The sequence below is a fragment of the Pomacea canaliculata genome, linkage group LG1 (assembly GCF_003073045.1).
Source record: "Pomacea canaliculata isolate SZHN2017 linkage group LG1, ASM307304v1, whole genome shotgun sequence".
Lineage (NCBI taxonomy): Eukaryota > Metazoa > Mollusca > Gastropoda > Architaenioglossa > Ampullariidae > Pomacea > Pomacea canaliculata.
Window position 1 is genome coordinate 43,729,878 of NC_037590.1, and position 121,896 is coordinate 43,851,773.

General features: G+C 40.8%; 16 protein-coding genes and 2 long non-coding RNA genes across 26 annotated transcripts in view; 9 read left to right on the forward strand and 9 right to left on the reverse strand.

Moving 5' to 3' along the window:
• The window catches only part of LOC112570546, a 3,891-nt gene extending 365 nt beyond the window's left edge, over positions 1–3,526 (reverse strand). The window contains exons 1-6 of the mRNA XM_025249087.1: positions 2,884–3,526; positions 2,214–2,261; positions 1,553–1,767; positions 1,213–1,370; positions 865–1,049; positions 1–246 (exon numbers count right to left, since the gene is read on the reverse strand). The exon at positions 1–246 is cut by the window's left edge and continues 365 nt beyond it. Coding sequence (XP_025104872.1) covers positions 161–246; positions 865–1,049; positions 1,213–1,370; positions 1,553–1,767; positions 2,214–2,261; positions 2,884–2,998 — 807 coding nt within the window. The 5' untranslated portion in view covers positions 2,999–3,526 and the 3' untranslated portion in view covers positions 1–160. The remainder of the gene's footprint in view (positions 247–864; positions 1,050–1,212; positions 1,371–1,552; positions 1,768–2,213; positions 2,262–2,883) is intronic.
• A 7,445-nt stretch (positions 3,527–10,971) lies between these two features.
• Positions 10,972–15,202, forward strand: LOC112561452. The gene is made up of 7 exons (XM_025233965.1): positions 10,972–11,017; positions 11,397–11,543; positions 11,729–11,938; positions 12,233–12,372; positions 13,288–13,414; positions 14,413–14,554; positions 14,869–15,202. The coding sequence occupies exons 1-7, from the start codon at positions 10,972–10,974 to the stop codon at positions 15,053–15,055; spliced, it is 999 nt and encodes a 332-aa protein (XP_025089750.1). The 3' UTR covers positions 15,056–15,202.
• Positions 15,203–20,087: 4,885 nt separating this feature from the next.
• LOC112561461 lies at positions 20,088–21,957 on the forward strand. The gene is made up of 4 exons (XM_025233978.1): positions 20,088–20,173; positions 20,685–20,831; positions 21,320–21,520; positions 21,797–21,957. The coding sequence occupies exons 1-4, from the start codon at positions 20,128–20,130 to the stop codon at positions 21,955–21,957; spliced, it is 555 nt and encodes a 184-aa protein (XP_025089763.1). The 5' UTR covers positions 20,088–20,127.
• Positions 21,850–27,240, forward strand: LOC112570781 (lysyl oxidase homolog 2-like). The gene is made up of 4 exons (XM_025249441.1): positions 21,850–21,936; positions 24,071–24,339; positions 25,011–25,152; positions 26,821–27,240. Exons 2-4 carry the CDS (start codon positions 24,216–24,218, stop codon positions 27,014–27,016), a joined length of 462 nt encoding a protein of 153 aa, XP_025105226.1. The 5' UTR covers positions 21,850–21,936; positions 24,071–24,215; the 3' UTR covers positions 27,017–27,240.
• A 5,848-nt stretch (positions 27,241–33,088) lies between these two features.
• Positions 33,089–35,096, forward strand: LOC112561466 (neurotrypsin-like). The gene is made up of 4 exons (XM_025233990.1): positions 33,089–33,213; positions 33,787–34,054; positions 34,336–34,492; positions 34,913–35,096. Exons 1-4 carry the CDS (start codon positions 33,118–33,120, stop codon positions 35,094–35,096), a joined length of 705 nt encoding a protein of 234 aa, XP_025089775.1. The 5' UTR covers positions 33,089–33,117.
• Positions 35,097–36,448: 1,352 nt separating this feature from the next.
• On the forward strand, positions 36,449–39,666 carry LOC112569447 (neurotrypsin-like). The gene is made up of 7 exons (XM_025247273.1): positions 36,449–36,556; positions 36,822–36,974; positions 37,441–37,650; positions 37,959–38,092; positions 38,410–38,680; positions 38,945–39,101; positions 39,431–39,666. Exons 1-7 carry the CDS (start codon positions 36,511–36,513, stop codon positions 39,618–39,620), a joined length of 1,161 nt encoding a protein of 386 aa, XP_025103058.1. The 5' UTR covers positions 36,449–36,510; the 3' UTR covers positions 39,621–39,666.
• A 1,822-nt stretch (positions 39,667–41,488) lies between these two features.
• Positions 41,489–45,388, forward strand: LOC112569686. Its single transcript, XM_025247592.1, has 7 exons — positions 41,489–41,655; positions 41,884–42,033; positions 42,283–42,492; positions 42,831–42,970; positions 43,679–43,946; positions 44,317–44,458; positions 45,188–45,388. Exons 1-7 carry the CDS (start codon positions 41,610–41,612, stop codon positions 45,375–45,377), a joined length of 1,146 nt encoding a protein of 381 aa, XP_025103377.1. The 5' UTR covers positions 41,489–41,609; the 3' UTR covers positions 45,378–45,388.
• Positions 45,389–48,806: 3,418 nt separating this feature from the next.
• Positions 48,807–50,933, forward strand: LOC112570627 (antigen WC1.1-like). Its single transcript, XM_025249203.1, has 4 exons — positions 48,807–48,938; positions 49,387–49,651; positions 50,323–50,464; positions 50,667–50,933. The coding sequence occupies exons 1-4, from the start codon at positions 48,819–48,821 to the stop codon at positions 50,854–50,856; spliced, it is 717 nt and encodes a 238-aa protein (XP_025104988.1). The 5' UTR covers positions 48,807–48,818; the 3' UTR covers positions 50,857–50,933.
• A 1,059-nt stretch (positions 50,934–51,992) lies between these two features.
• Positions 51,993–54,892, reverse strand: LOC112561475. The gene is made up of 5 exons (XM_025234004.1): positions 54,838–54,892; positions 54,264–54,368; positions 53,166–53,553; positions 52,678–52,723; positions 51,993–52,105 (listed from the first exon to the last, which is right to left on the reverse strand). The coding sequence occupies exons 1-5, from the start codon at positions 54,890–54,892 to the stop codon at positions 52,094–52,096; spliced, it is 606 nt and encodes a 201-aa protein (XP_025089789.1). The 3' UTR covers positions 51,993–52,093.
• A 2,138-nt stretch (positions 54,893–57,030) lies between these two features.
• On the reverse strand, positions 57,031–60,835 carry LOC112570390. Its single transcript, XM_025248840.1, has 7 exons — positions 60,695–60,835; positions 59,950–60,098; positions 59,602–59,643; positions 58,971–59,185; positions 58,355–58,512; positions 58,037–58,218; positions 57,031–57,797 (listed from the first exon to the last, which is right to left on the reverse strand). Exons 1-7 carry the CDS (start codon positions 60,760–60,762, stop codon positions 57,712–57,714), a joined length of 900 nt encoding a protein of 299 aa, XP_025104625.1. The 5' UTR covers positions 60,763–60,835; the 3' UTR covers positions 57,031–57,711.
• A 4,868-nt stretch (positions 60,836–65,703) lies between these two features.
• Positions 65,704–70,035, reverse strand: LOC112570120. 2 transcript variants are annotated; one of them, XM_025248406.1, is made up of 7 exons: positions 69,903–70,035; positions 68,293–68,453; positions 67,900–67,947; positions 67,424–67,638; positions 67,132–67,289; positions 66,787–66,971; positions 65,704–66,026 (listed from the first exon to the last, which is right to left on the reverse strand). In XM_025248406.1, the coding sequence occupies exons 1-7, from the start codon at positions 69,953–69,955 to the stop codon at positions 65,941–65,943; spliced, it is 906 nt and encodes a 301-aa protein (XP_025104191.1). In that variant the 5' UTR covers positions 69,956–70,035; the 3' UTR covers positions 65,704–65,940. The 2 variants fall into 2 exon arrangements, with proteins under 2 accessions (XP_025104191.1, XP_025104273.1); XM_025248488.1 differs by lacking the exon at positions 69,903–70,035 and adding an exon at positions 69,118–69,307.
• A 1,819-nt stretch (positions 70,036–71,854) lies between these two features.
• Positions 71,855–77,309, forward strand: LOC112570003. 2 transcript variants are annotated; one of them, XM_025248196.1, is made up of 8 exons: positions 71,855–72,009; positions 73,087–73,236; positions 73,666–73,875; positions 74,275–74,414; positions 74,842–75,109; positions 76,121–76,271; positions 76,609–76,816; positions 76,853–77,309. In XM_025248196.1, the coding sequence occupies exons 1-7, from the start codon at positions 71,973–71,975 to the stop codon at positions 76,787–76,789; spliced, it is 1,137 nt and encodes a 378-aa protein (XP_025103981.1). In that variant the 5' UTR covers positions 71,855–71,972; the 3' UTR covers positions 76,790–76,816; positions 76,853–77,309. The 2 variants fall into 2 exon arrangements, with proteins under 2 accessions (XP_025103981.1, XP_025104061.1); XM_025248276.1 differs by having other exon boundaries at positions 76,609–76,807; positions 76,844–77,309.
• Positions 77,310–77,548: 239 nt separating this feature from the next.
• Positions 77,549–80,301, reverse strand: LOC112570229. The gene is made up of 7 exons (XM_025248614.1): positions 79,930–80,301; positions 79,572–79,732; positions 79,331–79,378; positions 78,726–78,940; positions 78,357–78,514; positions 78,058–78,239; positions 77,549–77,789 (listed from the first exon to the last, which is right to left on the reverse strand). The coding sequence occupies exons 1-7, from the start codon at positions 79,980–79,982 to the stop codon at positions 77,704–77,706; spliced, it is 903 nt and encodes a 300-aa protein (XP_025104399.1). The 5' UTR covers positions 79,983–80,301; the 3' UTR covers positions 77,549–77,703.
• Positions 80,302–80,878: 577 nt separating this feature from the next.
• On the reverse strand, positions 80,879–87,033 carry LOC112570486. Its single transcript, XM_025248962.1, has 7 exons — positions 86,951–87,033; positions 84,347–84,489; positions 83,843–83,884; positions 83,251–83,465; positions 82,417–82,574; positions 81,635–81,816; positions 80,879–81,281 (listed from the first exon to the last, which is right to left on the reverse strand). Exons 2-7 carry the CDS (start codon positions 84,477–84,479, stop codon positions 81,196–81,198), a joined length of 816 nt encoding a protein of 271 aa, XP_025104747.1. The 5' UTR covers positions 84,480–84,489; positions 86,951–87,033; the 3' UTR covers positions 80,879–81,195.
• Positions 87,034–87,154: 121 nt separating this feature from the next.
• Positions 87,155–106,647, reverse strand: LOC112570926 (galactoside 3(4)-L-fucosyltransferase-like). Of its 7 annotated transcripts, none has more exons than XM_025249999.1 (2): positions 106,494–106,647; positions 87,155–89,068 (listed from the first exon to the last, which is right to left on the reverse strand). In XM_025249999.1, exon 2 carries the CDS (start codon positions 89,065–89,067, stop codon positions 87,655–87,657), a length of 1,413 nt encoding a protein of 470 aa, XP_025105784.1. In that variant the 5' UTR covers position 89,068; positions 106,494–106,647; the 3' UTR covers positions 87,155–87,654. The 7 variants fall into 7 exon arrangements, with proteins under 7 accessions (XP_025105784.1, XP_025105866.1, XP_025105479.1 ...); XM_025250081.1 differs by lacking the exon at positions 106,494–106,647 and adding an exon at positions 105,811–106,214; XM_025249694.1 differs by lacking the exon at positions 106,494–106,647 and adding an exon at positions 103,599–103,782.
• On the forward strand, positions 90,610–94,048 carry LOC112571325 (putative nuclease HARBI1). Its single transcript, XM_025250282.1, has 6 exons — positions 90,610–90,976; positions 91,751–92,068; positions 92,229–92,308; positions 92,589–92,879; positions 93,014–93,209; positions 93,652–94,048. Exons 1-5 carry the CDS (start codon positions 90,764–90,766, stop codon positions 93,198–93,200), a joined length of 1,089 nt encoding a protein of 362 aa, XP_025106067.1. The 5' UTR covers positions 90,610–90,763; the 3' UTR covers positions 93,201–93,209; positions 93,652–94,048.
• Positions 93,510–94,429, reverse strand: LOC112571411. The gene is made up of 3 exons (XR_003100818.1): positions 94,406–94,429; positions 94,043–94,132; positions 93,510–93,724 (listed from the first exon to the last, which is right to left on the reverse strand). It is a non-coding gene; the product is annotated as an uncharacterized LOC112571411 (long non-coding RNA).
• Positions 106,648–108,274: 1,627 nt separating the features above from the next.
• Positions 108,275–121,386, reverse strand: LOC112572927. Its single transcript, XR_003101104.1, has 4 exons — positions 120,921–121,386; positions 114,445–114,734; positions 109,912–110,113; positions 108,275–109,214 (listed from the first exon to the last, which is right to left on the reverse strand). It is a non-coding gene; the product is annotated as an uncharacterized LOC112572927 (long non-coding RNA).
• Between the last annotated feature and the right edge of the window lie 510 nt (positions 121,387–121,896).

Consider the following 121,896-nt stretch of genomic DNA (forward strand, 5'->3'; position numbering starts at 1 on the left):
ATTTATTAATAAATTGTCACTGTTGTGATACATGACGTGTCAGATATAAAAAAAAACAGACGGCGTATTCATATTAACATCTTTCCATTGTGAACACATTTGTATGTTAATTATCTGGACAGCAGCTCAATTAGCCAGAGCAAGGATAGTGCAGACTCCATTATGACAGACAAGGTTGAGTCAGGTCGACACCTTTGCGAAACTTGACCCACACAGCCATGACCTCTGCCCTTCCCACTGGTGCACCTGAAAAATGCGAATAATGAGCAACGGTTACTTTTGCTTATTTTGTGCAATACTCGAGTTGGAAAAAAGTCCTGTAAAGATGAACTAACAACAATTCTGCTTTGACGAGTTGATTGTAGTCTACCGATGACTGGTAGGTCACGTGCCTCTCTTCGTCCCTTCCAAGTCTTTCATTGATTCTACAGACGAATGTTAACAAATTGTTTGCAATATTTTCACAATGAGAAAATATTTTGGTCACAGTCGTCCTTTCATATCATATTCAGTGTTTGTCATCAACACAACTGAGTGCAAGGCAAACGTGGAGATCGTTGATTTCGTCATTGCAGCCATCTTTCTTTCGTCTCTCTGTTTTTTGCTTGTACTAGCTCTTATATGAAAGCAACATTGTAAGTAAAGTATGTGCAACTACAAGCTTGGTACCCCAAGTCGGTAGGTCGGATGAAAAAGCCTTTGAAATGTCCAGAAATTACTATGCATTAACCTATTTAAGTTGTATTTATAATTTGTTTTTCGGTATCAAAGCTTATATTCAAGTGTTTCACAAGTAAGATCCTAAAGGTTCTTTTAATTTGTTCTAGTTTCGTCAAAATGTTAAAGATTACAATGTGTTCTTACCTGCAGTTTCCCATGTGCCCATGGTCTCACTTTTGGAGTAAAAAATTGTCGGGATTTGATCTGCTGTCTCCCACAGACAGACATGTCCTTTATCCTTGATACTCAGCCAACCTTTATCCCCGGGGCAACTGTTGTGGACATTACTGACATAGAATCTGCGAGTCACTCTGTTCGGCTCGTCGATCCTAAACAAGTTGAGACAAAACTGTCATCACTCATCTAATTTTTATTGTAAAGGTTCATTGTTGCTTCTCAGCTATACACTGAAAATGTTAAAGCGATTCTTTTTTTGTCTGTTTTGTATTTTTTTAAATGTATGAGATATACGCTCTAACTTTGATGTCTTACCCTATAATACTGAAGTAGTTGTGAGCAGACGACTTCAGGTCCTTCCATGAAGACTGTACGAGTCTGTCCGCCGAGAACCAGTTGATGTAGTTGCTGCCGAGGCCGGTGAAGATCATGTAGGCCTTCTCCACCCCACCTTCATACACAGCCAGCTTCACCTGAATAGAACAAAATTGCGACAAAATACCTGTTAGTTCTCGTCTCAAATCTCGTTAAGGTTTCAAAAAATAGATTTAGTCACAAACAAATAAGGGAGTTAGAGGCATCGTGTATTAGAGGTGTCGGTCTCTAGTACTGACATTTTCTTCATTCAGCCATTCCTTTATAACAAAACACAAACCTTGTCCAGAGCCGAGGAAGGCCAGGAGTCCAGCAGACGACTGCGGTAGTGACGGTCACATGACCCGTTGGTACTCGTGCACCCGCATGGCATGGAGGCGCGGGTGTAGGTGTAGTCGTCATGGTAACCAGTGCGCGTCCATGTGTCATACACGGGGGATCCCAGCCCTGAGGTGGCGCGAAACACTAACAGCCAGTCGTCTTTCTTGATGAAATCTGCATCACAGCAGTCTTACAAATATTCTTTCATTGTTTTCTTCGAAGGTTTAAGATTACATTGGACTGAGCATCACAGACAGCGGGACATCACTGTCTTCATTACAAGAGGAAAGCTCAGACATAAATAGCTTGTGAAAGAGGTTTTAGCTTACGATAGTATATTTATGTGTCCCCTTTCTGCTGTGTTGCCATGTATGTGCGTGCATGTGTTTATCTTTGACAGAGGGAAAGATAGAAAACAGAGCGACAAAGGGAACACAGCATATACAGTTGAATTCTTATCAAAACTGCAAATAAACACTTCTCCCGATCTCGTCCTTACAATTCAGTGATGTCCCTGTACGCCCCCACCACCAATGCCCACTATTTGGAGGTTCTGAGGGTGATCGTGATAATGAAGACAATGATAATGTCTGTTATGAGATGTTTAAAGTTTTTCTTACCTTTATAGTCCACTCTGTCAATCCGCCCATCGCCACGCTGATTCTCCACTGTGTTCAAACAATCAAGAAAGAGGCTTCAGGCAGCTATTGACAGGACAATAGATGATATAAATGTATACCTTGTGGGTTTGAATTAGGGAGATGATATCAACTCCCGCCTTGTAGACCAGCAGTCAACGCGGTTCATTAGTTAGTGTGGGGTAGCAACTTTAAATTGAGTCACGTGACTTGAAAAATGTTTGGGATAATTTTAACTTGTGTAGAAAACAATTAAACTAAATTTATCTCTCTCTCTCTCTCTCTCTCTCTCTCTCTCTCTCTCTCTCTCTCTCTCTCTCTCTCTCTCTCTCGTCTCTCTCTCTCTCTCTCTCTCTCTCTCTCTCTCTCTCTCTCTCTCTCTCTCTCTCTCTCTCTCTCTCTCTCTCTCTCTCTCTCTCTCTCTCTCTCTCTCTCTCTCTCTCTCTCTCTCTCTCTCTCTCTCTCTCTCCTCTCTCTCTCTCTCTCTCTCTCTCTCTCTCTCTCTCTCTCTCTCTCTCTCTCTCTCTCTCTCTCTCTCTCTCTCTCTCTCTCTCTCTCTCTCTCTCTCTCTCTCTCTCTCTCTCTCTCTCTCTCTCTCTCACACACACACACACAAACAGCCGTCTGTCAAGAGAGACAACCAGGTACGCACGTCGAGAGAGCCTAGCCTCAATATCCTCAAGCTTCCTCGTGACATCCTCGGCGCCTGCTGCTGAGACAAACGTGAGCAGTGTTCCTGCCCACACTACACACAGCATAGTCCACATGTCAGTAGAAGGGCTGTCTCTATAGTAACAGACAGACAGACAGACAGACGGACAGACAGACAGACAGACAAACAAAATAATGGCAGGAACAAATTAGAAAATCTATCTTTTAAAAAAATACAGGTTCACACCTTTTGTGACACAAACATTGCTATTGCTTTGGTTTCTATTGATTCTCAGTTTGGAACCATTAAAAACAAAAGCGGAAATAGGTGAGCAGGAAGAAACAAAACAAAACCAAGAATCAGGTGACTATTAGTTTATACATGTCTCGGTGAGGATCCTGACACTTTTAAGGATAAGTAATGCAGCAACTTCTATAACTAAATGTCAGCTTGATACAAGCCTTGAATGTTCCCGACATACATACCTGTCCAGGCTCATAAACATCTGGAACTAACCACAAGCTGCCAGCACTTCGGTAAGCTATAGGAAACAATCTGAAAATGTTGAAAATACATAGAATGGCAGAAAACACTAATATAAATAAAATTGTACCTGTTTGAACTACAGAAGTCTTTGTCCTGGACACAAACTGAGTGATGAGGACTGTGTAGACTTTATATACACATACTCCATGCTCCTCCCCTAACAGTCGGCTCTAGACAGGCTTTGTATTGAGCTCAGGGGCTTACTCATGGTGACAATATCTGATTACCAGATACACAGGACATGCGAACAGCAGGATGCAGCTGCACAGTGTTTAGAATAAATCTGCAAAATGTGCCCTTGACACAGACGGCCCTAAAAACATCAATAAAAACATTACAAAAACTACGTACTGGACAACAAAATAGAAAGTTACAGTGGAACCTCGGTTAACGAACTTAATCCGTTCTGGAAAGCTGTTCGTTACCGAAACGTTCGTTATCCGAAACAATTTTTTCCATAAGAAATAAAGGAAATAGATTTAATTGGTTCCCAGCCCCTGTTGACTCGCTAATATTTGAAAGTTACAGGCTATATAGGTATTTGTTTTAATGAGAACAGTTATAATGCAATATAAATGGAGTTAAATAAACATAAAAACATTAACGAAAGCATTTAAACATCAGAAAACTTGCCGTTTTGACGGCGTGGGTGGAAGCAGGTGTGGGGAGGAAGGGGGGAATTACTGCTTTGATTCCCCCTCCATGAGCACACGTGACATTATAAAATCGTGGGAGACTTCAATTTTCTGTAGCCTTGAGGTTAAAGGACAACACTTGTCCTATATGTCTAGCTGTTCCTTCTGCCTTTTTTTGTAAAACTCTTCGGTAATACGACATCACATATCCGACAGACGCATGCCACCTTCATACTTTGAAATCATTTCCATTTTCAATTCATTTGTTGGCCGCTTCCTTGTCATTACCTCACTACTATTAATTGCTCTTAATCTTCTTTGGAGCCATTATGGAGGATTATCTTATTAAAATAAAGCACAAAAATAACTAAATAAGAAGGATGCTCACAGGTAAGGAACGACTGATCGTAACTGTGTCTCGAGCGCGAATGATGACATGCTGGTCGGTCACGTGTGGTTCACGTGGCTGTTCGTTATCCGAAATTTTGTTCGCTATCCGAGACAAACTTTTAGCGAAATTTTTGTTCGTTAACCGAAATATTCGCTATCCGAGGCGTTCGCTAACCGAGGTTCCACTGTATTTGCCTTTTCATTTTTTTTTTATTTGGCAGAATCTAAATAAAATATAACAAGCAATTATAAAGACGCAAACAACTCACAAAAATACCTCTCTCTCACACACACACACACATACACACAGAATGAGAAAGAGATACAAATACAGACTTCTATTATTTACATTTTGCACAAAATAAAACTACGCACACGGACTTTTAATGTTTAAAAAATACAAAGTATGTTTGCCAAGTATGTTTTTACACGGACACACACAATGTTTCTAAATGTAAAAGCTCTCCATGTCCATGTAACAGTTGGTGGAGTGGTAAACACCATTTATCTTTCGTTTATTCTGTTTTCTTAGTGATTTCATCAGACGTACACAGATCTCCAGGTATTAAATAACTGCCCTCTAGTTAATCTTTGGTTTTTGAGATAATCTCATAATGTTTTTCCTTACTTAGTCCTGTGTCGTGATAATATTTAAAATATGATATATGACAAACAGCGCCAATAATAACCAGTCAGATTATTATGGGATTATTTCACGAGTTGCGTTTCCGAGTTAAAAAGCTCTTTGATGACAATGAAAACAAAGTTTCACCCAGTGATGCACGCAGGGTACAGCTAGTACTGGACATTTACTATACTTCTGTTATTACAAGCCGCTGGTGAGATGAAAGATGTTCTGAGGACAAGAAGATTTTGAACAACAACAGTTATGGCTGATGTCAATAACAGACAGAAAAAAGTAACTTTACATTCACGATGAAACTAAATCTTGTCGCCCTCATTGTTTGCAGGACTGTGGAAACTACATCCTAAAAACTAAGAAGAAAAAATATTAAATCCTTTGAGATGAATTGAGTACAAGACTAATGTCTACATCCACAGGGGGCTAAAGACTCTAGCAAGTCCCACTGCGACATTGCTTGTTAAATCACACAATCAAAATACGAAAGCTGTCATAGCCTTGCCATGACAAACATCATATGATTCTTGCCAGGCTTACACGAGAATAGGAAGTAAGGTGGACAAAGCAGTGCAAAGACCTGTATGAAAATGTCAGAGTAGACCCACCTAGTTCTCTGACCTCGTTCGTCTGCCAGATATTTCCAGCGATTACGAAGTCCAAAATACTAAACAATAAAACTGAAATACTACAAAAAGACTGAAAAACTGAACCGACACTAAACTAAAGTAAAGCAGAAGTGATATGCAATCCCATCTAGTCGACTTTCTATATCCTATAAATACTAATAATAAAATATTTAATAAACACACTAATCAACAAACAGCTGATCTTGGCCTATTTGCTAAGATCAAAGTGTTTGCTTTCCACGATTTCAAAACTTATGTTTCGCATATTTATGTATGTTCTGTAATAAATTAGACCAACCAATTAGGGAAAATAAAAAAATAAGACTTCACTGAGAAGACAAAGGTTAAGGGAAATGACTCAGAAAAACGGGATGTCAACAAGGCATCTGAACGAAATCTTTTCGCGATGAAAGCTCTGACCACGACAATGCATCTCCGATGGAAGTACTGGCCAGAAACCAGTGTCACGTGATCATAACCTGGCATACATGGTCCCGCTGCCTTTTGGGCGATCTTGGGAAAGATAACGGCTAAGAGACTAGACCTTACTCATGTGCCCACATAAATAGCAGCCATAACCTTGTCCCCCCGGAACTTCTACCTGCCGCCGTCTAGTCGTGGCATGGTCCAGTCATGTCACTTGACATGACACTTTACCGAAGCCAGTCCTCCAGGAATATGTGAAAGGAGAACGACGCGTGGTCATCAAAAGGAAGAAGAAGCGCAACCATCAGGACCGGCTTTCGACTAGGAGGCCTACTGACAGATGCCACGAACGATTCTCGTCACATCTGCCATCTTCCATCTTCCACCTGCTAACAAGCAACAATAAAGGTTGTGATGATGATGAGATTGATATTTTCACCTGGTTAGTGTAATTTAACGATATAGTACACACGCAAGATTTGTAGGCGAGTCTTTATCGCATTCTTTGTCCCTCATATCATGCTAGATAAATTACTGTTTTGAGATTTTGAACTACCGGTCTCAATATCTCGCTACAAGAAGGGTGGGTCGACTGTTTGACATAAAGAAGAGACCCACGCCTTAAGCAGAACATTGGCTATTCCAATCGCAGTTTAATGAAAGGGAGTGAAATGAATGGCGTTGACAGACTGTACAGCAGGGACTACCCTACCTGGTGGTCGCAGAGACCCATCGTGTCTCCGTGTGAAGAGTTCCATTGTGGACTGTGTCCAGTCCATAGTCATCCTGCGACACGAGGTCAAGTCCAAGTCCTGCGCTGGAGACAAACTTGAGATATTGTCTGGTCGGTGAAGACACGATGAACTGGCGGTCGATGTAGGTTCCGATAATTTCGCTGTTTCTCCCTGAAATATTCACATTCAGACATAGGCACTAACCCTCGATACACAAACATATGTACATATGTAAGCTAGAAATAATGCATATAAACGAAGACACATGCACACACAAATAAGAGTTACAGTGAATTGGAGTTTAAATACACATTTTGTCTCATTCAGTGTGGTGTGTGAATGACAAAGGACATGTCCTGTAATATTCTGAATTGTGGGGGAGATTCTTGACTGCCCGGGTCTTGAAACAAATCGGCTTAAAAATACTTTTAAAACATTACTGTCAATAATAAAATTTCACAAACTTGAACAGCAAGACTAGCTTTTTGTGAGTTATTGCATATTTTCAATTGTCTTACAGTGTATCTTAATTCTAGTAGCCACATTCATCACAGACAAAAATATGGGCGAAAGAAACTCATTTTAGATGAGAACTCATTGTATAAAGGCTATGCACATTTTTTGTCTGTCTGCATTTAATTCCAGAAAGTTCTCCCCACTCCAAAGAAAAAGTTTTAGATAATTCATTGCCATGATCTTTCTTATTTGAAAGCAAATTGCAGTAAGTCTGATATAATCTTTACTGATTTTATTATAAGATTTTTTACAATCTTCAGAGTTTTTATAAGGGAAAGTTACCACTATTGGCCGAAAACCATCAAGTTCGAGTAGGAGCAGACTTTTTTGAGAGGTAGAAAAATGTTAGAAAACTTCTAGAGAGTTGGATTATGACCAGAATCAAGACAAAGCTGAACAGGATGTTTCTAAACACACCCACCCACCCAAACACCACAGCCGTGCACAACATGACCACCTCCCATCTCGACCCCATGTCTTACTAACCCTGACCTGTCAGACAGACCCCGGAGATGACTTGTTGTTATCACAAACAGTCGTCTGTCTATATTTCCTGACCTTGACAAAAATATGTTTCTCAAACTGACGTATTCCAACATTAGGCAAGTCACCGGTTAATAAGATACAGTCTCTGGTCTTTGTACTCGCTTTTCGTCTTCTTATCTCTTTTATTACATCCGCATCGACATCGTCTGCATACAAACAATAATGTGGTGTCACCGGCACCGGGTGGGCGTAGTTCACGATACAAATAGTCCCTGATGCCTGATGGATGTAAACATCCTACAGTAAGTACGCTTCGACTCTCAAGCCGGACGTTTTCTCTGAATTCAATGTAAGTCACTGTTTTCAAAACAAAATTAAACAGTCCCTCCAATGCTTGTACTAATTGCAATCAGCATTGTGCTTAAAATTCCTCGTCAAAAAATTTCAAATGGTTCTAATCAAAATTAAAGCTGGGGAAACTGTAAGACATTTCAGAAAAGCATCGGACAAGTGTGAGGATATGTCATAATGTACCTGATTTTTTTCAAAGTACTATTGCAGACTATAGATCCCTTCATCATTTTCTAATGAATAGTCCCAAGAAAAGGTCGCCGTGTCGCCCACGCATGCGTAGAACGTCGCCCCGTCGGGTAACTGGAGGTTGACCAACGGTACGCGGTGCACGCTGGGATGGAAATAAAAGGAAGAAGTGAAAGTAGCAGCCGAGGCCATAATTGTTAGCTGGATCAAACTCTATCCACAGACGAAATATCACTGTAGAGAAATTCAAGCATAAAAATTCAATTTTTGTTTCAGTAGTCTGATACTGAGGCAAAAGAGAAGAAAAAGAAGACACAGAGAAAGATAAAGAAACATCTATAAAAAATACCGTAAACAAAAATGGTGGGAAAGAGAGATTCAGATAAACAGTTGCAAGCAGAAAATAATGTCATAAAATTATCTGATGAAGAGATGAGGAAGAGAAGAGTATAAAGCTACACTTCCATCGTGAGTTTGTGTTATTTAATGTGAGACAACCAAGGTAGATATTTCTGATATCAATGTGATTAACACCGATAGCGAAACCTAATATTACTCTTTACTAATCTGTGTCCATTTATCGAGATATGTCAACGTGTAGCAGTCTCGATAATGTACTGCTAGCACGCTTAGATAAATGTAACAATCAATTAATTAGAATATAGGTAATTATGATGTAGTGACAAAATAAAACTATCTTTGCAAGTTCAGCTTCAGTTTACCTATATTCTTCGACCTTCCTTCTTTCCATATGGAAGATAACTGGCTCTGTGTGTTCCTCACTGTAGGTGCACTTGTATCGCATCTCTTGATTCAACAACAGCGGTGTATGACTCGCAGAATTTATGTTTGTTAAGAAGAATCGTTTCTGAGCCAGTTTAAGCACCCCTGTAGATTCTTGTCACTCCCTGTATGCTACATCATTATGTTCTTTTATAAATGCCCGAGAAGGTTTTAAACAGGTTTAAGAAAATGATTTATATTTGAGCATTATATCTACTTATTAAAATATGAAACATTTTAGTACCTAATGCATGTACATATCACACTAAATCAGTTAAATTTGTTTGATATCTTCACTTTCAAAAAAAAAAAATAATAAAGCCATGATGACAATCTTACTTTTGAACCGTTTGCTCCTAATCTTATGAATGTATCTATGTCAAGTGGTAATTTAAATGAGAAAGTATCAATCGCCCCAATTAGTGTCTTGTGCATTGTTGACAAGCCTGAGTGCCCTTAGGCAAGCAAACGGGCCGTAGGTGCCAGTGAAGAGGTGTTATAAGATGGAGACAGGTTACAGGAGACAGGTTATAGCAGCCAAGCGCGACCGGCCGGCTTAAAGAGGTGTCAATGACCTCTGTGAAGAGAGTGACCCCTTAGGGGCTCCCACACCTGTCCTCCAGGTTGACGGGGAGTGGGTTAGTCACCTGTCCACCACGTCACTACTGGTGGGTCGGAGCGTCAGTAGGACGGTCGTTCTCTTGTCGTTGTTGGCTACTTGATTGGTTGGTGAGTGACCAATGGCATCCTTTGATGTATGTGTCGTTACCAATGTGCAAAGTAAAATAGGTTTTATAGTAGAGGATCATAAATACGGACTTGAATGAAAAGCAGTGATGTGTGAAGGTGAGCTGATCGTATCGCAGTATACAGCTGAAAGTGGGCTTAGACAAGAGTGAAGACAACTCTTGGATTTATACAATTCTTAAGCTATTAAACTATTTTTCTTCCCCATATGAAATATATTTTAGAACTGAATACAGTTTTGGGAATACTGCAGCTTCAATGATGATATTAATCCTTTGTATGAGAAGTTACTAAATGAAGTATAGCATGCTACAATATTTGCTACTTAAGATTTTCAAATAATATTTACATTCGAGATGACTTCGATGAATTTTTGTAAAGAACCCTTACCAGAGAGGCTATTTTTCTGTTTTTATGGGAGTGGGCTAAACTTTTCATCTGTCATATTTATTCCAGAAATTATGAATACATATGTTTATGTCAGACCTGCATACTCAAAGAATTATGGTCAATGAAGGAAGGATTGTATTCAGTTTGTTCAGCTAACATATGATTGTATTGACTGCAATTTACTTCTGTGGCATGCGATGTTCTGATCACGGAAATAAAATGTTATATTAAAAAAAATATCTGTAATAAAACAGACATAATAATGTCAACCAAAAGATCTTGTTTACTGCATGAGATTAAATGCCAAATTTTAAATTTAGCTGAGTAACAAGCCATCTGCCAGTGATCTTCTTCCCTCGAAACAAAAATATCATCACGATATCGACCTTCTTTGACACCCAGACCACTTTGCCTTATTTTTTATTTGAAGATGTTAGTATGTGTGCATCTTTTTATGAGCGAACTGAAGATAAAGTCCGGGCGGTTTGGGCAAGATGATAGCGATTTAAGTAGTGAAAAGTATGGCACGATGTCTCGTGTTCTGGTCACCTGTATCTATCAGTATATATATATATAAGGCCAATATATGCATTTCTGATAGTACTCATTGCAAGAAAGTGCTCACGATGACATTTGCCTTTAAGATTCTCATAATCGTCGGCTTTTTGTCAGGTATTGATTTATTAAAGGGGAGTGTGTGTGTGCTGAGTAAATTGTTTTATGCTCAACTATCTGATGTGTCTTCTGACACTTTTTTTTATCCTTCCTTATCTCCTCCTCTATTTTTTAATCTTTTGTTCATTTTTTGACTTCTTCCAAAATATTAAAAACGATTTTATTAGTTGAATGTATAAAATAGCAGAATTGTACATCAATGGTCACATTCATATTGACATTAGTAAGATCTTGATAATTATTTTCTGAATCTTAAGCTTGATATCATGCTGCAAATAATTAAACGCTAATTCACGAAGATGATGAATATAGGAATAGAAATGTCCTCTGAAATGTTGTAATGTACAGTTGGTAAGCTTGTTGTTCATTGTGACAGCGTGTTCCGGGTACACCTGGTTGAGTGGAGCATACAATGGCTCTGTTTACTATGCTTGTGTGGGCGACTCAATCACCTTTCCCTGGGCTGTCATCCCCTCTGGTACTGAGAGGGTGACCGATATGGAATGGTACTTTAGAGACAATGGTAAGACCGAACTTTGTGGATTAAAGTTCTGTAGATGGAGTGCTATTGTTTCAATGTTATATATCTATGTTTTTGTCTACTTTGCTTAAATAGTTTCATACATTACATAAAATTTATGTACAAATACATGTCTCTATATACGTTCTACTTACTTGGCTGCATTTGGTTGGTATGTTTTTACGAAGACGGCAATTCTGAAACCATTGCAACGTACGTGGACGGTGAGTTTTCTGTGCCCCACTCTTCACACCAACGGTTGTTCTTCGCGGAAGATGTCGGCCTGACCATCAGCAACTTAACTCAGGAAGATTTCGGGGAATACTTTGTTCGTGCAGACATCAGGAGTGGTTCATCGTTTGAAACTCAGGCTCTATACACATTTCTGCGTCAACCAGGTAATAATGCAATTCTGTTTAATAATATACAGTTAAATAATCTACAGCTTTTTTCCTGTAAAACAGAAGTCTATATTTTATTATGCTTGAGTATTTCATCATAAACTTTGGTCTTTCATTTAACAATTTTAGGGGTTAAGCGACATACATCATGGAGATTTTTAGTAATTAAAAAAGTCGCTTAATATAGCAATCGGACTGCATACACTAGACAGAAGTTGATGAGTTAAAATGTGTTGATATCCGTTTACATCCAGTTCTGTAAGCTGGCCTTGATTGTTCCCATGATTGTAGATCCTCCCAGAACCGACGACAACCTGCTGCACGCGCGGATGTTGCCGGGCGCCGTGTACAGGTCTGGAGACTGGCACGTGCAACTCGCATGCGGTAGATTTTCATCTTGGGGTTCTTCGTCTTTTTCTGTCAAATGGAAGGTTAGTTACCGTATGCATATGACTCGTGTAATTTTGTGTTTAGTATTCCTACAGAAGTTATAAATTTATGCATTAGAATTCATTTAAAAAAATGAATACTTAAACGGAAATAAAAAACACACTTCTTTTATAAACTTCTTAAACTCAAGACATGCTTCATTCATTAAAAAGGAAACTAATTATATAATTAAAGTTATTAATCAAGGTGACAGAACCCGGATAGTGAATGATTACATCAACATCATTTATGTAGCTATTTTTCCATTTTCCATGAGAGAGCTTTAAAAAACAGGCAGAAAAATAGCGATACAAATGGCTCATAGTAAACATACAGACAGAAATAGTATCAACCCTAGTTACAAGACAATAAAATAAAAACACAATGTTAGAAAGGCGTGCCATGATCGGTATCAATGTGGTCTGTTGATAACTCTCACCACACGTGCTGCAGCCGTCGGTGTTTGTTTATGTTTACACTGCAATTGCCACGTGGTTTTCTGCTTTACCCTGAAATGCTTCCTCCATGAAGTCTCTCAAAAATCAGGTTTGAACTCACTTTACTGTCTCGTCTTCCATTGTCAGACCTTACTACAAAAGCAGCGGAAATAGTAAATAATCAAAGATATGACAAAGAGAGAACTGCAATAGAAAGCAGGTAACTCCGAAAAGCAAAATATTTGATATTTGAGGAAGAGTCAGATGGATATCACAGTGAAGTTACCGACTAAAAGTAGCAATATCATACTTTTGTTAGAGGTTGTCAACGTTATATGTTGTCACAAAAATACAAATAGAAACATTCATGTAAGTAAAGAGAGGATTTCAGGATGTCTTCTCCTGCACACCCTTAACCAGTTTAATCTTAGGTTCCGTTATAGACTCTAAGTAGTCTTGTAATATGTAACTATTTTACAGACCCCTTCAGGTCGCTTATTGAACAGCGACACTTCATTAAACAGCAATTCCATTTTGATGTTGACCAACCCGATCGAAGAAGGAAGCTACTCCTGCTTCATAGACATCCATGAGCCTGCTGCCAGGTGTGCGTATGTCCCACCCAACATGCTGGTCAGTAATGAGGTCCACGTGGATACTTGTTCTATAAATCAGGTGCTGTACACCATAGTCAAACAAGCCAATAAGGACATCATATCATCGTTACAACAGGTTTTTGTCCTCGGAAATGGTGAGATTATTTCAAACATCGGTTTGTCGAACATAATTTCGTAATTTTAATGTCTCAAATGAACTATCAAGTTTTATATAAAGTAGGTCTCAGTATTAAGAACTCAAACCAATTCTGGCGAATGTGTACGTACCTGTGTGCATGTCCCACGCATGCTCTAAGTTTTGTTCCAAATATAAAAACTGTTTTCCCTCAGCCTCAGAAAGATCGGGTGCACCAGTATGAGAACAAAAACAATACACTGTATATAAAAATGTCCCATATCTAAGCATTCACTCAGCTACAAGTGTGTTGTATTACCCATAATGCCATAAAAATCGTATTTGCAAACTCATAAAAAAAATAAAGCAAAAACAAAATACACAATCAAACACTGTCTCATAGTGACACACTTACAAACTTAATCAGGAACTATCCAACCTGTACAGCGGTCCGGTGGCGCAACGGTTAGCGCTGTTAGCGCCTGTCACCAATACAGTGAAGGTTAGCTGCCCTGAGTTCATTTCTCGTCTCGGGCACGCTGATCTTTCTCTGCACGTGGCATCTGTTTACAGGGCTGGCTGCTTGCCGTAATATAGCCTTAGTTGCTGACACGGCGTAAAACACCAATCCCCCCCCCATCCCACCTGTAATCTTTTACTGTTACCTGTTTTTCCATTCAAATGTCACAATGCGGGTCTCAGGGACACACACAGAGGACAAATTACAATTGAGATATCTTTTACAGAGGGTTAACATGGATCAAATCTGTTGTTATCACACACAAACGCTCGCTCTAGCAGTATACTAAAATATTGAAGAACGGAAAGAAAGTCTGCCTTAGAAATGCTATAGAAAAGTTTTGTATAAAATAGATACAGTGCGCCTAGTCAACGGAAACAAACCATGGAATGGAAGACTTGAAGTGAAGTACAACGACACCTGGGGAACAGTTTGCGATGATAGCTTTGGCGTGTCGTCTGCTATTGTCCTCTGCAAAATGTTTGGACTGAGAGGGCAAGTAGTGGTATCTTGTAATTAATGTTACTTATTCCTTGACAACAGAGTTTGCTTAAAAAAGGTTAATGACATGATTAGACTGCATGTATGTGTTAACTGTTTTGACATGGCCACCACCTGCCATCCAAAGGTTTAACTCCCTCTCTGTCTTTAGATCATGTCCAAAAGTATTGCTTGCAATGAGGAATCACGGAGATAATATCTGGGTTATTGTAGCATTAGCATATTAATATAAATCCTAGTTTCCATGTGACTCTATTTGTGAAGATGGCTAACATTGGTTACAGAACTCTCGCTTTCTTTGTCAATAGAAACACCCCAGAGGTGCATGGTAACGCATTCTACGGCCAAGGCACGTTGCCGATCCTTCTGGACGAAGTTGCATGTTCTGGCAGTGAGACCAACATCTTTGACTGTCGCCACAACGTCGTTGGTCAACACGACTGCAGCCACAGCGAAGATGTCGGGGTCGACTGTTTGCCAGCCCTATCCGTGTAGTAAACAAGAAAACTAATGTTCCTCTTCCTGTCTCGTGATTAATTGTTTGTTGTTAATTTGCAGTCATAAGACTTGCAGTCAACATCTTACATCAGTGACTCATGTAGCTGTTCAATGATTATCATAAAATATTGATCGACAAGATAATTATTGATTCTCAATAAGTTTTGGTGTTCAAGATTTGTCTGTTTGATATAAGGTCTGTCGGACAAGTAGTTATTTCCGTCAGCTATAACCGTATACGTAGACGTTATATACATCAACAGCTTATCACTGCGGCACGACATCGAATAACTACTCGCACACGTATACACACTCATGTATTATCGCACCTACTTAAAAATACGAGCACAGCATACGTGGCAGCTTCACACATATTTAGGACTAATCTTCTAAATAATATTTTACCTAATGTTTCCATATTGTACAACAATTTTCTCTAGCCGTGACAGAGAGTGACAAAACTCAGTCGGTTGGTGCTGTAACCCGTGAGCCAACGAAATGAAAGCAGAGACTGAATATTTGATTCCTATTTATCTTTCGTTATCCTACTTACAAACTTACAAACTTTCAAACAGCTTGTGTGTAATGGCTTAAATGAGTGCATAAGAAGGACGTACGACAGACAGGTGTAACTGAATGTTGTGCTTCGGAATCGTATTCTAATCTGAAGTCGCTGGGGTTGACGGGTTCAACCTTTCAGGCTGACGATACACTTCTCTTTGTCTTTGCTTCTCTTAGGTAATTCTGGTGAGCCTCCACTTTCTCTCCGTCGTCTGAAACTCATGCTCTCCTATGTCTGTCGTTTAAAATTTCATCCTGGAAACCCTGCGTATCGTGCTGTCTTCAGACCTCAGCGTGCTGCCCTGTATGCCATTCGTACCAAGGAGCAAAAGCCTCTATCACTTCGAGTAGCACCTCACCTACATGCTGCTGGAGTAGATATTAATCAGGTAGAACCTTTATCTCTGCAAAAAAAAACTCCTCCTTGGACCCTTCCTATTCCAGAGATCCGTTTTGATCTTACAGCCTTTAAAAAAGGGAAACACTAGTGACCTCATCTACCTCCAACACTTTTATGAACTTATTTCCGATTATCCTGAATTCTGCTCAGTTTTTACAGATGGCTCCAAATTCCCAAGCGGGGGTCCAGTCGCTGTGGCAGCAGTTCCGTCCTGCCAACCACAACGGGCTGCTTCAGTCCGACTCGCAGACGAATTTTCTATTTTCACAGCGGAACTTCATGCCATCTTGCTTGCCTTGCAGCATGTTCACTGCTCTTTGGAACACAACTTTTTGATTATTTCAGACTCTCTTTCTGCACTTCCAGCCCTCATTTCTAATGATTCTGACCACCCCCTTGTGGTCCAGATTCATAAAATTCATGCAGCACTCTTTCAGCAAAATAAGGACATTGTTTTTATTTGGGCTCCTGGCCATGCTGGTATCCCAGGCAATGTTCGGGCAGACCAGGCTGCCAAGGCTGCATGTCAGTCCCCTGGTAAACTTCCATCACTTATTTGATCAGACTGCAAATGTTGATTTTCGGCCTACACTGAGTCCTTATGGCAGCGCCACTGGGCCACTCTGGGCCAAAACAAGTTATATACCACCCTTCCCTGCCTTTCCGACCGCCTACCTTCTTGCCGCTCTACGAGACGGGAGGAGGTAGTTCTTACAAGATTAAGGACAGGACACACCTATACCACGCAAGGACACCTCTTACGAGGTGAACCGCCACCTGTTTGTCCCTGGTGTAGGGAAAATTTTACTGTTATACACTTCTTGATTATCTCTCCGAAGCTTCAGACTATTCGTTGTCATTTTTTTACAGAAAAATCTTTATTTTCCTTATTTAGGTCCGTCCCATCGGCGGCAATCTTTTCCTTTTTAAAGAGGATAGGGCTCTGCCATCAAATTAAAAAAATTTATATCCTGTTTTGTTTTTGGTGTGATAGTAACCTTTTTGGGCTTCAACGCCCCTTTGAATGGTTTCCCACCCTTTTTTACATTCTGGTTACTTATTATGTTGGCCTTTAAAAATATATCATGTTTAAAAGAATTAGGAAGTTTTTATTCCAAAACCTTTAAAGTTACAACTACTTTTTGCCGTGATATAGCCATAGTTGGTAGCACGGCATAAAACACAAACAAACAAACAAACAAACAAACAAATCTCAGGTAATTCCTGAAGTCCTGACCTGGCTATGAATACTCATACTGAATTGTAACTACTACTGTTACAACAAAAAAGAATAATAATATCTGTTTCATTATCATATTAAGTTTTCAGACCATTCCCTGACTGGACAAGGAATTATTCTGATTCTCTGGTCTCTTTCGCTCAGAAATTTGCAACAGTCTCTCTTCTTCCCCGACTTGCGTCTAAATAATGCAACTCAGTTTTTTGCCCAACAACAGGCGTTCAGATAAGCTTTCGCGGACTCATGCAATCTTTCATAAAACTTACTCATTCTCATGCACTCAACTAGTACACACTTAAGGGGGACAATCCCTGCCTCCAAACAGTTAAGGGTGACAACCTCAATTCCTAACATTCTGGCTTTATTTATGTGCTGCAAATGTCTAATATTTGGCCGCCTTCTTCAAGAACATACCTTAAACTTTGTTTATTTTGTCGTCAGAAAGTTCTGACAGTGTTCTGCTGACTCACGTGATCAAATCAAGTCCTCTGCACCACTTTATTGTTGCTAAGTAAAGGTTCTCGGTGGTTAGAGAGCTAGCAAACATTTATCCATGAATTGTACAGATAGAGAAACCTAATATCACTCTTGACTAATCTCTTATAAGTGTCACTCACTCTATGATAAATCCTTATTTTCTGTTATAAATGCTTGAGAAGATTTTAATAAGCTTTAAAAATATTCTCAAATGAAAAAGAATTATATTTGCGCATTATATCTACTTGTTAAAATGTAAAAATACTCTAGTACCTGACGCTTGTACATTTCAATTAAATCAGTTAAATCTGGTTTGACCTTTACTTTCAAAAAACATAAAAGACAGTTTTACTTCTTGAACACTTGTCCTAATCTTATGAATGTATCTACATCCTGGTCTTGAGAGTGCACATATGTTGTTGATATGAAGCAGTGATTGACTTACAGATGAGACAGAGATAAAGCAAGCCAGACACATGGCAAGAAGTATCTTCAGTGATCCTAGTCCTTCCTGAGAGAAGCTCATCGTGGTTCACGATGTTGATTGGATAAGTAATACAACCACTAGCCTTGTCTACTGTTGTCTCAGGCGCTGCTGCTACAGTGACACATTGACAGGACAGGACATTGAACCTAGTCTCATGGAAAGAACTAAAATTGGAAAAAATTGTATCTAAATTAAATTAGGAAAAAGGATTTGTGTGTCCAAAGTTCTGTCTTCACAAATGACAAGGACACAGCTACTTGTACTCAGTACAAATGTCAGACATAGTCACTAAGGGGACAATAATGAGACTTGTTGTTGTCCTTTGTTTCGGCAAACACACTTGTACACACGCTGAAGCGGATGACAAAAGTGAACAGATCACTTGATTCCCGGCAAGGTTCTGGTTCGATACCCGTGGTGTGCTTCTCCCACATCGACCCAACTGATGAATGGGTACCTGACGAGTACATGTCGAGAGCACGAGAAGGTCCTTTGTGTGTCAGGATGACAAGTCTCATTAGGGTACATCCTGGTACAACAACGAATGGGGGACCCAATCAGTCGTCTTCGTATTCAAGCTTTGATAGCGGACAGAAAGACAGAAAAGTGTTGTTCACTAATTGGCTCTACCTGATCACTAGTTAAGATGGCCGCTGGTACCGATTGTCAGGTGCACCGAAAAAGATGCTGCGTGTGACAAAGTTCACCACAGAAGTCGGTCTTCGGCGATGGGAAGAAGGTCCTGCGAGAAACGACCAACCGAGGTCTTCCACACATTTCTCTCTCCCTCTCTCGCTCTCTCCCTCTCTCCCTCTCTCGCTCTCTCCCTCTCTCCCTCTCTCGCTCTCTCCCTCTCTCTCTATCGCTCCCTCCCTCTCTCCCTCTCTCCCTCTCTCTCTCTGTGTGTGTAAGCGATCGGCATATACAGTACAGCCAAGTCTTGGACTTTCAGTGGAACGAAGAGAATTTAAACAGTTAAAAAAGAATTGAGGAGGACACAACGAGCTTTAAACAGGAACAAGTGTGATTAAGTTAAAGCAAGTAAACGAGGAAGAAATGTCTGAACATTGATAAATATTTATCAATTTTTATAATGTTTAATTTTTAATTGTAAAAACTTTCTTATCAGCAGTAGGTTGTAACTATAAAAAAATTCAATGCTGAAAATTAATCTATCAACTAAAACTCTTACAGGACTTATCTTAGAAAAATATACGTTTGAAATGTCCTTGTATTTTATTAACAATAATACACATCGACACAGTAACTCTCCTTACAAAGAATCCATAATATTATAACGTATATTGAAATGGCCGTGAATATTTCCCTTTGAATTTTTAGCTGGAGAAGATTTACTTACTAGTTTACAGATTGAATCCGGTTTGGATTTTTTAAGTTGTTAACTTTAGTTTAAGCTTCAAAATAAACTTCTAATATGTAGGGGTGCAATCAGCAATTTGTTTTCTAAGGAATTGTTATCTTAAAAGTAACTTAACCAGACCATAACAAAATAGCTGCACTCCCATTGTCCTTTAAGAAGAGCATCCTGTTTACTGAGATTATTTGCCAAAGTTTGAGTTTAGCTGAGTAACAAGCCATCTGCCAGTGATCTTCATCTCTGACAAAAAATCCTCACGACATCGACCTTAGTTGATACTTAGACTTACATTACATTTTGATATGGAGATGTTTGTGTGTGTGTTTATGTGTGTGTTTATGCACGAGCTCAAGATAAAGTAGAGGATGGGAAAGGTTGTTAGGGTTAGTAGCTAGGAGCATGATTCGTTGTCTCGTATTTTGGTCGCCTGTGTCTATCAGTATTAGTATGCATATATATATATACAGTATAAACAGAAGGCAGTGTATACATTTCTGACAGAACTCAGTACAAGAAAGTACTCAAGATGATGGTATCCGCTTTTATGATTCTCGTTGTTGGCTTTTTACCAGGTATTGTTTATTAATGGGACTGTCTGTGTGTGTGTGGGTTTTCTGAGTAAATATTTTCATGCTAAGCCATCTGAAGTGTCTCCTACCACTTCTGCTTGGATCCTTTTTATCTCTTCCTCTTTTTTTAATCTTTTTTTCCTTTTTCGACTTCTTGGCTTGAAAGTAATTATTCCATTATTATTTTCTTTCCATTCACTCACTAATATTTACATATTCTTCAGTCTCAGGTTAATTTAAATTTCTCCTTCACAATGTTCTTCGTGAAAAATTGTAGAATTTTCTCGAAACATCGAAAAATTATTTCATAAGTTGAAGATATGAAATAGCAGACTTTTGTACTAGTGGTCACATGTCTATGGACATTAATAAGATCTTGATAATTATTTTTGAAATGTTACATTTGATGCTGTACTGTAAATAATTAATGCTAATTAAGAAAGATGCTGAATATGGGATTAGAAATTCCTTTATAATGTAGTCATTAAAGTCGGTAAGGTGTGTTTTGTGACAGTTTGTTACGGGTACACGTGGCTGAGTGGAGCACCCTCCAACGGCTCTACCTACTATTCGTGTGTGGGCGACTCAGTCACCTTTCCCTGGGCCATCATCCCCTCTGCTTCTGAAAGAGCTGAGCTGGAGTGGTCTTTTAAAGACAATGGTAAGACCTGACTTTGTGAAGGTAAGTCTGTATATGGAGTGAAAATGTTAAGTCGACGTTCATTGGGTCACAACTGGCTGACCATGCACGTGCGCTATGCTACGTCTGACTGTCCGCGTGCGCTCGTGTATGTGAGTGTAGGATAAAGTGTGTGTGGTTTACTGTGTAAATGGGACATAATGTGGAAGACGATGTTTAACCCACATCCTTCGTATTGACCATCGTTAATACAAGAGATAATCTACGTAAGATACATCTACATCCTAGTTAGCAAAGCATATTTTACCTGTCCTACACAGTCTTCTGCTTCTCTGGTAGATAAAACAAGAAATTGTTTCTGGGTTATATGTCAATTTTGGTTTTTTTTTTTTTTTTTTTTTTGTAATTTTCTGAAGTAGTTTTATACAGTACACGAAGGTTGTGTACACATGCATGTCTATATATATATATGTTGTACATGTTTTGATTTGCTTTGTATGTTTACGAAGATGGCAGTTCAGAAGTTATTGCAACATACCTCAACAATGAGTTTCTCGTGCCCCACTCTTCACGGAGAACTTTGAAATTCGTTGGAAATGTTGGCCTTATGATCAGCAACTTAAAGCACGAAGATTTCGGCGAATACTCAGTTCGCCTTATCATTAACGGCGTTATTATTGAGACGAGATACGCTTACCTGAGACAACCAGGTAATAAAATAACCATGTAGATAATACATGTAAAATATAAAGTACCTTTTATATGCTGAAGTATTTCTTGTAAATGTTCTTTCTTACACTTTATTGATCAAGCGGCATGCACGATGCATATTTTTAATATTTGTTTTATTTAACAAAGCTTCACAACATCCTTTTAGGATAGCAAGCAGACTGCAAACACTACACAGAAGTCGGTGAGTTCAAATGTGTTTCAATCAGTTTACATCCAATTCTGTAAGTTTGTGTTGATTGTTCCCATGGTTCTAGATCCTCCGAGGACGGACGACGACCGGCTGCTGGCGCGGGTGTTGCCCAACGCCATCTTCAGCGCCGGCGAGTGGCAGGTGCAGCTCGCGTGCGGTTCGTTTTCCTCCTGGGGCTCCTCATCTTTTTCTGTGAAATGGAAGGTGGGCTACTTTGTACATTAGTTCATGTTGGTGTAATCAAATATTTTGTATTCCTATAAATGTCACCACTATCAGTTGGCAAATTCGTGTAAACCCTCTAACGTCCGTGAACTTTTTAGAGCGTTGACCACAAGTGGTTCATACAGACCACAAAACTATTCTGCCTTTCGCTTCATGATGAAAATGCACGCACTGTGGATAATACAATACCTTTTTTAATTAAAACACAAAAATCAGGGTAATTAACAGGTACAACAAATTACAATCACAAACATAGTAATGTTACAAAAAAGATACGAAGAGTTTGTATCGCAAGAATTGGTCATAATTTTCTTCTAAAGTCTGAGGCTGCAACATATGAGAACATATTATTTTTGTTTAGGCCTACATTCTGCTATAGCCACAAAATTAAAGATTATCTAGGCTGAAAATGTGATTACTGCCGAGCACAGAAGTCACATACAAACTTTGCATGAACTCCACATGAAAATCTCCCGCAACAACAATGTCTCTAACTTTCTCGTCGTTCGGTCTCGGGCAAAGCAAGCATCTCTGTCTTCTGAGAGAAGAAGTACCGTTTGGTCAGACACATACAGGATGGGCGAGGGGAAACATTTGGATGATGGTATAAATAAAATTCATCCATAAGCATGTGGCATTTACACCTGGGGTCCATAAAGATCCCACGGGTGGTTAACAATTGAATTTCAAAGAGCGCTAAAATTTGTGTATATATTTGAAAATTATTTCATCCACGATCAGTTCACCACTAAAAGTGTAAAACTAAGAAATTTCTAAATTGAAATAAATGGTTTGCATTTTATAAATAGCGAAACTTCCGTTGGGGTTTGTATGGTGAAGAGAAAGAAACTTTTCAGTTATGACAATGACCAACTTTAGTAATCCCAATGAGCAATTTAAACATGGGAAAAGTGCTGGGTTATATATGCATAAAGTTCTAGTTACAAAGTAATGAGCAAGCGGCACAATCTAAAACAATCAAACAAAACAACCACATATCTATAATATTCATACGCACACCACCTCTCTACACACACACTAAAGACGACGGATACCCGTTAGCACATCTCCTAGTTGTGACACTTGAGTACAAAGCACGTGGATGTCAAATAAACCTCGCACACAGATGACTGGCATTAGTAAAGATAACAGTAATCATCGTTGACAGAGTATATCATGTATCACTGGTAGCAAAACCACATGCCGTGGGGACTCACGTGTATATATATATCACAATCTAAACAACATAAAAAGAGTAAGAAACTCATCCAAAGATATGAAAATTAGAATATTAAAGGAAAGCAGTTTCCCCTAAAAGCAAAAAATATTGCAGGCATTGTGGAATAGTCATAAGGAAATGACAATAATTGGATGTCACTGTCTTAATGGAGTGATAGAGAAGTTTGTTAGACTGTCAGTCTGCCAACTCAATGTCTTGTGTGAAGAAGAGGACTTGGAGATGACTTCTCTCAGGGCTTCTGCTTACGCAAACAATTGCGTACAGTACGCATTAACTCATTAAAAGTTCGGAAGACCCCTTCAATTTTCGTCAATGGGGTCCCATGGACCCCTTCAAATTTGGGCGAAGAACAGATACAAAATTGGGTAAGTGTAGTGTCTGACATCGTAGCCCAGTCTATTGTTGTCGTCTGCTACAAGGTGAGAGTTACTTCCCTTGAACTGAGTTTTTCCCCTTACCGGGAAGAGTTCCAAGATGTCGGTGACAGCGTGGTTGAAATCATCGTCTCAGAAACGGAAAGAAAGTGAGCACCCCAAGTACAGTGAGCATAAGCTCATCACAGATGCTTGCACAGACTTCACGGCACAGAAATCTCTCCGTTTCTGACTAGACATTACAGTGCTTTGTGTGCCTGAAAGGCAGTTGAACAAAGTAGTTGACTTGTTGATTTTTTTTTTTTCACATTGTGAAGGGACCCCTTAGAGATAGTCTGGGACCCCTTAGAAATCTGAAGAAGGGGTCCCTGGGACCCCAAAGAATTTAGCCGTAGCAGAAGCCCTGATTCTATTGTACACACTTAACAGTTTATCGTAAACCTTGGGTCGCGTGACAAACTCTAATCGTTCTTGTAGCACTGTAACAATTGTTTTACAGACACCTTTAGGTCAGATACTAGACTGACTTTTCATCAGGCCGCGATTCCATTTTGAAGCTGAACAACCCTTTAGAGGAAGGAAACTACTCCTGCTTCATAGACATCCATGAGCCTGCTGCCAGGTGTGCGCATGTGCCGTCCACCATGATGGTCAGTAATGAGATTCACGTAGACAGCTGTTCCGCACAGAGGGCGCTGTTCAGTTCAGCCAAGCGTGAAATCCAGGAAATCACATCCGTCTTCCAACAGTTTGTAAATCTAGAATCTGGTACGAGGCATTCAAGTACTTGGTTAGTTTCCACAGTGTCACTGTATTCTTGCAGTTTACCAAGTTTACATAACGAGTTTTAGTGTGAACAGGGATTTGTTATACAAGGCTAATAATGTTTTCGTCAATATGTGTGCTTGTGTTTGCGTGTATTGATGTAAATGTATGTAAGTAAATGCAATTGTGTGTGTGAGAGAGAGAGAAACAGAGATTGTGATTAATGTTACAATGAGCTATTATTTAGGTTAAGGTTAAATTTGTTTCGTAGGAAATTAAAACAGTTAATCTCATCCTACTACATGTGCACTAACCACAAATACCGAGGAAGGTATTACTATTACTTACTATTGTTGATTATGTCTTGGCTGTGAGTTCTACCTTGTCTGACCGATGAAACTTTAGACATATGCTCAGAGACATAGAATATCATCACAACTCATTCATTCTACATGCCATCCTCTTAATAAATTCCACTGGCCGTGATGATGTGTTAGCCAGGTGACCAAACGCAGGAACCAACTGTACCTACTGTTAGTGTTATTAAAAACTGTACTCACTGGTAGTCAGTATGTACATGTATGCACTCAGCAGTATATTTCTAGTGCTTGAACAACTGTAAATCTTACCTGCAGTTGTCCTCTGGAATTGGAAAGTTGTATTGTGTTGTGTAGACACTGTGCGCCTTGTCGGAGGCAGCAGACCGTGGAATGGAAGACTTGAAGTGAAGGTGAACGGCACGTGGGGAGCGGTGTGCAGCAGCAACTACTATTCGTCCATTGCCCTTGTTGTCTGCAGGAGTCTACGACTCAAGCGGTGAGAGTTTGTATGATATGATATGATGCTCTTATACGACCCCACCACCCTGTACATCTTTTGGAAAAAATAGACAAAGTCACTCCAGAGTCTTCCATAGTCTGTAGTAATGATCTTCGGTGATGAGTGGAATATGACAAAACAAGGGAGTGATGGAGATTGGGAAGGATAAAAAAGCCAGAATTTTTAATTATTACTGAGATGCTGCTGACTTAAAAATCTTTTAAAGGTATTCTAACGGCAAAATAAAACTGCTTAAAATCGCGTAAAGAGTAGGATAAATTTGAATCTCGTCTATTTATATGTGTGTTCATGTGGAAAACGTTGAAGGTTTTTAGTAGAATGTTGTGTTTAATAAAAGAAATTACACGGGACTCTTTTTTTGCTTCCACGAAGTCTTGTTCTCCGTCACGTGACCCTATGACGTGTGGTTTCCATAGTGAGGACCATGCCTCGAGAATGTGCTGCACCCGATTGCCACGAAAAGATGGAAAAGATTTAAAATTTTCTTTTCATCAGTTTCCGAAAGACAGAGCCTGACAAGCCTGACACACAGAGTGCGTCATACGAATAAACAGACGACGTCAAATCTTCGCAATGACCTCAGACACTTCCTGTTGTCAGAGACTGACGTCACAACAAGACTCTGACATCACAATAAGACTCGTCTGCTTGACCATCTCGGGAAGCTATCGTGGTTACTCGTCGGAAGGACACAAGGGTTGATTTCACTGGAGTTTTTCAAATTTTATAAATATCGGCGACCGAAATAGTGCTAATAAGTGGTAATTAAGGGAGAAACGAATCATTTATTTCTCCTGTATTGCTCTCGTGCTCTGTCATTGTAACTAAATATATTTTTGAAACGTTTGACCGTCGCCACAGCCTTATCACAAGCCTTGAGTATCCCTTTAAGGAGGACTTGCTGATAAAAACACACTAATTATTTCGAGAAAATATACATAGAAGAGTTTAAACAAATTTTACCCAAACATTTAGCATTAAAATATTGAGCATATATAGCAGCTCATTCTTTGAATCATTATGGTTGATGTCTAGATTCCTATCACACTAGCACTGGTTTTTAATCATGTGGGTTGACTTCTAGATTAAGAGGCACTGCTTCTTTTGTTTGTTTGGTTTTTTTTTTGTTTTTTTTTATTTTTTTTTTTTTTTTTGGCATTTAGAAATGGTTTTAGCAGAAAATATTGAAGGTATTGTGGTAACAAATTTAAATCTCGTCTCCAATTTAGTGCAAAATGGACAGTTTCTGGACTTAATGACATATCTTTGTTAACATTCGTAAGACTAATGTAATTAAAATATTGTAGTTTGCTTTACAAGAATTCAGTTTCGATACGTTTGAAATCTGCGAACAACAAACACCTGGCTCTGAGGTGTCTGTCAGGGTTAAATCTCTCTTTATATTTATTCAGTTGTTTGAGATGTTGAACTAGCGATAATGTGTGTATGTGGATAGACAAGTGTTTGCATGTGTGTACTGCTCTAGTTATTTTAACGTGCATGACTGCGCGCGCGTGTGTGTGTGTGCTTGTGTGTGTGCGTACGCGCGTGTGTGTGTGTGCGTGCGAGAGAGAGAGAGAGAACGGTTTTGTGTAAGTGCCAGAGGTTTACTTCCTTTTCACTGTTATCTTTCTTATCTGACAGAGATGCAAGTTATTCGCCGCAAGTAAATGTCGGCGCAAACTACGGCACGAGCACGTTACCGGCTCACATCGGATACATTACCTGTACCGGCGATGAAGACAGCATCTTTAACTGCTCCATCAACTACAACGGTCAATCCTGTAATCGCTACTACGATATCGCAGTGGACTGCTTGCCAAGATTCACACTGAATTAAAAACAAGTAGACCTTACAAAGTTGCGGTAATGAAGTAACAATGTCTCATTATCTGACATGTTCACTGTCTTAGCATAAACTTACTTTTATTTACAGTGATTCAACTTTGAAAAGACACACGATGAATTGTTTATGCACATTCTTATCTTTTTCTTTATTTGCTTTGATTCTTTCACGATCTACCTTGATTAGTCGGCAAATTTGTAATAAAGTATTAAATAGTTCTCTAAATCTGCAGACTCGTCTTTACGAAATTTAAAAGAAATGAAGTAAAGGTCCCAGGGAAAAATCTCTTTTGTTCATCGACTGTAATGGCCAACAGCAGGCTCAACTCTGGAGCACCATGATAGCATCCAGTCTTGGCAAAAACTTTTACACGTCGCTTCATCACATCAGCTGAAACGAGCGATGAAATGCAACGACGATGACATAGATAATCTGACTACCTTCTATCACTTGAAACAACAAAGATTTGTAGTGGTAAAGACGATGGTGCCTCACCAGTTACGTCATTGACGACAAAGGGATGACACAGACAACGATGTAGGTGCTACAAGAGCTGCTACCGGCCCAGTCTGTAAGGACCAGGAATTCACGTGGAGTGCTCGTAGGACCTCACTTATCACCTAAAACTGACGATGCTTTAATAGTTAACTCCTGATGGAGTAAAGAAAAGGCATCTAACCTGTCTTCTATTTCCTACCAGATCCATTTGACTTAGGACCCATCTTCCAGACAAAGGTACCACCAAACTCAGTATCAATGGTTGTTATACAGATGCTAGCTAATGTTCCGGTGACCACAATTAGTCACCCAAGCTCTACGACCTACAGATCTCATCCTCATAAAACTCTTCAAACCTCTGTTGACTAAGTGGGCAACAAAGTCCAGGGTGGTCATTACATTCTAGTTTCAGGATTGCAACTGTTACCCACCTGGGTCATAATTAAATTTAGCTCCACGACAGGCATCTTCAAATCATTAAGTCAAGGCGAACTGGACAGTACCCCCATCCTCACTCCTTAATCGAGTTTAATTGAAGCCAATCTCGCTATTCTAATTTGCGCCCACTAGGTTCTGTCCTTAGAAATGTCTGTCTTGTGACAATTATTTCATTTTTAACTTTCAAATGTGTTTGTAAAGACTCGAAGAAAATCTTCTAAGTGTAAAATTAAAGAATTAGGAAAATAAGTACTGTTTATTAGTTAAAAATCATTAAGAAAATTATCAGACTTTAGCTTCGTTGCTTGGCTTGGTTTTATTCACTCGACTTTGTAAGAACTAAAGATATGTTGGCATAAGATCCATTGTACCAGAGAGAACTAAAATTTACGACAGAAGATTAATTAATGTGACGATAAAGAAGTTCATAGTTCTTCAAACTCTAATGATCTACAGTTTTACACTATGCAAGAAAGATGAGCTGTAAATTTTTCTGAAATCTCATCGAGAATCCATAGACAGCCCAGTGTTCCGCTTGATTTGATCACATCTTATCTCAAAGATACCCGAGTCGGTTCGTCTACCACCTCGCTTCTTCCTCCATCCTGCCGATCGCCCGTCTGAATTATCTGACTAGAATGAAGTGAGTGTGTGTGTGGTGGGTGTGTGCGTGAGTGTGTGTTCTTTGTCATAAATAACAGAGGGTAGGCGGATTGTAATCTGTCCACACACTGCTCCAGTGAGATCCAAACGATAACTCTGTGCTGCAGACCACTCTACGTGCTGAGGGAGTTTAGCTCCCTTTAGCTAGTGGACGTTGACCTGAAAGCCCCGGCGATGGCAGCAGTTGAGCCACTCACACTCACCAAAGCTGCACCTAGTCATAGCATCACTTCCTGCGTGCTCGCGCATGTAGATGTAGATGTACTGGCTGGTGTGCACCTGTGTGCAAAGGCATAAAAGATAAGCTGGAGTGAGATAAAACTCTCGGGTTAGAGAAGGGATGAGAAAAAGGGAACAAACACACTGTAATGTATGTAGATCGCCTTCACAGAATATAAATGTAATCTCTTTAGAAATAAACAGCTGGAGGATTTCTGACAGGCCTTAGCCTTGAACACAACAAATTACTATTCATAAAACAAACTTTGTTCTCTTCACTTTTGTCACATGAGTGTCAGGTATTCCTCCTGCGTATTTTCCAACAATGACGATGCTTGTATTGGAATTAGTCTTACTCTAGAGCCATTAAAGATTGCAGCTAACTAAATAATTCTGATATTTTTATTCTCTAAGTCAATCCTTTAGACAGCTGTTCTCCTTTTCTTCACAGTAGAACTGCCTGAAATGAAGACTTGTATCACAGATACCTGCTTTGTCCTCTTTCATAGGAAGAAAGTACATCACGATATCGACTCACAGACCACAGAACAGATGTTTCTCGCTTCCATTTGTGTGACAATGAGAGAGAGAGAGAAGATTGTGTGTGTGTGTGTGTGTGTGTGTGTGTGTGTGTGTGTGTGTGTTTTGTGTGCGTGTGCGTGTGTGTGTGTGCCTGCGAAAGTGCGCGAAGATAAGGTCTCGGCATTACAAGATTACTGTAGTAGTCGGAAATCGTCTTTAAAAGGGACAACTGGAAACTGTAGCTGTTAGTAAACAATTTACAACACAACAAATTAGAAAATGGATTTCGCCTTTGAGCTTCTCATGATTGCCATCACTGTATCAGGTAACCTCTTTGTATATACGGAGGTTTGAGAGATTGTTTACTCATTGATTGTTTTGTTCTTAAGGATTTTCTTGTTTGTTTTACAATGCTTTTGTTGTTTTATGTTTTCCACACTTTTCGGGGTTTATTCACTTTAATAATTTAAGTTTTATGTTAAATCTTTAAACATTGTATAGTCATGAGCATATCTAATAAAAGACTTGGTGCCAGTGCCACACTTCATTCTGTCACAAATTGTAGATAGAGGGAATACTAATGACAGTATTTTCATTGCATGACAATAAAACTGATCTTTTTAAAACAAAGTTTTTTGCAGTGGACTGCGGATTGTGGTGACAGAACATTCGACTTTAGCAATCCATTTTTTACGAAGGTGCCTGTGGGTGTGGTCACTTTTATTTGTTTATTCTCTAATTTGAGAAACAAATGATTACATCTGCTTCCTACTGCTGATGTAGGCGGTGGAACCTACAATATGTCTATTGTCCGCTGGAAGAATATTTGCTCTTTGTTCTTTGGACATGGTTCTAGAAGTTATTTGAAATGAAATTTGAACATTCTGTTTCCAATTGCACAGTAAATAATATCTCCAAAATTGAAAAAAATAGAACATTTGAATATCAATTGGAAGCACAACATCTGTATTTCTACAAGCATACATTCTCTACAAAACTGTATATTGTTTAAATCCCTCAACTGTATATAATGATAATATACTATTTACTGCCTCTTGTACCTTGTAAAGCGCTTTGTTCTTGCTTATTGTGGGGGGAAATGTGCTAAATAAATTCCTATGATTATTATTATTATTATTTTTATTAATTTTGAGTAAGATAAGGTCTAGACATACTATTTATAATTTATCAGTATCTTTCTTAAAAGAAACAGCTGTAGAATTTCTGGCAGTCGTCAGACACAGCAAAAAAACGAAAAAAGGTTCCATTTGCAATTTCTCTTTGCCCTCCTCGTGAGTGTAACAGATATTCCTCCTTGGGCGTGCCTAAACATGTGTTTTTTATTGCTTTATTTTATTATTTATTTATTTTTCTTCAATAATTGGAATAGTTATTTCGATAGAGTATTACTTCTATGAGCAGTATTGCCCGATTCAGAACACACAAGGAGTGCATCAGATGTTAGTTTATTAACTAGTATCAACTGTCATGCTTACATTTGTGCACGTGTGTGTGAATGTGCATGTGTGCATATGTGTGTGTGTGTGTATGTGTGTGTTAACGCAAACTGACAGACAAGCGGGTTTGCTAAGTCGAATCCTCCAGACTAATCTAGTTACATTATAAAATGTCTGAGGTTGGGGAAATGTGAACTGAGAGCTCCTCGAGACAGGTTCTTGAGTTTGATAGGTTTTGACTGTCGTGTGTTGCTTTAGACAGCGATTACACCTGATCCATTTCATGCAAATGTAATGCAGCAAACGATAGTTGATAAGATAGATGGCTTTGCTGTAAAAGTTTCTTTTGTTTATTTGTTTTTAAGCAAGTCAAGCCTTCAACTGGACGAGCTCTTCACCCGACAACTACGCTGTTTACTACGCATGCGTGGGGGACAGCATCACATTCCCCTGGTCTTACTACACGGACTATGATGAGACTGTCAGCTACATCGAATGGTACTTTAGGGACACTTTAGGTAAGACTTTACCACCAAGAGGTAGTCACGTTCCTGTTGCAAACCACAGCACGAGAACAGAATGGTCTGAGAGTTGTGTCCCTTTGTCTAACAGGCTGAGGTGACCGGCTCTCCTTGATTTTGTTTGTTTTGTGGTCGTGCTTCGATTTGGATTAAAGTATTGGCTCTATATGTTTACATGTGCTTCTGTTGCGTTTTCTTCCTCTTTTGGTAAGCAACAGAACTATATATATATGATGTTATTTTAATTACAAGCTGTATGGCTCTATTGGGTGGACTCCACGCCGCCATGTTTCACTTGCTTTGGCAGCGACCTTGAGGTACAGCGAGTAAACGGAAGTGATGATCATTCTCTTGTAGTTTTATATGATAACATTTCTTCATATTCTGAAGATTACTTAATATTCTTCTTAATATTCTCCTGATGTCACTGACATTATTCTCTGGAGTGTTACCATTACATCTACAGTGATCTCCCTTTACTGCCGGCACGCAGTGAGTCCTCGCGTTGTTCTTCCTTCTACATCTTTGTTATTATTGTGTGATGTTGTTCTACATTTTTGTATTATTTTGTGATGTTGTTCTACATTTTTGTATTATTTTGTGATTTTGTTCTACATCGTTATTATTTTGTGATCTTTTCTACATTTTTGTGATTTTGTTCAGCGCAATGAGTCCACCTTTGGATGAGATATTGCGCTTTATAAATTTTTACTTTATTGTTGTTATTGTCATTGTTGTTATTATTTGTCTTAATTAAACAACGCACATACACATAAAATTAATATAAGACTCGTGTTATCAAACCGTTGTTTTTTTTTCTTGCTGTAAGTTTTCTGTCGGTCAGAGTACCTAAACAAAACTTGTATAGTGTTGTGTAACACACTGATAACATGTTTCAAATTAAACGGAAATCATATGCAGAGCAAACTAGAGAAATAAAAAGAACCCAGTGAACATCGTAAACAATAAACTAGACAGAGCAAGGAATAGTTTCAAAGATTTCCCTTGCAATAAGGTTTCTGTTTAGGCAGAATACACTGATATATTTTAAAGGTCTTCAAATTGTGCAGGCGTGTGTGGGCTCATTATATATATATAAATCATCATGCAATACTTTACAGGGACATATCACGAAGAGGTTATTGCAAGTTATATCCATGGTGAGTTCTTCCTGTCTCACTCTGTACGACAACACTTCTCTTTCGCGGACAACGCAGGCCTGACCGTCAGCGGGTTAACATCCCACGACTTCGGGGACTACTGGGTTCGCGTCGTCATCAACAGCTACACATCAGTCTTTACACAAGAAAAATATGTTCATCTAAACTTTCCACGTAAGTCTGCAATATCGTATGCTACATCGTATTGTCATACAATGTCCAGTGCTGTCCAATTATTAAATTCTCATTTCTCTCTATCCATGCATTGCTTCTCGACCTTTAGTTACTCTTTCCTATGTCAATCTTTTAAATAAAACACCTATGATTTCTTTCCCAAGCAGCAGTAGTTTTGTTTTTAAATAGACATTTTGCAGGCATGGATGAGATCAAGAATACATAATTATTTTTCACAATCATCTGGATGAGACAAAAAGCATTCATCTGTCATTTGTTATCCAATTTCAGGGTGATTCACTTGTTCCTTTTCAAAGCATGTAAATGTAAAGATAAGGAAATATTATGCCGTGGACATGATATAAGCTTTTTAGTTAGTCCCTGATATTTTACTTTTGTTGTTAGAGACTCCTTCAACTACGGACCAACAGCTGCACGCCAGGATGCTGCCGAACCCAGTGCGTGGATCAGGTGAATGGCACGTGCAGCTCGCGTGCGGCTACTTCACGACACCTGGCACTGTGGCTGTGCTGTGGAAGGTGAGGTCATTTTTAATGTGTAAATTTACACTTTTGTAATGAGCAAAATAAACGACCAAATTTTCTTGAACTTGATATCTTCCTTCCTTCTAATGTTATAGTTCAATAGCTTTATATACATTTATAAACGTAGATATATGTAAAAAAATTTTGGAAAAAATCTCAATCACCGAAAGATAAGAAAGGATGAGAACATATAAATAAGTAATCTGCATGATGGACAGATTGTTTTGTCTCTCTCTCTATATATATATATATCAAAATATCTCCTGTACAATCTGTAATAGTAATATTTTAACAAATTAAATGTTAGCGCTTGAATCGAGCAATTCGTTCTATGTTTATCTTACGCAAAACTATCTATAAAAGTATTTTCTGCATAAATTCTCTCTACCCTTGTACATGTAATGCAAAGACGTACAGGTGAAATAACCGTAATATACAAAACTCATTCCACGATATACCCACACACAACTTTTCAAAGAATTGTCGGGGCGTCAACAATTGGGTATAGGTATCTCACGGAATGTCATTATATCAATTTCATTAAAACATAATATGTTTCATTCACAGACTCCATCTGGTCAGATACTCCACAACAGCACCTTCACAGGTGACGAGTATGTCCTGACCCTAGACAACCCTGTGGAGGAGGGCAGCTACACCTGCTTCCTGGATGTCACTGACCCTGCTGCCAGATGTGTTCACATATCCCCCACCATGCTGTTCAGTAACGAAGTCCATGTCGACAGCTGCTCGGTACAAGGGGCCTTCTTCCATCCAATCCTGCATGAAAAGGAAGACATGGCCTCAGTTATTCACCTTCTCTCGAGACAACATGGTGTGTTACATTTATATATGTAATTTTTTATAAATGTTGGTACAGTATAGTATTGCTTTCGATTTTTACTCAAATAATTAGATTGTTTTGTCGGATTTGTTTGTAAATACGGTGTGTGGTTGAAAGTAGAATGCTTGGACCTGTTATAAAATGATTCACAAACCATGTTCAAAGAATAATAGAGGGTTAACTTTGTTATCTGGTTCAAAACTACGAAGCATTTTCCAGCAGACTATTAAGAAGTAAACATGTAAGAGTGCAAATAATATATTTTTTCACAGGTACTTCAGGTGACATGGTTCGTCTGGCCGACGGCAGCAGACCGTGGGCGGGACGAGTTGAAGTGAAGTATTACAATGGTACCTGGGGAACAGTGTGTGTCGACCAGTTTCATTCGTCTGTAGCTTCTGTCGTCTGCAGAATGTTAGGGTTTATCGGGTCAGTGATATTATTTGTTACAATACCCTTTGCTGTAAACTATAAAACTTAACTTTACTATGTAGTGCAGAGTGGTGTAGGTATAGAGTACAGTGAAATACTGCATCGTATTCAATATTATAAACGTTTATGCCGTACATTGAAAATCGTCTGTAGTCGGTTAAATGACCAGCTGGCCATTCGTTCTTTTACTTCTCAGAGTCCTGAGTGTGGTCAAGAGGCTGTCATGTGTGTAATCCGTACTTACACAGTGTTTGTCGAACTGTTACATTCATTCCCTTGGCCGATCACTCGGACAGGACGGTGCGGCTTCTGACAGTCTTTCTTCAACGGCGGTCATTCTATTCTTGCTTGTTTTGTTACAATATTAGGAGCGATAAGTCATATTCACATCATAACAGTTATTTTCTTTGTCGACAGGGATACACCCAGTATGTACGACTCGTCATCATACGGCAGGGGCACATTATCAGTTCTGCTGGAAAATGTGTATTGTAATGGCAATGAACGGAGCATCTTTGACTGCACACACAGCCCGGTCGGACAGCGCAATTGTTATTACTATGAAGATGTTGGAGTAAACTGTTTTCCCAACATTTTGTGAATTTAAAGATAAATAAATCTGTTTTATGTCATTATTTGAATTCAATTATTTTTACTAGCTCATTAAGTCCTATACTCATGAGGACCTTCTGTTGTGGGACTGCCACGTCATCTGCGCAACACACTGACCTTAGTGTATCCAACTTCTGCACGGTTACCCAAGTCCTCTAAATGTCTGGGTAGGTCTAGACCGAGAGAGAGAAAGAGAGAGTAAGAGGAGGAGAAGAGGACAGTCCTCACAACCGGCGGGCCCCGAGGAAAGTGTCGTTAAGCTCACGTAGAGCGAAATGTTAACGTACTTCTTTCATTCTTTTCTTTTTTCACTGATAGACTCAGCGATGCCGCTGGATGACAAAGTTTCTGCAGGTAGTAAAATATTTTGTCACTCACTCTTGCTTCTAAAGAACAAAATACATTCAAACAGGAAAACAACAAATACACCTTAACATCGACAATAATGTGATTGTTATAGCGCCTTTCTCCTACATCAAGGTGGCGGGAGACAAAACTCAAAGCACATATCATCAGTTTTCAGCAGACACCAAATACAACTAAAACCCAAAGGCACTACAGGAAAAATGAAAAAAAAAAGAAGAAAAGTAGTCGATAAGACAAGGTACCATCAGTTTAAATACAATAACCCGATGTCCTAGGGTACAAGTATTGGAGCCTATAGCGTCTTCTGCACTGACTGTAAACTCAGATGTTATTGTAGTAAAATGCTATACTTGATACTGAGGTCAGTAGATAACGATATAACAATAATAAAGACACAAGAATAATTGAGTTACTGGACCATAGTTCATACAAATGTTTGATAATGAATTAACCCGTGAAAGGCTCACTCTAAATAAACTTTTAGTGCATTTTGACAGTGCGCATGCAGACCTGAGTTCAAATACACAGCCAACCCATTGTTTTTCCCTCTATCCTCTCAGACATCGATTGAAAAATTGATAAAGGATTGACTATTTCCACAAATCACGGTGCAAGCTGGAATCGCCATTACTTTAAAAGCGATTACGAAATCTCTCTGTTAATCTTTGTTACTACTTCAGACAATTGTTCTCCTTTTTTGCCGAGTATAGTAAAGAGCGATAAAGTCCGTTGATTTACAAATGTCTGCCATTTGTTCGCATTTCTTAGAAACAACTTACTTCACGATATCGACTCAGACCACAGACACTGTGTCCGACTTCCACAAGTTTGTCAGTCACAGGTACAGAGAACGAGAAGTGGGTTAGATGTGTGTGTGTGTGTGTGTTTGTGAGCGCGCACACTAGCGATTTACATATAGATAAGGTCCCGGCATTATCAGTGGACTGTATTAGTTAGTAGAAAACCATCTTTAAAAGAAACAGCTGGAGAATTTCTGGTTGTTCTCAAACAATTTACAACTCAACAACGTGCTCAAAATGAAATTCTTTTCTGAGCTCCTCATAATTGCCATCTCTGTTTCAGGTATTTATTTTTATATGTGCGGGTGTTAAAGTATATCTCTACTCTTTTTTTGTGTTGTTCTTAACGGTTTTATTTTTCTTGACTTAAATACTTCTGTTGTTTCACATTTTTACAAACATAAAAAATTGTTTTTGACTATTTATCCATGTAACTGTATGTGTGTTTACTTATTATTTATTTCATATATTTATATAAAATTGTTTTATTTCTTTAACTTACACATTCCTTTTCATGTCTTGTTGTCAAACATATTTTTGTCTCCAAGTGGGTGAAGCCTTCAACTGGACGAGCTCCTCCCCCGACAACAACGCCTCTTACTACGCGTGTGTGGGGGACAGCATCACCTTCCCCTGGTCTTACATCACGGACTATCATGAGACCGTCAGCTACATCGAATGGTACTTCTCGCAAACTTCAGGTACATCTGTATTCAAGTCTAGTCTCGCTCCTAGTGCAGAGTATCATTAAAAAATCATTATTAACAATGCACCTATGCATAAAATTCGTTTATGGAATATTTTGTGCTCAGAGTGGAGAAAAAATGAGTTCATGTCTAAATAATAACAAAAGTTGTAGAGTATAATTTACTATGATAATAATCTCTGCGAATAATAGGGGCGTTATTAAAAAAGGAGAGTGAACAGGGAAAATAAAACCAACCCAGTGCATTTCGCAAAGGTTTCATCATAAACTGGAATAGTAAGGAATAATTCCAAAGGAGTCCATTTGAATTTGTTCCGTTGTGATACTTTAAGCAGAAGTCAAGTGTTCAAGTTTAGCACACATATGTGTGTGTTTATGTATATATATATGTGTGTAACATTTTGCAGACTAAAACCCTGAAGTCATTGGAAGTTACAATGTGTGTGTGTAACATTTTGCAGACACATACCCCGAAGTCATTGCAAGTTTCATCCATGGAGAGTTTTTCGTGTCCAGCTCTGCACGACAACACCTGTCCTTCAGTGGCGATGCAGGTCTGACCGTCAGCGGGTTGACACACAACGACTTTGGTGTGTACTCAGCTCGTGTTGTCATCAACAGCTATTCGTCTCTTGAAACAGAAGAAAGCTACATTCACCTGCGCCTCCCAGGTAAGTCTGTGATGTATGACACAGACTCCACACAATATTCATTGCTATTAAAGACACATTTTTATATTTTTAATGTGTTATTGTATTGTCCTGCATGCACCCTTGTCAATATTTTCTATTCTCTGATAACGAGTAGCACATGTTTACAGTCAGCTTCATGAGGCAGAGAAAAGCTCACATCTGTTTCATGGAGTTCCACGTGTCCCACCATCAGCGGGTGAACGTGTAGACATGGAAAAGTCACATGAAGGCAGTGTTTTATGGGGGGTATATATTTGTCAGTATATACTATTTTACTGTGTTGTTAGAGACTCCTTCAACTACGGACCAACAGCTACACGCCAGGATGCTGCCGAACCCAATGCGTGGATCAGGTGAATGGCACGTGCAGCTCGCGTGCGGCTACTTCACGACACCTGGCACTGTGGCTGTGCTGTGGAAGGTGAGTAACTCCCACCAAAACCCCATGTATACTAAACATATATCCACATTTATATTATTGTATATTATATATACATATAAACATATAAATTAGTTTGTTTAATCTTATTAAAGGAACATAACTCAGAATAAAGGCAGGGAGCAGTAATGCTGACACTGACACATAAAACATTCAAGATTAATAATGCTTCGATTTCTAATGTTGTTATAGAAATATTTTTTCCAAAAATATATTATAAACTCTGGCATCCATATCTCACGAAACAGGCCTGTCATTACATTATTTTAATGTCAGTAGTAATGGCATTTCATTCATAGACTCCGTCTGGTCAGATACTCCACAACAGCACCTTCACAGGTGACGAGTATGTCCTGACACTAGACAACCCTGTGGAGGAGGGCAGCTACACCTGCTTCCTGGATGTCACTGACCCTGCTGCCAGATGTGTTCACATCTCCCCCACCATGCTGTTCAGTAACGAAGTCCATGTCGACAACTGCTCAGTACAGCGGGTCCTGGGGAATCATGCAAACCAGTATGGAAATGAAGAGATGGTCTTAGCCATCAAGCTGCTTTCCAGACAACATGGTTTGTTACATTTCATGCTTGGTTCTGTCGTAAAATATTCTACAATACAGATGCATCAAAGTAACTCAGTAGGTTTCTTTGGCTTAATTAGCACTAATTTCAAAAGTGAGAAAGTTGAAAACCACGCGAGGATAATAAAGAGATCATCATCTGGACACGCTCGCGTGCGCGCTTACTTGAGAAATAAATTTAAAAAGTAATCATCATTATGAGATACTTTTAACATGTACAGAATGTTCATTCTGGAAAGTACTTGTCATACAGGTACTTACAGTGACATAGTTCGCCTTGCCGACGGCAGCAGACCGTGGGAGGGACGAGTTGAAGTGAAGTATTACGATGGTACATGGGGAACAGTTTGTGACGATGAGTTTCATCCATCATCTGCTGTTGTCGTCTGCAGAATGTTAGGGTTTATCGGGTTAGTCATATTTGTTACACATTGTTTTGCAGTAAGGCTTAATATTTCATTCCCCCGCCTTGTAAAGGTGGAGTAGGGGATATTAAAACAGTCAAGTGAGTTGCTGTATCAGACTACAAAGAACCAAATTTTTATAAATGTTTATACCGTCCGTGTAAACTCGTCAATGAATAAACTATCTGATGGCATTTTATCATTTGGCTCACTCTCCAAAGGGCTTTATTCACCAGTGGTTATGAAGTCCTGAATGATACAGTCATTACTTTTTTTGTTTTGTTTAAAGATTTACAAAGTGCTTAATGGGTTAGTATTACTTTCTTTGTTGACAGAGATTCACCAACAGTGTATGGCAGTGCAGTCTATGGCCAGGGCTCGCTACCAATTCTGCTGGACGATGTGTCTTGTAATGGCAACGAAAGGACAATATTTGACTGCACACACAGCCCAGTGGGACAGCACAACTGTCAAAACAGTGAAGATGTCGGAGTTGACTGTTTTCCAAACATTCTGTGGATTTAAACAAAATCTCTTGTTTCGTGCCTTATGTTGCTCATTCCATGTTATCTGTGCAGTGAGTTTACTGTCACTAGTCCAGTCAGTCCTCTACACATGAGATTACCTTGTCGTGTGAGTGGCACACTTGCACCAGTGTATCCACCTGTTCGATGTTGACGAAGTCCTTTATAGGGCTGAGTAAGTCTACACCGTGAAGGAGAGAAGATGTGGACTGTCCTCAGAAAGAACCGGCTTTTCACAGTTCACAATGACTGCCTTTATCTTTCTTAGTTTTACCGATAGACACAGCAACCCACGACTGAGGACGATTGAGGGAATTGTTAGCAAGCAGTGAAATATTCGTACACTCTTCATTCTAACCTTCACAGCAACAACATACAATAACATCTACAAATACAACGCCTTGATGTCACAATCTTGCATCTTTAGTCTACATAAAGCTTGAGAGATCTTGAAAAAAAGAATAATAACTGATAACTAAGTAAATTCGAATATAACAAAAACAATAATGATAATAATGATGGTAATTGGTAAAGCGTCTTCATTAAGAATCGAGGCGCACTCACGACCAGTCGCAGGAGGGCCGTTGCACTCTTCCTGCGGTTCTTGTCAAAACCCATTCACCCCGGGTAACTGGACACGTGGATGACAGTCGTGACGTAACGCTGACCACCCACGTTAACATCTTTTAGGGAAGCGTTACGTGAGCTGTTCACACGTCACTTAATTCAAATCTTGTCACACGACTCACCAGCCTCGCACCCCTGTAATGAAAGACAGCGACATGTAACTGAGAGTACAAGAAGAGATTAACACTGTACAAATTTAGACATGGTTTTATTTCTTCCCATTAGAAATGATAATTTAGAGCCCAAAATATATCTGTTGTAAATATGTATAAATATTTGTGTATCTACATGTCCACTCGTCTGTCCTTCTCTCATACTTTAATGACACGGCTAGTCGTGCCAAAAATAATGTAGATGGAATCTCAGGGCACTGTGGTCATGAACATGATCCTGATGCTTTCTTAATATTGTTTGACTCAGATTCTTCCTGTGATTACTATGCAGCACAACTATGGGTAGTTGTTGCCTATTTAAACCAATAGAAACAGTCGACACTTTTGCTTTAAAAAGATTTCTGGGAGCCCCAGTACAAGGCATTGGAATGTTATAGACATCCTTCTATGTCTGAGCTAACGGTGGTAATCAGCAACAGCAGCAGGACGATAGTCTGTGACACTAAAATAATCTGTCACACTAAAATAATCTGTCACACTAAAATAATCTGTCACACTAAACTCTACATTTTAAAAACATTTGAGATCGGAAACTGTGCTCTGTAACCACATGTTAGTTTATAAATAACTTTACCTATTATTTATGTTTTGTAAAATGTACAAGTGACTACCACCCAACCCTGTAACACGGGTCAATGGCATAAACAATCATTTGTTTGTTGTTGTTTGTCTCTCTCTCAAGCTCTATATCTGATCTTTAGTATAAAGCATTTAGTACTTATATAAAAGACAAAAATATAATTCACCCAGGTTGTAAATTCGTACACTTGCATGATTCATGTATTACACATGTTGCAACATATCTTTATGTAGCAAATTAGAAATGTACAAAGTCGTTGTGATGTCCCCCTCCTGTTAGGGGCAGATGAGATATCTACACAATAAAATATTCGATTCTCTCTTTCTTTATTTCTCTCTCACACGCACACACAAGCACAACCCAGAATGCAGTTTGTAAGTTTTGTGTGTATGTGCTCATGTAGATATATATACACACCTGTGTACAAGCTCACTAAAGATAAGCTGGAGACTTTCTGATCAAGTGACTGTGTCGGGACATAAAGGGGAGTAGACACGGGGTCACTATGTAGGACACCTTACACACGTATAGTCTACCTGTAACCTTTGACAACAACACAGGTGGACCACTCCTGACTGGCTTGTCTCACCATTCAACACAATAGTTTCTCATGGAAGTAGTTTTTGGGTTCTTCATTTGTGTAATATCCATAACAGGTATTCCTCCACCTGTCAATTTGTCAATATTATTGTTTGATGTTACGTTTTTGATAATTTGTGTCTTTTTTCTGAAAATCCTGTTTCTGTGCTAATGTCACATGTTGTGACTATTCTAATTTATATCACGAGCTGCCAAAACTACTCTATGGGACAGCTATGTCTTATAATTTAACTCAGTTTAATACAAAACCCTGGACATTGCTGTAATTATTCTGTATGACGAAGCGGTCCAGACCTACAACTGGACAAGCACTTCACCAGAGCTCGGCGCCACGTACTACGCATGTCCGGGGGACACGGTCACCCTCCCCTGGTCTCTGGTCACCACAAGTTCTGAGACTGTCAATGATGTAGAATGGTACTTTGCAGAAGGGGGTAAGTCACTTCAGGGTAGGAGTCTTCAAACATGTCCTGCAACTTGTACAGAAACCGTTTCTATAGATTAACGTATACTTACTGTATACTTAGTGTCAGCTGACAAGGATGAGTAGAAGTGTTCTTTGCGTATGGCATGTTTCTTGTGTGACTGTGTGAGTATATTACATGATGCAACCATGATGTAAATATTTCTTTGTGTGTATGTGTGCATGATGGATGTTTACCTTATGTGTGTTGCTTACCCAGGTGGAAATAACACGCTCATTGCCACTTACATCCATGGTGAGCTCCTATTGTCCCACTCAGAACGACAACACTTGGCGTTCGTCCCTAATGCGGGGTTAAAGGTCAGCGACATAGCACCAGAGGACTTTGGACAATACTCAGTTCGCCTTGTCATCAACAGCAATTCATCTTTTGCCACCAAAGGAGGATACGTGTTTGTGCGTTTGCCAGGTAAGATGGCGATTTTACATGGGACCCAACCTGCTCTGTTATTACCCGAAAATTGTAATTTACCTAGCTCAGTGTTTAGCTTCTGTTTGTGCTGAAACAGCTTTGTTTCTTTTCCTCTTCAGTTTTCAAGGATGTAGATGTCTATATGTATATAGACCTGGGCTGAGACACACCTGGTGTATAAATACATTCCTGCTGGTAAATAGTTCAGCGGCCTATGTTTTTGCCAGGCGAAATCTTATTGGTGTCCTTTTAAAATTTGAAGCCTACAACGTGAGCTGTTGTCATTTTACCATTGCTTGACCTTGTATGCAAAAGTTTAATTTTATTTTTCTCAGAACCTCCTGCAGTCTCAGACCGCGTGCTACGCGCACGAATATTACCGAGCGCCGTACAAGAGTCCGGACAGTGGCACGTGCAGCTCTCGTGCGGGCGCTTTAACTCTCGTGGTTCTCTGAAATTCTCTGTACGGTGGAAAGTAAGCTTCCTTTTTTAAATAGCATTTGATATTTTAAAATAAGTTTTAAGTTAAATTAATTAAAGATCAGTAACTTTTATTTCCACCACCAATTGGTGCCAATCACCGTGTGCGGTGTGGTGGCTTGTGCGCCGTGTCCATCCACAGAACTATGTCGGCGGGAGCCTTGTGCTCCTGGCAGGTGTAAACAAGCCAACAGGTCTGTCAGGGGAGAGGCCAGACTAAAATGTTGCACCCTGGCTCTCCAGACCTCCAACAGAAGCCTGTGAAAAAGAACCAACCGATATGCCACTAGTCAAGACATGACAAAACGCAAATGGGGCTGAATAGAACACACCCTGCACTAACCAGCAGACAGGCAGCACTTGACTGGAACAATCAGGGAAAGAGGAGAGTTGGGAGACCAAAACAGACTTGGAAACGAACAGTAGAGAGCTAACCTTGTTTTTCACAATGATGTTCTTTATCATAATGTGCAGTTACAAAATACCAGACTATAGCTTATAGCGTCTGTCAGACATTCTGCTATATCGCGACTTTTAAGTGTTTCATGTTGGGTATGCTGCAAGAAAAGGGTGCATTCAGGTGCATGCATGAAATAGGATATAAAAATATTTCGCAGTACCCTGTGTCACAATCCTGAGCCTTTATATATTTTATGTACAAACCGTGTCTCATTGATCTAACAATAAGAAATATTATTTACAGACCCCATCAGGGCAGGTCTTGAACAGTTCCTATTCAGAAACTCGCGAGGACATTTTGACTTTGCCCAACCCTGTAGAAGAGGGGAACTACTCCTGCTTCCTGGATGTCCAGGACCCGACAGCCAAGTGCGCCTTCGTCAGTCCCACGATGATGACCAGCAGCAACCTTCACATCAACAGCTGCTCTGTCCAGCAGGCCTTGTTTAATCCAGTCCAGCAAGAAAAGGATGAAATGGAGTCCGCCTTTAAGTTCCTCATCAGAGTACACGGTGAGTCACGAGAAAGACTGAGATTTGAACCACTTCCTGCCACGTGAAGTTCTCCCACGTAGACGTACAGCTGACGTAAGCGAACCGCCGCCATTGTGACAAAGACTGAAGAACCAGAGATGACTAATTGTCAAAACATTACTTAACAAGCAAACAATAGTCAAACAACAAATTTTACATGTCTCTTATTTTGCTTAGATTCTCTCGCGAGGGCTAGAGAAAACAGCAATGATAGAATCTGATTACATGCACTGTCACACACAATGTGCATACATAAATTCACCTAGTTACATACAAAACATATTTATTAATGTAAACAATCAGATTTTGCAGGAAACTGCATTAAAGAAGGATTTTCCTGTAACCCTAGACACAGTCCGTCTTGTCAATGGCAACCGGCCGTGGAAAGGACGAGTGGAAGTCAAGTACAACAGGACCTGGGGAGCAGTTTGTGACAAAGATTTCTCTGCCTTGTCTGCTGCTGTCGTCTGCGGGATGTTAGGGCTCAGCGGGCAAGTGCTGCCATTGGTCATTGGTCAAAGGGTTTTCTGAAACTTCATTCGCAGCGTATAGTAGTGTGGCAAGGCAAATTGTTGTGACTTGCTATTTGATACTGATATGATATAAACAGTTAAACTGTCCATGGATAGAATGGGTTTCAAAGTTTGGACACTAATTTGTCTGCTTTTTCACAGGTTAATAGATGAGTTGAATTTTATGCTTCTAAGCTTGAATAAGATGATCTTCCGGGTGACTTGTGAGCACCAAACTGTGACCATGCTTGACCTGCACGTGCGTGATGTTTCCAACATGAACATGGACATCTGAAGGGCCATGAACTTTGTGGCTGCATCATGGACTGCAAATAAGCCGTCAATTTTTGAAACTGTTTTGCCAATGTTGGTTTCAATGTTTACCCAGGTGTGTCGGACGTTGTGCATGACGGGGATGATATTGACTATGTGAGTCTGAATGAAGTTCTGCGAGATGATTGGGACAGTAACCTCTGATGCAGCTGAATTCGACTTCGACGATCTCGCTACTTGGGACGAAAAACTTGTGGTGTACTTTCTATTGACGAAACATGCAATGAAGCTGAGGATGTGTAAAAGGAGTTATATATAATATATATGTTTATATTCGAGGTGAACATACGTGCATCCATGCATGCGAGCGAGCGATTGTATGATTGACACCAAACACCTATCATAATAAAACGTTTTTGTTGTTGTTGTTGACAGAGACACACCTGTAGTGCACAACCAAACATTGTACGGTGGGGGCCCGCTGCCAATTCTGCTGGACGCTGTTGTATGTACCGGCAATGAGACCAACATCTTGGACTGCTCCCACAGTCCCGTGGGTGTCAGCCACTGTGATGGCGGGGGACAAGTCGGAGTTGACTGTTTGCCAAACATTTCGTCGAATTAAACACAAGCTTTCAAAGAAATGCACGTCTGCCTGTGTTAAATATTTAATCGATTATATAATTAAGCACACACACATACACACGCACACCCTTTCTGTGTATGAAAGGGAGGTAAAGAATTGTTTGTCATGTTGATAGTCAAGGGAGACAATGTCTTGTACCTGAACAATCTAGAGTGAGTGAGTGATTCACTAAAAAATCGATGATGCATGTGGGACAGTTGAACATATGAAGAATAGGTCGTCATGTGAGATGTGTACATCGTAGTGTCCCTGAATCATGTCCTGCCCTCGTTAAACTGAAGTAACACGGTGCAGTTTGTAAAATACTAGTTGACTACAGAATGAAAAAAATGACCGTTAGATTGTCTGGGTAGACTGCAACAGCCAGGGTGGATTAACAACGACTTGCATGACTGGATGACTGGCAGGCAGCCTCACTGTCTACAGAAGGTCGTCTGTTTGTCAACAACATCGGTCACAGCAGACCTCAGTCCTTTGTCCTACAACCCCTGACAACCCTACATGACCCAGACACCCAACTGTAGCGGGTACTGTGGGTAATATTATTGTTCTATCATTCGTGAATGGCAAACAGTTCTGAATCTGACTTTAAGTACAGTGATCTTTTTGTTTTATCGCTGATGTCATAAAGTAGGGTTAGCTCACGATGTACTCTGTGTAAATAGTAGGAAGTATTAGACCACATGAAACACAAACACAGTTAAAACTCTGTGTGTGTGTGTGTGTGTGTGTGTGTGTGTGTGTGTGTGTGTGTGTGTGTGTGTGTGTGTGTGTGTGTGTGTGTGTGTGTCCTCTGTGTGTGTGTGTTTCTGGACACACATGTTGCCTGGGATGCGCTGTTCTGAACAAGATGTCGGGACAATTGTCTTAGAGTAAGTTTCTGTTTTTTTCTTATTTAGGGCGCTTAGCAGATTATGTTTTATCAGTAAATTTTTCAATAAAGAAACAGCTGGAAGATTTCTGGAACGTACTGTCTATCAACACAATTTTCTCATGGAATGCGCCTTTGTGATCTTCATTGTTTTTGTTTCTGTGGCAGGTATTTTATTCTTTTACATGTTAATCTACGTGTATGAGCGAGTTTGTATATTGCTTGCTTACTTTCGCATTTTTTTATGGTATTTACCTTTCTCTTCTTACTATCTCATTCCACCAAGATGGCAACGACTCTTGAGTTTCGTAGAAAAGACAAGAACCCAAGTGAGTAGCTGTCCTACAAAGCGATTCTCGTGAAAATCTGTTGATCGTGACTGATTATGTCAATGAAAGACATTCTTTTTTTTTTTTTTGTCAAACCGGATAAAAACTTGGAAATCTCTGAGTGTCAAAGTCTGGAACAGGAAGAGACTTGTAGGAGTAAACACAGGTCAAGGTTCCGGTAAGTCTCATATCTTATTGTATGTACAGTGATGGACAGCCGATGGGTCAACAGCTTCACCAGAAGCATCCACCCCTATATTAGACTAGGGACTAACCCTTAAACACGTCAACACACTTGCCTGATAATATAAAAATCTCATTACAAGCGTTTTGCAGAAGCCCTGACATACCTATCATCTCTATAAAGTAGAATTCTTTGGTCACCCCTTCTGAAAGAAGTAAAATTCGTTCCCATAAGCAACTTCCTCTCCCCATACAAAACTAACAGCTACATGTGTAGTGAAGGAATGGACAAGCCATATTAACGATAACAATTGTTCTACTATTTATGGATTTCACTAAATCCTTCGTGAGCGATCATGATCTGATTATCAGAAAATTACAACAATACAATCCAGTGACCAGATTCCCCAGCTTCTCAAATCTCTTCTTTGTAATAATAGATAATAGAAAGTCAGCCTTTGCCGAGGGAAGACCTCTAAATGTGCTTTGTTGTAACAGTTGCGGGTGATGTAAATTTAGTCACCTTGCTTGTGTTCAGACTGTGTTCATAGAATGGGTCAAGACCTTGTCACCACCATGACCCTGACCCTGACCGTGACCGTCATCCGTCTTGATTCTCAATTACAGACATTTAAACTATCTACTGACTAATACTGAACTTGATGTCAAAGTTAGAAAATTCTCTTAATCCACAAGAAACTGGCATAATGCTTTAATTACTTCCCTTTTAGAGACAGACAGACAGACAGACAGACAGACAGACAGACAGACAGACAGACAGACAGACAGACAGACAGACAGACAGACAGACAGACAGACGGACAGACGGGTTGCAGAGTGAATCGTTCAATCAGAAGAGACATTTGACTTCAGACAAATAATCATGTAGTTTGAGTTTACAATGGTAATGTAGTTATTTTCTGTGGTAAAGAGGCCTACACCTGGACAAGCAGGTCTCCCACCAACAATACTGTTTACTACGCATGTGTGGGCGACGCGGTGACACTGTCGTGGTCATTCACACTGACAAGTGTAGAGAGTGTCAGTGACATAGAATGGTACTTTACAGAGACAGGTAAGTAGATGTCATGTCAGCCTGTGTGTCGGGTAGAACTGAGAAACCTTGCATTGTACTCAGTCAGCATCGCCACTGCACCTCATACCTCAATCTCGCTTTTGCTGTTTCAAATCTTTTCATCCATTGTTTACGTGTGTGGTGGAGAAAAGCAAGTGCTGCAAAACAACAACAACAACAACAACAAACAAATTGAAGTGCATCGCTTTCATCAAAAGATCAACAACAACAACAACAACAACAGAAACAAATGGGAGACTTTTGAAATGTGTAATGAGTGTAATTCATTCTCCAATATGTATGGTATATAAACTAGAGAGGACTTATAAAGAACACATTAGTTGTTAGAAAGTTTCTTTACAAACTGAGACACGCAGGATTCGTTTCGCGGCTTCGCATTCTGGTGTGCATATACATCAATTACACATTAATTTCTGTTTTGTTCAAATACTTACACAAGAGTTTAAATGTATGTATTCGCAGGAGGAAACACTACACTCATTGCAAGTTATATACAAGGTGAGCTGCTGCTGTCTCACTCAGCGCCACAACCTTTGACCTTCGTGTCCAATGCCGGGTTAAGGGTCAGCAACATCAGACCAGAGGACTTCGGCCAGTACTCGGTTCGTGTTGTCATCAACAGAAATTCATCTTTTGCCACCGAAACAGGATATGTTTATGTGCGTGCGCCAGGTAAAAACAATCACACACCATGGCTTGTTTATTATAAAAGCTTTACATATTCATGTTTAGTGTGTAGATACTCGACCCCTTGACCTCCTTCATCTCACTGCTTCTCTCGATCAAGCCGCATCTCAAAGAGTGAATGACTCATCCTTATCTTTAGTGATAACCTTTCAACTTTGATGAGTTTTACATTTGGATATGCTTTGAGTGAAATTCTGTATTCTCGTTTGATGCAGTTTGCTATGATTGTAGAGCCCCCGACTGTAGCAGATCGGATGTTGCACGTGAGGATGCTGCCCAACGCTGTACGACGAGAGTCTGGAGACTGGCACGTGCAGCTCGCGTGTGGCAATGTGACCTCACGGGGGTCCCTCAACTTTTCTGTGAAGTGGAGGGTGAGCTAGGTTATTAGTTTTTATTTAAAATAATGATGGCCTTCTTTACTAAATTGTCGTTTTCAATACAAAGATAACAATTATGTAATCCGTAACATCACTCAAAAAAAGAGCGAGAAAACCAAAACCATAAACAAAGTATTTTTTACTCATTAAAACTCGTTGAGCGAAAGAAACATTTTACTCAAACTTATTTCTTTTCTACCACAAAGACAAGGATTATTATGTTTAGTGAAACATGTTAGGCACACTGCCTCTGACTCTAAGTCATTGCAACAGAGAAATGTCAAGTCGTGTACTTGTCTTACTGTCTGAGCTTCAATAAAGGTTTGTTTTCATTATGATGTAAAGCTGGATAGTCAAAATAAGTGAACTTTACACCATTTAATAGCCTAGCTTCCTGTTATAGGCAGTGTAACAGTGTAAAAGTAACACAAGTCATTCACAGACACCCTCAGGTCTCACCCTTGGCAGCAGCTTCACAGAAAATGGCGAAGAGATTTTAAATGTCAGCCCTGCAGAAGAGGGAAACTATTCCTGCTTCCTGGACATTGATGACTCCACAGCCAGGTGTGTGGACATCAGCCCCGCCATGCTGGTCAGTAACGAAGTGCACGTTGACACCTGTTCTGTCAAACCACCTTTGAGCAACTTAGTCCAGCGAGAGAAGCGGGAAATGGAATCCGTCTTCCAGTATCTTGCGAGACAGCATGGTGAGTTGAGATAAAGATTCTCACTCATTCCTAACCACTTCGGACATATTTCTGGCTCGTAAGACTATAGGGGGGCTTACAAGACCCACTACAAGGCTACACTACAATAATAAATCAGAAATAACACCAATTTGACAAAACATCACTGAAACACACAAAGGGAGCTAAAACACTTTTTACAGGTCGGTAATTTGTTTGGATAAAGTATATTTAAGTCAAGAATTCTTTCTTTGTTATTTTCAAGAAAGGTAAAATGTGGAACACCTTATGTCTGCTACATGGTCATCTAGAAATGAGAAACTGACTTATTTTACTACTAGCTAGATGAGCGATGCAAACCTCTATCATCGCCTTCCATTGTTCATGTTATGTCGCTAGCCACCGCCTCAGGCCATTGCTCTCCTTCAAATGACAACTGGCTTCATTAACTATGTGTCAAGATGCTTATATTGTTTATTAATTAAAGGAACAGATAGCAATATTTGGAAAGAAAAAACTAACAAACACAACGACACAGGAAAATCTCCAACGCCCGTTTGCACAGGCACAACTATGAACACGTACTGTCACATATTTATTATTATTTATTATATATTTATTATCATGTATGCAAAGCAAACAAACAAACTTTGTTGTAGAATACAATGACCAAACATTTTATTTTCTTGTAGACACAATTCGCTTAGTCAACGGCAGCAAACCTTGGAATGGACGAGTGGAAGTGAAGTACAACGGCAGCTGGGCGGTGGTGTGTGACGACCTCTTCTCGGTCTGGTCAGCCACTGTCGTCTGCACGATGCTAGGGGTCACAGGGCAAGTGATTGTCTCTTACACTATCATCGACCTCGCGACGACTTCCTCTGCCTGCGCGGTGTAGTGTAGTGCGGACTGTAATATGTGTATACAAGAAAGTGGTGTGTGTGTGTGTGTGTCCGCTTAAATGCGGGACATCATGGTCACTTGACTTCATGAAAATCTTTAATTATTAATATGATGCCCTCCTTCTCGTTGCCAGAGGTGCACCCGAGGTGCGCAGCGATTCCTTCTACGGTGAGGGCGAGTTGCCGATCCTGCTGGACGATGTGATGTGCCGGGGCAATGAAAGCAGCATCTTTGACTGCTCCCACAGGCCCCTGGGTGTCCACAATTGTCATCGCAGTGAAATTGTTGGAGTCGACTGTTTGTCACAACTTACGTCGAGTTAAACGAAAACAAGAGTTTTCAAACAAATGTCATCGATACAGCTTCCAACTGCGTATGCACTTTTCAAACCGCTTTGTCATCTCTGCTCTACAAACCAAAAGAATAATTTTTTTTAAAGAGGTTTAAAAGTAATTAAGCATGGTAAAGAAAACAAAACAAAATGCGAATGTGTTGTCTATATTCCAGTGCATGCCCACTCCTCTCACAACACACACACTAGACATGATGGCTGAGTGACATCAAGCAAGGAGGGTTGACAATGTGAACAAGTTTATGGCAAGCAGGACAGGTCAGGTCTGCAGCATCTCCACACCGCCATCACATCAGCATGTCCAACATAGGACAGTTCAAATCTTAAATTAAGGTGTTTTTACACCAACATATCTCTGTCAGATTAAAATAAGAAAAAAGGGCAATTTCATGTGCTTTTATTTCTTCGTCCTCTTTCCATAACATATTCGTAAGTCACGTGATTTGTAGAATGTATAGTCAGTCATCTTTGTGTTATGAGCTGAGGCGGCGTGTGTGTGTGTGTGTGTGTGTGTGTGTGTGTGTGTGTGTGTGTGTGTGTGTGTGTGTGTGTGTGTGTGTGTGTGTTGTAGTTCTATTAAAAGTATATCCAAGATAGTACTGAAACATTTTACAACTGTTTTCCAAAACACTAGCATGACTGTAATAACGTGAAGGTTGTAGGCGAATATTTTCGAATCATTTTGATTTTTAACTGAAACATTTTACAGTTATTTTGAAATGGATTGTAGGCTGGAGTGGGGTGGGATGGGTTGGAGGGTAAGGCAAGTAGAGCCTGCTTGCATCAAACACCATTCAAGTGTCTATCAGCATTTTTCGTTTGTGTCGAGTTTATTGTTCGAAAGAAGCCGAGGGAACATCAGGTTGTTTCCCTTGCTGACGCTTGGACATCAGAACCGTTTCAAAACCGAGATGTATACAGGTCCATGCTTTCTCAGTGAAAATATAGATGTAGAAATACGGTAAAATGTTGAAAACAATGTTTTAAGTTACCTAGCAACAGCTTGGTTTTTAAAACAAAAACATAAAAATCAAGATCCTTTTACCCAGAAAACACAAACACGCACAAACACACCTTTAGAGAGTCTAGAACAACACATAGAGTGTAAATAGTTTTAGCCATGTTTATTATTCTCTGACACAGTCCACTCCATGTAGCTGATGGAGTAGATTGAATGCCTTATGGGATGTCTCTGTCTTCCCATCGAGTCAGGAACTGGACTGTAATAAAGAGAGGATATAGATAACATGCATCGCACACATTATCTACTCAGGAATTCTCTATCATTTCTGTTTATCTTTTATAAGCACCGAATAAACAATCGTACCAAACAATCATAAATTAAGTACTTATGTGTCAGTTTGTCATCATTCGTAGAACTACCATCGTGGTGTAAACTTCATTATAAGTAACCCTGGTACTTGACACTCAGGTATTTTTGTCTGTTCTTGTTCCTTTTACCATACTTCTCTCTTTCGTTGTCTTTATCTATTTCTTAATGTCTTGATAGAAGGTGCTGGTGTGAGGTTGTGCTTGATGGAATCGTGTTCCTGTACTGTGTCGACTTATTTCTATAATTATGTTTCAAATTATCATGATGTTTGTCTTTTTACTTTCTTGTGTTTATAAATATTGCAAGCGTCGTGAGGTAGTAAAAACTTTTGGTTTCGTTCACTGACTTCATCCAACCACAGACCACACAAGAAACAAAGGACACAAGCACACAGCAAACAATTAATAAATGACAAACACTCCGAACAAATAGCCAAAGAAACAAAAATACAGAACTCACTCGTAGCAAAGGAGAGCTGTCCATCGTAGTTACTACAGGCAGGCCTCTGCACACACATCGACATCAGCGATTATTAACGAGGTTGGCAAAGTTTGAACTCAAAGCTAAATGGCGAGGACTGAGAAACAAGTCAGTAAAACTCTCTGTTGCAAATGTCTTCCTTCCCTTCAGTTTCAGTTTTAAGTTTGTTAACTGTCTTTGCTCGCTCTTTCATCAGTCTTCTGTACACGTGGATGCACGAGAAGAGAGAGGGGTAGAGATAGTGAGATGGATTAGTTAGGACTAGGTTAAAATATAATTACATATGACGGTCCAAGCCTTGCCATAAATATAATTATTTATATTTGTAGACCCTCGCTAGCACACACACACACACACATACACAGTCACAAACTAACACACACAGTGACACACAAACACACAGACACGCATTGACACTGCTTTACTTGTTAGAAAAACTGGCTTTGCAGTCATGGTGCAGTAGGTACCTGTGAGATTTGATGTTATAGTAGAGACAGCGCTGGTGACTGTACCCATGATGGATTGCACAATGTTGCCGACGGGTATGTTGATGGCGGCTGTCACACAGCTGACCAGTTTGGACACGATGCCAAGAACAAGAGCCAGAAGGCCCTGGACGACAGCAAGAGCGGTACCCAGCAGACTGCCCAGCAAGCTGCCGACTAAGGACGTGACAACGTTCAGGAGAGCAGCAGCAATGGGGCCGAGGACAGACATGACGGTTGTCAGTAGTGGGGGGACCAGCATCATCACGGAATTGGTGGCAAGCAAGTCTCGTTCTTCTGTAACATGAGCCGACATGCTTGCTGCGGCCAACACCAGAATCAGCACCAGCGACTTCATGGCTGTGAGGATCTGAAATCACATCACTCACTGTTGTTGTCACACAAGTCACATTGTGCTGTAACTGTAACCACATTTCTTGTGACAACATTAGTGTTTTCTCATCAGTAAAACCTCTTGTCCTGTACAGTCATTTCATTGTCACAGAATCACATTTAACTGTCGACACTGTGATAACTTCAGACACATTTGTTAGGGGAATTTTACAACAAGATGAAAACCCAAACTACTGTCAATAAAATTGTAGAAGTATAAAATATAAAGAACAGAAGGAAAGCGTAGTGTGGAAGCAAAGTATAACAAGCACAAATATTTCTGAATGAACATGTCAGTTCTAATATACATTAACATGTTAAGGTTGTACGTTTGAATAAGTGTGTGTGTGTGTGCGTGCGTGCGCCCTGTAGCAGGTCTGTAAAATGATTCCCTAGAAAACCTCAGCAGCCATTGTCTCCTGTGACTGTAAACACGTTTTACCGCTAGTGTGGGATACTTTATATATGGGCAGTTTACATTTTTAAGAGTATTAGCCTCAGATATCCAAGAACTGCTACAAGTGTTGAAAGATTTAAAACTCGTGAAAAACTACAAATCTGAAAACACGGCGAAACAGAAGCACCACAAGATAAAAGAGTTCAAGACTTAAGCGTTGAAGTCTGAATACACCTACATGTACGGAGGCCAACAAAAGTCTAGGATCCCTCCCTTAGTAGACTGCTTACCGTTGACGAGTGATGAAAGTAGAAGTTGTGGTGGAAGCTGTCGATGGCTGGAACCTGTCTGGACAAAGAAGTGGCGGCCTTTTATAGTCAAAGGTGTCACGTGATCTGTGACACAAAACACGAGGCGAAGGATGCGGTCAGTTGTGAGAACTAATAACGGAGTTGTTTTTCCACTGACCGTGTGTTGGTGATCTTAAAGTATAATTAGTTTACCTTTCTAGCTACAGCCACAATCGCAAAATCTCTTCGCTCCCATACCTCGCAGGACTTTGCTAAACAAACATCGAAATCTGCTAAAATAACCCATGGGGGGAAATGTTAAAGACTTTTATCAGAAATAAAATCGGATTTTGCTTTGTGTGAATAACTAATTAGTATGCTTATCAGCATGTGGACATAATGAGTATGCTTTACTTATCAGACCAATCACTTGAAACTTGTCAGGTGTAGAAGAAGAGAGGAATAGTTTAACATACTTTTTGTATCTGCCCACCAACAAACAGGTGTACATTAAGAAAGAAGCAGCAGCTTGTACGTGTGTCTGCGTGTTGTAGAATATTCCACAAAAGTCTACAATGCAAAGTCAAAGATGTTGTTGCACCGATGGTCGAGATGTCCCCTGGCGGCATTGTACTCTTGTGTTGGAGGCGGTGGAGTTGTCTCTTGGCAGACGAGCATCTTCTTGGCCTGCTTACACAATGGTCAGTCGTCTGATGGCCATCATTGCTTGTCCTTTAAGTGGTGAACAGGTTTGAGTTAAACACAGTGTCTCTAGTTGTTTTGTTGTCACATCGTTCAGGATAATTCAGAAGATTCCACTGGCTCCTTAGCGAGATGCTCCTTCTATTCGACACATAGCGAGACGACACCATTAGTTGTTTGTCTCAGTTTCCTTCTTTTCACCTGTGAATAGTTTGAAAGAAATATTTGTTAAAGTCAATGGCTTGTCTGCTATAGACACACACTTCATCTTTTACACCGGAAGTAGATACTAAGTTGAGGATTTCTGCAGAAGCCGTTATGGACATTCATGCAAAAACAAACAACACACTTTGATAAACACATAACGGTTGGCAAAATGTGTGGGTACAAAGAGTGAGAAGAATTATGAAAATATAACACGACGAAATAAAATACAGAAATAGATTGCAAACACACAAAGCTACAAGTCCTACATATTCCCTTGTGAGCTGCTAGTCTCTTCCACAGAACTAAAAACAAAAAACGAACTATAGGGAATCCGACTGGAGTGTCTGCTGTGCATCCGGTTAAAATAAGTTGTTTACACTTGCTGTACACAAAGAGAGGGAAATGAGTCCGTTTGTGAAACTTTGTTATCTTGACTTCATAACATGATCGCTAAAACTGTGGTTAGAGCACTAAAGTCCAGACTCAACTGCTATCATGTCTGCTAAATGTTAGATACTAGTGAAGGCATCTAACCTTACAGAAGATATTAAGAAGTTTATTTGTTCTCTAAGAGTCGAACTGACAAATATCAACGCTTTCATCATGACAGGTTTTAAACAAAATGTTTTCCAGAAACATCATCGTTGTTGCACCCGACCGTGAGAAGAGGAAGGCGGAGATGACATTAGCTTATGATCTACCTGTTCAGTCAACCCGGATGTTGAAAATTCATGGAATTTATTTTGTACCGTTTGGTAACCAGGATAAAGGTAGTGACCTGTGTATTCTGTGCTCGTAGAACATTCACTGATAACCGGAGGTACAGCGGTACTGGGGTGAAAGAAATATATTTCACAAAGAGGTGAGATTGTTGACATGGCTTCTTGCAGCTATAACATCATTCTATTGCCACAAACAAACAAACAAACAAACAAACAAACAAACAAACAAACAAACAAGCAAACATGAACACATCCCGTGTATTTAAGTTTTGTTCGTCGACTTAAGGTGAGCGACACTGTCCGCACGACTGACTTTTGTTGGTTTCGCTCGGGGTATTCATGGTGCAAAAACATCTCTGGGTGAAGCACTTTCCCCTCACCCACCCGACCAACCAGTAACTGGCTGAGATCACTCGGTCAGGCGTATTCGCCTTCTAAACATTAGTGAGGTTTGCTAATGGGGGAAAAACCCAGGGAACCGAAAGTGAGATGTAAACAAACTAAGAGTGGGCCTGTCCAGAGTAAAATGTCAGACCACTTGAGCTACAATACCCTGGGTATCATAGACAATGCACTGGGGGTGACCGGACCGCTGACCGGCTCCACAGACTGAAGGTTTTCCACTTCATTTCCTCCCTCTCTCAAGTGGCTTCTCAATTTGTTCTCCCTTTCTCTTTTTCACCTAAAATAATTTGTTTTTTAGTAATGTAGTGTATTAATTAGTTTATTTTTTAGATCATGGGCTACATCTAAAATATTTATAGCATCGCTTATTCTACTTCTGTATTCAGAATTTCCGTAGTAAGAAAAAAATGTCATTTGTTACTTTTCCAAGCTTTCCTCGGAAGATTAATAAAGTTGTGGCGTAGCGCACTGCAGTACTTTGAGATAAGTTTTTCAAAAGAATTGTGGATTTATTGTACCTTTAGTGTATTTGTATAAAAGTATCCTACTTCCAGGTTTGGATCCAGAGACTAGTGACGAGAGACTACGTGTGCTGTGTTACCATCCGTTTGTGGAGTGAAAGGTCGGAGGGTCGCTTGCATCATAGCTCAACCCTTTGCCCAACAACAATCTCACTTCCGTTCAAAAGAAAAGGGAAAGGAAAAATAATAAACGCACAAAACATTTTTTATTATTTATTATTCGTGGATAAACTGCGCACTCTTTCATTACAATTTTTTCTAAAATGATGGATAACATGAAATGATAACGACATTTTATGAGCAGTAAATTCAAGAATATTAAAGTTGAAAATATCGCCACGGTTCAAGGCTTCTTCTGTTTAATTTAGAAATAAAGGAATGTTAAGGTGAAAGCCGTTAAAGTCTTTGCAAATCTGCTGCAGTCTGTTGTTGTTGTTGTTGTTGTTGTTGTTGTTGTTGTTGTTGTTGTTGTTGTAGGAACTGGTGGCCAAAGGCAGACATCATTTCGTGAGTCATGTGCAGTTTGTAGTTTTTTAGTTTTTTACAATATCGCTGCTTTCGTTGGTAAACATGGAGAAGATAGATTGCTGCTTGTTGTTTTTGACTTTGTTCTATTAAAGGAATCGTACAGTGTTCAAGAAACGCCAAAACCACTTCAGCTCTCTCCCACATAATATTTTCATGAAATTTTTCAACATTCACATGTAAATAGAAGCTGAATACATCAGAAGCTATGATCTGCTACGGTTGGTGAAACACAACAAGAGACGAGATAAAATTTCTGTTTTCTTTGTACTTACAGCCTCTAACATAGTTCTCCATTATTCTTGTCTGCCACCCTAACAAAAGGACCCAGGGATATTTTCTTCGCAGGGTAGACACACCCCGCCATCATGGCATGCACGCTCGGTTGAGATTGACTGAGGGTCGAAACTTGACCCACACTGCCATGACGTCAGCAAAGCCCCGCATGTCCCCTGCCAAGGAAAGGTTTGTCAACTACAAAAATAATCATGTTTAATGAACTAAAATTCATAAATTTTAATTTAAATATACAGTGTCATCAGCTACCTGACTGTGTCAGCTGTCGACACAGTTTGCGTGGCACATTCTGCCTTTCCTGTCTTTGAATGGGTAGTGTGTCCGTTAGTGCATAATGTGTGTGCTTATGTTTGTGTGTGTGTGTGTGAGAGAGAGAGAGTGGGGGGGAACATACCGGCGCTTTGCCAGTTAATCACTGTCTCGGCTTTTGAATAAACAAACGCAGGGTTCTGATTCGAAGTCTCCCATGGACAAGAGTTTCCGGCGTCCTTGATGTTCAACCACCCGTTGTCACCAGGACATCCACCATGATTCTTGCTAACATAGAACCGGCGAAAAGTCCCACGTGCAGAAAACCTGGCAGACAATAAAAATTAACAAAAAATTATTTTTCTTCTATTGTGTCTCAAAGCTAGTTTAAAGGCTGCTGATAAATTACTAAATAAAATAATTTTATCGAAATAAACTTTATCAGCACTGGTGAACTTCTTACCCTGTAATATCGAAGTAGCTGTGAGCAGACGACTTCAGGTCCTTCCATGAAGACTGTACGAGTCTGTCCGCCGAGAACCAGTTGATGTAGTTGCTGCCGAGGCCGGTGAAGATCATGTAGGCCTTCTCCACCCCACCTTCATACACAGCCAGCTTCACCTGATTGAATGGCGGGTACATTGTTCAGCTCCTCACCCAAACTCTCCTCTCGTACAAAAGAGGCTCGGGGGGAGAAGGTGGGAGGTCGCATTAACATAAGGTGACCAGACGTTTCGGGGGCGAAAGCGGGACACGTGCCGATGATGGTGTCGTCACCGTCAAAAAACGCCGAAAAAAGTGATTTTTAAAGACAACCGGGACATTTGATGGACTTGCCAGAAAGCCAGAAAGCGGGACATTGGGCGTCCCGCCCGATATTCAGGCGGGACACGAGGTCAAAAGCGGGACTGTCCCGCCAAATGCGGGACGTCTGGTCACCTTACATTAACATTGCTTGAACTTTAATCATTTGTGACATATAGACCTAACAGTTACATTTTAAGACCCTAGAATTAATTTTTATTTTATTATTTATATTTTAACATTTAATGGATCACTTGTAATCAGGAGAGACACACTTTATCCAGGGCAGAGGAGGGCCAGAAGTCCAGCAGAAGACTGCGGTAGTGACGGTCACATGACCCGTTGGTTCTCGTGCACCCGCATGGCATGGAGGCGCGGGTGAAGGTGTAGTCGTCATGGTAACCAGTGCGCGTCCATGCGTCATACACGGGGGATCCCAGACCTTGTGTGCCGCGAAACACCAAGACCCAACCGTCCATCTCGATGAAGTCTGCAGCAAGAATATACATATATACACATACATATACATATACACACACAGATGTTAGTGCAGCGTGTCAGGTTTTGTTTTGTTTTTTGTTTTTTTTTTAAGGGAGGGGGCGAGATGTAGAAATAATATCTCTTTGTTGTTCTATTATCTTCGTAAATAAACATTTGTCCTTTGTCATTTCTCACTCTGTCTCTCTCACTGTCTCTCGGTGTCTTCCTCGTGCTCACCGAAAGTACTAGAGAGAGTGACCCACTCATGCAGGTAGATAGATAAATATATGCGAGTATCTAACTGCTCTTGTATGTTGATCTTGGACTTGGATGACTGTAATAGAGTCTGTAGCTTTATAAATATGTTTTTTGTTTTCACGATGGAGGAGGAGGAGGAGGATGTAAAGGGTTAACTTTTTTTCTTACCTCCATAATCACTTGTATCCCTCTGCTCACGTTTCTCTTCCACTGTGTTGAAAACAGAAAAGTCTTGGATAATTTGAACAGTTAATGATACAACATACACAGGACTGTTTTCTTACACCAAGTAATGTCACTTAAAGTGAGTGGCTTATCTGTGATTTGCATACATATGCGTATAAGGTCTTGCTCACACAGACACACACATGCTGACGCTCACACACACACTCACACGCACACACGCACACACAGAGACACACACACTCACGCTCACACACACGCTCACACACACACGCTCACACACACACACTCACTCTCACTCACACTCACACACACAGCAGGGCAGACACTCGCCTCGAGCAAGTCTTGCCTCCAGCTCGCCAAGTTTCTGTGTCCACCCAGCCTCGCTCTGTGTGGGCGAAGTGGCTGAGCAGCTGGCAAAAAGGAGCAGTGCTCCCATCCAGGTTAGACACAGAAATGGCCTCATGTCAGAGAAAGATCTCCTGTAGAGACAAACAAAAATATTCACACAGAGAGAGCATGTATGATTTTGCAGCTTGTTACAACTTGTTCATAACATAGTTAGCTATAAAAAAAACATTTTACAAAGTCTGGCACAAAATATTGTGACACTTTATCTGAAACATGGCATCACAGCAAACCTCATTCAGTTCATTGAGGCGCTGCACAATCGCTCCAAGTGACCAGTCCTTCTCTCGAGAAAACTAAAAGATATTTAAGGTCTAGGAGAGTGCGACAAAACATTGTTCTAGTCCCGGGTAGTGCTCGGTAAAACATACTTTCCCCCAGGGAGGGTGAACAGTCAGCTCCACACCACACACCCTGCTTCTTTGTCCTCAAGATGGTTACATGCCTTATTGTCTATACATTGCGTCTACATCTTTGTCACGAAGGGTGAACGTCTCAATAATATAACAAAGTCAGAAAATCTTAAATTTAAACGGAAAATATTATTTAATCTTCCCAATTAGTTCATCAGAGTATACTCAACAAGAGTAACAGCCCTTGCTGTCAACGCATAAAGCATAATGTTCTCAAGCCTGTCCAAGAAGGATGAAATTCATAAAAAGTGGCTTACCTGGTCATGATTAGAATTAGTGGGACAGGTGAGTAAACTCTCTTTGACATTCTTGGTGTTTCGTGCATTGCGGCTTTATAAGCAAAATTCCAACCAGGACCTGCGCCTCATTACATTAGAAGGCGATACAAGCCAATCAGCAAATACTAGGTCAGCCTACCAAACAAACATTTCCCTGCATTACAAGATGAAAATCGACACAAAAATCCCGTTTCTAGTAAACAGGATACGACAGTCATAGGTAAAAAAAAAAACTGTAAACTGGTTTCAGCACTGAAACATGAGTCGCTTCTTCAAGTTCGTTCTCGAGAAAATATCAGCAGCAGGAAGTGCATTAGCAGCAGGTCAAATGAGATCTTGCTTGCAAGGATATTTACTTGGCGACTATAATTAAAGTAGGGATTGTGGACGGTGGGGAGATCCTACTCTGATTTGTCTATCTATCTATCTATTCCTCTTCGTGCATCAGGTTGCACATAAGGCCTCAACCAGAGTCCGCCACCGATGTCGATCGGCTGAAACCCGCTCTAGGTGACCCCATGTCCAGCCCTTTCCTTTCATCTCCCTTTCCACTGTTCTTCTCCAAGTTTCCTTTGGGCGGCCTCGTTTTCTTCGGCCGTCTGGAGTCCATCGTAGGGCGACTCTGGAAAGGTCTGCTGTCTGCTGGCGGAAGCACATGTCCAATCCATCGCCAACGCCTTCGTTGAACCTGCGTGGTGATGGACTCGGTTTCAGTTCTTCGGTGGAGTTCTTCGTTGGTGATGTGTTTGGCCAAAAGATGTTAAGTATGCGCCTGAGGCATCTGTTTTGGAAGACGTCAAGCTTGTTACTGATGGTTTTGGTCATCTTCCAAGATTCTGATCCGTAAAGGAGGGTGCTGATCACATTTGACTTGAAGATTCTCAGCTGATCTTCTGGCTGATGTTTTTTGCCTTCCATGTGCTCCTGAGTGAGGCGAAGGCCTGGCTGGCTTTCGCCAGTCGGGCTCGAATCTCCACCTCCGCATCCCCGGTGTTTGACATTTGGACCCAAATAGGTGAAACTGTCAACTTTCTCAATCTCTTCTCCATTTAGTTTGATGCTGTCTTGGACTCTGGCGTTCACTCTCATACTTTTCGTTTTCTTTGTGCTGACCTTCAAGCCAAGGTTTCAGCTGTTTCTGAGAAGGCCTTTGTTTTTTCCTGCATGTCTTGTGGCGGTGTGACAGCAGGCAATGTCATCAGCAAAGTCTAAGTCTTCCAGCGCTGTTGTTGCTGTCATAGTCATGGTCCATCTGATCCCTCTCCTCTCACTGTCGGTGGAAGTCTTCATGATCCAGTCCATGGCCAGGATGAAGGGGAACGGCGACAGAATGCAGCCCTGCTTCACCCGGTACTGACGTTGAAGGGGTCTGTGAGCTCCGTGTCACAGACAACCTGGGATTTGAAATCGCTGTACAGCATTGCAATGACCTGAACAAGTTTTGCAGGGACTCCGTAATGCCTCATGATCTTCCATAAGGATTCGCGGTGGGATGCTGTCAAAAGCCTTCTCCAGGCGATGAATTGATGTACAGCGGTGTGTTCCATTCGTTGCTCTGCTCCAGAATCTGTCGCAGAATGAAGATGTGTTCAGAGCAGGATCGCCAGGGCGAAATCCTGCTTGCTGTGGTCGGAGGTCTTTCTCAAGAGTTGCCGTCAGTCTTCACAAAACAATCTTGCTGAAGACCTTGCTGGTGAGGGAAAGAAGTGTTATGCCCCTCCAATTATTGCAGTCTCCAAGATCTCCTTCTTGGTAACTTGAAGATGAGCCCTGTCTTCCAGGCAACAGGACCTGCCCTGATTCCCAAATTTGCCTGAAGATTTCAGTCAGCTTGGAGCTGTCACATTTATATCTGCTTTCAACATCTCTGCTGTTATTCCATCTGCCCCTGGTGCTTTGCCGCTCTTCATTGTCTTGACTGCTGCTGTCACTTCTTCCAGGCTTGGTGGGTCTGTGCAGATGTCAAGGTCTATAGCTGCTGGCTGGATGTCTGCAAGCTGAGGGGGATCTGGTCTGTTCAGAACTGACTCAAAATGCTCCCTCCAGCGCTGTAGTTTTGCTGCCTCTCCCTCGATGACATTACCGTTCACGTCTTTCACTGGCACATCACTGTTCTTAATCCCGTTGTTTAGCTGTTTGTTTATCTTGTACAGTGTCTTCAGGTCATTTTTACTTGCTGCATTTTCTGCTTCATCTGCCAGTTTCTCTATATGGTCTCTTTTGTCGGTTCTTGCCATCCTCTTTACCTCTTGTTTTAGTTTGTATATCTTTGTCTGAGTGTTCCTTCAGGCGTTCAGATCTCGTGCTGTTGATTCTTTGTTTGGCTGACTTTCTCTCTTCTATCTTCTTCCATGTCTCTTCTCTGATCCACTGTTCTTTCTTTTTCCGTTGGAAGCCCAGTATTTTCTCTCCTGATTCCTGTAAGACTCGATTGAAGTCGTCTAAGGTCATCTCTTGTTGTCTCCCCCAGTGCCTGAAACCTGTTCTTCACTTCCATAGCAAAGGCCCTTTCGGTGGCTGGATTTTTTTAGTTTGCCGGAGTCCACTCTCTGCTGACGTGCCTGTTTTCCTCGTGATCGACGCAGCTTCAGAGAACTGTGGCTATCACAAGAGTGTGGTCACTGGCAATGTCTGCTCCTCTGTAGGCTCTAACATCTTGAAGTGAGCTCCTCCATTTTCGGTTGATGATGACATGTCTATCTGGTTCTTGGTGATCCATCTGGTGATGTCCATGTTGCCTTGTGGATGTCTTTGTGTGGGAAGAGTGTGCCTCCAATCAGTAGGTTGTTTTCTTCACAAAAGTCTGCCAGTCTCTCTCCGTTGTCATTGATGGTTCCGATTCCATGTTTTGCCATGACATGCTCCCTGCAGTGTTGTCACTTCCCACCTTGGCATTGAGATCGCCGATGATGAGCAACATGTCGTGGGCTGGAACGCTTTCTGAGGCTGCCTGAAGCTGATCGTAAAAAGCATCCTTGTCTTCTGCCTCAGAGTCATTTGTTGGTGCATAGCAGGCTAGCACTGTCAGCTTGGTGTACTTGGAATGGAATCTTGCTCTCAAAAGCCTGGGTCCATAAGGCTTCCATTCCAGCAGTGCCTTTTCCGTTTTCTTGTTGAGGAGTAGAGCTACCCCTTCAGAGTGCTGAGCGTCTGATCTTCCTGAGAACAAGATGGTATGTCCTGACGCTAGTCTCCTCTTTCCCGTGCCGGTCCATCTGACCTCACTGACTCCCAGGATGTCCAAGTTGTAGTTGTCAAACTCCTTGACTAGTTGGAGCATCCTGCCAGTCTGGTACAAGGTCTGGACGTTCCAGCACCCCACCCTCAACTTTTGCCTCGGCTTCAGTAAATCCGCTGTCGGGCGCCAGCTCCTTTCGGGTTTGGCTGTCGTCCGTCATTAGTCCAGTCTCCTGGTGTGCTTCATTACCTTCGCCATCTGTGACGAGTTCTCTGGTTTTAGTTTCTGTAACATGATTTTTTTTACATGGTGGGTTGTTAGCCCTACCACAACCTATTTACCTCTAGGTGAGGTGTCCACTTAGTCGCCTCTTACGACATGCCTGGCTGGATGGCAGGGACCCTATTCTTACAATGCTTGCTAGGCAAGCATACCCCGGGGTCCCACAGGGGACTCTGATTTGTACCTACAAATATTTGTTTCGTTTCCGAATGATATGAAGGAGTCAACAAAAGGGGCGCTACTCTGACCCCAGCTCACCTTCGTCCCTCAGGTTTGTGACTTGCTCCACCTCTACGGGAATTTCGCTTCTACCAGCTTGTGGACACGTGGTACTGCAATGCGTCTGACTGTATATATAGATAGATATACTCATATTATGTTTGTATGTGTGATTGTGATTTCTGCCTTTGACTTCTTCGGACAGACAATAAAGTCTGATTTGAGATTCCTATAAAGATGGAAAAGTTATCTGCAATTTTTTTGAGTTAAGAAAACAATCAACTACACACAGCACAGCGGAATTTGTCCGTGTATACCATAGCTGGAGAATGTGTGTGTGTTTTATTTTTATTTTTTTTGTGGGGGAGGGGGGAAATGTACTATATATTGAGAGGAAAAAAAATGTCGAGAGAGAGAGAGAAAGAAGGATGTTGGTGACATAAACGTGACTAGGACATGCAGTTCACATTCGTCTTGCACCGTACTGCTGCCCGAAATTGATTCTTCTCTCTCTCTCTCTCTCTTCTTCTCTTTCTCTTTGTCTCTCTCTCGTTCATAAGAAAAGACCGCAGTTTTCATTGGTCGAGTCAGTGCTAGTGTGGACGACTTGACTCTTTAGGCGAGGAGAGCACGAAGTACATCCATCCAGGACTCAACAACACCTTTGTTAATGTCATCGTCTAAAACTTCAAGTCTGACTGTCCTTGCCTTGTTTTCTTTCAGAAAGAACTAACAGTTCTAGTTCTAATGAAGATGGCGGATCATGATCAGAACATGGCTTAAACTTATCCACTGTTGGTATTGCCTTCAGGACTCTGCATTTATATATGACAAATTTTGTTAGAAGAATAATGAAGTTCAAAGGTTTGTCAGCCTCCTCTATTCTACCAATACACAACAACACAATTTCTTTACCGATCCTAATTTCCTCTGAATAGTTTTGGCTACTTAACATATTCCATACTTGGTCCCAAAAATGTTTACTTAATGGACAGTGCCAGAATATGTGTTCAATAGTTTCATTGTCTTGTTTACAAAATAAACAAATGTATCGAGCTTAAATTTAAAAAAGAAATGAGTTTGTGGGTAGGATCCGATGTCAAATTCTTATCTGTAGCCATCTTAATTGGGTATCTACAGTAGTGTGAAGTGGCTTTAGAAATATATCAGCCTAGGTACACTCTATGAATTCCACCTCTCACTTTCTGAGTGCAGATGGTCCACTTTATTGTCTTCAAGAATTTTTTAAACTTCTTTATTCCCTTTTCTAAAAAAAAGAAAAAACTGTAAGTGAGCACCATTAAAAAAGTGATTTTTCAAACTTTTTATTTGGGCATGATATTGAAGGAAAACATCAACGAATACATGCAAGATTACCTACTAGTGTGTGATATAGTTAACCCTTTGTTACACAACTCAAGAATGAAGCGAGGGGTAGACACGGCAAACAGGATTTGTTCAGGGAGGGGTAGACTTATGGAAAACAAGGTTTGTTCAGGGAGGGGTAGACTTATGGAAAACAAGGTTTGTTCAGGGAGGGGTAGACTTAGGGCAAACAGGGTTTGTTCATGTCTACATCACTGCGAAGCTTGAGCCACACAGCCAGCACATCCGCACGACCGACCAGAGATCCTGCAGACAGACCATAATTTATTTAACAAGGTTTCGCATGTGTAGTAATTCAGAGACAAATAACTTTCATTAATTTTTCTCACAAATAAAATGATGTGGTGCACACCTCTCTAGGTTAATGTTTGCATGCGGCTATTGTTAGGTTATTTGTTCTTCAGAGGCACAGAACACACAACAACAATTTTGAAACATTGTGCCTAACTCCTAATCATCAAGTCATAATTGTTTATCTTTGCTTTTGTCATTCTTCCGTGGACTGTTTGGAAGACTGGAAATTTTGCACCTGCTTGCAAGTATGGATGGGTGTGTGAAAATACTTGAAACTTTACTCAGTAATCTGCGTGTACGTGCGTACGTGTACTTCTGTACGTGTGTGTGTGTGTGTGTGTGTGTGTGTGTGTGTGTGTGTGTGTGTGTGTGTGTGTGTGTGTGTGTGTGTGTGTGTGTGTGTGTGTGTGCTGCGTGAGTGTGTGTGCTGCGTGAGTGGGTTGGTTAGTCCGTTAGTGGACAGGGTCTCTAATGACAGCATCAGTCACTTTTCATTGGCTCAGTGAGGATGTAAATGCAGTGCATCTGTACAACAGGAGGTCAGTCAGTGCTCGTGAGCGACACCTTCAGACGTAGCTACAACGACAGGAAACAATTATCTTTCTGTAAAGTAAAGGTCTTGTGAATCCAGTTAAGAAAAGATGGTTTCGCTATCGTCAAGCATAAAAAGAATTGAAATGTCTCTTTTATCTTTGTTAACACATCGACTTACCTTGAGTTTCCCACGTGATTCCTGTTTGTGCTTTGGAGTAGAAAAATGTCGGCAGGTGTGATGCGGTCTCCCAAGTGCATACGTGGCCTTTGTCCTTGATGCTGATCCAACCAAAATCAGATGGACATCCATAGTGACCCTTGCTGACGTAGAAACGCCGAGTCACTCGTCCAGGCTCGTCGATGCTGGAAGTTGAGCAAATAAAAAAATTAAAACCTTGTTGTGTCATAAAAACACAACACCCAGTTGGTTCCCTATGCACCTGTCGTATGTCATCGCCTGAACTGTCCTGTCCATGGCTCTTTGACAAGCAAAGACATTTATACTTTTACAAGGGTGTCTTACCCAAAAATGCTGAAGTAGGGTAAAGCAGACCCACTGATGTCCGTCCAGGAAGAGTTTAGAAGCCTGTCTGCCGAAAACCAGTTCAGATAGTTGCTGTCCAGTCCCCTGAATTCCATGAAAGCCTTCTCCACGCCATTTTCATATAAAGCCACTTTCACCTTAAAATTTAAAAGTACAAGTGTGGTTATATAAGCCTTGCAGACTATATATAATTATATATAAAACACTTTTAACCATTAATCTGGAACCAGTCATTTGAGTAGTTCAATAGCTGCATGTTCTGACTTGCTACCTTCTCCAGGTTCCTAGAGGGCCAGACATCCACGAGGAAGCTGCGGTAGTGGCGGTCACATGACCCGCTTGTCGCGGTGCAGCCGCAGGGCATGCTGGTGCGGGTGTATTTGTAGTCGTCATGGTAACCAACGTGCGTCCATGTGTCGTATACAGGGGATCCCAGACCAGCAGTGGCTCGAAAACATAAGGTCCAGCCATCTTTCTGGATGGGAGCTACACTTAGACAATTGGCATAAAAATAGGTTTTATTTAATTATCAAAAAGGAATTAAAAATCAAGAAAGTTTTTATTCGCCAAAAGTAGGCGCAATTAATATCAGCACCAGTAAAACTGAAATTTTTTTAAATAAAATAGAAAAGTAATCATATGTCAACTTTAAAGAAACCAAAAAAGTTTCCGTTAAGAACCTTTGTTATTTAACATAAATAAGTACATTAAAGAAAATATAAATGAAATGTTCTAAAATATCCTTGCCTTGAATATTCCATGTTTCAGTCTGCCTCTGCTTCACTTTCTTTTCCACTGAGATGAATGCAAGAAAAACAAAGGCTTTTTCATCTAAATAGTCTTGATTAGAATTAAAAACAGACTGGATGATGTTTGTAAATTTGTTACCAACAGGACAGATCTACCTTATGGTTTTCATTATAAGAAAATATTATGAAATGACGATAGCTTTGGTAATTGTAACTTTTCGATGAATTGAATAATTAAAATTTTGGGACAACAGAAGAGGAAAAAAGTTGTTACTTTACACTTAAGGTTAAAAACACTTCTACCACTGTAAATTCAAAGAATGTTTCTTTGCCTTTTAACATACATAATGTTCTTAAAAAGAAAGTTACAGAAAGAAATGATAAAAGAGACATTTAGTGAATCTTGAGGTCAGATCTTCAAGTTGTTCCTTTATCGAGATGACCTTTGGCCCCTGACTGGCTGAAGCTGTTCTGCAGATGGAAAGAGCGAGCAGTGTTGCTGCCCAGGCTACCCACAGGATACGCCGCATGTCGCACGATGTGTAGTCAGACCTGAGTTCGACAGTCACAGCATCAAAATTTGGTTATCCATGTTTTCCAAGACATTTTTAATAAGAATAACTCTAGTATAAAATTAGAGTTGGTGATAAAAGAAGAAATGCATTACAAACATTACACGCAAATGTAAAATTCGCAGACGAAACAAATGCCTAGCACAAGACTGGGAGCCAGCAACTGGTATCACACCATCCCTGTAACTATGGAGACCATCAGACCTCGAGAGCAAGGACTACCAAGTGCGGATAGGTCACCAACACCGGTACCTTCACTAAGCACCGTTCATGCCCCCACCTCGACATATTCTCTTCTGTAACTCCATTTACTCCTTCAGTTCCTGTCCCACTGATATTCCACAAGGTAGAAGTATCTTCGTAAAAGTCACTGGCAGCTAGACTACAATGGAGTCAAATACCTAACCCTGCTTTACTGACTTTTTAAGTAGGGCATGACATCAGACACCACAGTTTTCACCCCCTACAATGAAAAAGACTTCTCCCTCGCAACAACAACCATAATATCAACAGCATTCCAATCTCCAATTATCAAACGTCCCATTGATAAGAACATAAAGCCTTTTATTGTAAAAGGCCCTAACAATTCTTCTGCTGCTTGCCCAAGACCTTCAATTTTAAGATCAGTTGAAAAAAAAACTTACCTGTGTACCTGGTAAGAATCAGTTTCAAGTTTACTAGTAAACGTCAAATAATAGTAACAGTCAAACTGCGTGCACCATGTCTGGCAGTGTCTTATATACACGTCCACCAGGAACTACTCCTTCATTGCAGTACAACGGCCAGAAATGGGAATGGCGATTGTCATGTGTACAAAAGGTGGCTACACGGTGTTCTCTGTGTGCCCTAGTCAACAGGATGTCATGGGTGTGTGTGGCTAACATAACAAATCCGGCAGCTGTAGACAGACTGTGGGTGTCGTGTTCTTTCCAGTTTCCGGATATAATAGCGGAGAATTCACAAAGCAGACGAGCCATAACTTTGAATCAAAGACCTTTACCGTGGAGATGAGATAATTACTGTTATGTTTCATTACAGCTCATCAAACTAATCACTTTGTTGGTTGATTCTTTTTCTAATATTATATTCGTTTTTTTCTAAATTCAGAATTTTTGGTTGGTATTTTCAATCTATGTGTATGTCTGTTGAGCAGCACTTGACAGCTATCCTAGCAGGCTATTCACTTTCAGCCTTTTTATTGTACTTCAATTAAAATATATTGTTTTAGACTAGTGCATAATTTCTTATGCTTTTTATTATTTTACTGTTCTGTTACTGTGCACAAATGAGGTCAACACTGTTTCATAGGGGTCACTGAGATAGCGAGTACTCGCCATAAAGATAAGCAAGAAGGCGGACTCATGCGGTTACATTTATCACATAAATTTTTTAAAAAACTTGGTAGTAATTAATCAACTGCCATACGAACTCCGGATGGAAATGCAATCCATCTAGATGTCCTTGCTGCATCCTGTATAACATCTGCTTCTGCAACGCCTACAGATCCGCCTCTCACATCCTCATCTCACCCGTTCTGTTGAATTCACGACTGTCGCTGCATCAAGGGACATAACACTTAAATCCTCAGGGGTTGACAGTTTAAGGAGTTGTTTCCCGTGACACCTCGACAATGTTCCTGTGCAAATGTACGATAGTCTCTCCTTATTCGGTCTGTGTCCGTTCGTACCAACGCGTGTATGTGTGTGCTTCGCTGTGAAATTCATTGTGAAAAGATATTAAAACATTTCAGTATTCTTATATTTAGTAGATCATTTGCTTACATCCATGCCGTCACAACCTGTTCCTTGTTTTCAGAAGCACGTAGCATCAAACAACAGGAATTTCCAGACTGTATTTTACCAGAAGCTGAGGTGGTGGCAGTAACCCTCACATCCCACATTGCATGTGGCGACTTCTATGGAGTATGTAGAGGGAAACCCCTAAGGCCCAATGGGAAATGAAGGCAGAAGGAGAAGAGCCCCCTGATCGCACAAAAATCTGGCCTGAAAATAAAAATGTACCTGACGACTGAAAGGTTAAGGGACAAGAAGTACCTAAGTTCTTAGTAAAATCAAACTCAGTTCCTTGCACACTGAACTGTACTGTTCAGCAGTTTTAACATCTTTCTGTCGATTTGTATAGTGGGTAGTGGCAGGGACTGTGATCTACATAGATAATACAAAATATACATGACTCCTTATCGGTAGCGACTTTACTTACTAAGCTAATCAACCTGACATTATATTCTAGTCATTTTACAAGATCATGGTCACCACCCTCAGTAATTCACTCACTAGTACTAACATCGTAGATATGTTTACAATATCACGGTCACTAGGCTATTAAATAATTTATTAGACTAACATTGTCGGCGTTTTTATAAGATAAGGGCAATGCGAAGAACAGACTATTCATCTTATCAGACAACTCGAGTGTACAAGTGGCACAGACGGACATCTGACTACGAGAGGCTCCCTTTAATTCCTTATATCCTAGACCGTTAAGGAAGTTATTTTAAGACACAGATATTTTTACGTTTAACATTTTACTTATCGTGGAGTGAAAAATAAGAAACATTCGTAAGTCTACCATATTTTTAAATATTGAGATGTCTGTTCATGTTTCGCTGTGATTTATGTGCTTATTTGCCTTCACTATTGAATAACAAGAGAAAAGACTTGGAAAAAAAGGTTTACAGAAACAGAAGACATTCCAGGAAATCATAATGTAATAAATTTTAATAAACAGAATACTGTCTATTGAAATTAGTTTGATGTCCATCAACGATGATTTTTTTTAAACATACATCAACATTTCACATCCCTCATGTGTGACTCTCAATGTCCAGACAACCATGCTAAGCATTATGGTCCTTTCTAGAAGTCAAATCTTGACACTAGTAACATAAAGTAGAAAGATGGCAGAACAATCCGCTGCTCATAACTGTGTAAGGTCAAAAATGGAAGGCCAGCTGACGACCAAGAACCCAATTAGTTTATTCCTTGTTACTTGGAGGAGAACAGGGCCGCAGGACCCCACTTGCCGAGCTGTTCTGTCCCCCTCCAGACGACACTACAAGCTGTGAACTATTTTCTGGCCAACCAAAGCTGTGGCTTCTTTAGATAATTTCTCAGACCTTCCACGCCCAGGAAACGTGTCATCGTCTTCCTTCTTGGCGGCTCGTTCCAGTTATTGCACTGCTGAAAACACTTTATAATAAACATAATTTAAATTTAAACTCTTTTAAATATATCATCTTTTAAATATATCAACTTTTAAACTATAAAAGAGAGGACCCTCAAGATTTTCTTTAAATCACATGTCACTGACGGCACGTTTGACATGACCACTCGTATCACGAGACAGTGCAAACACGACAGAGATAAGACCAGATGTTGGCTGAGCTGTATTTTTACTGTAGACATATAAAAGCAAACAGCAAGGACTTTGTTGTATTACTGTGCTGAGGATTTTGTCAGATCCGCACAGCCAACAATAAATGATGATCCTGTTCTTGACTGCCATTTTGGTAACAGGTACAGTTCTTTATTGACTTTAAATCACTCATTCTGTCTGTGTGTTTGTGTGTCTGTCTGTCTGTCTGTCTGTCTGTCTGTCTGTCTGTCTGTCTGTCTGTCTGTCTGTCTGTCTGTCTGTCTGTCTGTCTGTCTGTCTGTCTGTCTGTCTGTCTGTCTGTCTGTCTGTCTGTCTGTGTCCTTCTCACTATCTGTATAGTCTGCTTCTTACAATCTTTTTTTTTCCTTTGAGTGTTTTCTTCCTACTTTGAGCTTAAGAAATTTGTACTTAACCATATGTTCTCTCCCTTTCTTCCTTCACTCTTTTTTTTCCTCTGATCATTGTGTCTATCAATATGTGCTCTGGCGAAACCTAGTTTAGTTGTTTTGCTTTTGCCTTCTTTCATTTGATTTAAGTTTGTTTTGCTTGTCTTGTAATGTTATATGTTAGTACAGTGAGTGTTTTTATTGCCTCTTTTATCTCTCTTTTTCTGTGTGAGTCTCAATATTTATAAGTTTCTTCGTCTACCTGACATTTGTCTCTCATCTCTCTCTCATTTTCTATCCCTCCCTTTCTCTCTTTAGCAACTGAACAAAAGGCAAAACATAACAGTCAAGAAACCATGTACCTGTCATCAGATGATCACTCAAACCTTTAGTCTGATAAAACTGAGTCAGCTCAGGGTGAGCAAATAGTAGCAGGTGTGTGTCTCACACAGTTTGACAAGCCAGCTTGATTTTATCAACATTAGCTTGAGGAATATTAGTATCAAGTCCAAATTTTAATAAGAAAAAATGTTTAACTGACTCACTGAGTGGACTGCACGAACCTGATGGATTATTTGTCAAAAGTCTTTTGCCGCGTGTTTGTAGTAATTGTTGTTTGTGATTAAGTATGTGTTAGTAGGAGTGTTTGTCTGTAAATGGCCTTTGTTATTTATTTGTAGGTGTTGTTTGTCAATACATGTTTTCGCTGATACTGCACTTCTTGTTGTTGTTGACAGTTTCTGTCAACAGTTCTTGCTGTGTACTGTACTTTGATCTCTTAGCTCTGTCAACCTTGTTGTCAAATATTATCTTTTCTGTTGTACCCCTCAGCTTGCAATGGCTACACCTGGATGAGTTCGTCGCCAGTCAACGGAAGTGGAATATACGCATGCGTGGGCGACACCGTTACCTTAGGCTGGTCCATCAGTTTAGCGACTGGTGAGACTGTGAATGACATGGAATGGTTTTTCGAAGGATCAGGTAGGCAGTAACTGACTATAGCTGACTGTGGTGAGTGGGGTCATGAGTGGAAATAATAAAACTTCTTGTGAAATCGGTGGTCGAAGATCGTAAAAAATCGAAAATTTTATTTCGTGGTCTAGAAACGGTGAAATAAAAAAAAAATATTGCATGCATGACATGGGACAGACATGAAAGGTAAAAACTTAATTAGCATTTTAGTACATAACTTTTAGAATTGTATTTCTTTGTAGAATTAACTAAATTAAATTGAATGTGTGACTGTGTCATTGCGTGTGTTAGTACAAGTCATATATGCAGGACGAATTGGGATGGACAGGTGAATGTGTGTGGAGGGAGGAGGAACACTTGAAAACTTTTGTCTGAGACAACCAAAAATGACTTCTCTATTGACTGCTAGAGGTCAACATGTTATATCCTTGCTTCCAGGGCAATCCTCACAAATGATCGCCACGTTCGTCGGCAGTCAGTTCGTCCGAATTGCGCCCAACAGACCGTCTCTGAAGTTGTTCAATATCTATGGACTCCAGTTCGACCTGCAGGCGCAGCAGGAGTACGGCACCTACTCCCTTCATGTTAACATCATCAGAAACAACAGTCTTGCGAGAGACAGCAAATATATCTACGTAGGATCCCCCGGTGAGTAGTTGACTGTAAACAATGTTTTTAGTAACTTTTCCCTGGAGCGAAATAATAACACAGGTTCGGACTTAGAGTCCATCTTGTCCATCTTGATCGGTTCTTATACGGAGATCCCTTCCACTCTAGCAACGCCTCCGCTATGACAGGCCTTTGAAGAAGACGAAAATTGTTTCTGAACAACGGCAATTTGTAGTCTGAATGTCCTATAAACTTGTGTGAAAGATGTTCTCAGGCTTACATTTTGCCCCATCATGAGATTTCAGTCTCCAGCACACCTTGCTTCTCGTGACTCCAGAAAATTAACTACTTTGGCTTCCGAGAGACTTTTAATTATGATGGAGTACTTCAATTGTTACGAAATCTCTAAATGAAGAGACCTTCACCTTGACTTTTCAGAGCCTCCCAGCATCCAGAACCAGCAGCTGCGAGCTCGTTTGCTGCCGGAGGCGAAGTTGGTGTCGCAGGACTGGCACGTGCAGCTGGGATGCGGTAACTTCCAGACCAGAGGCGAGCCGCCCTTCACCGTGGTGTGGAAGGTCGGAAACTTATCTTGAGTAGAGTGAAGAGTTTCACATTGATGATGATGATGATGATGATGATGATGATGGTGGTGGCGGTGGTGGTGGCGGTGGTTGTGGTGGTTGTGGTGGTAGAGGAATAATTATGATTAAATTGGTTGAGCAGGTTACTCTGTATTTTTGTCTCGTCCCTGGGTCTACGAAAAGCCCTATAATAATAATAAAAATAATCATCATCGTCGTCATCGTCATCGTCATCGTCATCATTATCATTATCGTCATCATCATCATCGCTGTTGTTGTTGTTGGCTTTTGTGTTTTGAATTTGATTGGCGTAACTTCAATATTTATTATTCACACGTGAGATGGTGCACACACAAAGACACGCACACTGTTCTATGCAGACATGATTGTCTTCTGTGTTGTTATGTTTGTTTTTTCACAGTCGCCGTCAGGTATTATCATCAGCAGTTCCGAGTTCGTCGACAACGAATATATTCTGTCTATAAGCAATCCCGTAGAAGAAGGGACCTACTCATGCCACCTGATGAACTCTGACCCGACAGCCAGGTGTGTACAGACCAATGCGTCGCTGCAGTTCAGTGCTGAAGTCGATGTGGAAGCAAAGGATGTGCTGCTCGCCATCTACAACGCCAGCTGCGGCCACGAAATGGAGGACGTGGCCTCGTCCATAGCAGAGCACATCAGCCGGGGTATGTGGCTGTCTCGGGGTGTACTTGACTACTGTAGATGGTCTTCAACATGCAAATGTATTCACACGCTTATAAACTTGTCTTTAAGACAATATTCAGCTCCTACAACATTCATGTTGTGGCCAAGTGGTGAGGTATCTTTCTAACCACGACAACCGTCCATCAGTAAAAATACAAGCAGGTCTTGTATACAGGTGCAACTCTTTTACTGCGCGGCTAAAACAATCGCCACGGCTGTGCCACCCGCCGATGCTCCCTCACTCATCGCCGTTGTTCGTCGTCTCCTCTTTTTCTAACGTCCTCCGTTTGTCGTCACCTTTTTGTCGTCATATTTTATGACGTCATACTCCAGCCCATCACAATGTTAAGCAGACACAATCCCAAAAGGATCTCAAGCCGTCTGCCCCACAATCGAGTGAGCTAATCACCAGGCTAGGGATTAGTATACACAGTGTATAAGGTTTCGCAGTGTGTAGGTATTGTCTCACCGATATAAGGTCTGACAAGATGTAGGTGAGGCTTTATAGTCGAGTATCATCAGTAAGGGCAGTGAACTCTCCATCTCAAGGGGAAGCAAGTCGAAGGTGGACCTCAGTTTCGCCTTCCGTCACATCAACTGTTCCTTGAAAGATCAGACATGTGGGTTAGTCCACGTTTAGTTCACACTTCAGTGAACAGGAGGAGATTTCAAGGTCCCTGATGTGAGCCAGCCTAGAACCATCTCTCTTCTTCTCCAAACTATAACTGGCATTATAACTGTTGTTGTTGTTGCTCTCCCCTGTATACTGATAGTGGTTCTTGGCTTGAACAGCGCGCTAACTGATGGAGCGATAAATCGTGTTTTATGTTTTGTAAATCCTGTTTTATGGGCTTTTTTAAAATTAAGAAGTGTAAGAAGTGTTACGAAACCCGTCCTCCTTAATGTTTCCAGGTTAATGTGAAATAGTTGTGTTTTGAAGCCGTTACAAAAGTCGTTGAGTGCTGATTGTGGTATTTCTGTCCCCTTCTCAGCCTCCAGTCCCACAGTCCGCCTTGTCAACAGCACGAAGCCCTGGAGGGGACGAGTAGAAGTTTTTTACAATAACCAATGGGGGACTGTGTGTGATGATAACTTTACTGTGAGTGATGCCATCGTCGTGTGCAGAATGCTGGGATTGCAGGTGTAAGTGGCTTTATGTGTAGTTGTCATCTGTCTTCGCTTGCTCAACAAACTGAATTTTTCTTTAAAATAAAAAATGTTTATAAATTATGTTTGCCAATACATAGGTACGCAACTCGTTTGAAAAAATAAATAATACTTTCCAAATTTTTACTCGTTCCCCATTCACTTAAATATTTACTTTATTTGTTATACATGATGCTCAAGGTTTACTCAAATGAGGTTTGATGTTTTAATTAATACTTGTGCGAGCTTTGATTATTGCTGCTAGTGTTTTTGTTACACTGACAGCAATATAAGAATCTTGATTGTTACTTGTGGTTTTCTGTTTTGCTGATAGAAATGCTCCTGCGGTCCGCAAGTCGGCCTTCTACGGGCCAGGCACGTTGCCTATTCTCCTGGACGACGTAGTGTGCAGAGGCAACGAGACAAATATTTTCTCCTGCGGCCATGCCAACATCGGTGTTCACAACTGTGTTCACAGCAAAGACGTGGGCGTCGACTGTCTCTCTAAGCACTAGTCTCTGTCCCCTGTCCCCACTGTCTCCACTATCTCCACTCTGTCCCCTGCCCCTACTGTCTCCCCTCTGTCCCATGTCTCCACTCTGTCCACTGTCTCCACTCTGTCCCCTGTCTCCACTGTCCACTGTCTCCAGTCTGTCCACTGTCTCCACTCTGTCCCCTGTCTCCACTCAATCCATTGATTCCACTGTCTCCGCTGTCTCAAAGTTTTGCAGTATTTGTTTTGTTGTTCTATACAACACTGTCTAAAACATTACCAGCCCCGACTAATCCTCTAACTAACCCTGCATCTATTTCAGAAGTTTATTGTTGTTTACACTTACACTTATCGCGTTGCTGAGTAGTGATTGTCATTTCCAAAAGCCGTGTTTTTGTCTATGTTTGGGCTCCTATATATGATGAGATCGGTGCTTGTTTGAATTCTCTCATAACCACGTGACAAGCTGATGTAAACACTTACAAGCACTTACAAGCAATACAGTAAAGCTATAGACAAATAAAGCTTCAGTATGATGTAAAGCGCATCGTGTTGATGTTTACTTATTGCATGGTGTCAGCACAGCTGGACATTGCAACAGTTTTGAGTGTAGCCTTGACTGACTGACTTTATTCAGCCGCCTTTTTTCATCTATTTTCATTACGATTTTTTTCACATTTTTATTTTGATTTTGAAGGTCACTGTCAGGAGGAGAAATGCATGAGTCAGACAGATAAACAGACAAGTAGGCACACACGAACAAACAAACACCGAAACTGAGTGCAACTTTAGTCTGCAGCTGTGACAGAAGACATGAGGATGTCTTTCAGTTTATTCATCCTTGAAGTCTGGTTAACACACGCTGCTGTATCATGTTTTGTACAGCAGAGACAAGCCAACAGCCTCTGTATTGTGTACTGATCCCACAGCTCCACGTCACCCCATACACGCCTGACCGAGATTTACTGAGGGTCGGAACTTGACCCACACAGCCATGACGTCAGCAAATCCACGCACGTGACCTGCACAACACAAGAATGTCAGCCCTCCACACCATCAGGTAAATCGCCTGCACACAATATGCTAGCTGGACGATATGTAATGTTGAGTTTACATTTAAAATGCGTGTGTGTGTGTAAGTGTGTGTACGTGTGTGTGTGTAAGTGTGTGTGTGTGTGTTTTACCTGCCTGTCTCCGTGCGTGCATGGGTGAGCGCGTGCGATTGGACAGAAAGAAAGTGAAGGGCTGTGTGCTAACAGAATGTACCTGATCTACCCATTCACAACTTACCGGCGCCCTGCCAGTTAATCATTGTCTCGGATTTCGAGTAAACAAAAGCAGGAATTTGATGTGAAGTCTCCCACGGACAATGGTTACCAGAGTCCTTGATACTCAGCCACCCAATGTCAACAGGGCATCCGCCATGACCCCGGTTGACATAGAAATTTCGCTGGTCAGTGCCAGAGCTCCACCTGACAGTATAAGAAAACCAATTTTAACATTTCCTTCTCGCTTCAAATTTTCAGGACCACTTGAAATTTTACAATAACCCCTCAAAAGCACTGTTCCTATGTTGGTGGATGTCTTACCCTAAGATACTGAAGTAGTTGTGAGCAGACGACTTCAGGTCCTTCCATGAAGACTCTACGAGTCTGTCCGCCGAGAACCAGTTGATGTAGTTGCTGCCGAGGCCGGTGAAGATCATGTAGGCCTTCTCCACCCCACCTTCATACACAGCCAGCTTCACCTGACATGAGAAAATGACATCAAAATATTTGTAACTTGTAGTGTGGCGCGAGCTGTTAAGCCATCCGTGCTGTGACATTCTACTCCCTCAAAAATCATCAAAGTAATCAACATTATTACATATAAAACCATTTACATACATTAAGCGCTTAACGCCCTATATTATAATACAATAATCCAATATACACATTACATGTGAAGGGTAGACGAACCTTATCCAGGGCTGAGGAGGGCCAGGAGTCCAGCAGACGACTGCGGTAGTGACGGTCACATGACCCGTTGGTACTCGTGCACCCGCATGGCATAGTGGCGCGGGTGTAGGTGTAGTCGTCATGGTAACCAGAGCGCATCCATGCGTTGTATACTGGTGATCCCAAACCCGATGTGGCGCGAAACACCAAGACCCAACCGTCTTGCTGGATGAAATCTGTAGAGTGTGGGGGAAGGGTTAACACAGAACTGTTTTAGTCCTTCATGGCCTCCTTGATGTTGGGCATCGACAAGACACAAATAAAACAATGATAAGACCTTAAGATGGCGGACCTTGGTAAGACTGAGCAAAAATGTCTACTGGTCAGCCACTGCATCCATCAACTCCTTCGGCTCCTACCTTACTTCACCTCAACTTCATATCAGACGACCAGTCGACAATTGTAAATTCTTTCAACGCTCTTTTTACAAAGTTTGTAAAGAAAAAGGAATACAAAGTTACTTCTGTAGTAAAATATAGTATTTTAATAAAGTATTGTAATATATTAAAATAGTAATATTGACATATATCCATAAATATATATACAGAGTAATTTGCTTTTCTTACCTCCGTAATCAACTTTGTCAGTTAGTCCATTGCCATATTTATCTTCCACTGTGTACAAACAGTAAGAAAAAAGCAAGCAAATATTATCATAAAATTTATAATACCTTTGTAAATTACACAGTGTAACAATAACTCGTTTGTGTTAGTTATCAAAACGAATATATTATTTTTCATGTTCTTATTATCATTATCATACGGGAGCAAGCAGGCACGCAGGCAAACGCCAAGGAGGAGGCAGTACCTTCCGACAGTCTGGCCTCCAGTTGCTTTATCTTCGCCTCCAGTCTCGTGGCGATGTCACTTCTTTCTGGCAGAGCCGCCCCGCGAATGACCAAAGGGAAAAGTGTGGCTGCCCACCCCACAAACAACACCGGGGACATCTCCAGGAATGCTGGCCTGTGGCTGTAGATAGAGAAGCAATATGTCCGCGACAAAATCTTAACGAAAAAGAATGTTTGAGACCGTGCAGACTATCACAAGGTTCCATTGTTATTCTCAACATGTCGACAGACAAGGACCGATCAAAATAAAAAGAATTCGATAAAAGTTGTTACCATTATAAAGTCTTCTTATTTAAGCCTTAAATTAGCAACACTTACATATATGATCGAAACAACTGAGGATGACGAAGAATACTGCTTGGCAAGTGCATGAAGAACAATCCAGGGTGATGATGTAGGAACTAAAATGATAACGAAAAGGGAGGAGAAGACTTTAGAATGGGAAGTACTTGGCAAGTTGTGAGAATGAAGTCCCATTGGCGGAGTCTATAGAGCAATAAATGTTGTGGTTTCCTGTCAATCCTCGAAATCAGGACATAGACTTGACCTTTGTCCTCCGCTGTTTCCGTCAGCCATAACGACAGATGGACAGACAGAGAGACGGAATAAAGAGACAAAGTAACAGCAAAAGTAAGAGAGAAAGAGAGAAATACAATGAAGACAGCATGACAATCATGCAGACAGAGCAACTGAAGACGAGAGTAGCTGAGAGACAGGGTGACACCAGAGACTAAACATTGAAAGTTGAATGTCAGGCTACTGACCTTCTTCACTTGGGGTCAAACCTCGACAATAAAATAAAGAAATAAAACATATGTCCAGGGCATGAGTTTTATCTGTTTTGTCTCATTAACTTGTTACCTTAGTTGAGGACAAACTAACATCGTGTAATTCTCCATCACTGAACTGCATGGACGAGGGCGACTGTTACCTCTAGTGTGACTTGCTCTACAAAACTGACTTCCACTGTGGCCTTCTTCTTCTTCACATTTGTACCATCAAGTCTGCCATCGAAACACCAGGGATTTCATCATGACTTGAACCTTTCTTTCATCAGCAAACCATTGACTAACTCCCATCATTCTTTGTTATCAAAGGTCAGAAATGTTGCCTGTAGCTTAGCTGCTCCTGTTTCCTCCTGTTTCCTCTTTCTGATGTCAGAGCTGACAACATCTGTAGGAGTTGTTGGATGGTGAGATGGTGTGTGGTGGTGTGTGGGGTACAGGTCTTTCACTGGCGTTAATATTTTGTTTATGAACATGAGTAATTTCTTCTCAATAATGATGTTTATTCGGCATTTCAAGAAACAGAGATTATGAACATATTGCCTACAATGTCAGGACATCTTGAATATCTCGTCGACAGAAAGCAGCCTACCTTCGCAAAGCAGACAAAGGAAAGTTCAAACTTACAGAAACAGAAGCTTGAGGGGAGTAGTTAGTTCGAAGAAGTAGAATAAGTCTCACTTATTGTTGTTTTATATAACATTTCATACAATGCAGCAAATAGACTGTTTTATTGGATGTCATCATAAAACTTGACAGAAGTGTTGACAAGCATTGACAGTAGACACTAGAGGTCACTTTACGGCAAACACGTTTGCATCAGGTTAAATGACTTGTCCAGCTTGACCCAAACCGCCATCACATCAGCAAACCCTCGAAGAGAGCCTGAAACAAATGTGAAAAGTGTGAAGTGAAGTAAAGTGACACAAACATAAGTATTGGACACAGGGTCCACACTCTACTCGTTTTTATCGTCCTGATTGTCGTCTTGAGTAAGGAAAAGTCAGTCTATCATCAGACAGGCAGGCGAGCAGAGAAAAGACCCTGTCCTCCAGTCATGTTCTGTCAAGATTCAAGATTCTTTTATTCTGTCGCCCTCCAGGGGGTATTGAGAAGTTAGGAAATATCAATGCATATACATTCACATTCTTATCATTAAATATAGAGTGTCTCATTCACATATATTCAAAATCATCCACTCATTCATCCAAGTCCTCTCTGCCTTCAGCGCCACCTACCGGCATTTTGCCAGTTAATCATTGTCTTTGCTTTGGAGTAGACAAAGACTGGGATCTGACTGGAAGCCTCCCAGGAACAGGAGTTCGCTCTGTCTTTAATATTCAGCCAGCCAATGTCATCAGGGCAATGGATGTTCCTGTTGCTGATGTAGAACCGGCGATAAACTACACTGTGCTGTAGCCTGGGTCATGACAAACAGAAACAAATGATAATAGTCACGTGATTAGGATCAGCATCAAGCTGATAATCACTACTTTTTATCTAGTTTTTCTTTTCCTCTTCATTAACACGAAGTTATTAGAAACAAAGAAATCTTACTTAAATACATTTACTTAAGCATCTGTGGTTTGTTTTTGTTTCGGACTTTGCAAGCATAAGAAGGACACATTGTCAACAAATGTCTTCATGGCGTCTTCCTTCAAGACCACTTAGAATTAAAAACATCTTGTTCTCCAAAGACTGTATTCTTAATGTTGATTAACTCCTCAAACCTATAGCTGAGAGACGAAAAACAAAATGGTTTTCGAGTGGTTTACTAAGAACTCTTCCACTCCCTGTTTAGAAGACCCCAAGGCCAAAGTAAAGGAGTTGATGTCCACTTGGTGTGTGACCAGTCACCTGAACCTTCCACTATAACAATGTTTCCCAAGATTTTGATGCTCCACACCACTAGGATATGTTTGAGTAATATTCTCCCCCTACACAGTCTGGCACACTCGTCATGGGGTCATTGGGAAGCAGCTTTCTGTACAACAGTTTAGGGATTGTAGAGATGCCTCACCCCACAATGCTGAAGAAGTCGTGTGAAGCTGACTTCAGGTCTGTCCAGGACGATTCCACAAGTCTGTTCGCCGAGAACCAGTCCATGTAGCTGGTGCCATGTCCCGAAAAAATCATGTAAGCTGTCTCATTACCATTTTCATACAAAGCCATCTTCACCTGTCGAAAACAGAATTGAAATGTGTAGCAAAAAGTTAGGGTGTGTGCATCAGGTTACTTACACCAAAAAATATTCACTTTGTGTTCTTTCCTCGAGGTCGACCAGTCGGTCGGTCAGTTGGTCAGTTGGTCGGTCGGTCGGTCAACCAGTCAGTAGGACAAGTCATTAAGTGTCCAAGCCAGCGAAAAAAACAGCAGATGGGCAAGTAGTGTACTGGATTACAGATGAAGGTAAATGTGAATAGAATTATTTAATTATTAATACCGGTGAGTAAAGTAGTGTATAATAGGATATAATATAATATAGTGTATAATGTGTTTGTTAGAACTATTCTGCTGCGGGTCATTACAGATTAAAAAAAATGAAGGAATGCATAGAATGAAAAAAGAAGGATGCACAGAATGACAAGTGAAAGTTCATTCTCTTTACTACACAAAATATTTCACGTTAACACGTTTATAAAATAGATACTTCGCTCTCACCTACTACTAAACCTACACAGCAAACCTGCCCATACCCATACTGTCAACAAATAAACACAAACGTACACACACACAACCAACCTTATCAAAACTGCGATCATCAAGTATTTTACAGAAGCGCAGCAATAACTTTACCTCATCACAGAAAATCAACATTTATACTTTATCAAAATCAAAGGACGTTGTAAGAAACCTTATCAATGGCCCTCGAGGGCCACGAGTCCAGCAGACGACTGCGGTAGTGGCGGTCACATGACCCGCTGGTTCTCGTGCATCCACACGGCATGGTGGCGCGCGTGAGTTGGTAGTCGTCATGGTAACCGACACGAGTCCACGTGTCATACACTGGTTGAGCGATTCCTGCAGCAGCTCGAAACACCAAGATCCAGTCGTCCTTCCTGATGAAATCTTGACCGTGACGAGGGCGAAACGGTTGAATGATTATCGCAACTCATTTCTTTATTGACACTCACTGACTTGTTCTAGACATGAGCGGTGGAACACCTTTCAAACATACAGAACTACTAGCAAAGGTGCCGGGGATGCTACAGATATTGTATTATGGGATGCACTTTATTAATCGTTCTCCTGACGCTACTGGGCAGTACTCTCCCTTTGTCCGCTTTGTACTACGAACTTCAAGGGAGGTCACACCGCATGTGGATTTTTTTTTAAAAATGTGGACATTTTTAGTAATTTAGTAAATATCGAACGAATGATGTACATGTTCATCTCTCTCACACACACACACACGAACGCTGTAACACTTACTGAAGACCTCTTACCTCCAAATTCTCGCACGTACCTCAGTCGTCTCCCGAAAGCATCTGACGATAAATATTGTGAAATAAATCCAAAGGTACCTTTAAGAAATCAACACTGTAAGATTTGAGGTACAGTTACAAAATATAAAGATAATATTTATCCAGCTTGGATACATATGTCTACCGACAGGAAACATTTACAGCTCGTGATCACATCCACACCCCGAGCAGACGCACGTGACTGCGTGAATGTACCCGGGAAGCGGGTGTTCAACACGTGCAAGACTGTTGCTCCAATATTCACACAATGTATAGATGTACCCCGCACAAACCTTACCTCAAGACAGCTGTACGAACAACCCCCACATACACAACCCCTACATTTGCTTACCTACATCTCAACACGTGTACTTTCAATTCCTACAAACACTCAGTTTGCCCCCTTCCTTTCTCTCTCCCCCTTTCCCTTGTTCTCTGACATCCACGTGAGCCCACATTTGTACTTCTAACTGCGGGCTACATCACCTTGTGACTCCAGGGGTTCAAGTCCAACATCAACCAAAGCCGAGCTGGAAGTTTGGGTACAGCTTGCGTGTCGAGTGACAGATGCCAGGACACCTACCCAGAGTGCAGCACTGGTCACCACAGACATCCTCATACAGCACTGCCTGACAGAAAGTGAGGAATGAAGTTTGCCTGCCGCATGTTTCTCTATATATATATTTACAAGTCAAATGTTACATAAAATCTCAACTATATCAGGGTTACAAGGAAGCTCATTAATGAATGGCGGAGGCTTTACCAGGCGGCGCCTCACTATTACATGTGTTGTCGAGAGATAAAGAGAAAATTAATATGTATATACTGGGCTTGGAATTGCATCTCCGATCTCTTTACGAAACTCTGGCGAATAGTGATAATGGCTGGACAATGTCAAGATCAAGAACTAGGAGGTCGGGGCACAGGGAGGACACCTCACTGTGATTAGCTTGTGTCTTGACGACAGATGCTCAACATCTGAGATGCGAGGACACGTCTCCCGGCGTCTCGTTACTGTCCGCTGAATGCACGTGACATCCGACAGAAGCACGGTCCTCACTTGTGATGACAACTGATTGCAAGACACTGTATTTCTTTATGTTTGGACAGTCACTGTGTTCTGTGTTGTTTGTACTGCCTGTTGTTGATTGGCTGCATTTATCGGCCATTTTGTTTTAAACATTTTTGTTTCGAAATCTTTTAGTATTTAACTTTTCTCGTGACTGGTGTAATCATGTGTCATTTTCAGCTCGAAGGACAATGTACAGTTTGCATGCCGCAACATTGTTAGTTTAATTTATTTCTTGTTTCTCCTCTGAGGAGCACAGGGCCGCAACAACTCGCCAGCATTAAGCAACCATCATGTTTTTATTTGTATTTTGTCTAATTTACAGTCTAAAGTTGTCTGATGCACGTGTTGACTATCTATAGCTGACTGTACTCAACAGCCTTTTTTAATTTTATTTCCATTATAATTTTTTAAAATTTGTTTAAACTTGATCTGGACAGTCCCTGTCAGGAAGAGCAATGCGTTATGAAGCAGATAACAGGTGGACAGACCATCCACACGAATAAACAACATCCGAGACTGTTACAGAAGACATCAGGATGTCTTTCAGTTTCTTTAGCCTTGTAATTTGTCTAACACACACTGCTAGGTCAAGTTTTGTATAACACAAACAAGCCATTATCCAAAGTATCTGTATTAATCCCACAGCTCCGTGCATCCCATGCACACCTGTCTGAAATTTACCGAGGGTCGAAACTTGACCCTCACAGATATACATCAGCAAAACCATGCAGGTGATTTACCTGATGGGGTGGAGGGCTGACATACTTGTCTTTTTAAAACTTTAAATTTTTAACATTGAAAAATAAAATAAAAAGTACGTTTAACAAATGTATGAAAGGTGAGATAATATTTATGCATCTCCGACACACCCATATCAACCTATAGCAAGCATTCAAAGAGCACACCCACACCCACACCCACACCCACATCTACACCCACACCCACACCCTAAACATACACATGACTGCATGCGCCTACATACAGGTGGGGAGTGAGGGTAAACACCTGCAAGGGAATTAACATAATGGAACAGGTACCCCCCACAGACTTGTAACGATTTTGCGCAGCTCCAACCTACACACTGTTCTCCAGCCCTTTCCCTCCCTCTCTTTCCCTCCCTCTCCTTGTGACTCAACTGTCATCAGCTAATGTGAGGCTGACAGCTGTGTGACATGTAGCAGGGTACTACCCAGAGTGCAGCCCCGACTTCCTCATACAACACTTCATTATGCATTAACATTATACACTGGGGAACAGGTCTGCATATCTGATGCATGTCTGTTTGTATACCCGTTCCATGCTGCACAACATGTCAAAGTACAGACAAGTCTCGAGGAAGCTAATTAGCTGATGGCAAGGTCTCTAACGAGCTTTCCCAGGCGACACCTGAACATTATTAACTGTTTTGTCGTCGTGATAAAATGCTAATTAATACATACATACACTGAGTTTACATATATATTATTAATCATCCCGATCTCTTTGTGAACATTTGGCTAATGAAGATAACCGTTCTGTGTAATGCATATTAATGTCAGCGGCAATATTACATACAATACCTCCAAGTGTGTTTATATCCAATGTCATTATGTCCTGTGATCTGTAATTACTGTTTATTTTGCCTTTGTCTACATTTTAAAAAAACGATTGAAAATTGTGATAGATCATTTGTTTCTTTGTTTTTGTTTTTGTTTTTTTGTTTTTTTTGTTTTTTTTTGATGGTAGCCACAAGTCTCCAACCAAACATTGACAGCCTAGTGACATCTACAGCAGCCAGGGAAAGTTTGTTCCCACCCACAGAAATACCCCGATATTCCCTGTGATCACATATAATATCTACAGACAACTGCCAGTACCCAAAGCGGAACCTAGGAGATTATCTTAAAAATGATTTGAAACTAAATTAAACTCATCTAAGTTCTCAACAAAGTCTCGGATTCTCACTTTGTGAAAACAAAAAATGCTTTAGCTAGTATTTTCCTCACAGACGAGCATGAAGTAAGAATAAGTCTGTCTACCTGTGTCTGTCTACCTGTACCTGTCTGAGCCAGAAGTCCCTTGCCAGCCACTCTCTGCCTCACCTTGCATAAAGAAGTGTATCACGAGTGTTGTGGCTTCTACGTTACCGGATGTTTTCATCGCTTGTTGACGACACCTGGCTGTGCCACAGGTACGGAAGGACTGAGTGTCGGATAACAGAGTGATTGTCGGAAAATGTTGAGAGCAGTTGATGAAAAGATTTTATTGTGTACATATTATACAGCAGACATAGAGCAATGCGGAGAAAAACATTGAATACTGAACAACAACCATCAGGATTTGTTTACTATGAGATATTTGATTCTGTCTCAGCAGAGTGTGAACAACATGAGCAACTGAAACGGTTTTTACTGTACAGGTACATAAAACACATATACATGTATACCCGCAGGCGAGCGCACACACACACAAACATGCACACAGATGTATGTACACAGACGAAAACACACTCGTATACATAAGCACATACAGTGTATATATGTATAACACACACAAACGCACGAACATACACATGAATACATTTCGGGTGAGCTGGTATAATCCTGTGTGTAGGTCTATATCTTACTGTATTTTCACTCCTGTCTGTCTTTCTGTCTGTTTTCTTTTATCTCTAGGTGCATTTCTATGTTTATATGCTCCAATGTGCACCTGTATGTGTGTTGTTTACATCAGCATCTTATATCTACATATCTGTGGGCGTCCTGCAGATGCCATCAGTCGTCCATTTGGCAATATCCGGGTACCACTGCACCCTCTTGTCGAAGTGTAGCATCTCACACAGCTTACAGAATATCAAAGGCCTCATGAAGACAGTTCTGTACTGGTCTTTGCGCCTCAGGTACTCGCTGTAGGCCGCCACGTCTGTCTCCAGGTGTTTCAGGTACCTGGCCAGGTCCTCGGGGCTTTTGAAGTCCGCCGCGTCGATGTACGTGCCTGGCGGCAGGAACTTCTTGTAGTCAGCCCCTCCTCTCACCACGGGCACGATGTTCATGCCCCCCATGATGTTGAACAGCTTCTCCGTCACATAATCCTTGCAGAACGAGTTTTCGAACGAAAGGTAGAAGCGATACATGTTGTTGAGCAAACCGTTGCACTCTCTCCCTTTACTTTTGGGGCACACGTGGGTTCCACACCTGCCGTAGATGTCCACAGGGATGATGGCCTGCATCCGCCGCACGTACTCCTCCCGCCGACTCTGTGTTTTGCAATGACCGACAAACCACGCCGCGGTTCGGTTCTTCCTGAGGGCAGACAGAGTGTAGTTCTTTCCCGGGGGAATCAGACTCGGCTTCAGCATCGCGTAGGGGTCGAAGAGGTCGGAGTCCTCCCGGTAGGACACGCTCCAGTTGAAGGCAGCCCTCCACGACTCTCTGCCGTACGTGGAGTGGTAGTTGACGGGTGGCTCCATCCCCAGACCTATCCAGATCTGGCCGGGTGGTCTGTTTGATGGGGCCTCGGGCTCCGACATGAACTGCAGCTGGTACATGACAGCATCTGCATCGCGGAGCAGGGAACGGTTGGTAGTGGCAACGCAGTTCTTCACGTGACACTTCTCGAGGTCAGAGGGCACGTTGGCGGTGACGAACAGCGGAAGGTTGTAGAGAAGGAGGAGCTTGCGAGGAAGGTCGCTACTGTTTGTTATGTTGTACGCCGGCCAGATATTCGTGGTAGCGTAAGACGCCATGAGGTGAGGGATGGGGTCAGAGGTCACCGTGCCGCCCTTTGACCCGTTTCCTGTCTTTTGTACCCGGGTTAGCTGCGTAGCCCTGTTTGCGTCACGTGTTCTGCCTGGAACCTGCTTCCTTGCTGTTGCTGTAGTTTTGGTGGCTGTGGTTGTCGTTCTTTTTGTTGTAGATGTCGCTCTGGTTTTTATAGTTGTCGTTGTTGTCGCTGTAGTCACGCTTAGCTGAACAGCGTCTTTTCGAGGAAGACGAATGAGTGGTCTCCCCTGAGAGGGGGAAGGAGGATAAGGCTTGAGGTCAGAGTGCCCCCTGTCAAAATGCGAACTCGTCATGTTCAACATGATGATCAACACAGCCACACATCCGGCCAGCAGGATGAAGAACAGTCGTTTGATGCGCCTGTACTCCGCCATTCTGAAACCAGAACAAAACAAGTGTAAGCTCCTTGGCAACTGCGGGAGGAAACTACACGTGGAGGTGTCACCAGGTAATATTTTACCTGAGACACACACACGCACACACTCACACATGCACACTCACACGCACACTCACGTACACACTCACACACTCACTTTTTCCTCTCTCTCTCTCCCGTCCGCCAGCAGAATGTACAGCTGACAGATTAGGGACGGAGTGTCAAGAGCAGGAGAATGTGTAATAATAACTATAAACATTTCACAGGGATTGCACAGGCCGCCTTAAGTGTGGTATAAATATTTGTCACCTTAGAAATAAAAATCCCATTCACTGACAGTTCAAAATGACAAATGACCAACTTTATTCATTCCGAAAGAGCAATGATTACTTTGGAAAGTCTGTTCAGTTACTAAAAAAAGAAAAACAACAACCAAAAACAATTTGTTAAAGGACAAGACAAGCGTGCTTCTGTAAAACACAAGAAGCCTTACATGTAAAACCATTTTTATGACACACCTTCAACATCACACTCACACGCGCACGCGCGCACACACACACACAACGAATATTCAACCTGTTGCTGAACAGCCGCATTCCTGGTAAAAACGATTCAAATATTAACCGCTTCTGTTCACTGACGGGGTGAAGTTTGTGTGAAATCAGTGGGACATCAAGATTATTCATGAATGCAAATATTCTGCCAATCAGCCGAGTGGAAGAGATTGGACTTGTGTGTGAGTTGAGGACCAAAGTGAAGAACCTCTCACCACAGTCTAGCAACCAGTACAGACTGGGGAAGGGGGGGAGTGTACAAAGCTTTGAAAGCTTCCAGCAACAAAAGGCAAGACATTAAAGATATCATTGCACCATCGAGCTGAAAGCAAATGTTTCTATGCTTGGTTTCTTTTCCTTAGCCTTTTGCCCTTCTTGACAGAAGTAATTGATGATGCCTTTAGAAAGAAAAGTGTTTACCAGACACAGATACCGACTACCCAAGCTTTAGTTTTGAGTTAAATATGAAGTTGTTGTATACAAGATGGCTGACTTTACTTTTTTGTCGTCAGATTTAGTGAAAGTGCTCAGCAAAAAATACCTGCAAGTTGTTCATCGTATTAAGAATATTTTCTCATCTTTTACTTGCTACAGTCGCTACTATCTATTGTGAAAACACCATAAGACGGAGCTGAGGTGAACTCAGGCCACCCCGGTCTTGCGCATGCGTGAGAAGGTTCCCACAGTAAACAAAGTTACACTCTCTCACCTTGGTCACTCAGCTTTGTTTTCGCCAATGAATCCTTGGAGGACAGTTTACAGCAAAGTGTCATGACCAGACCACACCAGCTTCGAGACATCTCCTGTGTCGCATGGCTCCTTGTATTTTAGTGAACATGATTCGCTCTTAGGATCAGCAACACTAGAAATAATTATCTAAACCTTCACTTTCAATTACACTCTGTAAAGATGATCTCTGACCCGCTCCACGAAATAAGTCTTAAGTTGCACAGAGAAGTTTCTCAGTCCAGGCCCCGTAAGCAGGGAGCACCGATAGCGCCGCTAAAGGTACGATATCCCTTTCGTCACGATAGCGCGGGAAAATTCGCAAGCAGGGACCGCCGATAGCCGGCTATCGTACCTCTACGGCTAACGGAGCCTCACCCCTCCATTAGCTCGCTATCGTACCGAAAGCACAAGATGGCGGATTGGATTGTATTGAATCGTGTTAGACGACGTTTGCGCCGAGAACGTGTTTTTCGGGACAGAAATCATCCCCTCGACCGGTACAATGACGAAGAACTCTATAAGAAATTTAGATTTACAAGACTACATATTTTGCAACTGACTGATGAGATTGCAGCAGCAGTCGAATTATCAAATCGGCGTGGGGCGCTTTCTCCAGTGTTACAGGTACTGAATAAATCAGTTACTACGCTACTAATAAAACTCGTTCAGCTTCTTGTATATTTGATTTTAGCAGTGATTAGTTGCTTTTTAAATAATATTTTAAATTTAAAAAGGGAAAAATTGACATCCTAGCTTAGGTATAGAGCAGACTAACATGACTGCAATATGACAGTCGAATCTTCTAGAATTTGACACAGGCTTTACCTTGTTTGAGAGAGTGTGGAGACTTTGTACTGTAACCCACAAATTTTTAGTTTGCATTGCATCTCACTTCTGAATACCTGTTGCAGGTGTGTGTGTTTTTGTTTTTTTTTGAGGCTTTGTACTCTAACCCACATTTTTTTTCATTGCATCTCACTTCTGAATACCTGTTGCAGGGGTGTGTGTGTTTGTTTTGAGGCTTTGTACTCTAACCCACATTTTTTTTTCATTGCATCCCACTTCTGAATACCTGTTGCAAGGGGTGTGTGTGTGTGCTGAGGCTTTGTACTGTAACCCACAAATTTTTAGTTTGCATTGCATCTCCCTTCTGAATACCTGTTGCAAGGGGTGTGTGTGCTGAGGCTTTGTACTGTAACCCACATTTTTTTAAATTTTGCATTGCATCTCACTTCTGAATACCTGTTGCAAGGTGTGTGTGTGTGTGCTGGGGCTTTGTACTGTAACCCATATTTTTTTCTGAATACCTGTTGCAAGGGGTGTGTGTGTGTGTGCTGGGGCTTTGTACTGTAACCCACATGCTGTTTTGTATTGCCAAGTTCTGAATAACCGTTGCAGGTTTTGTTGGCACTCCGATTCTATGCCACAGGCTCTTTCCATGATGTCTGTGGTGAACTAATTGGAGTGCATCAAACCACAGCAAGTAGGACCATAAGGCGGGTCACACAGGCCATTTTAAGAACACTGCCACAGAAAATCAGACTACCAAATGCAGAAGAAAGTCAGCTAACGAAAGAAAAATTCTTTCAAAGACATCACATCCCAAATGTCCTTGGATGCATTGATGGGACACAAATTCCTATTCAGTCCCCTGGCACTGCAAGAAACGAACATGAATATGTAAATCGCAAGGGATACCATTCCATCAATGTACAGGTAAGTGTTGTACACTGAATATGTGCACTTGAGCAGTACATGTATCAATACAATACTCAGGAAGTTAAAAAAGAGTGCTGCATACTGACCATGTTACTCGGATGAAAAGTAGATGATTGGTGATTGTGTTGCCTTACACTATTTTTCTTTTTGTGTATAGGTTATTTGTGATGCTGATTTAATCTTTTTCAACATTGTTGCCAAGTGGCCTGGTAGTGTTCATGATGCCCGCATCCTAAGGTAAACATTTGTTGTATTTTCCTCAGACTGCAGCAACAACACACAGTCATGTGTTTAACTCTTATGATGTCAAAGAATTTCTCACTCAGCCCTAAACTCATACAAGATGGTATCATTATTCATGTATGCATATTTAGGAGACAGCTGCAAATGCCACTGCTTGCAGCACTTTATGTACAACCACATTACTAAAATCCATGTAATGTCATGTTTAAATATCCCATGTAATACAAAATGCCAATGTTATTTCTTTGATAGAGATAAAAATATTTTTTTGTAGAGAGTCACCATTCTATGATGCCATGGAAAGTAATCAGCCACCTCTAAGGGGACATCTTCTTGGAGACAGTGGGTATATGCTAAGGGACTGGCTAATGACCCCTGTTTTAAACCCAGACACTCCAGAAGAGAGAATTTATAATGAACTCCACAGACAGGCACGCTGCACAGTGGAAAGAAGCATTGGTGTTGCAAAGAGGAGGTGGCACTGCTTACGTACTGGATTACGGGTGTCTCCAGAGAGAGCAAGTGAAATAATCGTAGTGTGCTTCATTCTGCACAATCGTGCCAGGTTTGTGAACATTCTTTTGTTGAATATTGTGGTATAGCTGACAAAATCTGTATATCATTTTTACCTCATTTTTATAAGGGATGATGGATGAGATGTTCTATTAACTTCCAAATTGCTTTTGACATTTTGTTCAGGTTTCTAGCTCTGCCAGACCCAGATGATGAAGAAGATGATACTGATGATAATGGTGCAGATGAAAACCATGGTGCAGATGAAAACCTTGTAGAGAGGAGATACAATATGCAAGCACAGGAGAGAGCAAGAGTTGCTGCTGGGAAAGTTGCCCGCAATAGGCTGATTGCATTTCTTGCACACCAGTAAAGAAACAAAGTAAGTGTGACACAGAATGTAGCACATACTATTAAGGCACAGACAAGAAAAACCATTAAGAAACTTTGGTGCTTATGACATCTTTTATTTCTAGACAGATTAAAAAAACAAATATACACCACATAAACAACAGATTTAGAGATGCACATTCTAAGAACAAGGACTAATTCAAAAAAAAAAAAAAATTAAACTGCATACACATCCACTCCAATATATAAAAAATGCACACACTGGCAGTACAGCTTAATTATCATTCATCTCTTTCTCTATCTTTCTTTTTTCAGCTTCCAGCAGCCAGACTTCCAGTTCAAGTTTTTTTATTTGTAGTCCTATTTTTTGTTGCCGTAGTAAAGACTCTGCTGTTCGTTCTTTCAAATATTTTTTCGTGAGTTGTTGCTCTTCATCTCCTTTGCTGACTCTTTTTTTTTTTTTTATTCCAAAGGTTTCCCGGTTGTCCATGGACAGTGGTGTTGACGGGTATAGGTCTGCCAATGATGTGGAGGGACTTGAAAACTCTGGGGCAGAGCAAAAAAAAATTATATACTCAATGATGGTCGCAAGAGTGGCAATTAGATTTCTGCACATACATCAATAATATTTTAAAAAGAAGTGATGTTATCCACAGATTTAGTGTAACATGGCAGAAAAATATCAGTCTTGCAAGAATTGACTGTAAATATCATTTAGATGTAATATATATTTGTGTGTGGATGCAATTATAGACTACAAATATGTGCCAAAGAAAATTGAATGTAACTATCAATTTTCCTGAAAATCATATAAGTTGACAAGAATAACAAAACATTCAACATTTTACTTAAAATAAAAATTACCATTTTCTTTGTTGCAAGTCAAACTGTTGTTTAAGCAGGGTGCAGATTCTGTTGTCAGGGGTCTCACACTTTGAGTTATTTCCTCTGTCACTGCAAAATCCAAGCAATATTTTGAAATTATGCGAATTCACATACTGCACCATTAGCCTTGTCTTTCCCTTTCACACTTTTATCTCTTCTTGTATACTGTAAATTATTCACTTCATTTTGCTTTTGTTTTAAAATGTGTGATTGTGACTGAGTGTAAAATAAATTTCACGATGTAAATTTTAAGATATTGTCTATTATTTATTGAGTTGGTAGCATTGCGCACAAACTTCACAGTAGAGCCACCATGAACATGAATTCATTCAGCATGCTTACCTCCTTCACTCTTTGAGACTGAAGCTGGGTTTTCTTCTAATCCTGCCACAACGAAATCTGTAGCATTCCCTGGAACAAAACATGTTTTAAAAATTGTCTTAATTTGATCATTGATCAATAAGCATATAGCTGATGTACAAACAATAAATGAGACCAAAATAATGGTTGCATTTGAGGCAAGGTTAAACCAACCCATTTTAACCCTGTGGTGCTGTGTCACCACTTACCAAGAATGTAAAGCTTGAATGATTAACAAATATAAGTGTGATTTAAACATCCAAAGCACAGCCTATTTTTCACTGCTTCCCTCCCTACATCCAGTTGATTTGCAAACATAATCACATTTTATCATAATTTTATAAATTCATAAAAAATATAAATAAGTACCCAGTCCAGAAGTAGCCTATAAACATAAGGACAATTATTCTGTCAGTTACTTTTATATATACTTTTATAGCCAGTTAATTAGTGTGTCACTTACCTGCAATACCATTGATCAGACTAGTGTTGTTGCCAAGGATGGCAACAACAGTATCTTCGTATTCAGGTGGTGGCATTCCCTTGCCACCACCTGTTTTATATGCATCCCTTTTTTTTTGAAGTGTTGTTCGCTTCAGGAGACCCCATTTGTCTTTGATCTCTGCAACCGTCCGAACGGCCACCCCACATGCTGACACTTTGGCTGCAATGTTTTTCCAGATTTCTTGTTTTTTCTGCAACGTTACCTTATTTGAGAAACAGCTGGAAAGAAGTTCACTCTCCATGGATATCTCATGAAGCAATATTTTGATTTCCATTTCACTGAAATTTGATTTGCGCAGACGCTTTGCTTCCATTTCTCGGCAACTACAGGGTCGAGGAGGAAAAGGAAACACGCTTCTTTCAAAACAAATACATGCGCAGTAACGCATGAAAATCGGGCCTCCTCGGAAGCTATTTATAGAACTGCCTTCCCGCGCCGAAAGCTAGTGGAGCTCTATCGGCGTGTCCCTGCTTACCACGTTAGTGGGGAGACTATCGCGGCTATAGCTTTCGGACCGAAAGGCTCTATCGCTACGATTGGCTAACGGTGTTTCTTGCTTACGGACGCAGGTGCAGACGGTGACTAGGGTCAACTTTGTGTCACCGTATTGACACTTCAAACCGTTGACACTCAATTGTCGGGCTAGAAGAACACCTTTGTATCAAAAGAAAGGTTATAACCTGCACATTCGAAAAATATACAATTCAAAATCTCATATTTCCGACTTGACTAACTCAGTGGTGGCGGGATTTCTAGTCCAACGAGGAAAAATGTGGGTTTTTTAGTCTGTTTCAGGGTTGAGAATAACAGATGTCAAAACGAGGCTGATCGGTCCATCACTAAGAAGACTGTTTATCAAGCACTCAGTGTTAAAGGTCACAGACTTCACTGAGTAACCTTTACGCTTGAAAGAAACCGGTTGGGAAGAAACTGTCAGCGAAGTCCAGCCCACCTGTCCTTTGAAGCAGAAGCAAGAGACCAGGAACGAAAGACCCGAAACCTTGTCGCCTCCTACTTCAAAGGAGGTTGGGCCATACGTGTCAACTGTGAACAATAACTTTGATCCCAAAGACTGTAACGGTGGGTGACGCCGGGAGTACAGGTAGGGGAGAGAACCCTACTTAATGACGTCAGCGCTTCTCTCCCTTGTGAAATCATCAGCTCGCGTTCTTAATGTCTGCTGGTAAAGTTCCTCACGGGAATAAATAAATGCATAAATAAATTTTTAAAAATTCAGTAAAGTAGGGACGACCCCCAAACTTTCCGACTCGCTACCAAACGACCGTCCATCGCAAAATATGTTCGTTATTTTTGTCTTTTTTCTTCCATCAATCCCACACGAAAACTTTCTTGTGGCATTTAGAGGACACTATGTAGAAGCTACTGGCCATCTGCTGTTCAGCTTTATATAAATTTTTCTGTCACTTTACCACCAATCAATTTTTCTCTGAAATAAATATTTCACATTTCTAGCTGTGTTGACCTGTCCTGCGATTATGTCATGGCAGCAGTGTTCAGACGAGGACTGAATCTTTTAGTCAGACAGCAGAACTAGAAGATTCAGCCTTTTCTTTGCCGTGAGAATTTTTACTAATTTGCATTTGAGTACAGCACATAAACGGTTTTCATCAAAGGCTATCTTCAGAAATCTGTTCACCTGTAAACGCTGAATAGCTTCATTCAAGCCACCCGCTCCTATAACTATCGTTTCCTTCTCTGCTTGAATGAAGCTCGAGCTGAATGCCATGTTGGAGTGTCAGCATTCAGTCTCATTCTCATTATATGGGGAACACTATTGGACCCTGAAGACCGTGTATAGCTTCACTGTAGTGCGATGAACATGGTGGTAAACTGAGTTTAAATGTTGTGTGCAATGTCGTGGGTTGGTCCGACATTTGATCCCCTCTCCACCCGACCCACCCGACCAGTGCTGTTCCTGTTTGTACCTGTCATCACGACAATGTCGTCAACGACTACGGAATTAAGGTGGGCTCGTGTAGAGATTAATATTGAAGAGGCTGAATCAAATCAAATTCTAGAAGATAAAAACTTTCCAAACAAGTTTTTCTGTAGCTGCCCGGGTGGTTCTTACAATTATTCCCCCTTATTTCCTATTAACTCTCGGTGTAGGAACGATTCTGCAAAGTCACTGGTTACGGTTTCATTCGGGTTTCCCAGACTGGTCTGACATACTGAAACAAAACCTGCTGTTAATAAAAGTAGTGAAGCTTTCGAAACACAGAAAATATGAGAAAATATGAACAATGCACGATAACATCAAATTTTGTTTAAAAATGAAAAATGTTTAAATATTTCTTGAATGTCGGTCCAGTTTGGCGCAGATAAGGAAAATATCAAAAGCAGCAGCAAACGAATGAAGCTGTATTGATACAAACACTGCCACACTCTGCTAATACAAGAGAAATGTGAACACCCAGAAATCCTGTTGCTACATACAAAATATTAACTTGTTAAAACACGAGATGGCAGCGACGTAAAACATCAGGATGCTGTCAATAAGCAACAAAAATGTTTAATTAATTCTCACGCTTTTTACTGTCATTAGTTCATGTCCATCCTTTATTGGTAATTTTCAGTATGAACGGGTGAAAAAAGAAGCAGAAGTTTGCTTGATGTCATCTAGTGGGGCAGCAACTGCCAGTCCATCTCATCTCACCTCATTTGAGGACCAAGTAATAACTTCCATCCAAAGACAGAGGGCGAAAAACATTTTTTTTTAAGTGTGAGAAAAGCTCACAGCCGGCGGATGTCAAAAGACAGCGTTTCCTCCATCATTAAGGTAGAGTGAAAGGTCACATACCAACAGGTCACAGTTCACCGCCGGCAGTACCTCCACATACCCAAGTTGTTAGTAAAAGTTTTCTTTTGGAAGGAATTTTGCCGGAGGGAACTGTGGGTAGCGGCGTCAAGCCAAGTCTCTTCTTGTCAGGACCACGGGAGGGCCAAACATCAATGGCAGGACATTCAAAGAGTGTATTGCAGTTGGGTGTGGCTTGCTGTTTCTAACACTTCTTGCTATACTCAAGTGTACCTCCCACAGCAAACCTACCTATGCATGTGAGGATCTTGCTGTACTTGGACCAACCATAGTTTTCAACTGCTGAAAGTTTGTCGACAAAAAATAATGATGTGTGGTTAGTAGCGGGTGGATGAGGCTTGGTGACCTTAAGTCTTCCCCCCTCTACCTAGGAATTGGACAAACGTGCTGCACAGTGGCTACCCGTTCTCGTCAAGTGGGTGGGACACTGGGCGAGGTGAGCCTGAATATTTGTTTCTCCAGCGAATGTCTAAGTAGTTGTCACCCGGGTCCTGCGCTGATGTCTGCTGAAGTTTTGGTTGTGAACAAAGCCGCGGCTCGAACCGCAGGTAATAACTCCGGGTACTTAGTCCGGGTACTACAGGTGCTCCTGGCAACAGGTAATAGAAACAGGTGAGGGTGTGGGCTCTCTGTCCCTACCTGAGGGCAAAGGGTATGAAAATATCTCCATCAGTCTGTCACCTTTCTCCCATACTTTCTTTTCTCTATACTCTTTCTCTTATCATTCTCCTTCACGCTTTCCCTATCTTTCTTTCTCCTTCTCTCTCTCTGAGAGCACCGAAGCAGGTAGAAGCATGACTTAAAATTCTTCTGTCGACACCTAAAGTTAAAAGCCTTGGTATTCCGGACCTGAGACATAACAGGGGTTAATAAGCTGCACTTAGTGGCACCAGAGAGTGGAATTAGAGGGAACCTCTCATCATCAACGGCTTCTGCTCTACCAGCGTGTTTGTCTACGTGTACGTGCGGCGTGGTTTTATATCCTAATACACGCAGGTATACACTGATGTGTGTATTTGTATGTATGTGACCTTAATGTTGTGTATGGTATCATCACTGTTACCATATTCCCACATATTTCTCTACGACATTAAAAACACTATGTTCAGTGTTAGACTGATATTCTCTTGTCATCTTGCAAAATAGTTTAAAATATTATCTTGTGACGGATGCTTGAGTAATGTTTATGATGTGCCACAAGAAAACTTTACTTTGGATAATACATTTCTAACCACTAGTTAGCTGTTCATTACAGCCTGCAACATGTCACAACCATTCAAACCTCACTTGTACATGTTCTATAAACTACACCGTCTACTATTATCTCAGAGCTCGCTTGTCCCATGTTATCTCAATGAGAAAATATCTTTCTTTATTGATTTACAAATATTATAATATCAAAGTTAATTTATAGACCGGATTATCCAACAATCAAAGGCTAGCCCTGAACAAAACAGACAATAATAATAATAAGACAAAGAAGAAGACATAACATACATAGACACACACAGCGTGACGTGTACAGACTGCCATGTCACATGACAACACACGTGTACCTGTATTCACTCTCACCTCGCACAGTCCAGTCGACAACTGGAAGCGAGGCTCAGATGCTCCTGTCCACACCTCAGTCCAGTCATGGACATGTAGAGCGGACTGCTGTCTGCCGAGACCAACGCTTAGCTTCTTGCGAACTTAGTCTCGGCGAGCCTTAACAATGACTGTGACTAAACCGGAAGCTTTGTACACACCTGCCTCGTTTTAGTGGTTAAGGTAAAATGTGAATACACCGGAAGCGTTGTATATACCTGCCTTGTTTTAGTCGTTAACTAGAAAAAATCGTCTGCCAGAGGTCCGGCAATACGTTCATGGCCAGTCAAGTTGTTTTACATGGCGCCCTGTTAATTCCTGCAACGACGACTGACCCCGACACACGTCGGCCACAAACACAACAAACACAGGTCAAGCGGAACTCAAGCCATAGTCCAATCAACTGCGTCCATCGCCAAGTCTCCAGTTCAAATGGAATGGAAGCCCCCCCCCCACACGGACAGACGGCAGGCACGTCACAACCACACCAACAACAGTCGCAACACGGAAACGTCACGTGAGACACAAAGATGGCAGAACGCACCTGCCTCCAGCCAGTCAGACCAACGGACAGCACTTTGCAAGTGCGTGAGTGTGTCAGTGTTTTTACTTTTATATATAGAGAGAGAAGATGAGCGCGCGTACACACACACACACGCGGATAAATGGGAGAAAAAAAGTTTTAAATTAACAATTTTTAACAAAAGACAAAAAATGTAAAAAAACTTCAATATACCTGCGAGATGAACAGACACACAGGACCGAAGTCGAATAAAGTGATCAAACTCAACGGCGAAGGTGCAGCTTGTGTTCTGAAGACGGGACCAAAGGTTTGATCTTAAACTTCACAGCATCCAGCAAGACATTCATATCCAATTTTTTTTTTCTTTCGATATCGTTTGATGATAACAACACGCAATACTACAGGTGTCAACACTTTCAGGTGTCTCTGCCTCTGTGGCTGGAGATAACTTCACTTACAGGTGAACATTTCATGAAATCCATCGCTCGCGGTCCTCGTGACAAACCCACGGCGAGCAGACTTTCTATTGGGCGGCGGGTACAGCCGGCAGTCAGGCGGGTACACAGACAGGTACACAGACAGGTACCCCACATGCTCAACGGCTGTTCTTTGCACTTCAGACTTCATAATGTCATAAATTTTAAAAGGTTTTACTAACAAAGTTTTGCTGTTTGATAAATATCTGCTTCCTGAGTTCTTTCTCTCTTCTCTTTGTTTTTTAATTTGTTTGTCTATCTCATCTGTGTGTAGGTATGTGTATTGGTGTTGTTGTTGTTTGTTTGATTGGTTTCGTTCGTACTTGTAAAGAGAAAATCCTCCTGGCACTATTAAATGTTGCCTGATCCGTTCATTAATCATTTCGATAGAAGAGAGAGCGAGTGGTTGACCGACACACGGATCGTTGTATTATTAATGTTTCTATATGATACCAGAGTTTCTTTCCTCAATTGTTTGTTGTTTGTACCCGTTCATGTGTTATTGCTGGTATTGTTTTAATGTTCATGTTGATATCAGCTTATTGTTTTATTTTTCTAGTGTTGGTAGCAGTGTATCTTTGTTACACTGTTCAGTGTTTGCATCAACTTGTTGTTATTCTGTTTACTGTTGTTCAAACTTCCCGACACAACCTCATTGTTGATGTGCTGTCCTTATGTGCTAAGAGTTCATTACAGTTGCATGTTGTTGCCATCATAAGGACTTGTGAAGTATCTTTGCGATGCTCTACATTGACAAGTAATTCTTTATCGTCTCGTCTGACATCTTCCTGGTGTTGCTTTATCACCGACCGATAAGGTCGTCGTTGTGGTGCAGGTCACTGATGGCTTTACAGCCTCGCCGACATCCTTGTAACAATGGTATGCATATATAAGGAAATGCAATAACAATATTTAATAACTCATTTATCTGGCAGGAGAGCTCTCACAAACCTCGAGAAGACATTCTGCACGCATGCGCAGCTTTGTTGTGTCGTGCTAATCCCCTGAGGACGTGCCAGCGGCTACACACCTGAGTGGTTACCTGAGAAGGTAGTTGTATTACAAAGTACACCAGGATATACATACCGAATGAGGTCGGATTTTAAGCAGCCAGGCTGTAAGGTTTGCTGACGAAAGACGACTAAAGGACCGGAAGAAGGATAAATATTTTTACTCGCCATACCTCAAAGGAATTACTTTCAGAACTTCGTCAACACATTTGTCAACAACCTAGATACAGAGGTGGAGGTGGGAAGGGGCCTACTGTCCCTATCCCCTTCTCTTCTCACAGATGACATTTATTTATGTTCACCCACAATCTCACGATGTCCCGCTGATTGATTTCACACCAACTCCATGTCGGGAGGGCAAAGTTTTCTGTTTACAACCTGTCTCCACATTATAAGTTATTTATGTGGCTGGTCGGTAAAATACCAGAAACCCAGGCCTGGTGTCCAGACAGCACACCTAATGATAATGGAATGGGCAACAAATGAGAATATAATGGCCTTCACTTACTGTATTGTATTAGAATTTTGAATTAACTCACAATAAAACCTTAAAACCAGACTTTCCTTTGAAGGCAGCCGCCGATGTGTGTAACGACTCCATCGGACATATCAACCGTGTTATTTATTATCTTTGTACCTTGTCTGTGATAAATGTTACGGACTGCCGACTTCAAACGCAGGTGTACTTGAGAAATTAAATTTCAATCAAATTAACCGAGGCTGAATTACAAAAATGAAAACAAGTGCATTTCAAATGTTTACAGACGAGGCGGTCCACAGTCCGCGCGCCATGCTATGCCCACCTGCTCTACATACTTCAATAAACCGAGTGGACGAGACTCGATTTCTATTAATTATCAATTATTTTATTTATTATTAATCTAAGGACCTCGAGAAAATATCTTCAGGCCGGTGTAAGCAAGCAATACAGAATAGAAGACAGTTTAAAAAGCTTTTAAAAGCTTCCGGCGGCAACAGGCAAGACATGAAAGATATTATTCACTCTTCGAGGTGAAAGCAAATGCTTTGTGTGCTTGAGTTCTCTTTCTAAGCCCTTTCCCCTTCTTCACACAAGTAACTGATAATTCCTTTAGCAAGAAAAGTATTTCCGTGACACAGATACCGCCTACCCGAGTTTCAGCTCTGAGTTGAATTTGATGAAGGTGTGAGAGACACCGAAGGTCCCCGCAGTTGATATTATGAGTTTATAAACACCACAGCCTGGATCTTCACAAAAGTTAGTTTGGTCCACAGCTTGGCAGTGGGTCACAACAATAACACATACATATTCTGCTTTTCACACACACACACCCACACACAAACATCTAGGGAGGTAGGAGGTGTGTGCGAGAGAGACAGACAGACAGAATGCCAAAACTTATACTAGTTGTACTGTACACGATAGTTCTATCACTCTATTACAGGTGAGAGCTCCATATTTTGATTATGCAGTGAGTCTTAAAAGAACGAAAGACAGAAAGATACAAATAAAGATACGGAGCAAATCGAGACTAGTGTCTTCGTGTCTGACAATGATATGAGGTCGGATGTTAACAATGTTGATAGACTATCTTCCTTTGTAATATGATCAGAGTTGACACTGTGGTGTACAAAATCTTTTGACCCACCATGTGTCCCATGTGGCGAGTGAAGCAGTACAAATGTTCGGGCCTGAGACCACCAGCAGTCAAACACTTACTCAGTTTACAGACAAAGTAATGCCAGACTCAGACAAGTGCTCCACAAAGATGAAAACATCTTGAAACCAAGATAGGGACACCAAGCTTATGAATGATTAAATATTAAACAACAGAATTTATTTAAATAAGCGTTTTATCTGAATTAAGGCCGTAAAGAAAATAAACGTGTTCTGTAAACTAATCAGAAAACTAAGTATTTAAATTAGACTAAAATAATACACAAAGGTTACATCTCTGGACGCCCTCCCTTCAAGCACCTGGGGTGGCTTTCCGTCTCTTTCCCTCCTACCATCGGCATACAGTTATATTTTTTTAAAAGAAAGATTTGGCAGCAGGGATCAAATAAAGAGACAGTGAAAATAAGACAGAGGGCGAAACATTTTTTTTTTAAAAGTGTGAGAAAAACTCACAGCCGGCGGATGTCAAAAGACAACGTTTCCTCCGTCATTAAGGTAGAGTGAAGGTCACACACCAGGTCACAGTTCACTGCTGACAGTACCTCCACATACCCAAGTTGTTAGTAAAAGTTTACCTTTGGGGAGGAACATTGCCGGAGGGAACTGTGGGTAACGGCGCCGAGCCAACTCCGCTGCTGTCAGGACCACGGGAGGGCCAAACAGTCATAACAGGCGATTCAAAGAGTGTATTGCAGCTAGGTGTGGCCCTCGTTTTTCTAACACTTTTTTTCAATACTCAGGTGTAGCTCCCACAGAAAGTGTATCCATACATGTGAGGATCTTTCCATACTGGGACCGACCATAGTTTTGTGAGATTGTCGACAAATAAATGTTGAGTGGATAGCAGCGACGACAGGAGGATGAGAGATTGGGAGCGTACATCCTTCACCCTCCATCAAGTTGACAAATGTGGTTGTAAAAGTTATTTTTTGTGTCAGGTGGGTCGGATAATGAGCTAGGCCTCCTGAATATTCTTCTTCTTGTTCTTTAGCACACCCAGTCGGTCTGTCTGTCCTCGTGTACCCTAGATGCTGAGGGCAGGGCGGGGCCCTCAATAAAAACAACGGGAGGTCCGGACAGGGGATCAGATCACAGGATAGAAATGAGAGGAGCTTTGTTGAAAGTCTCATTCACTCGTTGTGACGTGGAGGCACCCGTGGAGAAAACTGTACAAGTCAGGGGTGGGAGTGGCGATAAGCAGACTAATAGCTACCTGTTTATCCATAAGACTTGGGTAAACTTTCCCCTAATCCCTCCTCTGTCCACAAACCTGTGTTCACGCATGAAGACGTGCATCAAGGAACGTATGTTAGACACACACACGGGTACAAAGTGTTGGTGTGATAAGGACGATACAGAGGGTGTTTGTGGGTGGGGTGGGGAGTATGTGTCTGGGTCCCCATCACGTTATTTGTGAATAGTGAGACGGAGACATAGCCTCTGTTTACAAACAAAACATTGTTGAAGCAATGTCGTGAAGTTGTTAATGCATGAAGTCGTGCTGACAGGTGGAGCCGACGAACGAGGTTTCCCATGGCCCCTGTTTTATTTTGGAGTGATTAATTCAACCAGCGAGAGATAATGTGCAACCAGCTGAGTCAGAAACAGGAAAAACAGGATGTGGAACACTTCGTGGGCGACTTCTTCGTGTACACCCCATGGTGTCTGTCAGCCCCACAGTCCGCATGTTTGTCTAAGTCGTTGTTGTGCACCTGGACCCTGGTGTCTGGTGCAGACTCTCACAGGTGATGTCGTGGTTGTGATCAAAGTCGCGACGACAGGTGATAACTCACAACACCTTAGTCCTGGTGCTCTTGGCAACGGGTAACAGAAACAGGTGTGGTCTGTCCTTACCTGAGGGCAGAGAATATCTGTCCATCAATCTCGCCTTCCTCCTGTACTTTCTTCTCCTTTTTCTCTCATCCGCTCTCTCTCTTACTTTTTCCTTCTCTCTCTCTATACACGCCACCGAAACAGCTAGAGGCAAGACTTAAAATTCTTCTGTCGACACCTAAAGTTAAAAGCCTTGGTATTCCGGACCTGAGACATAACAGGTGTTAATCCACTACACTTAGTGGCACCAAAGAGTAGGATTAGGGGCAGCCCCTTATCAGCAAAGGCTTCTGATTTACCAGCGTGTTTGTCTACGTGTATGTGCGGCCTGGTTTTATATAATAACAATAATAATAACAACAATAACTATAATAATAATGTTAGTATTTTTAAATAGCACACACACACACAGATTGCTGGCACACGCCTCGTCTCGACACACAGGCCGTGCACAGCAGTTCACAGGACATCAGAAGGTTTCTGTCCACGCTGCTGATACACAATGTAGCCAAGCGGCTCATGACGGGAAATTCTCAAATTTGCAAGCGATGGAAGTGGAGGAAATATGTCTGTAATATGTCTGGAAATATGCCATCACGTGACCAATGGCACACAAACCGTTACTTCAGATAGAGTGAGATCTGGCGCTGTGTCAATAGTCTACCACTGGTAGATACTTCCTCACAAAACGATAATATCACAAAAGATAGATTACTAAAGTGTTTTTGTTTTGCTTCGTTTTTTTTTAAAGAACACCTAATCCACAATACACAATAGTCGCAAATGGTGAATGGAGGCCACGTCACAGATGTTGTCGTGCACATCTACACATCTACACAACCGTTATGATTTTGTGATGACATCAGATGGCGCTACAGGTGGAAATAGTCTTGTTTGTAGATAATTTCATATGTACATCACTACAACCGACATGATACATGATGCCGTACCTACCTGTCAGCCACAGTCCAGGTGCTTGACAATCGGTGGTGTGACGTCAACGAAAGCTGACGACAGGACACAATGACGTAGGTTGTAGCAGACGGCGTAGTCCACGTCACACAGCAGCGAGTACATCAACATCAAGTACAACAATCCACACAGGAAGTCCCACCTGTAGCACAAGCAGCTCCAAGCATCGCGTGCAGGTGACGACCCCAGTGGCAGACGAACGACGACTGACCCCCGACACACGCCAACGTCGGCCACAAACACAGGTGAAGAGGAACTCAAGCCACAGTCCAATCAACTGAGTCCATCGCCAAGTCTCCACATCCAAATGGAATGCAAGCCGCCCACGCGGATGGAAGGGTCGCCACAGTCCAAACGCACGACGCCAGGCACGTCACCACCACACCAACAACACGCTCAGCACGGACACGTCACGTGAGACACAAAGATGGCAGAACGCACCTGCCTCCAGCCAGTCAGGCCAACGGACAGCACTTTGAAAGTGCGTGAGTTTGTATGTTAGTGTTTTTGTTTATATATATTTATAGAGAGAGAGGGAGGGAGAGAGAGTAGATGAGCGCGCGCACACACACAACGCTAAAAAAAGAGTAAATGAATTTTGGATAAATAAATATTTATAAAAGACAGAAAATGTACAAAATAAAAAAATAGAAAATACAACATACCTGAGAGATGAACAGACACAAAGGAATGAGGACGGGACCAAAGCATATCTCAAAATATTTTTTTTTCTTTCGATCTCTTTTGATAATAACAGCACACAGGTGTCAACACCCAGCCACCTTTCAGGTGTCTCTGCCTCTGTGGCTGGAGATAACTTCACTTACAGGTGAACATTTTATGAAATCCATCGCTCACGGTCCTCGTGACAAACCCACGGCGAGCAGACTTTCTATTGGGCGGCGGGTACAGCCAGCAATCAGGCGGGTACACAGACAGGTACACAGACAGGTACCCCACAATCCCAACGGCTGTTCTTTGCACTTCAGACTTCATAATGTCATAAATTTGTAAAAGGCTTTACTAACAAAGTTTTGCTGCTTGATTAATAGCTGCTTCCTTTGTTCTTTCTCTCTTCTGTTTTTCGTTTGTTTGTTTTTCTATCTGATGTGTTTATGTGTTTGTTTTGTTTCTTTATATGCTTCTTTGTTTTTGTTCGCAATTATAAAGAGAAAACCCTGTTGGCACTAATAAATGTTACTTGATCCATCCATGAAAACATTTTGATAGAAGAGAGAGAGAGACGGTTGACTGACACACGGACCGTTGTATTGTTCAATGTTTCTGTGTGACACCAGAGTTTCTTTCCTCAATTGTTTGTTGTTTGTACCCGCTTGTTAGCTTTTGGTTGGTATCCACAGATTGTTATGATGTTCATTCTGATACCAGCCTATCGTTGTATTTTTCTACTGATGGTAGCAGTGTATCTTTGTTACAATGTTCAGTGTTTTCACCAGCTTATTGTTACTCTGTTCACTGTTGTTCAAACTTCCGATACAACCCTCATTGTTGATATTGTCAAGTACTCATCCTTCATCGTCTCGTCTGACATCTTCCTGGTTTTGCTTTATCACCGACCGATGAGGGGGTCGTTGTAGTGCAGGTCACTGTGATGGCTTTACGGCCCTCGCCGACATCACGTTAAAAATGATGTATATAAGGAAGTGTAACAATATTTAATGACCCATGTAGGGATCATAAGAACCCTCACAAACATCAAGGAGACATTCCGCACGCATGCGCAGCTTTGTTGTTTGCCCTGCTAACCACCCGAGGACCTGCTCTAGAGACAATACTGTGACGACAGGAGGGGGAAGGTGTGAGTGCAGTACCCCGAGTGTTTATTGGGCGATCATTAAAAACCGTTTGTGTTTGTTTTGTTTTGTTTTGTACTGAATTAAAGACAGGCCATGGGAAAAGAGTATCTGTAATTTTTAATTTGTCTCGTCTTCTGAGTTTGTATGTTGTACCATTGTTGTTGAATTGTGTTTCTTCTGATAATTTTATTTTCAAAAAGATAAGTGACCATTAAATGTAAGGATGTTTCAGTCAATAACTCTCGCTTTTCTCTCTTCCATCCTCTCAGTCTCTCCCTCTTTGTCTCTATCTCTCTCCCTTGCTCGCTCTATCCCATGTTTCTTTGTTTCGCGGTGAGCTATTGTCAAGAAGCGACCCTCTGACCTAGAAATGGAGTGGAAATTGAGACCAACAGCCATGACAAGGGCGGGCGTAAGTCGGAACGTAGCAAGGTACCCGACTAAATTACGACTGTTGCACTGATCCCGGCTGAGCGAACTTTAGTCCGCAGCTCGGGCGTAACTTGAGTCCAACCAGGGGGTTAGTGTAGCTGCCGACTAGCAAGTGACTAACGTCCACAGCAACTCAGTTTTCGTTTATAAATTTTACAGAAGAAACGTAAGACGACGATGTGAAACTTGTTTTTGGTATATGAAAGTTATATTCTTTTTCAAAATGGATCTTAAACTTGTTAATCGTTATCGTGAACTACAACAAAATATGGTGAAATCGAGCCTTCGGAGAAACATTTCGAGTCTATTCTTTGGTAAAAACATGCAAACAAACAACACGATGGTGGGAGACTAAAAGATGAAGATGGTGAGGGAGAGACTGCGCATTGGGGATGCCAGGTGCGTAGCTAAGTCGTGGTAGTTAGCTAAACCGTAATGTTAGCCTTGCAGGGTATTCCTACGCCTGAGCCATACAGCTAGCGCCTAGTGCCGGTCTGTGCATCTGGGCCCACGGACAGGTTTGTAACAAGTCAAAGGCGCTCGCCCGTGGTACATCTAACAACAGTAGAAAGATAAGCCGCGAGACAGATCTGTATGTCTGTGAGTTGTGTGTTCAGGAAACTCCACCAGGCGGAGAACATCCTCGCGTCTCGTCTATAGGACTGATGTCCGGACACGCTGGGCTGGAGAGGGGTGGAGCTGAATGGAGGCAAGAGGAAGGGTGGAAGGAAAAAGGGCAAAGCTAGAGGACTGAGGTGAGGTGGAGCTATGTTGGAGCGGGTGAGGTGGCTGATGTCAGGTAAAGAGGTTGTGGGGTGTAACGGTTGCTGTACAACAGCCTGCGGGGAGGGAGGAGAGGGTATTAGCGCAGAAATGACAAGGTGTGCACGTGCTGTACATGCGATACCTGGGAGCAGACGACCTGCAGTTAATGCACAGCATGGCAATGAAAGGTCTCTACAGGTCTAGTCCGTCATTTCCAGGTGAGGCACATTCTGAAGCAGTTCACGTTTCAATGGGTTCTTTGAACGGGTGTCGATCTCATTGCCCGCAGTTTGTCTTGTCATCCCACACCTCTGCCGACTGGACCGTCAGCTCACTCCAAACACGTGTCCACAGGTGGTCTTCGTGGTCCATCTGGCAGCACATGGACAATCGCTTTAGTAAGCTGTTTATTAATGAGTCATTAAACATGGCCATGGCACTAAGTGGAGAGAACAGAACGAAGAAGAAAATGAGTACACATGTGAACATCGGAGACTGGAAAAGCCACAAAGTTGGAAACAGCCACTTCTGTCACAACAAAATAACAACAACTCATCTCTAGAACAGTCCAGTTAGAGGTCAACATAACAATACATGCCCTGTGTATCTTCAGGCTTGGATGGTTCTGAGAACAGAAAATATTTTTCTGTTGATATTCATGCCCCCCTCCAGTGACGTCACTACTAGTAGCTGAGGTTGGTGTCGTTGTTCGTCCCTCTGTCTCTCACACTCTGACCTTTCACACAGACAAGGGGCAAAAGAAGAGCCCAGTAATGAAAGTCTAGCATCTCACTGCACACTCTAGTCTATTCCCGGTGTTAATATTAACCTGCAGTCTCTCACTCATGCCCAAGTCTTAATCTGAACCTTCCTCAGTATTGTCACGAATTCTCACACCCGCACTCTAGTTCTTACCCCGAAATCTTAACATCAGCCCTCACTCCTCTTGTCTTACTGTTTATATCCCATGCTGCAAAGCCTCCATCTGAAATGTTAGATCTAAATTATCCCCTCGGATCACTTCAGGATTATTTCCCTTCAATCATTCTATTTTCACTAACGCCCTCACCTGAGTTTGTGTAATCTCTTAGAATTCAATTAGCAATCTGTGAAACCAACATTCCAGAATCTCAAGTTATCTTCAGTAGCTATCTCCTCAAATATGGAACGGTCTTGAAGTTTCTGCCAGTGTCTGCCATCCGAATGTCATGCCAGGATTAGATGTCTGTAGCTTGGGTCTTTCCTCTGCACAACAGAAGAAGAATGCCGTCCTGAAACAAATTAATAAATGGAAAATATCAAAATACTGAACAAATGTGTAATTTCAAATTCATAATTCAGCTTGTCTGCACAAGTACTAAGAGATTGGTCCTAAATGGGAAAGAAAATGTTCAGTCCACAATGTGGTCATCAGACAGGTATCACCAGCAAAACCATTGTGCTTGTAGGATGACCTGACCAAAAAAAAAGGAACAGGTTAAGTAAAAGAATCCAACATATACTCTCATGATTACTCAGTTATCCTTATACCTAGAGAGTACATAAAGCATCCTTTACAAATTTCAAGTCAGTTGCATATTTAGTTGTTCCGTGCAGTTTCTATTCTTTCAAAACTGATCTTTGCCAGGTTTCTTTAGACAATGTTTCTTCTTACCATTAGTTGTCAAATGAAGAGATATTATGGATGGTGCATTTGTTATTTATTCTGCAAACATGACCAACAAGACAAGCTGACCCTTTTGAAAATTTTCAAATGAAGGTTTCTTGGTAACTCTCTAGGGTGATATAGCTGCAGTAGACATGCATAATCTAGATTCGAAAAGAGCTAAAAAAATGGTATAAGAAAACTATGATCAGGCAACATGAAATTTCAGCAAAAACTCACTGCAGCTGTAGAGGGCCGGTTGGTCCAGCGCTTGTTAGGCAGAAAATGCTGATGCATGCCAGTAAGTAAAGGTACGATTGTGAAAGACCGCGAAAATAACGCTGATGCAAAAGAGCGCGAAAATAACGCTGATGCAAAAGAGCGCGAAAAGTGACACACCCGCGAGGTATACAAGGGCAGAACTGAGACGTAAGGACAGGGGAGAAAACTCCGCAGAGAAGGTGCGAGACAAGCGACGCAGCCGTGACTGTAGATCTATCTATTGGCATTAAAAGAATTGTGTAACTGCTGACAGGCTCCTGCCTTTCTGGTTCGAGTGCTGGACTATTGTGGTCACTGTTCTACTCCCCTCACCACGCACCACTCGGTTACACAGCCAAAAAATCATTACAAAAATGGTATCTTCATCTTTCCATTATAAAAAACATGAAAAATCATATATGTGAACATCTGTTCTTGTCATATCATTTCTTGGATCATGGTAGTCATATTTGTGGTACTGGCTGACTTTCAGGAGAATTTTCTTATTGATTTTGCTTGACTAGAATATCTTGAAGATCATCTTAATAATAATAAATGCAAAATTTGTAAAGCCCATTCTCTCAATCCTAAGGAGCAAGCTCTTATCGCTTAGAAACAAGAACAAAACATGGAGAGCATAAGAGGGACAGGAAAGCAAACAACATATGAACTATAAAAGAATAAACAACCATACTAAATGAAGAATAAAATCAGATACAGAAAACACAAAGAGGAAGCAAATAACAAGAGCAAAAGCTGAGAGTAGCATGATACTGCAAAAGGAACTAGCATTATGGGATAGGTTGTTAGGAGTAATGTTTACGGAAGAGGTGTGTCTTCGGTGCACGGTGCTGAGTGACAGTCTGGTTTTGATAAGCAGATTCTTTAAGTGCTCCTTCTCTCACTCTACTTTATCCGGCTTCCATTTATAATTTTAACTGATCTATGTAAAAGCAAGGATGTCTTTGTTTGCCCTCATTTTTTAACTGTCTTCATCAACTATTAATGATAATGTTGCTGATCTTTGCTCTGCTGCCAGGTGGTTCCTGTGTCATTTTTACGCATCTTATGTCAGATTGTTTTTCCTTTTAAAAGGCAATTTTCTTGAATAAAAATCACAAACCTGCTGCCATTGTCTGTTACACCCATGTAAATCTCCCAGTACTATTATCACATAGTAAGGAGTTCTTGGGTTATTTTGGAATAATTATTGCAGCCCCTTCTCTGTTCTAGTCATTGCTTCCTCCTGACTACAGTGTAGCACCCCTATTTGTAACAGTTCTCTTTCCTTATTTGCATCAGTTCTCTTTCCTTTGGCTGAACATGATCTTTTAATTCCAAGTTGGTACATATTCTCAACTGTGTTCATACAGCTCACACCTGCAAAAGCAAAGTCTTCACAGCCACAGTTTACACACAATAATGTGAAATGGATAGCGTCATAAAAGACATACTGCGCAGGGGTAGAAAAAAGGAAAAAACCCTGCGGGCATCGTCAGGTTTTGTTTACCATGGATTGCTTCCATTTAGGTGCTAAAACAGTCGACCAGTTCAGTATTTTGTTATGCATTAAACCTCGATATTTGACAACTTCAGTTATCATTGATTTTGGTATTCATTGATTTTTTTATGACCTCGCTGCTAATTTTGCAAAAACAAAGTTCTCCTGCTCAGTTTGGTGTTGTTTCTCATTGTATGAGCATCATCCTGAGCATGTAGCCAACAATAGAATTGCTTTCCAGTGTTTTAGTGGTTGTAGGGCTGCAGTGTGGGCATGAACGTAGAGGTGAAGCATCTATGCGAACACTTCATGATTCTAGATCTAGAAGTTTAAAAGCGATTCATATTATTTATTATTTCATACAAAAGATTTCAGACTAGTGAAGCAAATACCATGGTGTGGGTTTGCACATCTGTTTTACTCTAGAAATGACGTAATTTCTAGAGAGAGAAATTGCGTCATTTACTACGTGCGAGTGGGAGCGTCGGCTCGTGGTGGCTGTGAGGCGTGATTGGTTGTGGTGTGTCAGGTGGCAGGACTGGCCAACGGAACGGTGGTTGGAAGAAAGATCTAGAGTTGCAAGCTGAGCGTTTCGACTGAGAAAGAAAGATCCGGACGACAAGCTGGGCTTTTGCGCTAAAACCTCTAGGGGGAAGACATCAGTGACATTCACATCTCAAGTCTTCATTTGCACTTGTCCTTCCATCAAGCTTCAGGCGAAAGAACCACTGAGAGAAAAAGGACATCACCCTAGTGAATTAAGCCTCACAGTCGTACGGAAGAGCAACTTCGTCCGACCTGATAACCACGTAACGGCAAGCTGGGCTTCTGCGTCAAAACTTCTAGGGAGAAGACATCAGTGATTTTCACATCTCAAGTCTTCTCTGGCACTTTAATTTGAAGCGTGCCTGGCTGCGACAGCTTGGATATGATGCTCTTTCCATCCTGGTGGCCTTGGTTTCGGTTCTGTTGTGTGGGAGATGATCAGTGGCGATCGACCGTTCTTTACAGTTTCATTTTCACCTTCGATCAGTGGAATTGTGTGACATAGTTCTGCTTCAGATAGATCGTATGGGTCTATGTGAATCTCTGTGATATACCGATTTGAGAGTGAATTTTCTACGAGTGTGGTGTCTACAGGCAGTAGTTGTGACTCTGTGGTCTTCTTATACTTTATCAACATTTATTTTTGTTTGTGCTTCAGTACCCAGTCCGCTGCGTTTCTACGTCATTGTACAATGTCGTCACTGCTGACATCACCGCACGACGGAGTAGAGACCTAACTATAACACTGAACCACTTCATGCTGAGCTTTTGAACTGTGTATATCCAACACCCGGTTACTGGCGATTGTTGCCCTTTCCGTCCATCCGACTATATCTCGTGTGTCACGTGTCATCTTGTCCTTCCTTCAAGCTTCAGACAAGCGAACCACAGAGAAAAGGACATCACCCTAGAAAGTGGATTAAGCCACACAGTCGTACCTGCACGTGCGAAAGAGCAACTTTGTCCGACCTGATGACAACATAACGGTCAAGTTGCTCTGGCCACCGGGATGGGTGCTGCGTTCCATGCGAAGATCGTCAGGCCTGCTGGCGACTGTTCAAGGTGCACCTTCTTCATACTCCTCTCGTCGAGAACCGGTCAACAGAAGACCGAAGTCTCAGAACAATATTTCTTCTGCGGCGCGACGAGAGACTTCTCCATACGACGCTAGCCAGTGGGCAGTACAAGTGACCGTTGTGTGTGTGTCCTGCGAGACTAAGACCCTACACAGCAAAAGCTTGGACACAGCTAAGTGGCGTATGCATGAGGAGTGTACGGGAAGAGGGTATGAGCAGTGATGTGTGTATGACAGTTAATTTTAGGTTAGATCTGGCTCACTAGCTATCTAGACTAGAAGTAAGGGAAACAATTAGGTAAACGGGACGGTCTAGACAACGCTCAATTGTTCCTACTTTGTAACCGATCTAATCTGGGAGATAGGTGGACTTCACAGTCTACACTTTAGTCTCTACTCCTTGACCTGCCTGACACAGGGCACCCTTGACAAAGTGCATGCACCAGATGCTGTAGCTTTAGGGTCATACTTAAGCCCACCAACCACATCGGGTGCCTTGAAGTCAATGACATCAGATGGATTAAATATATATACATAACATATAACTAGCTCAAAACAAAGTGACAGCACTCACATAGGTCTTTTGGGAAAATTTTCATTCCCCCGTCGCATCTCTAACTTGTAACGGTTGCTATCTATTTGGGCTTGTTTTCTGAAAGGCTCCTTTTCTTTAGCAGTCATATGCTAGACGAATAAACACACAAGTTTTTGTAAGTAACAAACATTGGTCCACAAAATCCTTATTACTGCACAACAAAAATATAGCACATAAGACTAAAAATGCAAAGAATATTCACCAATAAGTGCAAGGCTGTTTGAAAGACTTTGGATGTGTGTTTTCTATCAAACAAACATGATTGAAACCTAAAAAAGTCTTCATAACCAGCACATAAAATGTACATTTATCAGTATTTGGCTATTTTTAAAAATTCAAACAAAATTGAATACAAAATCAAGGTCTCAAAATGCAGTAGCTTGTTGGAATTTTCAGTTATACTATTCCCATATTAAAGCCTGCAATTAGGTCTTCCATACCCTCCATTTATCTTGAGCTCTTTGGGTGAACTCTAAAAATGTTGTCCGCTCTCCCTTTTTCTTTAGCTGATTACGGAATCTCTTTAAGAAACAGGCATATGCTGACATTGGGCGTTTAGTAGGAAGAACCATGTTTGAATATGTCACCCTGAAAAAGAAACAAATATATTACAACTATGTTAAACTGTATTAAGTGTCCAAAACTGACTGGTCTGCAGAATCACACATTTTTAAATCACAAGTTGACCTTCAAATAAAAAAGCTAAAACTGAAACGAATCTGGATAGCTTTAAGGGTCATTGAAATACTTAAGCCCACCAACCACATCGGGTGCCTTGAAGTCAATGACATCAGATGGATTAAATATATATATACATAACATATAACTAGCTCAAAACAAAGTGACAGCACTCACGTAGCTCGTTTAGGAGCATTTGGATTCCTCCGTTGGGGGACATAATTTTCCATTTGTTGATGGTACCTTTCTCGGTCCTTGTTGGCCATGGTGCTGAAAATTTGTTTTTCCTTCTGGCTCATATGCTAAACGCATAAACACACAAGTTTTGTAAGTAACAAACATTGGTCCACAAAATCCTTATTACTGCATAACAAAAATATAGCACATAAGACTAAAAATGCAAAGAATACTCACCAATAAGTGCAAGGCTGTTTGAAAGACTTTGGATGTGTGTTTTCTATCAAACAAACATGATTGAAACCTAAAATTATGAGTAACACATTCAAAAAAAAGTCTTCATAACCAGCACATAAAATGTACATTTATCAGTATTTGGCTATTTTTAAAAATTCAAACAAAATTGAATACAAAATCGAGGTCTCAAAATGCAGTAGCTTGTTGGAATTTTCAGTTATACTATTCCCATATTAAAGCCTGCAATTAGGTCTTCCATACCCTCCATTTATTGGCAGATCTTGTGGTGAATTATCTGAAATTTACATGCTCCCCCTTTCTCCTTAGTTCGTTTCTGAATGTCTTCAGGAAAATGGTGTACGAAGATAGAGGACGCTTTGTTTATAAAATTATGAATGATTGCTCCAAAATTCAATGTGCTGATAATGTTTAACATTACTATGGATTATACACAGCCACAGAAATTTTACTACAGGAAAACAAAACAACTTAGACATTAAGTTTAGACTTTCAATTGTTTTTATGACATGGCTGCCACAGCTAAAATGTGTAACGATGTGTAGTACTGTTATAGAAATGAACTGCTATAATGCTACACTGCTAGGCCTAAGCTCTGCCGATGCCATCTGCTCTTGTGAACTCTTTGTTACACAAAGATAAAAACAAAAACAAAACCAAAAAAAAAATCCATGTCCTTGAAGAAAATAACCAATCTGCAACATGAAATCAAAAACAGACCATCACTGCCTCTAATGTCTGTTGCAACAACTAATGCCACCAACTGGCATCATCCAGGTACTGTTGTTAAGAAATTTGAGCATCAGTATGTCACGACAGAGTGTATCTTTCCAAACAATTAATGACATTAAAATTCACCTTCTGTCACCTGCACTCTACAGTGCCTTTCAGACGAGGAATATAAATAAAATCAAAACACAGACAACAATTTAAATTTAAAAATACAATATAATTTAAAAATCAACAGAGAAACACAACACAAAACAATTCCTAATTTCCCAACCCCACAGTTCGAACACACGTTTCTTACAAAGTTTCAAAAGTATTCACTCTTCTTGCACAGTTCCTCTCAAAGTCTCCACTTGAAACAGCACAACGTTTCCGCTTCTAACATACACCATATATCCACATGAAAAGTACACAAAGTTTCCACTTCTTAAAGTTATATCCAACTCAGCGCTGGTCAGGAACCCCAGGCGGATAAGACGAGTAGACGAAGAGAGAAAAAACAAAACCATTCTTTAGATAAATGCAAATTCACTCTCAACTATTTTAAACCATGTTCATGAAGTATACACAAATATATCACACTCATCAGAAATTTCCCCAATCTTCAACATTAAACACAGGCTCACCAAAAATCATCAAAAATACACACTCACTGAAAAATCAACACAAATTCACACTCACCTCAACAGGTTTAATGCTTAACAAAAGTACAAACAAGTCTGGTAACTTCAAGTCGGTTCAGGACTTGTACAACACAATCAAATCTGGTCAGGATTTGTACAACAACACACAGTCCGTCAAGACTGGTTACAAACAAAACCGTCCGCTCCGGACGCACTGACAACACCAAAGAGATTGTCCCTTCTCCCCTCTCCCGTCATGGAAAAAACCCAGTCAAACCACACACATCCAAAACACTGCCACACTCTTTCCTTTGTTGGAACTAACAACAAAACAATCTTTCTTTTGTTCTATCAACAAAACAACCTATCAACACAAACTTAATTCAAACAAAGACCGGCCGGCCATCCCTGTATGGCGCGGCACGCCTCAGGCTGTTGACACTAACAGCCCCAGTGATAGCTGTCTTTACCACCTCACCCAGACAATTACTTTTACTAATTACAATAAAAAACATTTCAAAAAAATACATCTCAGCAGGTTTGTGACACCTTCACAATGTCAAATACTTATCCCATGAATTAAACACCCACTAAAAACAAAAATCCTACTTAATGACAAAGAGAAAGGCGTGAAAAGTCGACAGTATGTAATCAGCTCACCTAAAGAATACTAATAAAAGGAATTTACAAAGCGCCTTCCCTTAGTTAGCAGAAAGTTCAATACGCTTTACAAAGAGCGAGGCTAAAAAATGTGCAAAGTACATATATCGACACAGTCCAATATGTAATGTTTGCATGAACTTCTTGTGAATTATAGTAACCTTTTTAATGCACTAAATGGCTTCACAGTCTACACTATAGTCTCTACTCCTTGACCTGCCTGACACAGGGCACCCTTGACAAAGTGCATGCACCACATGGTATAGCTTTAAGGGTCATTGAAATACTTAAGCCCACCAACCACATCGGGTGCCTTGAAGTCAATGACATCAGATGGATTAAATAAATATATATACATAGCATATAACTAGCTCAAAACAAAGTGACAGCACTCACATAGGTCTCTTTGGGGCATTTTCATTTCCCCGTCGTCTCCCCCTTTTCTCCAATTTATAACGATCTCTGTCTTTCTCTGATATTTTAATATATATTTTTTTTTCCCTTGCAGTCATGGTCTAAACGCATAAACACACAAGTTTTTGTAAGTAACAAACATTGGTCCACAAAATCCTTATTACTGCATAACAAAAATATAGCACATAAGACTAAAAACGCAAAGAATATTCACCAATAAGTGCAAGGCTGTTTGAAAGACTTTGGATGTGTGTTTTCTATCAAACAAACATGATTGAAACCTAAAATTATGAGTAACACATTCCAAAAAAGTCTTCATAAGCAGCACATAAAATTTACATTTATCAGTATTTGGCTATTTTTAAAAATTCAAACAAAATTGAATGCAAAATCGAGGTCTCAAAATGCAGTAGCTTGTTGGAATTTTCAGTTATAGTATTCCCATATTAAAGCCTGCAATTAGGTCTTCCATACCTTCCAAGTGTTTGCCGATCTTCTGATAAACTTGCTCCCCTTTTTTTCTTAGTTCGTTTCTGAATGTCTTCAGGAAAATGGCGTACGAAGATAGAGGACGCTTTGTTTATAAAATTATGAATGCTTGCTCCAAAATTCAATGTGCTGATAATGTTTAACATTACTATGGATTATACACAGCCACAGAAATTTTACTACAGGAAAACAAAACAACTTAGACAAATAGCTTAAGTTTGTACATTCAATTGTTTTTATGACATGGCTGCCACAGCTAAAATGTGTAACGATGTGTAGTACTGTTATAGAAATGAACTGCTATAACGCTACACTGCTAGGCCTAAGCTCTGCCGATGCTATCTGCTCTTGTGAACTCTTTGTTACACAAAGATAAAAACAAAAACAAAACCAAAAAAAAAAATCCATGTCCTTGAAGAAAATAACCAATCTGCAACATGAAATCAAAAACAGACCATCACTGCCTCTAATGTCTGTTGCAACAACTAATGCAAGGTACTGTTGTTAAGAAATTTGAGCATCAGTATGTCACGACAGAGTGTATCTTTCCAAACAATTAATGACATTAAAATTCACCTTCTGTCACCTGCACTCTACAGTGCCTTTCAGACGAGGAATATAAATAAAATCAAAACACAGACAACAATTTAAAATTTAAAAAAATACAATATAATTTAAAAATCAACAGAGAAACACAACACAAAACAATTCCTAATTTCCCAACCCCACAGTTCGAACACACGTTTCTTACAAAGTTTCAAAAGTATTCACTCTTCTTGCACAGTTCCTCTCAAAGTCTCCACTTGAAACAGCACAACGTTTCCGCTTCTAACATACACCATATATCCACATGAAAAGTACACAAAGTTTCCACTTCTTAAAGTTATATCCAACTCAGCGCTGGTCAGGAACCCCAGGCGGATAAGACAAGTAGACGAAGAGAGAAAAAACAAAACCATTCTTTAGATAAATGCAAATTCACTCTCAACTATTTTAAACCATGTTCATGAAGTATACACAAATATATCACACTCATCAGAAATTTCCCCAATCTTCAACATTAAACACAGGCTCACCAAAAAATCATCAAAATACACACTCACTGAAAAAATCAACACAAATTCACACTCACCTCAAACAGGTTTAATGCTTAACAAAAGTACAAACAAGTCTGGTAACTTCAAGTCGGTTCAGGACTTGTACAACACAATCCAAATCTGGTCAGGATTTGTACAACAACACACAGTCCGTCAAGACTGGTTACAAACAAAAACCGTCCGCTCCGGACGCACTGACAACACCAAAGAGATTGTCCCTTCTCCCCTCTCCCGTCATGGAAAAAACCCAGTCAAACCACACACATCCAAAACACTGCCACACTCTTTCCTTTGTTGGAACTAACAACAAAACAATCTTTCTTTTGTTCTATCAACAAAACAACCTATCAACACAAACTTAATTCAAACAAAGACCGGCCGGCCATCCCTGTATGGCGCGGCACGCCTCAGGCTGTTGACACTAACAGCCCCAGTGATAGCTGTCTTTACCACCTCACCCAGACAATTACTTTTACTAATTACAATAAAAAACATTTCAAAAAAATACATCTCAGCAGGTTTGTGACACCTTCACAATGTCAAATACTTATCCCATGAATTAAACACCCACTAAAAGCAAAAATCCTACTTAATGACAAAGAGAAAGGCGTGAAAAGTCGACAGTATGTAATCAGCTCACCTAAAGAATAATAATAAAAGGAATTTACAAAGCGCCTTCCCTTAGTTAGCAGAAAGTTCAATACGCTTTACAAGAGCGAGGCTAAAAAATGTGCAAAGTACATATATCGACACAGTCCAATATGTAATGTTTGCATGAACTTCTTGTGAATTATAGTAACCTTTTTAATGCACTAAATGGCTTCACAGTCTACACTATAGTCTCTACTCCTTGACCTGCCTGACACAGGGCACCCTTGACAAAGTGCATGCACCAACATGGTATAGCTTTAAGGGTCATTGAAATACTTAAGCCCACCAACCACATCGGGTGCCTTGAAGTCAATGACATCAGATGGATTAAATAAATATATATACATAGCATATAACTAGCTCAAAACAAAGTGACAGCACTCACATAGGTCTCTTTGGGGCATTTTCATTTCCCCGTCGTCTCCCCCTTTTCTCCAATTTATAACGATCTCTGTCTTTCTCTGATATTTTAATATATATTTTTTTTCCCTTGCAGTCATGGTCTAAACGCATAAACACACAAGTTTTTGTAAGTAACAAACATTGGTCCACAAAATCCTTATTACTGCATAACAAAAATATAGCACATAAGACTAAAAACGCAAAGAATATTCACCAATAAGTGCAAGGCTGTTTGAAAGACTTTGGATGTGGTTTTCTATCAAACAAACATGATTGAAACCTAAAATTATGAGTAACACATTCCAAAAAAGTCTTCATAAGCAGCACATAAAATTTACATTTATCAGTATTTGGCTATTTTTAAAAATTCAAACAAAATTGAATGCAAAATCGAGGTCTCAAAATGCAGTAGCTTGTTGGAATTTTCAGTTATAGTATTCCCATATTAAAGCCTGCAATTAGGTCTTCCATACCTTCCAAGTGTTTGCCGATCTTCTGATAAACTTGCTCCCCTTTTTTTCTTAGTTCGTTTCTGAATGTCTTCAGGAAAATGGCGTACGAAGATAGAGGACGCTTTGTTTATAAAATTATGAATGCTTGCTCCAAAATTCAATGTGCTGATAATGTTTAACATTACTATGGATTATACACAGCCACAGAAATTTTACTACAGGAAAACAAAACAACTTAGACAAATAGCTTAAGTTTGTACATTCAATTGTTTTTATGACATGGCTGCCACAGCTAAAATGTTGTAACGATGTGTAGTACTGTTATAGAAATGAACTGCTATAACGCTACACTGCTAGGCCTAAGCTCTGCCGATGCTATCTGCTCTTGTGAACTCTTTGTTACACAAAGATAAAAACAAAAACAAAACCAAAAAAAAAAATCCATGTCCTTGAAGAAAATAACCAATCTGCAACATGAAATCAAAAACAGACCATCACTGCCTCTAATGTCTGTTGCAACAACTAATGCAAGGTACTGTTGTTAAGAAATTTGAGCATCAGTATGTCACGACAGAGTGTATCTTTCCAAACAATTAATGACATTAAAATTCACCTTCTGTCACCTGCACTCTACAGTGCCTTTCAGACGAGGAATATAAATAAAATCAAAACACAGACAACAATTTAAAATTTAAAAAAATACAATATAATTTAAAAATCAACAGAGAAACACAACACAAAACAATTCCTAATTTCCCAACCCCACAGTTCGAACACACGTTTCTTACAAAGTTTCAAAAGTAT

Excerpts from the sequence above, each read along its gene's own strand:
- LOC112561452 (XM_025233965.1), top strand. The coding sequence starts at position 10,972 with ATGACATTTGCCTTTAAGATTCTCATAATCGTCGGCTTTTTGTCAG. Across the intron at positions 13,415-14,412 it reads CCATGAGCCTGCTGCCAGGT|ATACAGTGCGCCTAGTCAAC; the intron begins GTGCGTATGTCC and ends TGTATAAAATAG. Across the intron at positions 14,555-14,868 it reads AAAATGTTTGGACTGAGAGG|AAACACCCCAGAGGTGCATG; the intron begins GCAAGTAGTGGT and ends CTTTGTCAATAG.
- LOC112561461 (XM_025233978.1), top strand. The coding sequence starts at position 20,128 with ATGATGGTATCCGCTTTTATGATTCTCGTTGTTGGCTTTTTACCAG. Across the intron at positions 20,174-20,684 it reads CGTTGTTGGCTTTTTACCAG|TTTGTTACGGGTACACGTGG; the intron begins GTATTGTTTATT and ends GTTTTGTGACAG. Across the intron at positions 20,832-21,319 it reads GTGGTCTTTTAAAGACAATG|ATGGCAGTTCAGAAGTTATT; the intron begins GTAAGACCTGAC and ends ATGTTTACGAAG.
- LOC112570781 (XM_025249441.1), top strand. The coding sequence starts at position 24,216 with ATGATGGTCAGTAATGAGATTCACGTAGACAGCTGTTCCGCACAGAGG. Across the intron at positions 24,340-25,010 it reads GTTTGTAAATCTAGAATCTG|ACACTGTGCGCCTTGTCGGA; the intron begins GTACGAGGCATT and ends TGTGTTGTGTAG. Across the intron at positions 25,153-26,820 it reads AGGAGTCTACGACTCAAGCG|AGATGCAAGTTATTCGCCGC; the intron begins GTGAGAGTTTGT and ends CTTATCTGACAG.
- LOC112561466 (XM_025233990.1), top strand. The coding sequence starts at position 33,118 with ATGCTGCCGAACCCAGTGCGTGGATCAGGTGAATGGCACGTGCAGCTC. Across the intron at positions 33,214-33,786 it reads CTGTGGCTGTGCTGTGGAAG|ACTCCATCTGGTCAGATACT; the intron begins GTGAGGTCATTT and ends TTTCATTCACAG. Across the intron at positions 34,055-34,335 it reads CCTTCTCTCGAGACAACATG|GTACTTCAGGTGACATGGTT; the intron begins GTGTGTTACATT and ends ATTTTTTCACAG.
- LOC112569447 (XM_025247273.1), top strand. The coding sequence starts at position 36,511 with ATGAAATTCTTTTCTGAGCTCCTCATAATTGCCATCTCTGTTTCAG. Across the intron at positions 36,975-37,440 it reads GTACTTCTCGCAAACTTCAG|ACACATACCCCGAAGTCATT; the intron begins GTACATCTGTAT and ends AACATTTTGCAG. Across the intron at positions 38,093-38,409 it reads CTGTGGCTGTGCTGTGGAAG|ACTCCGTCTGGTCAGATACT; the intron begins GTGAGTAACTCC and ends TTTCATTCATAG.
- LOC112569686 (XM_025247592.1), top strand. The coding sequence starts at position 41,610 with ATGGAAGTAGTTTTTGGGTTCTTCATTTGTGTAATATCCATAACAG. Across the intron at positions 41,656-41,883 it reads TTGTGTAATATCCATAACAG|CGGTCCAGACCTACAACTGG; the intron begins GTATTCCTCCAC and ends TGTATGACGAAG. Across the intron at positions 44,459-45,187 it reads GGGATGTTAGGGCTCAGCGG|AGACACACCTGTAGTGCACA; the intron begins GCAAGTGCTGCC and ends TGTTGTTGACAG.
- LOC112570627 (XM_025249203.1), top strand. The coding sequence starts at position 48,819 with ATGTTGCACGTGAGGATGCTGCCCAACGCTGTACGACGAGAGTCTGGA. Across the intron at positions 48,939-49,386 it reads ACTTTTCTGTGAAGTGGAGG|ACACCCTCAGGTCTCACCCT; the intron begins GTGAGCTAGGTT and ends AGTCATTCACAG. Across the intron at positions 50,465-50,666 it reads ACGATGCTAGGGGTCACAGG|AGGTGCACCCGAGGTGCGCA; the intron begins GCAAGTGATTGT and ends TCTCGTTGCCAG.
- LOC112561475 (XM_025234004.1), bottom strand. The coding sequence starts at position 54,892 with ATGCCGCCAGGGGACATCTCGACCATCGGTGCAACAACATCTTTGACT. Across the intron at positions 53,554-54,263 it reads ACTTTCATCACTCGTCAACG|ATCCTCACAGCCATGAAGTC; the intron begins GTAAGCAGTCTA and ends ATGTGATTTCAG. Across the intron at positions 52,724-53,165 it reads TATAACATCAAATCTCACAG|AGGCCTGCCTGTAGTAACTA; the intron begins GTACCTACTGCA and ends ATGTGTGTGCAG.
- LOC112570390 (XM_025248840.1), bottom strand. The coding sequence starts at position 60,762 with ATGCACGAAACACCAAGAATGTCAAAGAGAGTTTACTCACCTGTCCCA. Across the intron at positions 59,186-59,601 it reads GGATACAAGTGATTATGGAG|ACTTCATCGAGATGGACGGT; the intron begins GTAAGAAAAAAA and ends TTCTTGCTGCAG. Across the intron at positions 58,513-58,970 it reads CCTCCTCTGCCCTGGATAAA|GTGAAGCTGGCTGTGTATGA; the intron begins GTGTGTCTCTCC and ends CCATTCAATCAG.
- LOC112570120 (XM_025248406.1), bottom strand. The coding sequence starts at position 69,955 with ATGTTATACAGGATGCAGCAAGGACATCTAGATGGATTGCATTTCCAT. Across the intron at positions 68,454-69,902 it reads GGATTGCATTTCCATCCGGA|GTCTGACTACACATCGTGCG; the intron begins GTTCGTATGGCA and ends TGTCGAACTCAG. Across the intron at positions 67,290-67,423 it reads CCTCTAGGAACCTGGAGAAG|GTGAAAGTGGCTTTATATGA; the intron begins GTAGCAAGTCAG and ends TTAAATTTTAAG.
- LOC112570003 (XM_025248196.1), top strand. The coding sequence starts at position 71,973 with ATGATGATCCTGTTCTTGACTGCCATTTTGGTAACAG. Across the intron at positions 75,110-76,120 it reads AGCAGAGCACATCAGCCGGG|CCTCCAGTCCCACAGTCCGC; the intron begins GTATGTGGCTGT and ends TCCCCTTCTCAG. Across the intron at positions 76,272-76,608 it reads AGAATGCTGGGATTGCAGGT|AAATGCTCCTGCGGTCCGCA; the intron begins GTAAGTGGCTTT and ends TTTTGCTGATAG.
- LOC112570229 (XM_025248614.1), bottom strand. The coding sequence starts at position 79,982 with ATGCACTTGCCAAGCAGTATTCTTCGTCATCCTCAGTTGTTTCGATCA. Across the intron at positions 79,379-79,571 it reads GGAGGCCAGACTGTCGGAAG|TGGAAGATAAATATGGCAAT; the intron begins GTACTGCCTCCT and ends GTTTGTACACAG. Across the intron at positions 77,790-78,057 it reads GATTAACTGGCAGGGCGCCG|GTCACGTGCGTGGATTTGCT; the intron begins GTAAGTTGTGAA and ends TGTGTTGTGCAG.
- LOC112570486 (XM_025248962.1), bottom strand. The coding sequence starts at position 84,479 with ATGAGGATGTCTGTGGTGACCAGTGCTGCACTCTGGGTAGGTGTCCTG. Across the intron at positions 81,817-82,416 it reads GACTTCTTCAGCATTGTGGG|GCTACAGCACAGTGTAGTTT; the intron begins GTGAGGCATCTC and ends GTCATGACCCAG. Across the intron at positions 81,282-81,634 it reads GATTAACTGGCAAAATGCCG|GCTCTCTTCGAGGGTTTGCT; the intron begins GTAGGTGGCGCT and ends CATTTGTTTCAG.
- LOC112571325 (XM_025250282.1), top strand. The coding sequence starts at position 90,764 with ATGGCGGATTGGATTGTATTGAATCGTGTTAGACGACGTTTGCGCCGA. Across the intron at positions 90,977-91,750 it reads CGCTTTCTCCAGTGTTACAG|GTTTTGTTGGCACTCCGATT; the intron begins GTACTGAATAAA and ends TAACCGTTGCAG. Across the intron at positions 92,069-92,228 it reads ACCATTCCATCAATGTACAG|GTTATTTGTGATGCTGATTT; the intron begins GTAAGTGTTGTA and ends TTTTGTGTATAG.
- LOC112570926 (XM_025249694.1), bottom strand. The coding sequence starts at position 103,690 with ATGACTGTTTGGCCCTCCCGTGGTCCTGACAGCAGCGGAGTTGGCTCG. Across the intron at positions 89,069-103,598 it reads GGCAATGTTCCTCCCCAAAG|AATGGCGGAGTACAGGCGCA; the intron begins GTAAACTTTTAC and ends TTCTGGTTTCAG.